Consider the following 127842-nt stretch of genomic DNA (forward strand, 5'->3'; position numbering starts at 1 on the left):
TCCCACTCTTCGCTAGAGCTGATTGTTTCCCATTTCATGGTGTGTTGAGCCACCCTTTGATTCTTTGTGGCAATCATCCTTTCCAAAATAAATTGTGTTTTTAATCTACTTTTCACACACCTTAAATTCAGATTTCCCCTTGATTGAGTTTTAAAAATAAGTATTTTAGCCAGAAGAATAATTGTATTCATCAACTGTGTACAGTCCTCATCCAAAAGCCCAAACAAAAGACCAAAGGGAGTAAATCCAAAATCAATATAAAGTGTCTTAAGCCAATTTGTAATCTCAGTCCACAGTCTTGCAACGTATGGACAATAAAATAATAAATGCATCTGGTCTTCCTCTTCCTCCTCACAGAATCTACAAAGTGTTGACGGTTGAGGTTGAGGAAAAGCAGTAAGGCCCTCGCTCTGTAAACAGTAATTATAAATTATTCAATTTATTTTCATTTCTGACTTCTTGTATGAGGTGTACAGACCTGTTGTCGGTTTCCATCTTTTTTTTAATTTACGTTTCCAGTTAGTTGGAATAGCTGAAAGCAGCTGGTTAAAGTGAAGGATATCACATATCTGACCATACAGCGAAAACACTGATATGAAATTAAATGACCTGAGCTATCTAGTAAATCATTCATGAAAATAATTCCTTTTCTCAGGAGACTTTCCCATAATAGTGGTTTTCCATCTATTAAAACTTCTGTGTTCAACCATATTAATTGATTTTGGATTTCTTCTGGTGTACCTGGGGGGTAATACTGGCCCTTCAATGCATCTCTAACAAATGGTGAGATTTCTACTAGTATTTCTTTGAATAACCATTCACAGTGGTGAGATTTTAATTGGAAAAGGGGAAACAGTTTACAGTCAAAGTGCCCTGAAAATAAATTCTGACTTGTTCTCCAAAGACTATTATGATACATCTTATTAATCCAAGATGCTTTTAAGGATGAATTCATTGCTGCCAACATTTTTAAGTTTAGTCCACCATTTTCAAGTGTATTATATATGTATTGCCTTTTTATCTTGTCAGGTTTATTATTCCAGATGAACTTAAACATTCGTTGTTCAAAGCTTTTAAAAAAAGACGCCTCTGGGGAGGGAAGTGAAATTAAGAGATAAACAAACTGTGGAATCACAAGAGCATTAATTAATGTAATCTTTCCCTGTAATGAGAGAGCTTTCCCTTTCCAAGGTTGAATTATTTTTCTCCGTTTTCTGCATTTTTCGCGATAATGTACCTTAACTAGATCTTTGAGATTTTCCGCAATATGAATTCCCAGAACATCCACTGAACCATTACACCATTTGACTGGAGCTGAGCATTGTAGCTTGAAATATGTGCCTCTTAATGTTCCTATTCTCATAATACATTATTTATCAAAGTTAGGCCTTAGCCCAGCTAATTTTGAAAAGTTATTTAAATCAACTATGAGGGCATCTAATGCAGTTTTTTCAGGCTGTAGAAAGAAAGCTGCATCATCTGCATATAATGTTACTTTTGTTTCAATACCATTTGATCTTAATCCTATTATACATGAATTGTTTCTAATTCTGATAGCAAGAATTTCAATGCATAATAGAAACAGATATGGAGACAGTGGACACCCTTGACGTACGCCTCTGGACAGGCTGAAGCTTTTTGATAAATATCCATTATGAACTATTTTACTGGTAGGTTGGTTATATAAAACCTTCACCCACTGTATAATGGTTTCCCCAAAATTAAAGAATTGGAGGAATTTTTGAATGAAATCCCATTTTACTGTATCAAAGGCTTTTTCAAAGTCAGCAATAAATAAAAGTCCTGGTTTTCCATCCTCTTCATGATTATCTCATATCAAGCTGATGGCGAATATTATCTCCGATAAAACGCCATTTTATAAAACCTGTTTGATCATGTTTTATTATCGTTAATGACTTTAACTCTTCGGTGTGTGTCTCTCTTTCTGGTCAGAAAGTAGCAGAACAAACTTTTTGGGAGTGCAGTAACATTTAGTTTTTTTAAAGGCTAACTCTTTCAGTATGGACTGAAGCTATTTTTTTTATTCGATTAAAACATTTATATTTTGGAAATGATTACAATAGTCTATGTTCAATACATTTGGATTGCTACGGTAGTTATTGGAAATGTTTGGAACACAGACAAAATGTGTCTGTGTTAAACATTGATCATTTAATGACAAATGTTTAAAGGGTAATACAACAAAGGAAACAAATGCACAAAAATAAAAACTGTATACAAAATATTTTCAAATACTTGGTTATAATGTCTTAAAGGTCCCATGACATGCTTTTCCGGTTATTAACCGTCCCCTCGTGTGTTATGTAGCTTTTTATGCATCTAAACCCTCAAAGTACACCCTGTAGGGAGTAAAACTCTAACACAGAAAATACCTGTCTATGCTGCCCCAGAACGCCTCGTTGGACATTTCACTTTTTCCATTTTTTTCTTCCTGAGTATGGTGACGTAACCATGCCCAAATGGACCAATCTGTGAAGCTCTTCTCACACTCCAGGATCGCTTGGCGTCACTATCAAACGCAGTGGGGGGACCTTTAGCGTTGATTTTCAACTATCAGGGAGTCCCATTGACTTGCATAGAGCTCCCTGAACATTGGTATTAGACGAGTTGGGATCGCGGAGAAACACTCGTGACTCAGCCTTATCTTTTCTCAGGCTGTGAGTGTGTGGCGAACTGTGTGGCGAACAGCCTGGCTGTGAGTTTGTGTGTGTGCTCAGGCTGAGTTCCGCGGCTGTCTCGCAGAGCCCACGCAGCAACCAGGAAACGACACCAGTAATCCAGCTCACACTGTCCGCTCCTCGAGGCCCACAGGACGGAGCCCCGCAACGTCCCGCCAACATGGCACCCAGAACCCACGCAGCATGCTCATCTGTTTGTCATTACTGGTGTCATTTTATAGTTGCTACCAAAAAAACAAAAGAAAAACCTGTCTGAAAATGAGCTGATACTATTGCACAAACCAACAAAACATTGTTGCCAACCAGCCAGGGGCGGCGGGTGCTGTAGGCTAGGGAAGGCTAAGCCTTCCCAAATATTTGTGTCACTGCATCCTGGTAAAATAAAAATATAATGTATAATGTTTGTGTCTTTGACATTAGCGCTGCTATGCAGCCACCTGTGGCCTGCACTACGAAGCCAGTTCAAACCCTGGATATGTTTGAGTTATCTAAACTAACCCTAACAAACGAGATCTCGACGCTGGTTAATATCAACTCGGTAAATCAAGCCAGGGCTTCTCTCGCCAGCTGAGAGCGCGTTCACGTGAAAGGGGTGGGGTTAGCAACATTTGACCAATCACAAACAGGGACAAGTGTACTGACAGCGCAGCGTCATACTTCATGAATGAAAAGTAAACTAATATTAGACAAATATGAACTTTAAAGTTCATATTTGTCTAATATTAGTCATCCATGACTTAAACATAATAATCCAGGATACAAGCCACCTGCAAGGTGAATACAGAACAACTGGTTACAAAATAAATAAACTACCGAGTGTTTGAAAGCGTAACAGGTTTATGATATCACTGCCCCATCTAAGACACGAGTGGATCTGACTTTAATTACATTTGAGTTGAGTGTTTCGTCAACCTAATGTGTTGCTTAAAATAATGCTTCTGCATACAGTATGTGGCACTGTGAGTGTTGCACGGCCAGATACGGCTCAGCTGACTCAGATAAGGAGATAGGCTATGATATTATATGATCGATGATCTGATTGAATGTGATATGAATGATAAGTGCGACACGTCGGCGTCTTCTCTGCATAGGCTACAGCAGTTTAAACTGTATTTCCTTTATCCTGTAATATGACTTGATAGATTTAAACTCCGCACACTGAGCTCTGATTGGTCAGCAGGTGGTGCTTTCACTGAGTTGATCTCTTTTCTATAGATGCCGGAGGCGGGCAGCGTCAGGTAACAAAAAGTGATTTAGCCTTCCCAAACCTGAGCCTCACGCGCCGCCTATGCAACCAGCCAATAACCAACCTGTCACAATCTGTCTGTGTTTTGTCTTGTCTTTGGTTTCCTGTTTTATTTTGAAAAGTGTTCACCCCCCCGTCTTGCCTGTTGCTTCCTGTCACTGTGTTCCCTCCTGTCTGATTACCCGATTGTGTTCACCTTGTGCCCCTGTGTGTTCTCCTCCCTCCTCACCTGTCTCTTGTTTCTTTGATTAGTCTTGTGTGTATTCAAGTTCTGTTTTTTCTGTCTGTTATTGTTAGTTCCTTGTTTGTCTATGACTGTGTTCACGGGGTAGTGTTCTGTTTGTTCTATAGCCTTGAAATAAAGGTATTATCTGTGAAATCTGCATGTGGGTCCTGCCTGCTTCACTCACCCTGACACAACCAAGGTATCTCCCATGTATTGTTGAAAAAGAGTATAATAGGGGACCTTTCATATTTGAATGTTTCAAAAACTGCATTTAAAGAGCCTGTGACACGGTTTTCCCCCATCATCCAAACCCATCAATTTGAGTACATATCGTCCCCTTGAAAACCGTTACTGAACTGATTTTGGATATTTGTACTTTGATAACCATTAATCTGCCTTCAATGTTGACCATTTTCTGGATCTTCTCGGGGATTCTTCAAGTCCCGCCAAATGATGGGTGACGTCATTGCGGGCACAGCGCTCCAGCTGCACCGTCCAGGATCCCAGCATCTGCATGTAAACCTTTATATATATACAGTCAGATGTAAACGCACGACGGCGCACACAGCAGCAAGCTCAGACAGCGATGACAGGTTAATGTTGAACGTGTCTGAGAGCTCATATGAGGCTGAAGGATCGGTTTATGTTGTATATTCTAAGTTTAGGAATGAGGTGCGTCAATATGGGCGATCATATGGTCATGTAGCCAGTGGTGGAATGGGACTACAAATCATCCCGGGACTCTCGACCGGCCCACTTCGGTACCGCTAGTAAGCTGTCAACGGGGGGAGTGGGGGATGTAAAATACAAATATAATGTATAATGTCTGTGTCTTTGACATTAGCGCTGCTAGCCACCTGTGCCCTGTACTACGAAGCCAGTTCAACAGACCCTGGATATGTTTGAGTAACAAACAAACTAACAACAACAAACTAACAAACGAGATCTCGCTAAACGGTCCTACGACGCTGGTTATCAACTCGGTAAATCAAGCCAGGGTTTCTCTCTCCAGCTGAGAGCGCGTTCACGTCTAAGACACGAGTGGATCTGACTTTAATTACATTTGTCTCGAGTGTTTCGTCAACATAATGTGTTAAATAATACTTCTGCATACAGTATGTGACACTGTAAGTGTTGCACGGCCAGATGAGGCTGGAGAAGCTGACTCAGATAAGGAAATATATGATATATTATGATATTATATGATCGATGATCTGATTGATGATGTAATATGAATGATAAGTGCAACACGTCGGCGTCTTCTCTGCATACGGCAGATTAAACTGTATTTCCTTTATCCTGTAATATGACTTGAGAGATTTAAACTCCGCACACTGAGTGGATCTATTTTCTATAGACGCCGGAGGCGGACAGCGTCAGGTAAAAGAAGTTATTTAGCCTTCTCAAACCTGAGCTTCACGCGCCGCCTATGGGGGATGTGCTAGTTACTTATCCGACCGGCCCACTTCGGTACCGGCCCATCGGGATTCGTCCCGATGGCCAGTCCGCCACTGCACCCACAGTCCGCCACTGCACCCAGCCCACGTAAACTGTCAACGGGGGGAGCCTCGCTGCGGGGAAACGGTGGACCTAGTGTCCCGATCGGAGTGGGAATAATAATAATAATCCGTGCATTTTATCCATTAATTTCCCCAACATTTTGGTAAAAAACCACACGTTTAATCCACGTTGTTGGTGTACTACAACTACAAAAAGCATCGGTTTGTTTTCTCATCAGTAAATGCAGACCGGCTCAAACAAACGATTTTTAATCATCATCCTCACTCGTCATTTAATGTATCATATGTTCGCCGAATTGACATGAAAGCACTAATAAATGTAGTTTCATCCACTTGAGTTTATAACCACAAAAATAATCGATTTGTTTTTATATCACATCCGACGGGAGGAAATTCAGCAGCTCTCACTCCCGATTTTTAATCCTAATGTAATCATCATCTTCACCACGATTATTTATGTTTATGTCGCCGAATTGACATGAAAGCACTGACAAATATTAATATACTGTAGTCAAACGTTATTAACGTGTCTAAACTCAGTAATTCACCATTTCTACGCATGACAACACACTTTGTCCGTGTTTGGCTCTCGAAGCGTTCCCGCATTGACGTCACTTCCGGCTTCCCCCTAAAACTTCAAAATGAGTGAAGGAATTTCCCAGCGATGTTCGAAATTATTGATATTTAACGAAACGGTATCGCTTTTTCTTTTTTAAACTGACGGTTCGAGATTACTAGTAGCCCAATATTTCATTGCACAACAGTTGTTGGGATGGTGTCACAGGCTCTTTAAATAACTTCAAATCTATTATAGTATAATACTACATGAAATGTATCAGTAACAGTAAAAGTTCAAAATGACCCATAATATTGTCCAGAACAGGTATTTTTGCCACAGCACTAATTATCCAGTAGGCTACTCAGGGACCTAAAGTGTCAGTGTGGGATTTATAAAAAGGACTGTATCATTGATGATAATGTAAAACTAGATTTTGTAAACCTTGTATCCACCGAAAAGAATGACACAGCTGTCTGTGAAGTGATGCTGAACAACAAACTGACGTCATCAGGGGGCGACTCTCGCACCTCCAGAGCCACAACATTCAACATAACAGCAGGCAGACAGCAACACTCAGTACAAATACTATATCATACACCAGCGCGACGAGCGCGTGCATCTGTTGACGCCCGTGCACCACAGCAGCCGCCAGCCGCGCGCGACTGTCCGCGCGGAGCTCGCGATGATGGCGGACTGTGTCGGCTTCCAGGCGCAGATCGCCTCCATCATAGAGATCCTGGCCAACTCAGCAGTGGTGGAGATCTGCAAACTGGTGGACGATGGCTACGCGGCGCTGCGGTCACAGATGTACCAGGAGCGCGAGAGGAGCGAGAAGGAGAACGACGCGCTGCGGCGGAAACTGCAGGAGATAGACGTGAAGATGAGGAGCTCTGAGAGGAAGATGAGGAGACGGAGTCAGAGGGAGGAGATGCACGCCGTTCATTTTAGGCCACCCGAAGGTAAATAGATGGAGAAGGCTAGCCTCTGCATGTGAAGTCATGAGAGACCTGTCACACAGAAACATCAGCTGATGCGTTCACACACTCCTTCACTATAGTGGACCTCAGTATCATGCAGACTCATATCATACCACACCTGAATGCACCATGTGCAGGCTGATCTCCATGACAGTTATACTACAGTCATGGATATAGTGTTAGTGTCATTTGAGAACTCTTTAAGACTGCTCCTTCCTCTCTGTTCAAAGTGTCCAGTTGGCTCTCCTGGTAGGCCTACCTATCCTCAGTTTGTCTCGGTAATAGGAGTAAACAGTAATTGGCAGTGACACAAACTAAAACAGTGCATTTCATAGCTTAAAGCTGGATTTTAATAAGGTTTATGACAGAGGTTAAAAATCTGGCAACTAAGCAGGATACACCTTCAAGGATAGGTTTACATATTTTTGTAATACAGCAATCGCATGCCCAGATGTTTGTGCATCAACATAAGAAGTCAAAAGCTTTGCAGCAATGAGCAGTTATGGTGCACTCCTGCTTGAAACTGATGCTTGGTTGTATGTTAGTATGACATCTTTATTATACTACTGAATCACTACATCTTCCTAACCACAGATTGTAATTACAGGAGCATACACTATGTCACATGTATACTAAATTATGACACAGACAACAATTCCAGTAGGCAGGAAACATGCCAACAACACACGCTCCATGTTCTGCTGTTGTTCTCAGGAGCTGAGGCCCATCCTCCTGTGGTGCCGCCTCTTCCTGCGTCCTCTGAAGACAAACCCTTCCATCACATTTCAAAGGTAAGGATTCATAAGCATACGATTCCTATTTAGTCTTGTGAGAAATTCAAGGCCATTTATCCCATCTTGGCAAAACAAACGGCTGTCCCAAGTTAGACCGTATAAAACATGGATGTATATGGGTTTCTGAGGAGCCATTGTAAAGCTTAAAGTGGGTGGGGAGTCGGATCATCAGTGGGGTAAAAAACACAGCAAAACCTTCTGAAATCAACCAAAATACTGTTGACAGGAACAGCTCTCTGTGCAGAGTTGTTGCTATATTGACACTGTGTAAACCTGGATTGCGGTTTTTTTACCCAGGAGCAGGCTCGAAAAGCCTAAGAAAATGGTAAATTAACCTCATAAAATGCTAACATGTCTATATGATGTTCCAACTACTTTTCACTGTGTACCAGCAGGAGGAGACCAAGGTGTTGCCCCTGGTGAAGCAGGAGGAAGTGGAAGGAGACGACTGCAACCTGGACCTCAAGGTGGAGGTCAACATCAGGGCGGAGGGTGAGTGTGGCTCTGCACATGATTCAATCACCTTCCATTGTTCTGAATGTTTCAATGTTTCTCTGTATTAAACAACGCAGAACAGTGGCGATTCTAGAGCAAAGATTCACTGGGGGCCCCTCGAACCAGCTTTCATCACCATCAGTGGCGCCCCGACACACTCTTCCCCCCTCCCAGAGCGGAGCAAGGCAACGAAACTTTAATTAAGAAGCAGCATTTTACGGCGCGCTATGCACGGGGCCGCCTTGAGGGGGTTTCCCGACATGTCGTTGCAGTAAATTAAAGGGTGTTTCATGTTGTCCTTGCTGTGGACCTTCTTAATCTACCTTCTTTGGGGGCCCCGGACCCATGACGCAAAATATGAATATTACCTCTAACCTGAACAGTACGCACACCAGTGGCGGCTGGTGGAAAATATTTTTGGTGGGGCTGTTGATATAGTGAGTAAAACATTTTTTTTTTGGCAGAAATGACCCCTTAAATTAGGACTTCTGGTGATGTAATGGCGTGTTTCCAGTGCAGCGCGGAGCTCGCTTTAAGCGTGCCGAGCCGTGCGGGGCCCGTTTTTGGTTGCGTTTCCGGCTAGCGGGTCCTAATTCACAGTTTTTCTGGCCCCATAAAATCGTGGTTCTAGGGCCAGGAACAACCAGGCTGAGTCGGGCTGAGTATGCTAAACTAGAGAGAGAATCGCTGGCAAGGGGGCTACAACTACAACAAGATGAACATATTTGACCGTGATTTAATTGTAATACACGTTTCAAAATGATGCCGAAGTAACAACATACTGATACCGGTTAGTAAAAACCATGAATTAACGCTTTGACAAGTCTGCGAAAAACCCTTTTAAAATGCGTGTTTTCTAAATGGAGCTTGGCTAAGCTAACGTTATATATGCTCCGACCGTCCACACTCACAACAACGGCCTAAATAAACAGACATAAATAAAGCAGCGACTGTATTCTCCATGACACAGACAGTCTGTGGTTTGTACTTGTTTAACTTTTGTCTAGTTTCTGAACAGATCGTATCTGTCCCCGGCTGTTTGAAGAGCAAGCATGGGAAACAAAAGACAGCATTTACCTGTTTGCATCCAGCTAGCCATGCCTTTCTGGTGTACCAGCTACGTGAGAAGCCTCGTTGATACGTTTTGTCTTTTTCACGAGTTTGCTGCGATAGATACAAATCGGGTTGGTCCGGTCCAAGGTCTTTAAACAGTTTATCTCCCAAACTTCTCCTTTCGAAAGGATTGGAGATTAGCTCTTGAACGGAATTGGGCGGGGACCGAGGTCCGGAGACTCCACCTGCACATGAAGCCATCCTCATCAACTACTGCCGTACTGCGTCACCCCACCGGATACGAGTCACGAGTGTCCAAACTACTCACAGACTGGACCGGGCGCTGACATCGGCGCCCGGTGATCATCAGATTTGACGACGCTGATTGGCTGAAATTATGTTTCGGCATCATAGTTTACAGATAGCAACAGTCAGCTGCTAGTGGCTGCTGCTGCACTGGTTGAGGGCTCCTTTCTTACCGCCCAGACGAGAGAGGGTAATGACCATAGACTGTATATATAAAGGTAATGACACATGGGCAAGGCCAGGCAGGAAACATGTGACTTATCAGTAACTTTAGACATCGTCGTAACACAATTTTAAACGAGATTTTATTGTAGATTATACATTTTACTGATACCAATTATATAATATTTACCTTGTTTATTAAAAATAAAAATAAAATAAATTTATTTTTATTTTGTATGTGGGAAGAGGTGGGGCGGCGCACCTAAGGGCTGGCCGACACTGACGCACACACACAAGGGACGTTGCCACAACAACTGATGAACTTCCCCCACACAGACTGGAGCAGCATTTTAACACTTCCAGTTCCCTCTTCTCAAAGTGAACATACACGTGAATGTGTTTTTGGTTAGATGCCTGAAATAAAGCTGAAGAGATTTTCACTTGGGGCCGATATTCCGCATTTGACCGATTATCGGTATCGGCCTTTTTTTTATCAAATTGCCGATAAGACTTTGGCTCTGATGCGGCCGTTTCTCTGGCTGCAGTCACCACTCTGTGTACACGAGCAATGTCCCGCCCACAGCGCTATCTGATAGGCTATTACTGAAGAGCCAGCCAGAGAGGCGGGACCTTCTCAGGTTACAGGCAGGTGTGAAAGAACGCAGACACAGACTGAAGCAAGCAGCAGCGCTGAGCGGCATGCATGTGTAGTTAAACCGAAGTTCAATAAACATCCCAATCCCCTATGCGGAAGTTGCGAGTGGAGCCTTGCAGTTTTTCAGGTTGATATGTGAAGCTCATTAGCTAGCCAACATGTATCTAGCAAATGTTTAGCAAAATATTAGAAGTGAGGCTACTAGACTAACGTTAGGTCTACTGTGATAGCCTCACTTTTAATAGTTTGCAAAACATTAGCGAGCACTAGTGTTTTGCAGTTGCTAGCAGCTTATTGGGATTTTATGCTAGATAGACAGGCATTGTTTTGATAAATTAAGCATTATTGTTAGTTAAGCATGTCAGCCTGCAGCCCCACTTCTTGTCTCTCTCTATCTCATTGCAGATGGCTGCACTAAAGACAAGGGCACAGAGAGGAAACCAGTTGTAAGATGTTTAAAAGTTCATTAAACATATATGCTTAAATGCATTTCAAAGAAGTTGTGTTGGAGTTTGTGTTATTCTACATTTTGACACCAAGATTTTCTGATTTTACTGCAAATGTATATCGGTTCCAAATATCGGTTATCGGTCTCCTTGATTACTAATAATCGGTATCGGCCTTGAAAAAGCCATATCGGTCGATCCCTAATTTTCACACATCAAATATCACAGTAAAAACCCCCCTGGTGAATATCCAATGCTTCTATACCTTAATGTGTTCAATTTGGCCATGGTTTATGAATCGGTGTTTGTGTCTACATGGAGGTTACCCCTACTCTTCCACCAACCAATGCGTTTGTTTCAATTGTGAAAAGAGCATGAAGTTAGACATACGTATTTCTGCTTCAAAGTGCACCAGGGTAATGCATTTAATGTTATAATTAAATTAAAAAAAGTTTGGGTCATGCTCTCGATGAAGACCTGTTATTTTTTAGAAGTACCTTAAAAACGCCGGAAGACTTGGCTTCTCTCTTCAAAGTCTCCAACCCAACTCGACAGCTTGGCTAGTTGTCATGTTCACAGAGAGGGAATGTAAAACAGTGCCCTGCCTGTCAACAGCTGCTGCAAAGCGGGAGCTATGTTTGCGTGTCTATTTTCTATTCAAAGTTTACTAATACTAAACGTGTCACATTGCACCACTTGGGTCCCCAGAAATACTCCCAAGTGTGAACAGACCAACTGTTCTCGAGATGAATCATGTTCTCATTGAATACATTTCTTTAGTGTGCTATTTTTCAAAACATCCTTAACAGCATTTTTGTTTTTTTAAGTGTTTGGGCATAAATTATGCTTATCAATAAACAACTTTTATGAATGAACTCCAGGTTTGTCCCCACACAAAATACAGAGACACACACATTGAAAATCCAGTATATCACTACTTCCTGTATCAACAACCTGTCCCTAGTGGTGACGTACACACTGGGTGTTTCTCAATGTCGAGTAAAGCTGCTCCAGAGCCACTATTTCAAGCATACTACGTCATTGAGTCCCGCCGAAGGACTGTTCCAATGTCCAGCATACTTGGAAATCTACCGAGCCCGGCGTACTTCGTAGCAAGAAATTTCGAGGCTGCACATGTGTAGACTCCGCGGTCTTAAAATCCCCACAATGCTTTGCGCACACCAATTTCCCCAAATCTGTGGCGGAAAATGTAAGACGGGCCTCTCATATGAAGCACACTTGCTCGCCTGTTCCACTCTTCGTTTTCCGAATGCCAGGAAGTATTCTTGCCTCGCTTCTGAAGCAAGTGACTCGGAAGACATGTGCTACCAAGCAAGCGTACTCGAGAAACACCCACTGACCGAGCATGACCGCCTTATTCTGAACTTTAATATTCACAAAGATCAACATGAAAATGAATACAACAACCTTAAGACCGGGGCTACTTAATATATTTTCTCATCTGATTCATCAAAATGTCTTCACTACCAAACTTGAACAAATTCATTCGGACTATTTTTACAGTTTTAAAGCCTCTGTGATCTATCCTCATGCACAAACAACATGTTGTGTGTAAAGAGCAACAAGTGATAGGCAACTCTTCATTTCTCTGTGACAGAGAGGTTTTAGTGAAAGTTGAAGAGACGGAGACTGACTGACAAATAAACATGAACACTGTTTGTGTTGTTTCAGGAAAAAACCTGCCTCCGGTAAATTCCTATACATTTCAGTTAATTTTTTTCAAGCAAATCCTTTATTAATTTTAATCCAGTAAAGTCCGTTCAATGATTCCATGATCAGATTCACTTCATCCACACAATCAATTTGTTAAACCAGAATCTCAGCTATGTAAAACCGAATAATAAATGATTGACTTATTGATAATTATCATGATAACTACAGTTTTACAAAACATCATAGTGATGAGGCAACAGCACCAGTTAGAGTGCAAAGATAATAAATGCAATAATAGATATTATTTTCCCACACAATACATTTTTCAGACCTGCTATTTAACATCAAATAATCAATTATTTACTTATTGACTATGATCATAATGGTAATTAATATAATTTGAAATTGATATTTATGATAAAATACATTTAATAAAAATCTGAATATCTAATTTGTTAAATGATTTAGGCAACAACAATAACATTTAAACAAACAACAAAAATGTAGTGAGAATAATATACCTTTGATAAAAGAAGCTCGGGTGCTTTTTCTCTTAAGACCTATGCATTAAAAGAGAGATAACAAAATATAAATGCATCAATACAAATATTCAACAAATATTTAGAGCAAAGTTTACATTTTCAAGCAGAGAACATGTCAGTTCAGGTGAACAAGAATCCTCCTGAGCAGTGACAGCCTCCATGGCTAAACGGAAGGTGCCGGAAGAAAGTCCAATATCTACAGAACAACTCATGAGAACATGTTGAAGCACCGCCCATAATGTTTGATTGACAGCTGAACAATCGGCTCACAGCAACAATGAAGGTTACACGATGAGTTTAAGAAGTAGGAGAGTTCCTCCAATGACTTCAGGCTTTGTGAGTTCACACAACTCGGCAGTGGATCCATAACCAAGCCGAGGTCCAGCATGTAGCGTCATGCTCTCAGAGACGCTGTAGAAGGACAGAATACCTTTCGTCATTGGGAGGCGTGTGGTGCAGTGGATTGTGCGTTGGTGTTGGGATCAGGGGAGCACAGGTTCAAACCCCACTGCAGTCAGCATGTCGTTGTGTCCCTGAGACACTTCACCCCAAAGTGCTCCTGTGGGTCCACAGTATTGAGTATGTTAGTCGCTTTGGATAAAAGCGTCTAACAAGTAACATGTCGTGTAATTTCCTCTTCATGCACAATATCTACAGCATAGTTTTATGTGTTTCCTCATTTACAAAAGGAGCCTGCTCTAAATTTGAGAATAGTCGTCAGTTGTAAAATATTTCTAGTAAATTCAGGCTTCTGTAGCACACAGCTCCACACTGATGGTCGCAGTGGTGTAAGAAGTACTCAGATATTTTACTAAAGTAATACAGAAATACACCTGTTCTTGTTTATTACATTTCTTTATGCACGCTATTTTTCATAACATTTATAACAAGTTGTACTTCTAAAAAGGGTTGGGGAGGGGACATGTCCCTAAGCCCCAGACCCTGCTCCAAGTTCCACTCTCCACAGTCTGGTGAAACACTGAGCCCTGGGTCAGGCTGGCTGTCAGCAGGACAGAAGGGCGAGACCCCTCCCCTCGTAATGTAACTTCCTCATACCTGATGCCCTATGACACCTTTGCTGAGGTGGATATCTTTGGGAGGATCTAACCCAGACCCTGGTCCCTGAATCTGAGTTGATTCATAGTGTTCTGTTCATTTCTCCTCAGAGTAATGTTTGCTGAATGATTCTCTTTGATTTGTTTAACTCCACTCTCACTGTACCTGTCTTTCCGTCTGCAGCCGTGGAGCCCAGTGAGGACCCCGACCCGAGTGAAACTGTTCTTGACACCAACGTCCCCTGCTCTACCTCACAGCCCTCTCCCCCCCCCCACTGAGGCCACAATGAACCTGACCTACAGGCCCCGAGCTAAACGTAAAGCCCCCGCTCCTCTGGGCAACAGTTTGACAGTCAGCAGTGGGGGGGTCACAGTCCCTGAAGCCGCTTGCAGTGACTCAGGAGGAAGCCTAACCGATGGAGCTCTGAAGCCGGAGGTCCAGACCGATGAGGCTGCAGAGGAGGAGCTCCAGGCCCCTGGAGCCTCGGAGGAGCCCAGCCCCGAGCGCCTCAACAGCCTGGGCCTGGACCTGGCCTGGATGCAGGAGAGGGTCAGCCATCTTGGTGCAGCGTATGCAGTTGCACAGCTGGGTTTGGGGAACACGGACACCGGCCACCCCTCTGCCTCCTTCCCCTCTCAGGGAGGGGCAGACAGTCTGGATGGCCCTCCCACCATGCTCTTCACAAGTGGTACTCATGAAATGGCTGCTTTTGCTGCCTCTTTCGACATGGCAGCAGCAGCAGCCGCCACTGCTGCGACTGCACCACCTCCCCCACCTCCTCCCCCTACAGCACCCTCTGCCCCCTCCACCAGCCCGAGGCGGCCATACAGGAGCGGTGTAGCTGCTGCTGCTAAAGAGCCTGTGATGTGTGCTGTGTGCGGGCGCCTCTTCCCCAGCACAGCGGCCCTGGAGCAGCACCAGCGGGTGCACACCGGAGAGAGGCCCTACATCTGCCCCCACTGTGGGAAGGGCTTTGCACAGCCAAACAACCTGCGGGTCCACCTCCTCATCCACACCGGGGAGAGGCGTTACCGCTGTACGCTGTGCGGGAAGAGTTTCATCTCCTCCAGCCACCTGAAGAGGCACCGCACCGTGCACACGCAGGAGAAACCCTACTGCTGCTCGCGCTGCGGACAGTCCTTCAGCCAGATGTGTAGCGTCCGCAGACACCGGCAGCAGTCGCAGTGCGGCCTGTAGACCGCCGGAGGGGGGGCTGGCATCTGGAACTGACCCTCAGACAGTTTGTGCTCTTGAGTTTGTGTTCACATGGGAAATGTAGCATCTTATGTAAGCACAAACAAAGAAGCCAGCTGTATCCTGTGATACCATGGCACGTACAGTTGATATTTGTCCTAGATCATAGCAGTGAATTATGTTCTCAAGGCGGAGGAAAGGATTACCCTCGAAGCAATCTCCACCTTTTTCTTACTCTTACTGTGTTTCAAACTGAGAGAGGTCACTGAGTAGACTGTGAACGATTGCCTGATACAATGTTGGTAACACTTTATCTATCAATTAGTCATTACGTTTAGTTTTTGTCTACAAAGCTTACACACATAAACTAATCCAGGAGGATGATGAACATACACACACTTTGAGCACCTGACAACTCTATAGAACTGATGAGGATGACTTTTTCAATTGTCTGAGATACATTCAAAACGTATTAGGTGTTAGAAAAAAAACATCTATTATTGCCTTATTTTACTATGATTCTAAATGTTAAAAATTCAATATGAATTGTTTGGAAGACTGCTGTTTTTACACACGGCAAAGTGCAATATGAAAGGATGCTGAGGTGACTGGAAGAAAGGGGAGCCTGGTAGTTTAGTTAGCCTAGCTCAGTCGAAAAGGAAACCGTAATACATTGTATCAACTGTAAAGCTGTCTTAGTGGCATGTTGGAATGTATGTTGTCAACATATATATACTGTAGGTGAAAAGAAGAAATTGATTTAGCTAAACAATAACAGCGGCGGGCATTTCTTAGTTTTTGTTTGGAAAACTGTGTTGTCCTCAAAGACACAATTCGTGGTGCGCCACACACACAAAGACACAACACAAAATAACATTAACAAACATCCGACTTACTATAAGCCCTAGCTTGAGATGTATCGGTGACTTGTTAGTGAATAAGATTCAACATCAAAATAAGACAGCTTTGGAGGTGTTGGGAATAGATTTGAAAACTTCTGCTTCATGGAGCTTTTTCATACCTTCATCCCAGGGGTGTCAAACTCAATTTTATCACGGGCCAAATCAGCATTATGGTTGCACTCAAAGGGCCGGTTGTAACTTTAAGACTATATAAAAATACATATATAAATATTTAATATATAAAATAATGTATTATATTACATTATTGCCTCTGCATTGGATTATTATCGGATAGGGTAATAACTTCATAATTAACTACGTCTGAAAGAAGAAGTCTAGGGCAAATAATTGCAAGTCTCTTCAGTGAGAATGTTACAATGATTTAAAAAGAAATGACATTTTGAAATAAAAAGTAACTTTAAAAAAAAAATCTAATTCTGAGAAAAAAGTCTAATTTGAGATGCATTGTGGGACATGTAGTTCATGGGCAACATGCTTCTGTAAAGTAGCATGTAACCGTATAATAAACATATTATATTTTTTGCAAGCTCTTGTGGGGCCACATAAAATGAAGTCGCGGGCCGCATTTGGCCCCCGGGCCTTGAGTTTGACACCCCTGATCTAGAGAGTTTTTCATTTCTTGATCAGATGTTCTAATGCTTTCCCCAAACACCCTCACATAACTCACCCTCACACAACCCCTGACTAGAGGAGGTTTGCTCTGCTGCTCAAACGGCACGCTTGCAGATATATTGTTGCAGATTCCCCCCATGGAGCTCCAGCCCTCTCCTCTCACTCAGGCTGCTCCTCTGAGTGCAGTGTTCCAGTTACAAAGTACATTTAGTCAAGTAATATACTGAAGTAGTATTTGTACACATTTGTACTTGACTTGAGTATTTTCATTTATTGCATACATATACTTGTACATTTTGAAAATGTATTCATAAGTATAAAAAGTTAAAACACATGTGATGCAGTAATATATTTTTTAATATACACAGTATTTTAAAACGTATCCAAAATTGGCTCCACATGAACAAACCACAACAGTCAAATGATTTGACATGCATTTGCTAATGATCAAAAAGTAATCTTCTATAACGAGCCTTTCTGCATCAGAGTACTTGATGTGACTGATGATACTTCTGTATTTCTACTTAATTAGCCTTTTCAATTAAGGATCTTTACATGAAGTGGAGTATTTTATTGGTGTTGGCAGAAAGCAGAAAGCTTTTCAAGATCTGAACAAGGAATCCAAAGTCTCAAGTTGATAAGAAAAAGCTCCGTATTGCTTCCCTATGCGCTAGTCTTTGTGCTAAGCTAGGCTAACCCCGCCCTGGACCCATCTGTAACATCCACATCTTCTTTTTCTGGCTGTTGCTAAGAAACAAGTATAATCTGCAAAATATCTGACTCTTCTAATTAAGCACTTTAAATATTCCCCAAACAATCAGAGGCAGTGTTAATACCCTTTGTTTCCCATGATGTGTTGATCACATAGTCCACTGTCCCTTCTGAGTGGCAGCGTGTTGTTGAATGGTAAATGCACCTTCTTTTCTATGATTATGCTCATTTTTATGTCACATTGATTGTCAGTATTTATTTGCTGTGATTTTTTTAAGAATAGAAAGGAAAATGTCATGTACTGTTATCCAGAAGATTCTAGAATTGGGCAGTGAAATAAAAACGTTTTCATTTATTAGATACAAAGCCCAAAAGATGCAGGCTCTGCAAAACTTTAATTCTACTCTTTCAACTTTTCACAGGTTGATGCCGAGGTGTAACAGTCTTTTTTAATGTCAATCATCCTTTTTCTTATAAAAAAACAAAGAACAAAGGCCTGTACAAAGATGTAAAGTAAAACATACATATATATATATATATATCAGAGAGTCGTGTTTGTATGTGTAGGTGTTTCTATGTAAGCCTTTCAGTACTCTTTCAAGACATGGTTTGGTGTTTTCAAATGTATCGGTATCATTAAACATGTAACATGTTTGCAATGAACTTGGCTTTGCTGTGGTCTGATCTCGTTTAGAACAGGATTTCCTTGTATAAGTAAAACACAAGACACTCGTCATCACAGAGGTCACAATATCAATCGATCCAGCAGAGCAATAGCCTATAGGCAAAACACAGAAGATCAACAAAGATATGACATCAAATGAACTTACCAGAGCTGAAGCAGATGGTCAACTTCATTCATTTTCTTTCCGTTTTACAGATTTGAACCGCTATAAGCTGCTCTCTCTCGTCTCCTCCTCACATCTAAACTTTTCGCGGCACACGTAGGCTACTTACAGCCAATCAGCTCTCTCTCTGAATTATGAGATGACGTTTGGTGGGTATGGCAGCACAGTGCCCCTATGGTGATTATTTGTTGCCGCAAACATTGAATAGAAAAATACTCTTGGCATGCACAGTGTCGTTTTTACAGTACACGTTCATTTTGACAGAGAGAGGGGCTTGCCCCACATCGCTCAACATGGCTCAATAGGCACACTGTAGACACTAATTAGAAGAACGCAGACTAAAACAGCAATGTACAGACGAATCAGATGATTAAACTATAACAAATATATATATATTTTAAGTTACATGTATTTTTTGTTGCATATTTTGGGAATTATTATTTGCATTACTTTCTGCTGACACTAGGTGGGGCTGCCCCTAATGACGAGTCGCCACTGCTTACGACTGACAAAGAACGGATGTTTGAATTTGAGTGATTTCAACCTTTACTCATACTGAAAGTGTTTCTCACAGCTGAGCAGCTGCACCCACAACAAGAGGGCCAGGAAGAAAAACAATGACATTGGAAATATATATGACATCCTATCAGTTGGGTCACTTTTTTGGCAAAGTATCTAGAAATTATCAAATAAAAGACACAAATAATGGAAACATTTCAAATGTGTTTGTTTTTAGTCGTCAGGTGTCGCCCTCAAAGACAAAAGCCTCATTCTACAAAACTGTGCCATAGTATCTCCAAAAGCGTGTCAGACCAGTTCTCGATGTATACAGCAGGGATACTGACAGCCTTAACTGGATATCTGTGTTGAAGAGGTAAGACCTGATAGTGTGGAGATATGAACACACTTCATATTCAGGTTAGACATGTACTGTGAAAAACAACAGTGAAAAGTGTGGATAATGTAGAGTAAAAGGTGGGGGAAATATTGCATTGCACCATGTATCAAACGGAAATAGAAAGCTCAATGGTAAGCAGGACAGAGGTGGAACCTGAAAGAGAAGTAAGAGTAGGCCTAAGTAAAGTAAGAGTAAGAAGGCACTGTTTACTCACTTAGTTGTAAGGCTGGTAAGAATAATTGAAAATAGGCCTACATCCTTGAGTTATGGTAATGGTAGTGGTAAATTGGCATCTTGTTACTTGATTTCCAATAAATCGAGAGATGATTAATAATAACTGTAAATCATTTACCTTGTAGTGCCGAGAGATAGGAGTGCATCGAAGGTGCAAAAGGGAACTTTAATGAGGAGCAGACATGTTGCTGGCTTGCTGTCCGAGTAGACAAGAGAAAGAAAAGCCAGGAGGGCACACAATATATACAGGTAGCAACCATAGACTGTATATATAAAGGTAGCAACACATATATCCGTGCGGAAACAATACCCCTACCCCACAGTTCCATGGTGAATTATGTCAACCAGTGATCACTACAACCTAAAACATTTTTACATCTTAAAGGTCCCATGTCATGGCCATTTGTACTGATCATAATTCCATTGTTGAGGTCTACTAGAATAGATTTATATTGTGCAATTTTCCAAAGTCACATTGGCTTCTCATACAGCATCTCTGTATAGTATGTGTATTCACACTCGCCGTCTGCGAGACAGCGAAACCCAGCCCAAAATCAGCCCGAGCACACACACACACCTGCAGCGTGGCTGGGAGTTTGTTTATGCAAATCTGACAGTACAAGCGCTAGCCAATCAAACCGCGTGCAAGCTGGGAGAGCCGTCCTGAAAATGGAGGAGAAATTAGTTATTGCGGTAGCAAATCATCCGGTTCTTTATGGCCACTCGCTAATAACTTACCGGGATACAAACCGGAGGAACCAGGCATGGAGGGAGGTGGCAGAGACAGTGGGTGAAACTGGTAGGTTTTCGCCTGTTTGGGGATTTTATATCGCAAGTTTACTTCGTTTTAACATTGCTATTGCTTTGTATGTCGGGGACGGGAGATTCATGTGATTGGTTGTTGGTCACGTTGCTCGCAAAAAATCCCCAAGCTTTCACACACGCCCACCTCCAAGATTTTCAAGATTCTTTTAATGCTGCTGTGTGGACCGGCCGTAAGAGGAGAAATCGGCGGAGCTGCAGCTGAGGAAAAATTGAGTGTGTGTGTGTGTGTGAGGAAGTAACGGCTCCGCAGACGTAATGTCGGCTCCACGGATCGGTCCATTTGGAGCGTTCTGGGGCAGCATAGGTCTTTTCTGTGTTACCCCTAGATTCCACCGGGTCTATCTGCGGCGCGTTACGGCCGCGCCGCGGCGTCTGCAAGGATCGCAGCCACTCTTACGGCCCTACACACGGCGGCGTGCGTTGCCGCTTCAACTCTTCTGCCCATTCACTTTGAATGGGGTGACGTCACGATTTGCCGAACTGCATTGTGGGAGCAAAGCGTAGCTTCTCTCGTGGTGCTCGCTGCAAAAGTAGAGCAATGTTTTACTTTTTCCGCCTCGACGGAGGCGTCAGCCAATCAAATCCTGCGTATGCAAATCTGACAGTACAAGCACTAGCCAATCAAACCGGGTGTATGTTGGGAGAGCCAGACCGCAGTTATTTCCCATATGTCAAAAAAAGGAGGAGAAAATGATCGTGGCGGTAGGGAATCACCCGGTGCTCTATGACCAGTCCCTCTTTACATACAGGGATACAAACCATAGGAGCCAGGCATGGGGGGAGGTGGCAGAGACAGTGGGGGAAACTGGTAGGTTTTCGCTTGTTTGGGGAGTTTATATCCAGTGTACTTCGTTTGAATGGACAGCTAGCAAGCATAGACAGTATATTTAGCCAGCTTGGATGTAGCATGAATGCTTTGCTTTGTATGTCCGGGGCGGGACATTCATGTGATTGGTTGTTAGTCACGTTGCTCGCGTTGACTCCCCAAGCTCAAGACACGCCCACCGCCAAGCGGCAAAGCACGCCGCCGTGTGTAGGGAGCCGCCAATGGGTGCTATTCCACCAGACGCGCCGCGTTACGGCTCAGAAGTGTCCCAGAAGCATCTCGCCGCTGGGCTCCGCTCGAAATAGGATTGAAGTCTATTTTTCGACGCAGCCGTGGCCCCTACACATGGCGGCGTGCGTTGACTCTTCAACGCTTCTGTCCATTCACTTTGAATGGGGTGACGTCACATTTCGCCGAACTGCATTGTGGGAGCAAAGCGTAGCTTCTCTCGCGGTGCTCGCTGCAAAAGTAGAGCAATGTTCTACTTTTGACGCTTCGACGGAGGCGTCAGCCAATCAAATCCCGCTTATGCAAATCTGCCAGTACAAGCGCTAGCCAATCAAACCGCGTGTATGCTGGGAGAGCCAGCATTTCCTCGTATGCCAAACAATTGAGGAGAAAATAATCGCAGTAGGGAATCACCCGGTGCTTTATGATCAGTCCCTGTTCACCTACCGGGATACAAACCAGAGGAGCCAGGCATGGGGGGAGGTGGCAGAGACAGTGGGGGAAACTGGTAGGTTTTCGCCTGTTTGGGGAGTGTACTTCGTTTGAATGGACAGCTAGCAAGCATAGACTGTATTTAGGGTTAGGGTTAACATACCCTAACCCTAAATACAGTCCAGGGTTAGGGTTAGGGTATTATGGCATTTTATGACAGGCCTGGCCATCACAATATGCCCCCCCTTGCTATCTTACAAAATAAAAGTGTGACATTCATGAAACTTGCTCCATTTATTGGTGCCAGTCCTAGAACCATACCCTGAAAAATGCTTGACGGTGGGATTCATAGAAACCTCTTTTTTTTGGGGGGGGGGGCATTTTATGACAGGCCTGGCCATCACAATATGCCCCCCCTTGCTATCTTACAAAATAAAAGTGTGACATTCCTGAAACTTGCTCCATTTATTGGTGCCAGTCCTAGAACCATACCCTGAAAAATGCTTGACGGTGGGATTCATAGAAACATCTTTTGGGGTGGGGGCATTTTATGACAGGCCAAACAATAGTTGTATTGGTTGAAATGACGGTGGGTTAATGATGGTCCCTTCGGGGCATTATGTGCATCCAGGGCACGAGTACGGTTGATCCACTGGAGGCCTTTGTACACATTGGTGGTGGTTCCACCGCTGACAAATGTCACAGCAAATCTGAGAAAACAATACATACTTGTTATGTAAGGTATGCATTATGGGATTTTTTTTATGATAATAAAATATCTCTAATGGATTTCCCACTAACATTCTAACCATTCCTTCAATTATCGAAATCTTTCAAAAACATAAATGTTGTGTTATGAGAAAGAAATACATTTTCAACAAAAATGTATGGAAAAACAAGCAAAACATTAATCCTTTATCAGTTAATGCTGAAGATGCCAAATATAGTAACAATTACCAACGCAAATGTTATGTTGATAAAGTCTGGAAACATATTTCTGCTAATTTTCTTTATTTGTAATGTGCAATAGGAAAGTAAAGGTAGTTATGAAATGCTTTGAGCGGTTGGTCTCGCATCACATCAAGGCCTGCCTCCCCTCAGCCTTCGATCCTCATCAGTTTGCCTTCAGGACAAACCGCTCCACGGAGGATGCCATTGCCATAACCCTCCACACCACACTAAGCCACCTGGAACATCCAGGGAACTATGTTAGACTTCTCTTCATAGATTACAGCTCAGCCTTTAACACCATCATCCCTGACATCCTCATCAATAAACTTCTTGACCTCCACCTGCCCCCCTCCACCTGTGCCTGGATAAAGGATTTCCTCACAAACAGACCACAATGTGTGAAACTGGGCTCCCATCTCTCTTCCACCCTAACACTCAGCACTGGCTCTCCCCAGGGCTGTGTGCTAAGTCCACTCCTGTATGCCTTATACACACATGACTGCTCTCCCACCTACCCTTCAAACACCATCATTAAATATGCAGACGACACCACTGTCATCGGGCTCGTCTCAGGAGGTGATGAGACTGCCTATAGAGAGGAGGTCCGTAAACTGACGGAGTGGTGCGCGGTCAACAACCTACTGCTTAACTCCATAAAAACGAAAGAAATCATTATCGATTTCAGGAGAACAAGCATAGACCACGCCCCCCTCTACATTAATGGGGACTGTGTAGAGAGGGTGCCTTCATTTAAATTCCTGGGAGTCCACATCTCCCAGGAGCTCACCTGGTCCACAAACACCACGGCAGTGATAAAGAAGGCCCAGCAGCGACTGTACTTCCTGAGACTGCTCAGAAAGAACCATCTGAATCAGAAGCTGCTGGTGACCTTCTATCGCTCGACAGTTGAGAGCGTCCTCACATACTGCATCTCTGCTTGGTATGCAGGGTGCTCGGCTGCCGACAGGAAGGCTCTGCAGAGGGTCATTAACACGGCCCAGAGGATTATTGGCTGCCCTCTGCCCTCCCTGGAAGACATCACCAGGTCTCGCTGCCTCAGGAGGACCAGTTCCATCCTGAAGGACTCATCCCACCCAGCCCGTCATCTGTTCGACCTGCTGCCCTCGGGCCGGCGCTACCGTTCACTGAAAGCCCGCACCTCCAGACTCACAAACAGTTTCTTCCCATGGGCCATTAGGACATTAAACACACACAAATAACTCCCCACATCCCCACTGTGCAATAATCCTGGTCTGTTTTTATGTATACTGTAATATTTATCATATATATATATTTTATCATAATTCTATTTTATTCATCTATTTATTTATTTATTAATCCTGGTCATCTACTTGACGATCCAAAGCTGTGTGCACTACTTGCTGGTCGTAACTGTCAGACCTTTTATTTTGTGTTTTAATATGTCTGTTTTTAAAGCACTCGCTGGAGCAGCAACCATGAATCTCGTTGTATATATGTACAATGACAATAAAAGCTTTTGAATTTGAATTTGAATTTGAAATGACCCAATGTGCTTCATCCTGCTCCTCCATCCCGCAGTAACAGCAAAGCCTGCTTCGATCATCTGTTGAGACAAAACGTAATCAATATCTTCAGATAAACCACATGGCAGATTTGGGGTCAAGGAGACCCATTCCAATTTTTGACTAAAAGGTCAATTATATAAGGACACATTTGTTGTGGTCTTTTATTATTTTGTGTGAAGAAAAGGCAAAACACACACAAACACATAGATGTTCTAAATGATTAAATCTGAGCACAGAGGAGCATCTGCTCCTTCTTTCTCTCTCCTTACCCTCTGTAGAACGGGAACCTGCACGATGTCATTACAAAACATCCACAACTTCTTTCGCACTGTACGCATCAATTTAAGCTTGGTTCTCATGGTTCTTTTGTTGTTCATCACATGCATTAGCTTTACAGCTTTGATTATAATAAGTTCAAGGTAAACATTAACTGAGGATATCAGTTCAAAGTAATACACACCATGAGCACATTGAAAGGAGGAAGATGGGGAAATCTCACATCTTAAATAAACCGCAGAATTGAAAGGGTGTGTTAGAGTGTGTAGCCTGTATGAAATTGCAGTTGAAGATGCCTGCCTGCGATGCTTCATATGTTATCTGTTTGGAGTTGAGATACACAATATACTGTATGTAGTGACTATTTACCCTAATCTATACTTAAGCCACTGTGTTGCTTTTAAAACCCTGATAATGTCCCTGGTCAATATGAACCCAACAGTACCAATGGTCCAAGCAGTGATACAATACAACAATTTGCATGGCACATTATTAATATACTAGGTTATTGATGCATACTTATGAGATACAATTCATAAAAGTAACTCCATGAAGTCATTGACAATGTTGAGAAAAGGTAACAAACCAGATTCTCTGAGGAGAGAAGTAGCAATGTCCAGCCTCAGCTCGTGCACTGCCTTCTGGGAGCTTTCAAACTCAATTGCCTCCCCCAGTCAAATGTTCTCTGCAAACTGAAGAGAACCTTGATTAGTATCTGGACTGCATGCTCTATGATTTCACCCTCAAATGGAATACAGACAAATGACCCAACAGATTTAAAGAATGACATGTTGTATATGTGTAGTTTGACACAATTCAATACATCTTTGATCAAGATGTATAAAAGCAAGTCAAGATATTCAGTCTAATTGCTACTGAATTTGAGTTTGAGAGTAATGTTTGGCTCAATGCATTTCACACTCACTTGTAAGGCCAGGACACCACAGGATGTGCTGTCTTGTTGGCGATTATGCGGGAGGGTGCTGCATGTCCACCTTGACACCTTGCAGCCTTTCATCCTCATAAAGGCTCTACAGTATGTAGATAGTACATGTGTCAAGATGCAGCACATCATTGTCAAAAAACTCATACAACAGCGGAACTAGTACACTGTATCAAATGTACCTTGTAGACTGTAGGCACACCCTCATTTTGCCTTTCCCTTCTCCAAGTGGATCCAAGAAGAGGCTTTTCTTCTCATGGGGGTACATTACCTTTTATTATTCACATGGAAACACAACATGCATTAGGCGGGAACCATTAGGCAGCTACGATGTAGGGTATTGTTTAGATGTTATCAATAATAAGTGACAGCATCTATGTGTGGCCCGGTTATCTTGCAAATCACTAATTATATATGGTGTATACAGCACTATAGATACAGACTGGAGCTTACAATATGCATCCAGTGATGGTTCTCGTTCACAATTCCCACGATGACTGTGGGGGACTGAGGGACTTCCGGGTCATTTCACTCCTTTAGGAAGGTTCCTAAGCTAAATGGACTATTCGACTTCAGCCCTAGTGTCTGCCCACACGAGACCGCTCCGTTTAGCTCCAACCGCTGGAGAAGCTGTAGTACATATGCAGGAGCCTGTAGGTGGCGCTGTAACTTCCTCCACAAAAGCAGCGAAGAAGAAGGTTGTCATGGTTGCCCTTCTGTTTATTCTCCGCGGTGGGGGCCGAGGGAACCGGGCAGAGTTTTTCGCCAGTCAGCGTGTATTAAAGTTGAAATCTTCCGGACAAAATTATAAAAGTGCCGGTCAAAGGTCTTCTTTGTTATTTATTGAGCTTTAAAACAAATGAATAACGACTCTATATAATATAATGATAAAATACACGGAGCCTCTCTTTTTCCTCCCTCTCTTCGGACAGCGCCAGTGTCTGTCTCATGCAGCAGCTCATCCAGTAATCAGTGACCCGGCCGACTGTAAAAATAAACATATTTATAACTAGTTTAGGGAGTTTGAGAGGTAATTAAAATAGCTAAGGGTGATGATCTGACTTGAAGTGTGTGTTTTGCTGCAGAGGGAGGAGCTGCAGGTGAGCAGAGCTGCGTGTCTCCGTCCTGTCAGATTAGACTTCACTCGCGAGAGAAAGATAAATAATCTGAATTCAGGGTGCAGTTTACTTTGACGTGGGGGTGAGCAGCAGAGGTGGGGAGAGGCGGGGCTATTGCCTCATCATTATTGCTGTAGATGTTGCACAAACAACTGTAGCATGGTCAATAGCGTCCGGAGCACGATAGCAACTCTGCGATCCGCCATTGTTGTTGTTGTTGGTGGCGAAACACTTCATCACTGGCGCGGGGTAAACGGAGGTGAGCAGAAGAGGTGGGGAGAGGCGGGGCTATTGCGCAATCACTATCAGTGATCTGAAAATGTCCGTATAGGGCGCACACACGGAGCTGTTTGACCCCCCAGAGAGTGGCGTATGCATTTATATCCACCTTGGGACCCGTTGTCGTTTCCTCAGTCGTTTAGTGCCATATTCGGTCGTCCTCGTGTGGCCGAACGGTCTATATGACACTAAACAGTAATGCAAACGACCGAATTCGTCCACGAGGACGAGGACGAATTTGAGAGTAGTTGCAAAAGTATTACATTCCTGTTGAAAAATGCACATTTGCAACATTTACAAATGCAAAGTCATTCCAATCATGTACATACATCTTCCAAATGTGTGTTTCCAGATGGCGGTCATAGCGTAGCTGTCAATAACAGCTGCTTGACCGTCATTGCACTGGTTGAATGTTCTTACAATGAGAGTAAGGTAGGCATTGATCACCTTTGAGAACAATGATCACAATGTATGAAAAAGAGGCATGTTTACTGTAATACTATCAACTACATTGTTATAACGTCACTGCATTTCCTTTTATGATTTAAGTCAATAAAACTGTAATACAATGTTTTGTGACTTTCATTAAAACAAATATTGCCCATTAGGGAACGGAATTATATAAAATATAAAACTATAAATTATAATGTGACAAAGCAATACCTCACTCTCCAGCTGCTTGTTTGGACCAGTGTTTGTGATGTCCCAAAAAAAAGTTTGTATGTCCCTATTTGTGAAAGGAGGACATGTACATCCTTCCCAGCCCACGCCTCCTGCACATCTGAAACAAATACATTAATGCACCAACCATGATATAGTTAAAGAACTAGTTCATGTTTACATAATTACTATTCAAATGTAACACTCAATATCAAAACACCTACATGTGTCAGTTAGAGTGACAGTATTTATTGGAGCAGCAGGTGAGGCTGATGGAGCAGCAGGTGGGGCCGATGGGGCAGCAGGTGGGGCCGATGGGGCAGCAGGTGGGGCCGATGGGGCAGCAGGTGGGGCCGATGGGGCCTTCAACCACTTCATGGTTGGTAGACAGCAGTGTTGAGGATGTTTGTATGGTGCCGTTCATCCTCTCTACCAGCCCATTGGTTTGAGGGTGATAGGGCGAACAGAGACTTCTCTGAATCCCCATCTTGGCACATACATTCTTGTTGATCTGTAAATATAAAGAACATTGTATAACGTTTTATATAGATGAAAACACAAAATAAAATATAAAATATTTTTGCAAAAAATGTTTAAACCATTTTCAAAATTACCGCATTGACAAAGTCTCTTCCTTGGCCAGTCAGGATTCTTTTTGGCATCTCAAACTGATGGAAACACTTCACAATGCATTCTGTCACCTCAGTTGCTGTTTTGGTTTTCAGAGGATATGCTTGCGGCCATTTGGTGAGGTAGTCTACCATAACGCAAATGTATACATTCCCACTATTGGTAGTTTTTAACCTGCCAATCAAGTCCACGCCAATGAGCTCAAATGGATGTTCAACCTTGAAAAAAAAGACAAATAATAATTATACATTTTATTCTGGATATAATGTTTGTGAGCATGTTGTGTAGGGAAAATAATTCTGCTTAAATCAATCAGAGCTTTCTTCCTTTCTACATTATCTGCTGAGATGGATGTGATATATGTGAGGTAAATGTGTTTACAGACATTGATTTTGAGAATGTGGTAAAAAACTATTGCCTTTATTGGGGTATATTCCACCTCCTGTTTGATAGGATGAGCAGCTGCCTGGCACACTGCACATTCTGACACCTGTTCAAAACACATACACAGCACAGGTTAACTATCTGAATACCTTTTTCTGTCAGTTCACACAGGGCCGGACCAAATAGAACAGGTTCTTACATTTCAAGGAAATAATACATAAACTTAAATGCAAATAGGCAGGGTATTTAACTTTATCTGCGATAAGCTGAAGCTATAAAAAGTGAACCGCTTGCTTATCAGCAGTTGCAGTGCTTACCCATTTATGTATGTCCGAAGACATCCCAGGCCAAAAGAATCTTTTCGACATGGCGTCTCTGGTCCTGTGTTGGCCTGTATGAGCACCTGTGGCACTATCGTGGAAATCTAGAAAGATCGCGTTTGCCTCCTCCCCGCCTCTGACCACTTTGGTCTTGGTGGCCTTACCCTTCATGTAATACAGGGCTCCATCTTTAACATAAATTGTAATATTCGTTGACATCAAATAAATGACAGTTATACAATCCGCATATTGACTTACAAAAGTGTGTGGGGTGTCTATGAATAGGCTACTTAAACAATCAATCAAAAACTCACCATCCAGGACATAATTGGAAGCCTTTCTTCTTATTTCCTTTTTACATGTCTTTGTGCTGTCTAGCGGATACTGGCCTTTACACTTGTAATCGACACTGGTTTGGTACACATTGTTTTCCATTTGACCAGAGCAAGCTTCACGGTGTAACTGTCGGCTGTACCGCAAATTGGTTTTCGCGCCGTAACTAATGACTGTGGGACGCGGGAACGAGTGGGGTGCGCGTGTACAAGTTGCTTGTGTTGGTAATGCAACAAAATTAATCCAGTAGACAGACATGTGCGCATATATAAGATAATTATTACATTACATTACATGTCATTTGTTAGACGCTTTTATCCAAAGCGACTTACATACATTCAGGACAATCCCCACGGGAGCAATTACCTGCATTACATTCTTTCTTGATCTGGGCTAAGGGGAGTGTTGGAGGCGCTATATATCTCTTAATATTATTTAATAGTTTAACATTTATTTTCTTGCTGTTTATAGTGTTTATTGTAAATGTATTCTTAGTTAGTCTCATAAGTTAAAGTAGTTTCTATGCTTTTATTTTGAAGGCTTGTTTTGGGCACTGAGTGATTAGAGCACCTGGTGTAACTGTATATATTTGAGACAGGTGGTGGTGGGAGCCAGAGCACTAGTAGGCAAACGGTTTTTTAGCAGGGTGTTTCAAGCCACATAAAGGAAAGCCATAGGAAAGGCTTAATGAAGAGATATAGGAAACCTGTTCATTGTACTTTGTTAATGGAATAAAATGCACAAATGGAGGTTCTTGTCTGGATTTGGATGAGCATTGCCCTGCGTAAGATCCGCTAACTTGCCTCAGCGACTGTATTATTTTAAGTTAATTATCCATTTTATTTCTATATGATTGTGGCTCCTACAGGGAGACTGCAAGGTTTCTTATATTAAACTTTGCCTATAAAAATCTAATAAATCTTCAAAATAAATGTTTATTTTATGTGTGATAAACCTGATCTCACCAGAATGCGTGACTCCAGCACGACTCCTTAACACCGCATTGCGTGGTGGAGTTACTAACTTTGTTACATTCACGTGTCTGCACCACGCAAACAACCCCAATTGGATAATGTACACAATTGTAGTATGGATAATATGTCACTTTATTTCTTTATTTCATTCAACATGTATTATTAATTACTGTATATGTAAATGTATGGACAATTGCAGGACTAGCACTCACTCCATTTTGGTTTTATTTCTGACTCGGATGATAAACCAGGCCTGTCATAAAATGCCCCCCCCCCCCAAAAAAGAGGTTTCTATGAATCCCACCCTCAAGCATTTTTCAGGGTATGGTTCTAGGACTGGCACCAATAAATGGAGCAAGTTTCATGAATTTCACACTTTTATTTTGTACGCATAGCGTATATAATAATATGCTGACAAAGACTATGTAACATTTGTAAACATATATTTTGATTATTAGATGACAACTATGTAAAATTAAACAATACATTTTAAAGCACGTTTATACAGACAGGACGTAACAATAATGATAAAAAAAAAAGATAAAAAAAAACAAAAACTGAAAAGGAAGTGACGAATGAATTTCGACACCTCAAATACGGAGAGAAAGTTAAACCAGAAGAATCAAGACTATGAGCTACCACTAAACAACTCACAGTCTGAAAATTACCATTAATAAAAACCCTGAACGTTTACTTTTCGTTTTAAACATCTTTTTAAGGTGTAAACCTATGGTGTAAACGTGTCATTTAGAGGTGTAAACGTATCATTTAGAAATGCGCGTTCCCGTGACAAAGGGGGCATTTCATGACGGGGAGGCATAATGTGACACAACACTAAGTTCGCATGAACCTTTGTGGGAAAAGTACCGCAGTGTGAATGCGCCTCATGTTCTCTTTCTCTGAGGGTCCAGAAGAACATCCAAGAGGGAAAGGAGAAGCTGATGTGATGAGATATAAGAGCAGTACAGGACATTCACTAAGAGACACTTATATTGTAACACAAAGACCTGCACACTGACTAGTTTTGTAGTCTAGAGGAGCCTGGACTTGCAATAGGCCTATCTATACCTTGTAGCTACTGTGCATCTTGAATCCGTCCTTAAAACAATGATTATACGCTCAACACAAACGGAGTTAATCAAGACAATTTATAAATGTCTTAATTATGTATTTCTTATTAATGTATGTTTGATAATGGAATGGATCATTCTGGTTCACACTCCAGAACAGTAAGGGGCGATAATGCACCTTAACGCTGGTTGCCAGCCGCACAAAATGAAAAAAGAAGAAGAACAAAAAACCGGAAATGACGTTGTGTATGTATGTATGTATGTTGCCGCTTGCTTACAGAGGAGGAGAGGCTACCTTCGCTTATTTTACCAGTTCAACATTTAAATACCCTTCCACCGGAGCTGTTATGCTTTGACCAAACCCCCAACCCCTCCTAACACTGCTACAGGAGTTTCCCGGTGAGTGCAGAGCCTCGGAGCAGCCCAAAGCCCCGGCCCGCAGCAGGATGTCCCGCCTGGCCTTCCAGACTCAGCTGGCCTCCATCATGGAGGTCCTCGCTAACGCAGCAGTGGCGGAGATCTGTAAACTGGTGGACGATGACTATGCGGTGGTCAGTTTACAGGTGTCGCAATGTCAGAGGGAAAACAAAGGCCTGAAGAGGAAGCTCCACCTGCTGGAGCTGAAGATGGCCCGGGGAAACGCCGAGAGGAGGCTCCGGGAAAGCGCCATTAACAGCAGCCGCTCCAGGGTGCAGATACATGGCGACAGGCTGCGGGAGTCCTCGCCATCCTCCGGTAGGACAATTAGTCCGCAATTACAATTAAAAACATACCAGTCTTTGCATTAAAACACACACTTTTATTAAAGGTCCCATGTCATGCTTTTTCGGTTATTACCTACCTACCTTGTATGAAGGTTTGTACTTGAGCTGACCAATCAGAGCAGGGGGGGGGGGGGGGTGTAATACTATAGTTAATTTTCGTAAGGGATTGCACAATATAAATATATTCTAGTAGACCTCAACAATGGAATTATGATCAGTAGAAATGGCCATGACATGGGACCTTGAAGGTTAAAAATTGCATTCTGCCAATGAGCCAGGTAAACAAATCAACTCAACATGACAAAAACAACAACAACAACCACTTGTCTGGGTTTGAAATGAATCCACACAGATAACGGTTTACTACCATAATGTATCTGGATGGAAGACGTATGTTGTATAGTAATTCATTAAGGTGACCCAGGAATATGCAGTATTACAAGTATATCAAGTGAAAGTAGTATACAGACCTTTGGAAAAGTACTAATACCACACTGTAGAAATACTCTGTTTCAAGAAAAAGTCCTACATTGCAAATGTAGCTTAAGTAAATAAAATGTATACAAGAATAGTTAAGTTAACTTACTTAAAGTATTAAAAGTAAAATTATTAGTTGTGTTAAAATCCTTATAGTAGATTACAATATACAGCTCTGTAATAATATATTATCAAACCTCTACTGTTTCTAGGTATGTTTGAGAACAAACTAGAAAATGCATTTCCTGCCGTGAATGCGTGTGAATGCTGTAAACTGTGAACATTTGTGGCTGAATTTAGCTGAAAAAGCTGAATATGTTATTAGTTGAATGGTGTCTGTAGCTGCTTTTAGCTACAAAAACCAAGTAAGTGTGTTGCTGAACTTAGCGGAGAAATGCCGAAAAGTGAAATTATTTGATCAAATTGTTACAGCTCAAATGCATTGCAATGACTTTGTTGAAAACTTGAAAGTGAAATGTTAAACTGGAAGAGTAGGAAAAATAGTGAAGAAGCTTAATATTTAAAAGTAAAGGTTTAAAAAAGGTATAACCAACAACATGTATAGCCTGATTGTCCTGAAATAGCTGAATAATGTAATAGTTGAATGGTTTCTGCAGCTGAAAGTAGGCTGAAGGAGTTAGATATTAAATGTAAGTAGTAGTGCATGAATGTTTACAAACACCTGTGTGTGTAAGCCCAGAGATCAAAGGTTACCACGGTGATATGCTTTGAAAGGGGAGCCTTTCCATTTGTTCTGAATGAGAGATAAACCTCTTGCATTTCTAACTTTTGTTGAAAAAATAATAATACAAACCTCCCGTGTTTGTGTGTGCGTGTACCAGTCTCTCTGTGGGCATGTCTGCTCTGATTAGATGATGTCACTCAGGTGTGTGGTGGCCCCAATCTGCGCAGCAACACCATGGCAACCAACTGCAGCACTGAGTCCCATTAAGAATGCATTGAGGATTATATCTGACAATTTTGCCACTTGTTAAAAAACTATGGCTTCTATAAAAAAAATACCAGACCGTGAGCATCAGGGAACCCCAATGAACTGATATGTTTGTTTTTTAGGTTTTGTGTGTAGAATGTGGAGATGTGAGCAGTTTGTCTAAAGTTTACTTCTCTCTGTTCTGAACAAAGATTGGGACAAATTTAACATGGGAGTCTATTTGAAGCTAGGCGGACTTTTTGTCACTCAGATCACTATTGGCCCAGAACGGTGGGTCCGTTTGATATGATGAAGGCAATTGAGCAGGCCAGACTAATTATGCTCCTGAAATCTTTTGAAATTATTTGAATAGAGTGTATATTTTGGCACTGAGAGCAGTTTTGCCCAAAAAGTTTGCCCACCCCTGCTCTACACTCTAAGTGATGATGTCACGCACTCTAGCACTGAAGAGTCCCTCCCATAGACAAACATTATAAAATCGAAAAACGGCCTGAAAATGTACCAAAACTTAAGAAGATTAAAGATTCGAAGAACTATAGAACCTTGAAACCTTGAACAATTACATTCAATGATTCTCTCTTCTAAACCATCGACGTGTATCTTAGACCCAATTCCAACTAAGATGTTAAAAGGAAGTTTTTCCATTAATTAGCACTTCTTTATTAAATATTATGAATATGTCTTTATTATCAGGCTATGTTCCACAATCATTCAAAGTAGCAGTGATAAAACCGCTTCTTAAAAAGCACAACCTCGATCCAGAGGTTCTAGCCAACTATAGACCTATTTCTAATCTTCTGTTCCTCAAAATTCTTGAGAAAGCGGTCGCAAAACAGTTGTGTGATTACTTAAAAAACAATGATTTATTTGAAGATTTTCAGTCTGGCTTTAGAACACATCATAGCACAGAGACAGCTCTGGTTAAAGTCACAAATGACATTCTAATAGCCTCAGACAAGGGACTTGTCTCTATTCTTGTCTTGCTCGATCTCAGTGCTGCATTTGATACTATCGACCATGATATCCTATTGCAAAGACTAGAGCACTTAGTTTGCATACAGGGAACTGCTTTAGGCTGGTTTAGGTCCTATCTATCTGAACGCTCTCAGTTTGTACGTGTTAACAATGAATCTTCCACGCAAACCAAAGTTAGCCATGGAGTGCCACAGGGCTCAGTGCTTGGACCTATTTTGTTCACATTATATATGCTTCCCTTAGGCAATATTATAAGGATCATTCTGTACATTTTCTTTGTTATGCGGATGATACTCAACTATATTTATCAATCAAGCCTGATGAAATCATCTAAATAAAATTCAAGACTGCCTTAAGGACTTAAAAACGTTGATGACTTTAAACTTTTTGATGTTAAACACGGCCAAAACTGAAGTTATTGTACTCAGGCCCAAAGAAGCTACGAAACAAATTATTTAAAGTAGTGGTGCACGATAACACAATAATAATCGGACCGATAATTATCGGGCCGATATTTGGAATTATGACGTCATCCCGATAAACCCGATAAAAGTATTAATAGCTGCGGTGTGGGTGGATTGGGATGAGGGGCGCTTGTTTTTCACTCGGCTCCTCCCGTTTTGCCAGTACTGTGGTATTAGTGGTTTAGGAAGAGGGGGAGTTTTTCACAAATCCAGCGCTCCCTAACTCATGCCTGGCTGTGACGTAAATGGCGTGCGGCCGTGAAGCCAGGACAGTAAACAAACATGTCGTCGGTAGTATGGGACTATTTAAAAGTTTCAGAGTTAGATAGTTCGCTTGCTATTTGTATTAACAAATGCAGAAGTTCCACGAGGAGGGAAAAAGGCAACGAGCTATAATACTTCCAACCTGATCAGTCACCTGAAACATCGCCATGGCTACGATGGTGTGTTAAAAGCGTACGAAGATGCCTGCGCTGCTAAACTAGCGGCGAATCCAAAGCCAGCTGCAAAGGCACCGGGGCTTTTACCTATCGACCCCAGGGTTAGTTTTGTTCATAGTAGTAATGCTCATGTCATTTGCTCACTACTAGTCTTTTTTTTACCACCAGGTGTGCAAAAACTACAGGTACATTTAATATATATATATATATTATATTATTATCGGTATCGGTCTTGAGAAGCAGGAAGTTATCGGTATCTGTTTCAAAAAACCAATATCGCGCACCCCTAATTTAAAGATATACTAACTATGGATGGTATTAATTTGGCCTCCAGTGAGACTGTAAGGAATCTTGGTGTTATATTTGATCAGGATTTATCCTTTAACGCCCACATAAAATCAATTTCAAGGACCGCCTACTTCCATCTACGTAACATTGCAAAAATCAGGCATATCTTGCCTCAAAACGATGCAGAGAAACTAGTCCATGCATTTGTTACTTCAAGGCTGGATTATTGTAACTCTTTATTATCAGGGTATACTAAGAAGTCAGTCAAGTCGCTTCAGCTGATTCAAAATGCTGCGGCTCGTGTACTAACCAGAGTTAGGAGAAGGGACCACATTACTCCTGTTCTGGCTGCCTTACACTGGCTCCCTATAGAACACAGGATAGAATTTAAAATTCTTCTTCTCGCCTACAAAGCCCTTAATGGGCAGGCGCCATCTTACCTTAAAGAACTCGTTATACCCTACTGTCCTATTAGGGCATTGCGTTCCAAGAATGCAGGGTTGTTGGTTGTTCCTAGAGTCTCTAAAAGTACAATGGGAGCCAGAGCCTTTTCTTATCAAGCTCCACATTTGTGGAATCAGCTTCCAGTTTGTGTTCGGGCGGCAGACACCCTATCCGTTTTTAAGAGTGCGCTTAAGACCTTCCTTTTTGATAAAGCTTATAGTTAGGGCTGATTAGATTCATCCCCTAGTTTTGCTGATATAGGCTTAGTTTGTCGGGGGACATCTTACTTCTTCCTTCTCTCTGTCTGTACCCGTGTACTCTCATGTTCCGATTAACCCAGCTTCCCCACATTCTCTTTTTGGTGTCTATCTACGCCGGGATCCGGAGTCGTGGATGATCCTGTTGCTGTGGTCCTGGATCATGAGTCCTGGATGGATATCCTCGTGGATTCATCTTCTTATTACAGACACATGCATTTCCTAACATTCGGTCTATATGCTGTAAAATGTATTATCTCTTCAATTTACACACGGCATCTATTGCACGTCTGTCCGTCCTGGGAGAGGGATCCCTCCTCTGTTGCTCTCCCTGAGGTTTCTCCCATGTTCCCTTTAAACTGTTGGTTTTCTCCGGAAGTTTTTCCTTGTACGCAGTGGCGAGCCGTCTGTGAGGGCCTAAGATATTCTTAAAAAATAATATTTGAAAACATTAAAAAATATATATATATATTATTTTTACCCTACTTTTTCATTAGTTTTACCAACATAACTCGATTTAATTGTATTTAAAATAACATTTCCAAATAAATAAATCCTTCGAATCTGCCTGTTCAGTTTCTGTTAGAATGTGAAGGGTTAAATGCCGTCTCTGCGAGTTACTGTGAAGACGGGAGAGCTTGTTGGTCCCTCTCTACATTCACAGAGGGCCAGCTATAGTAACTCAACGAGAGAGTAATGTCAAATGACAGTACAATTGACCAATCATATCTTCCCTCTAAATGGGCGGGCTTTATTTTCGCGGACTTTATGACAAGTTCCGCCCGCTGTGAGGTCTATGCAAGGGTGCAGTGACGCGTCCTAAAACCCGGAAGTAAGCTGCGCTCGGATTCTCTCGACAGAAAGCAATGGGTTTCCTCCATAGGATTTTGGAAAATAGCTTGAAATGAGGTCTGTGGAAAACGAACCTGTTAGATAAATGCACTTTTTGTTCAGCCGGATAATATCCACATGTCTATCCTACTTTTATTAATTTTGAATCATAAATCTAATCGATAGATTTATGATTAGCATAAGTTCGTTCATGATGGCTCACTTCAGTGATAGTGATGACATCGTTTGCAAAATTATTAACCGAGTCATTTTCAAGATTGAGTTACAATGATAAACTTGAGTGGCAAAGGATCAGCTGCATGACCCGCCATCAAGTGCTTCATCCAAAAGGACAGGAGGATGGACTTTGTGTTTCAGTGATAAGTCATTTTCAATGTGGGCCGCCGTGCCGACTTAATTCATTTGGCTGTGGGTGCCCTGTCATGATAGGTGTTTATATAAATGGTGTTGTTTTGTGTGGTAGAGGGTCGCTGTCATTGATGCGTTTTGCACCCCGGGCCGCTGTATTGATATTCCGCTGAAGTATACGCTGAGACGTAATAACTCTTCTTTTTTTTCGAGAGAAGGGGGGTCAGAGGGCCTAGGTATAAAAGTCACGGCTCGCCACTGCTTGTACGATGTGAGGGTCTAAGGACAGAGGGTGTCGTATTGTCATACTGATATTCTGTACAAACTTTGAAGTCCACTGAGACAAATGTAACATTTGTGATATTGGGCTATATAAATAAACATTGATTGATTGATTGATTGATTGATTGATTGATTGAGAGAGGGTTTTATTTTCTGACCCTGCGTGAGTTCCCCGACACACAGGGGACACATATTTATGTATATTTTGCATGATAGGTCCCCTTTAAATTAACAACAACAACAAAAGGAAAACACCAGAATTGGCCAAATTGTTTTTCCAAACATTGGTATCAGATGAGAAAGGTCATCTGTATTTCAACCTACAACTCAACACATCATCAAACCGATTAAACTGATTTGTATTTCCTAGGAAGTTGTAACTACATTTAAGTTCAATATCACCCTGATTACTAAACTAATATTTTGAGGTCAGAACGTGCTGAAATTACAGTTATCAAAAGAAGATCTTTCTTGCTCTTCAGTTTTCAGTGAGTACAGAGGGATATGAGCAGAGAGCGGTGTGTGTTGGTGTCTGAAATCTCGACCAAATGCAACACATTTCTTTAAAAGGTCCCACATCAAAAATATCAGCTGTTATAAAGTGTGAACCTTCCTCAGACACAAAATGCTTGGGTCCTAACTGTGTCATGACGGGCGGTACATTTACTGATTTGTGTTTTGCTAGCGTTGCTTCCACTGTAGGTACAACACTGAACATTGAAATGTACGTGTTGTTCTGAACTTGTTCTTGTTTTTGTGTAGGTGTGTTTGAGAGGCGGATAGAGGTTGCGCTGTGGCCGGGTAAAGCTGCTGCAGGGCGGCCGAGCGCCAGGCCCGTCCACTCTGACAGCGTCCAGAGGAAGGTAAGCTCACCTTCTTTAGCCCCGCCCCTTTCCCCCCCTCCAGTTCAAACGCTTTAGTCTTAGTGAATCCGGTTCAGCATTAGCTGCATTATATACAATGAACTTTATTCGGGATAGGATAGTCTTACAGTACCACATCCATCCTCTGTTAGAGACTGGCAGGATGACATGAACCTAAATCCTATAGGAGGACATTTGTAGCTACTAAAAGTACCGTAACACATCAGCTGATCGGACTGCACACTAACGCTTATAATGACAGTTTATAAACTCACCCTGTGAGGAGGAGGAACAAAGGTCAACAGTGTTGACCTTAAAAAAAAAAAGATCACCTCAATGAACCTGTTATTGTGTTATTTAGCAAGCAAATGTAAACCATTTAGCTACCAAACGTTAGCCAACTAGTGAACTCTTTCTATCTCTCTATCTGTAAATCAAGCTTTTCGCTTTATTATTATTATTATTATTATTATTATTATAACTTAATAACAGTTAATTCAAAAGCTTAATATAGTTTCTTTGTCCAGTAAAGTTTGATAAAGTGGGCGACGCTATGTAAAGTCAAGTGCAGAGACATTATAAGGCAATGTTGAAGCTCCCTTGAGCCGGCAGAGCACAAGGTGAATAGACCCGACTGAATGTTAACAATCAGATGCTGAGCACTGCTGCATTAAAATGTAACCTGAAGTTGTATGTAAGCAGCGGGGAGCGGGGGAGCATGAAGAAGAAAATGAGCAGTAGTGGAATAAGTATTTATCTAGGCAAGACAAGGCAAGTTTACTTATCCAGCACATTTCAACGCAAAGCTCTAAACATTAAAATAATCAAGATATAGTGCAACAGAAACATCTTAATGATATTTAAGAACAGTCTTTAAAAAAAATCAAAGAGAATAAAATAGAATACAATTTTAAAAACAAGCTCAAAGAGAAATAAAGGAAAATAGTTGCAGCAGACATATTACTTTAGTAAAATACCTGCATTAAAAATCTGATTACAGTAAAACATTATTGTAATCACAATATACTTTATGTCCTTAAAGTACAAATGCTTGTTATTCATAATGTCCAATTTCAAATCATATATATTAAATGACTGTATTATGATGATTAATGTGTTCAGCACAGCTGGTAAAGGTGGAGCTAACTTTAATGACTTTGTATACTGGATATCTTATCCTATTATATGTACATGTTTATTTATTAGATGATTTATTTTTTGTATTAGCTAATATTTCAATATGTTAATTAACTAAAGCCTTCAGATTATGTAGCATAAAATGGAAATACTCAAGAAAAGTACCTCAAAATTGTACTAAAGTACCGTACTTGAATAAATGTACTTCGTTTAGCCTGAACTGAGTGAGCCCTGTGTTGATGTGTAGTCTCCAGATGTGGAGCTGGTGGAGCCAGAGGTGATGCTGGTGAAGGAGGAGAAGGTGGAGGCCAACTTGAGAGTTGAAGAAGCGGAGGACAACGTGCCGTTCATAGGAGAGGACGGTGAGTACACACAGTGTTTCTGCCTGTGTCTGTGAGACTAACTAAAGCTGAGGATTCATATTCAATATCAGGATCACCATTAGCATGAACTATTCTTATGGAGTTCACACATTTGCACTATAGCCTCAAACTCAAGAAACACATCTCATGTTATTAATAATCAAGGATGGAAGTGATCAAAATGATCATCCTTCACACGACGATTAACTAACCGTTCGTTATCAAGTAATAACTATCCTCTGTTTCAGACATGAGAAGAAAATAGCGTTTTAAAATAAATTAATAAAAGTTCCATACCTGGGGAGATTTCAACTTTAACCCTTATTTTTTCTTACAGCATAATTGATAGTATACATACACACCGACGCTGTTCAATCTTAAGAGATGAAGATACGGTTTCATTCAAACTGGCTCTGATCAATGCTGTTCCAGACTTCAGTGTCCGTAGCATGGAAAACAGTTGACTTAGTTTGGTTTAAATTATTAAACACTGGCAGGACTTTATTTACCTCCACTGCAGAGAGAACAAAGCTTTAATTAAACTAGAAAATGCATTTCCTGCTGAAAATGCGTGCGAATGCTGTAAACTGTCAACATTTGTTGCTTAATTTAGCTGAATATGTTATTAGCTGAATGGTAGCTGCTTTTAGCTACAAAAACCAAGTAAGTGTGTTGCTGAAGTTAGCGGAGAAATGCCGGAAAGTGAAATTGTTTTAATCAAAATTGTTGACTTTGCTGGAAACTTGAAATTGAAATGTTAAACTGGAAGAGTAGGAAAAATAGTGAAGAAGCTTAATATTTAAAAGAAAAGGTTTAAAAAAGGTATAAATAACTAAATGTATAGCCTCAATGTCCTGAAATAGCTGAATAATGTAATAGTTGAATGGTTTATAGCTGAAAGTATGCTGAAGGAGTTACATATCAGATGTAAGTAGTAGTGAATGAATGTTTATTAAGAAGAGAAAAGAAAGTAAAAAGGCTTGGGAAAGCAGCAGAATATTTTAACTGCAAACGTTTGAACTAAAACCAAACGTCACCAATAATGTATAAAATATGTTGAACATGTTGAAGTCAGTATGAAGTCTCCATCAGACAGAAAAGAATAGGCTGAGACAGTCTTCAAAGGCTTCTAAATTCTCTAATTTCCCCCCCTCGACTCCTATCCTCGGGTCTTAGTCCCGCCCACAGGAGATGCGAGCGGAGGAGCCGAGGAGAGAGGAGTGGAAGCAGCAGGCGGTTAGAGAAATGAGAACTCCTCTCCTCTGAGCGGTCATTTTAAAGAGACGTCCATTAATGATGACAGGAGGCACAGCAGCCCTCTGTCTGATGGACAGAACTGTGTTCATGAAGACTTCTATATTTACTTTTAATTCATTCACAGTGCGGTGTAATGAGACAATAACAGGCTACAGATGCGGACAAATATACACACACATATATTTATATATACAATTTCAGAATCAAACAAGTATGAGAGCACTCTCATAATAACGTAACACAATCAGAGACTGGATATACCCCCCCCCCCCTCTCTGGTCGCTGATTTGGGCCAAAAGTATAGAATTATGTCCCAGGAGTGTAGGGTTTGGGAATTATGGCAGGTTTAAAATACACACTAATGTTAAAATCTGAAGAAAGCCTCTTTACCAAGCTCCAAACTAAGTTAAATATCTCAAAGTGTAAAATATATCAGAAATCTGAAGAACAAGTTGTATAGCTGAATGTCTTGTGGTCATTTTAAAGTTGGAATGAAGTCTAGCTGGAAGTATGTGGAAGGAGTAGCATTTGGCGCACGATGTAGGTAAACGAGGATTTGAAGGTTCCTCCTAGGGCTACTCGATTATGGCAAAAATCATAATCTCGATTATTTGGGTCAATAATTGTAATTGCGATTATTAAATGCGATTATTCATTGACTCAAAACATCCATTTATTATACTTTAAAACAAATACAAATAATAATTTGAACGTTTTAACTGTTCAATTATACATTCAGGGTAATCTGAAAAACCAATATAAAATTTAAATAAATTATACATTCATATCTACATTTAAATAAATAATATCAAAAATAATAAATACCAATAAACAAGATCAACAAACATGTTGCAAACATATAGCCAACATGTTGGTAAAGCATATTCAACATATTCCACTCAGTTAAAGGCTGGCCCACCGTCATGGTCCAGAAGTAACAGGAAATAAATGTTGAACTACAATTTAAGACCAAATAAAAATGTGTTGGCCACCATGGCAAATGCTGGTAGGGCTGCTCATGTCATCTCTTAAAATAGTTTTGCTAGAAACTAGGGCTGCTCGATTATGGCAAAAATCATAATCTCGATTATTGGGTCAATAATTGATATCACGATTATTAAAAACGATTATCCATGTATCCAGTATGTTTTTAACAGTTGATTACCCTGAACTTTAAGTATAATTCAACTGAAAAACCAATACAAATAATAATAAAAAAATAATCGTTATATTTCGATTACGTTGTTTTCGTAATCGTTGCAAGCCATAAAAAAAGAGTTAAAAAAGTCAAGTTGAAAGTTTCCTAGCATGTTCTGAAAAGGCTGAATATTTCTGATATTTGAATGGTTTCTGTAGCTGAAAGTAGGCTGAAGTTATTGAGAGCCAAACTATTTGGTGAAAGAAGATGAAGTTGAAGATGATTAAAGAAAATAAGAACTATATATATAAAGGATTATATTTGAGACCACCTTTGGCACTCGGGGTGTCTTACAATTAAAACCTTGCAGGGATGATATCATAGAGAAGTTAAAAGAATTTCAAGTGAAACACCAGCAGGACGTTTTAGAGATGGTCAATTAGGATAAGGATTTTGTAAAATGGAAATAACTAAAAAGGGTCGGTGAATAAAAACAGTATTTCGGTCCAAAAGAGAAATTGAGTTAAATTAGTGCTTTGGAAATGTATATATAAAAAAAATCTACTATAGCTGGCTATGAAAGATTGTTTATAAGTAATTGGTTCATAAATAATACAAATTATTTTAAGTTATACACCTAGTAGCATATGTGTAGGAACTAGTGCTGCCTCAAAACGTCGATTAATCACTAGTAGACTAATTAAGTCTTAATCAAGCAATATTATTATTAGTAAAACAAATTATATAAAATAAAAAAAATCTCCATCCGTGCACTGCATGTGCATTGACGCGTCAGCCGGAAACCCCCTCAGACTTCATTCAGAACGGGGCTTGGTTATTAAGTTCGGGTAGGAAATCTAAAGTGTGGATCTTTCTGAGCGAGTAAAGGACAAGTACCACAAGGTGACATGCAAACTACGACAGCAACAAGTCTCGTCCATAGCCACGCCATCACAGCGCAGCTTCCTGAATGCCGGCTTCATAACAAAACACGGAGCTTAATTATCCCCACAACGTGTGTTACTTTCTCAGACTCGGAGTAAATCAGCTGCAGTGAAGTAGTAGCCTATCTTTGTATCAACATATACCTATAATATATAATCATTCTGACCTCAGAAAACGATAAAGCTTGAATTTCATGATGAGGGCGTAATGCAGAGGGATTTTGGCCGACGCTTATATTTTCTGTGTTTCTGTTTCCTCGGTAGTATTTATTGGGTTGTTATATTCAGATATGAATAATAGAAACTAGAACTAAATGTTCCGTGTGTGTCCTCGCTGCTTGTTCACACACACACAATAAGAATCCTTACGGTACGTCCACACGGCAGCGTCGCGTTGAAGCTTGCCGGTGGGCGTGTCTGTCGTGCGACCAACAACCAATCACATTAATCTCCCGCCCCGGACACACAAGCATGTGGTTTGTTTGGCTAAAGCTTGTACTGGCATATGATTTGATTGGCTAAAGCTTCCGTCGACGCTTGAAAAGTTGAACTTTTCTCAACTTTCGAAGCGAGCAATGGAGGCAAAGCGACGCGACGGAACCACAATGCAGTTCGGCAAAGCGTCTCCGTTGGAGCACACAGCGCTGCCGTGTGGACGTACCGTTACCGGAGCTTCTGCTGTTTATATCGCTGCGTCCGTGCGCTGTAACTCTCATGCGCTCTCTACATTTAATTTATATTTCAAAGGTTCATTATTATAGTTTTATTTTATATTTTATCTGAACCACAACGTACCATGCTGTTATAATAACGCTCTTTATCAGCCTTTGAAACTGAAACCATTTTGGGAAAAAAGAATATATATTTATAATCATAATGTATCATAAACGTGTGACAATTAGTCGACTAATGGCCTTAATTGACGACTATTGGTTGACTAGAAATATCTTTAGTCGAGGACAGCCCTAGTGCGTATTTAGCTGTTATTCATTGTTTCTGTTATCATTATCAATTGTTTATACTGCACTGGGATGTGGATATCAAGTGGGTGAGCTGACCGTTTGGTCCTGCTTAAATTCGTTTTTTTCTTTAAACACCGTGAAACACAACTTCTGCACATTCTTAGCCTCTTAGCGAATTCATTTATTGGGAGTTTAGTAACTACAAAATAGGGCATGAATACTTGTGTGAAGGAAGTTGTGTCTGTATAGGCGCAAGGCAAGTGTATTCATATAGCACCTTTCAAGGCAATTCAAAGTGCTTTAAAACAATGAAAAACATTAAGAGCGTTAAGAAATATAGCATTTAAACAGACATGAAAAAGCAAAGATAATCAAATAAGTTTCAGCGGACCGGCAGGTCTCTGGGAGTTTGTTCCAGATGTTTGGAGCATAATAACTGAACTTCTCCATGTTTAGTTCTGACTGGGGACAGAAAGCTGACCAGTCCCTGAAGACCTGAGAGTTCTGATTGGTTCATAATTTAGCAGTAGGTCAGAAATGTATTTTGGCCCTAAACCATTCAAAGCTTTATAAACCAGTAGCAGTATCAATTATTTAACACACAGGAAGCCAGTGTAAAAACTTCAGATCAGGAGTGAAAGAGAGTAAAGCACTAAATGTTTATTTTCCATGTCTTGTTCCCCCGGTTTCTCTGAAGGCGTGGTGGAGGATGGAGCTGGAGGACAGGAGACTCAGTCCACTTCCAGTCAGACCCGGGCCCAGATCCAGAGCAGCAGGAGACACCCGGGCGGCAGCAGCCGAGGAGTGGAGGTCAGTGACTCCTCTCCTCCCCTTACATGTGAACTCAGTGTTGAGGGCAGAGACTTCCCACAGCAGTATGTTGATGACGCCAGCAGGGACTCACATTTTGACGTGTTGTGTGACAATGATAATGGTGCGAACCTGTTGGTGGAGGAGTTTTTCGACGAAGTTGAAGGGAGGAAGGCGTCTTGCTCGTACTCGATGGCAGCGGCTGATTACCCATCAACCTCTGCCAGTATGAACGGCTGGATGCGTTACAGCCCCAGTGCCCCCCCCTCCCAGCCCATCAGTGGGGGCGGGTCAGTGCAGCGACGCCCCGCCACCAAGGAGAGACTGTTTGTCTGCAGCTACTGCGGCAAGGCCTTTAACCGTCCCAAGAAGGTGGAGATCCACCAGCGGGTGCACACCGGGGAGAGACCGTTCAGCTGCTCCACTTGCGGGAAGATGTTTTCCGAGGCCGGGAACCTGAGGAAACACCAGAAAGTTCACACTGGAGAGAAACCGTACAGATGCGAGATCTGTGGTAGGGGATTCGCCTGGATAAGGAACCTGAAAACACACCAGAAGAGCCACCCTGAAATCTCTGCTGAATGAGAGCTGGGAGCAGGCCTAGACTGTGAACCACCTGGAGGATACTGAAAGATGTTATCATCCAGAAAACACTCTGATATGTTGACGTGAAACGTTTCATGAAACATGTTTTAATGTGATATTGTTTTCAAAGAGAGAAACAAGAGGCATTCCAGTAAATGCTGAGGTCAAGCTTTTATACTTTAGAATTTAAATTTGGTTATGTCTTTTTAAAATGTTCTCTTTACAATTGTGAAAGTCTCCGACAGAACATTAAGGACACATTTTTACTAATCTGTAGCCTAAAGTACTATCAGTATAAGTATAGTAAGTAGCAGAGGTGGGAGTAAGTCCTACATGTGCAAGTCATGAGCAAGTCTCAAGTCTTGACCTACAAGTATCAAGCAAGTCCCAAGTCACTGTGGTGAGAGTCAAGTAAGTCAAGTCATTGCTCAGGTCAAGCAAGTCAAGTCATACGAAATTCTCATGAATAAGCCCCGTTTCCACATTTCCGCATCAGTTAAAAGACAGTGGTTATGAAAATCGATTTAACCCACACTATGATCTTCATTACATACACAGTTATTCATTTGAAATCTAATTTAGACCGATGGTAATCATATTAGATTCATATTAACCCTAGAACTGCAGACAATATAGCTAGGACTCAATCAAAAAGTCTGTTCAAAAAGGCAGAATTCCAGGTAAGAAAATCATATATGGCATTTGCAATTACACATTTAATTTAAATTTCTGTTAACACTAGAACCGCCAACAGCGTCAGCACCTACATAGATATAATTTTCAAATCATTTCATTTGTTCCTCTTCATAATTTCCTTATAAAGTAGGAAGATTTAAAACTCACTTAATTGGGTTAATTTAGAAATTGCTTCAGTTTATCATCATAACAGATAAAAAAGCTCAGATTCATTTTACAATAAATCAAAGAATGATGCACTTTTACAAACAAAAACAACATAATTAAAACATTCAAACAAACTACATTACTACATTATTCAAAAGTTTACAGTAACTTCTGATAATAACACAGGGGAAATAAACGAGGCATCTCTTTTCCGCTCTCTCTCCCTCTCCTGACAGCCCGTCAGTATCAGGGTTAGTAAAAATGAATCCCTTGGCGGTTCTAGTGTTAATTTACCATGTTGTCTTCTCTTTGCAATGCTTAATCGATTTGAAACCAAGTCTAACGTAGCTTAAACTTAACGTTGGCTTTCTAGCTAACACAACACATGCACACACCTTTCACTGTTGGGTTTTTTGTAGTGATGAATGAAGTTGGATGTTGTGGTGGTCATGTCACTGATCTTTATGCTGCAGACCCTGCATACCGCTGTTCTCTTCTTATTACCGCCATCGACAAAATAATTCTTGAATCCAAACTTCACTATTTTTGGAGTAACGCTAGCCGCTGCCATGTTAACTGAGACTCCTGCCTTCTAGTGGGTTGCCAGGTTTGCGCGCACGGCGCTATAATCACCCAATCACGTTTTTCGAAAAAACTAAACGTAATATCTCAATACAAAAACAAACGCAAATATTTAATTTTAAACAGTGAAGTCCTTTCAAGTCATCTATCTCAAGCTTAAGTCAAGTCTCAAGTCATGAATACCAAGTCAAAGTCAAGTACTTTATTAATGTTAGTCAAGCAAGTCTCAAGTCAAAAAATATGCGAGTCAAGTCATGTGACTCGAGTCCCCACCTCTGGAAAGTAGTATTACCATTCATACATGATGTTGCTGCAAACACACCAGCATCCCTTCTGCTGCTGTGGAGATTCTGCATAGTCTTTGGTCCAGTTTCACATAAGCGTCTTAAAGCAGAAGGCTTTTGGTATAAACACATTTCATATTCAGACACAAAGCAAACATTTTTTAATGGGTCTCTCAATATACTCTCTGATGTAAAAACACCTTACTAATATAAAGTTTACTCATTTGCTAAGCACTTTATTAAAATACTCTGGGAAAAAAATAACAATGTAGTAGTTTAAAACTATTACATTGTTATTTTTTTCTGTAATGTAAACACATTACACACACACAGAAAGGTACATGAGTTATGTAGAAATACTGAATTGACGGGGTTGCCACATAGTCTTCCACAGCACTCTCAGTAACATGCTCTGTGCTGGACTCCAACCTGCTTCCCACAGTGCATCAGTGTGAAATAGTTTTGGGACAAACATGGAGCTCTTTGGCTCAGATTAATAAAATCAGGCTTTGACATTTGTTGTAAAATAAATTCTGTTTAGGTTAGGATTAGCATATGGGATATGATTACCTTAAGAATATCAAAAAGATAATTTTCTCATAGATTTACAGTGGTCCAGGAGATTACCTACCTCAGTGTAGGCAGGATTCTCTTGTGTGACAGTATCTAAAAAGCGACACTCTCGGAATCCTTTCATCTGCAACCAAACGGACTAATGTCGGCTCATAGTAAATTGTACTTTAGAGTGTACATGATTGTTCAAGGTTGCCATTTCTTTAAATCTTAAAGAGTTAAAGGGGCCCTATTATGCTCATTTCAGGTTCATATCAGTATTTAGTGTCTCTACTGTGATATGTCTCCATGCTTTAATGTTCAAAAGCTCTTTACTTTTCTCATACTGCCTGTGCTGCAGCACCTCTTTTCACCCTATGTCTGAAACCAGAGCCCAGTCTGCTCTGATTGGTTAGCTGGCCGGCTCTGTTATTATTGGCTCACTGCTGGAAGATGTCCTGCCCCTTCGCCTATCACGTGCGATGTGTTTGAGCTCCAGCCAATAAAAGCATGAGTGTTCTGATTGATGTCACTTTGTGAAACAAAAAGTAAACAAAGGAGTCTAACGTAATATCCACACGGTTCCGTCGCGAGCTTCAACGGAGATGCTTCCCATTAACTTTGAATCAGGTGACGTCAAGCTTTGCCGAACTGCATTGTGGTTCTGTCGCGGCGCTTTGCCTCCGTTGCACGCGCTGGAAGTTCAACTTTTCAAGCGTCGACGGAAGCGCTAGCCAATCAAATCATATGCCAGTACAAGCGCTAGCCAATCAAACCGCGTGCTTGTGTGTCCGGGGCGGGAGATTAATGTGATTGGTTGTTGGTCGCACGCAATACACGCCCACCGGCAAGCTTCAACGCGATGGAACCGTGTGGACGCACCATAATGGAAGTGTTTCAGGCAGGGTGCGGGGGGGAATTGGGACTGGGGGGACTGTATATAGAAAGATTGAACCTCAAGGTGCTACCAAAAAGGAAAAAAGGTCCTATTCACAACTTGTGTGACCAGTAAATAATAAAAAAAAACTAAAATAGGAAAAGCATTACACAGTAGTAGGTGGGGGTGCACTGACTGACTGACTGACTGACTGAACTTGGTGGAAAATAATGTTTTCAATTCCATTGTTTACAGGAGATTTTAAAATGTGGCTTTTCCAGTTATCTGTGTGACACATTGTTTCCTTTGGTTATATAGTGGGAATAAAATAAATCGGTACATTACACTTGTTAGACGCTTTTATCCAAAGCGACTTACATACTTAATACTGTGGGCAGTCCCTACAGGAGCAATTTAGGGTAAAGTGTCTTGCCCAGGGACACAACGACATGCTGACTGTAGTGGGGTTTGAACCTGTGCTCCCTTGATCCGAACACCAACGCTCTATCCACTGCGCCACACGCCTCCTACCTGTGTTGGAATTCAGTCTAAGCCAGTATTCACTCACTGGAGAGGTATCCATATACTCCCAGTAAAGGATCAGAGCTTTGTCATTACAAGTGTAACTAATTTCATGTATTTTAAAGTTGAAATATTTACCATTTTATAAAACATGTCATTTATGGAATAAAATATGTTTCTTAAACCACTGTTCAGTCTTTTTTTACATCTCAGATGAGTTTAGATTCCTGATTCCTGAACTCTGGCTCTCAATGGGCTTGTGTGCGCACGCGCACACACACATAACAAGTTGTAATGTCAAATAGTGCAAAGGGAGAAATATTGAATGGATATGCATGAAGTAGGTTGTTATTATAGGAGGGGGGATATTGATTTGTGTACAGATCAAGATTATCATCCATCCATCCATCCATCTTCTCCCGCTTATCCGTGGTCGGGTCTCGGGGGTAGCAGTTCCAGCAGAGAGCCCCAAACTTTCTTTTCCCTGGCCACATCAACCAGCTCTGACTGGGGGATCCCAAGGTGCTCCCAGGCCAGCGAAGAGATATAATCCCTCCACCTGGTCCTAGGTCTACCCCTTGGTCTCTTCCCAGCTGGACGTGCCTGGAACACCTCCCTAGGGAGGCGCCCAGGTGGCATCCTAACTAGGTGCCCGAACCACCTCAACTGGCTTCTTTCGACGCGAAGGAGGAGCGGCTCAACTCCGAGTCCCTCCCTGATGACCGAACTTCTCACCTTATCCCTAAGGGAGAGACCAGCCACCCGGCGGAGGAAACCCATCTCGGCCGCTTGTATCCGCGATCTCGTTCTTTCGGTCATGACCCATCCTTCATGACCATAGGTGAGGGTAGGAACGAAAATGGCCGGTAGACAGAGAGCTTTGCCTTCTGGCTCAGCTCCCTTCTCGTCACAACGGTGCGGTAAAGCGACTGCAGTACCGCTCCCACTGCTCCGATTCTCCGGCCCATCTCACGCTCCATTGTTCCCTCACTCGAGAACAAGACCCCGAGATACTTGAACTCCTTCACTTGGGGTAAGGACTCATTCCCTACTTGGAGTGGACAGTCCATCGGTTTCCTGCTGAGAACCATGGCCTCAGATTTGGAGGTGCTGATCCTCATCCCAGCCGCTTCACACTCGGTTGCGAACCGATCCAGTGAGTGCTGAAGGTCGCAGACCGATGAAGCCATCAGAACCACATCATCTTCAAAAAGCAGTGGTGCAATCCTTAGTCCACCGAACTGCAGACCCCCTCCCCCACGACTACGCCTCGAAATCCGATCCATGTATATTACAAACAGGATTGGTGACAAAGCGCAGCCCTGGCGGAGGCCAACCCTCACCGGAAATGGGTCCGACTTACTGCCGAGGACCCGGACACAGCTCTCGCTTTGGGAGTACAGAGATTGGATGGCCCTGAGTAGAGACCCCCTCACCCCATACTCCCGCAGCACCTCCCACAGTAACTCCCTGGGAACTCGGTCATACGCCTTTTCCAAGTCTACAAAACACATGTAGACCGGATAAGCGTACTCCCAAGCCCCCTCCAGGATCCTTGCGAGAGTAAAAAGCTGATCCGTCGTTCCACGACCAGGACGGAATCCGGGGAGGCTGAGTAGTGTGATGCCTCTGTAATTGGCACACACCCTCTGATCCCCCTTTTTAAAAAGGGGAACCACCACCCCGGTCTGCCACTCCTTCGGTACTGTTTCCGACTTCCACACAACGTTGATGAGACGTGTCAACCATGACAGTCCCTCAACACCCAGAGCCTTCAGCATTATTCAGCAAGATTATCATCAGATTGTGAATACCAAAAGTTCACAAACTAAGTTAAGCAATCATTTGCCACAATGCCCGTATTAGCACTGATTTAGTTTTGAATCAGGAAGTGTTTAAATGAGAAAAAAAATCTATCCATCGATCATAAAATATATTTTAGAGTTAATTAGAATACATGTTAATAAATGTTAATTAATTAAAATTAATTCAACTGGAATGTATAAAAGGTTAACACTATAGTACGGTTCATTTGAATAACTGATTGATTTAAATGTAGATTTGAGGACCCCAGTAGTTTATTAGGGGTGTAACGGTTCACAGAAGTCACGGTTCGGTTCATACCTCGGTTTGGGGGTCAGGGTTCGGTACAACAAGAAAAAGCAAAAAAAAGTCCCAAATGCATAATTACAGGTTTGTTGTTATTTATGTTTGAACAGTAGTGCAAGTTTCACTTTAAAAATAAGGAACTCTGACATTTTGAATAATTAACTGTATTAAACAGTTAAAAACAAACCATACACACTCAGATGGCCATATTATCTATAATGGCTGATGTCAAACAAAAAGGTTTCATCAAGCTGTAAAACTAAAAAGAATGTCTTGAAAATATTACATAATAAATAATAAGAACGTGTTTCAAGAGCGCAAAGTCGTTGAAAAACATATGCCAAAAGCTTCCGTTATTTATTTTGGTCTCTCGGCTCTCATGTCTCTTGGCTTCTTAAAAACAGCGGGGATCAGCTGTTGAACTGCTGTTGTCTTTTGCCGGGCTCCGGTGATTGGCAAATCTGGGTGAAGCCTTCTGATATGATTTAGCATGTTTGGCGTGTGTTTCCATTCCACGACGCTGAAGTTGGCTTCCGATTCAGAGCATCCGATTCGGCAGTTAAGGGGAAAGTTGAGGGACATTTAATTTACAGCGCTGAGAGAACAATCCTCCGTGTTTGAACCTCTTAAATCGCTGCATAGCCGATTTATTTGGATTGGATTATCCCAGAGAGTCTAAAGATTATTTATAACCCAGTTTCAGATTTGTGAAACCTTTATTCTATTTGTGAAAATACAAACAAGGGAGATTTCAGTGCTTTTTTTCGCATCCTGACCACATTAGACCAGGTCCTGATCTGAAACCACTAGACCTACACTCATCAAATCTGGACTGGATTATCCCAGAGAGTCTAAAGATTCTTTATAACACAGTTTCAGATTTGTGAAACCTTTATTCTATTTGTGAAAATACAAAAAAGGGAGATTTCAGTGCTTTTTTCACATGTAGACCACATTAGACCAGGTCCTGATCTGAAACCACTTTACCTAGACTCATCAAATCTGGACTGGATTATCCCAGCTGGGAGGTTCACTCTCTGATTCTGATCCTGGCCTGCTGCAGCGAGCTCAGCCTTCCACCTGTGTTTGTATTTACAAATACAATGAAGGTTTCACAAATCTCAAACTGGGTTATAAATAATCTTTAGCCTCTCTGGGATAATTCAGTCCAGATTTGATGAGTCTAGGTATAGTGGTTTTAGATCAGGACCTGGTCTAATGTGGTCTACATGTAAAAAAAAAAAAAGCACTGAAATCTCCCTTGTTTGTATTTTCACAAATATAATTAAGGTTTCACAAATCTCAAACTGGGTTATAAAGAATCTTTAGCCTCTGTGGGATAATCCAGTCCAGATTTGACTAGTCTAGGTCTAGTGGTTTTAGATCAGGACCTGGTCTAATGTGGTCAGGATGCGAAAAAAGCACTGAAATCTCCCTTGTTTGTATTTTCACAAATAGAATAAAGGTTTCACAAATCTGAAACTGTGTTATAAAGAATCTTTAGCCTCTGTGGGATAATCCAGTCCAGATTTGATGAGTCTAGGTATAGTGGTTTTAGATCAGGACCTGGTCTAATGTGGTCTACATGTAAAAAAGCACTGAAATCTCCCTTGTTTGTATTTTCACAAATATAATTAAGGTTTCACAAATCTCAAACTCATGACCGAAAGAACGAGATCGCGGATACAAGCGGCCGAGATGGGTTTCCTCCGCCGGGTGGCTGGTGTCTCCCTTAGAGATAAGGTGAGAAGTTCGGTCATCAGGGAGGGACTCAGAGTTGAGCCGCTCCTCCTTCGCGTCGAAAGAAGCCAGTTGAGGTGGTTCGGGCACCTAGTTAGGATGCCACCTGGTCGCCTCCCTAGGGAGGTGTTCCAGGCACGTCCAGCTGGGAAGAGACCAAGGGGTAGACCTAGGACCAGGTGGAGGGATTATATCTCTTCGCTGGCCTGGGAGCGCCTTGGGATCCCCCAGTCAGAGCTGGTTGATGTGGCCAGGGAAAAGAAAGTTTGGGGCTCTCTGCTGGAACTGCTACCCCCGCGACCCGACCACGGATAAGCGGGAGAAGATGGATGGATGGATGGAAATCTCAAACTGGGTTATAAAGAATCTTTAGCCTCTGTGGGATAATCCAGTTCAGATTTGACTAGTGTAGGTCTAGTGGTTTTAGATCAGGACCTGGTCTAATGTGGTCAGGATGCGAAAAAAGCACTGAAATCTCCCTTTTTTGTATTTTCACAAATAGAATAAAGATTTCACAAATCTGAAACTGGGTTATAAATAATCTTTAGACTCTCTGGGATAATCCAGTCCAAATAAATCGGCTATGCAGCGATTTAAGAGGTTCAAACACGGAGGATTGTTCGCTCAGCGCTGTAAATTAAATGTCCCTTAACTTTCCCCTTAACTGCCGAATCGGATGCTCTGAATCGGAAGCCAACTTCAGCGTCGTTACCGCACCGCTGTCTAACAACGCCGACACACCGTCCTCGTCCAATCCACCACTCGTCTGATCCACCACTCGCACTCCATCGTTATTGTAGTCCACAAGGAACCCGAAATGTTCCCACACAGCTGATTTAAAAGAAGCAGGTGGGTTCTAGCTCCTGTGTGTTATCTGAAATCGCCATACTGACCTTTCTTCTTCTTGTATTTTGTTCGTTTTGTTGTTGTGTTTCTTCTTGTTCTTCATTTGTTGTTTAAGGGTGGCTGGCAAACAGCTTTTAGGCGCAATACTGCCCCCTGGATTATATATAGTGTAGTGCAGGGGTCTTCAACTAAAATCCAACGAGGTCCAGTTAGAGAAAATCTCCCCATGCAAAGGTCCGGAACATCAAAATGTCTAAGTTGCTTCATGAATTAGTGTGATATATATTGAAGTGACCTGTAGCTTTATCAACATCTGCATGTAATCAACAACTGACTGCCAATCAAATAAAGAAAGTACAATTAAAAAAACAACAATAGTTATTGTCAATTAACATTACTTAAATACTGTGGATATGTGTAATGTTTAAATATTGAAGTTAAATGCATCAATGTGGTGCACTTTGAGAGCAACATTAAGAGATCTATGGATACATCTCTCAACACCCATATGAAACAGAACTGTAGCATATTTTCCTTTTTGGATATTTTACAAATCACTCCACTTTTAAACTCTATTCTTGTTATTTTTAACAACTTTTTTGTTGCTGTCATATAGTATTTTATACCTGTTTTTCATTTAGTCTCATTAATAACTATAATGATCATATCAAGGTGTGCCTTAACCTCACTGAGCTGAGGTTATTTGAGCCTCTCAGGAGATAGCTCTCTTCCACCTGGTTGTAGAAAAGCTCTTTAAATTCGTTAGCATAGCTAGCTAACCAGATGCTAATAACAACAGATTGCCACTGTGCTTACAACTAAAGACACAGCCACGCAAACACTGCGGCATGTGTACGGCTCCTTATGGGTATTGCAATATTTTAAGGGCTGGAGCGGCGTTCCGGTGCTCAGCACTCCTTTCAGACGAGACATATACCACGAGAAGACACGTTACGCTCGTGTTGTGTTCATGAACCTGTCCTTGGCCAGGAAAAACAGGTACTCACTTGTTTAATTATTTTTGCGGTCTAGATTTCTTCTTCTTTTTTGAAGTCTGTCGGACTGACTCCCCCCCCCCCCCCTCACCCCCAAAACGAAAACTCTTCGGTTCTCCACGAATTACACAAGTCACCCAAATCAGCGTTAAAAAAGCCGGAGGCGCCGAGAAATCCCCTATTAATGTATTGATTATAGCTCCGGGTCCGTATAGGTCGGCGTCTGGGTCCGGATCCGGACCGCGGTCCGCCTGTTGCCGACCCCTGGTGTAGTGGATACTGCCCTGAATGACAGACTTTTTTCCCACTCGTAAAAAAAGGCATATTCGTCGTGTGACTGCGTGTGCCGAACCGTGACGTCCGACATACGGATACCGTTACACTGCTACTGTTTATGTAAATATACATTTGAGAAATTCTAGGTCACTGTAGAAATGGTCTTCAAATACCTGTATTGTGTTGGCAGAATGTTTGCAATTATGTTGCTGCTGACAAATCCACTGAGAATTATTACACCGCTCATATTTCTGTTTCATGTGCTATGGTCCTGTGTGTCTACGGTGCAGAAACATCTGATAGTTCCTCTCTGTGTGTGCAGGAGGAGGTGGAGCTAGATGTGGTGCTGGTGAAGGTAGAAGAGCGGGAGCCAGGGAGCCAGACGGGCCTCAACATACAGGAGGGTGAGTGCGCACCCCCACCTTTCAATTGAAGAAGTTACCACACTATTAGGTCACCAACCAACCTTACAATGCAAAGTATATATGCCGTTAAAGAGTGGGGCAGCGATGACGTATTTGTGTAGCCCAACGCAGAGGTTAGCATTTCAAGGGCTCCCTCGACAAGAAAGCAATGGGATTTTTACATTGGATTTTGGAATATTATCGAAAATATCTATTGCAAACAAACATTTGTTATACTTACCCGTTTGTTCAGCATGATAATCTCCACATATGAATACCACTTTATGACTTTTGAAGCGTAACTGCAATCACCAACGTAAGGCTAAAATCCAACTACATCACGGTCACATGATTTCACGTCACCACCGCTAAGCTAAAGGTGGCTTAAAAGCCAATTAAACATTGGAAAAGCAACTGGAACTGACATGTGCATATTACTTATAACATTACAATGAATCATGTTTGTTCATGCCCTCACACTAAAGGATGTACCTGGGCCAAATGCATCTTTCCCATTTCCTGGTAACAGATCAAAACATTAACAAAGTGTTTTTCTCTGCACTTGTTTTAATTGTTCTTTAGCAGCAGCTGTCCTTCCAGTTGTATGCAGTTTTATGAAAAGCCTGAATTTCTAAATATAATGGTTTTCAGTACATACAGTGTGTCTGACAGAGAGTTTCTCTGTGTGTCTGCAGGGTTGGTGGAGTCGAGCACCGACGACTACAGAGCTGTTCAGCCATTTGATGACATCACACAAACCACCAATCAGCTGTCCGACCTGCAGGAGTCAGGGCCGGGCTTCTCAGAGGTCAGCTATGGGCATTCTTCGCAGTGGAATAATGGGGGGGGTAGTTATTGTCACGAAGACAGCCTCCCGGGGCCGTCTTCTCACTGCGCCCCCCTCTCATTCCCGCCCAGCACAATGGATGCTGGGCATTCAGAAGGAAGGGGGTTGGCTCTTGAAAACTCTAGAGGCTTCCACACCTCTGGTTCCTTTCCCCAGCAGTCCCCTGTTATCGATCTGTCGGAGGATCCCGGCCCCAGTCACGTGACATGTCAGATCCAGGAGCCTCAGCACTTCCTGGGTCCAGGGCAAAGCCGGGGTCAGGGCAATTTAAGTGCCGAGATGCAGCAGAAATCCCAGAGGAAGAGGCTGTGCATCTGTACGTTCTGCGGTAAAGGGTTCAGCTCCCCGGCAAATTTAGAGTCCCACCTCAGGACTCACACAGGAGAGAGACCGTACGGCTGCACCGTCTGCGGCAAAAAGTTCTCCCAGTTCTGGAACCTGAAGATCCACCGAAACATCCACACTGGGGAGAGACCGTACCAGTGCCCCCTCTGCCCCGAGAGGTTCTCGGACCCCAGCAACCTGAAAAAACACCAAAAGAGACACCACCCACAGACGTAGGCATGCATTTAGGGACATCTCAGTGATGCAACTAAACACGCTGTGCTTTTGTGTCTCCAAATCCCCTAAATAACAAGTAAAAACAAACATCGTTTCCACTTCAGAACTATTGAGAAATAACACTACATGCCGTATGTATTTGTTGTCCCTTTTAGACGAATTAATTGAAAAACGAGGGACGAGTGAAATTGTCGGTAGTCTACTTTAATGGCTCACATGTAAATGTTAGCATAGTATTTATTTCCGCAGCACCATTCACACCTATCAGGTGGTGCAGCAACAACACTTCTCATTGACTTCAGTGCTTGGGCAGCTGTAAGAAGGCTTTTAATGTAAAACAGTTACGGTTGTATTGATATGCTCAACAGCAATACAAAAAACCCCGCCAACGTAAAAGCCATTGACAGTAACGAGAGGTTAAAATGGTATTTGAAAGATATGTCAGAGCAGTAAGTTGGGGGGAAATCACCCTGTATGATAGAGTGAGCTATCTTCTAAACATGGGAAATTAGGTTTGATTTTTGTGTGTGTGTGTGTGTGTGTGTGTGTGTGTGTGTGTGTGTGTGTGTGTGGGTGTGGGTGTGTGTGTAGGGCTGTGGCGATACACTAATCTCACGATACGATACGATGCACGATATTCAGCCAACGATACGATATATATCACGATATTCAGCCAACGATACGATTCGATACGATTCGATATAATTCGATACACTTATATCATTTTCTGAAAGATTTTAAAGGGACAGTGTGATTTTGGTGACATCTTGTGAGTGTTCCATTGACTTGGATTGAATTAATTCAACTGAAAACTGAAAGCATCAATTATACAATATATGGCTCTGACAGAGCGTCTCCAGCTTGCAAATGCTGGACAAAATGAATCAAAAGATGTGGTGAGAAAATTAGTTTCATTTATTGAAACAGTGCAAACTGTAGCTGTAAAGTGCAGTATCACGATAGACAATGGAGAATGAAAAGGTGCAGCAGGTGGCGGAACACGGGGGATTTGAATGAGACTTGTTAGAAATTAAAATCAATGTTTTGATGGCATAAAGTACCATAAACATACCGTCAGTTTAAATGCTGTTTTATACTGAAAACCCAGAAGTTGTTGTGCACAACCAGTTGTTGAGCTTTTATTCTGAAAATCCTTCATCTCCGGTTAGCATTTAGCATGTGGCTAATATACAATTTCCTATAGAAGTGAATTTAGTAGCGATATGACACGGAGTGTTGCACACCGAAACCTACTGATTTCAACACTACAACTATAGACGTCGAGATATTATTATTGCTGAATATTAAATGAAGGTACAGTTTATTTGAATACGTTTGTTTACAGACGTGGGTAGCATGAGACAACATTCGGAACTACCGGAAATGATACCAGCCGTGAGGTATTTTTGGAGTATTGATTACAGCGTTTAAAATGTATTAAATGAAAAGTCATGAAAGAGATAAGGAGGAGAAAAGGCGTGTTTAGTTATATATTTAATGTGCAATGTCTGAATCCTCTGTAATGCGCAACAACGAACATTGGAGACGTGGAGGGCCGATCCCCAGCAGCGCCAACCGGCCCACAGGGAGGATTCAGCAGAGGATATTTAACAGCTGGAAAGGTGGAGCTCGCTCTCTTCCCTTCGCTCACGAGAGCCAGAACACAGCTGTTTTTCTGACTGAATCATCTTCTGCTTGTAACATTACCGCGCTTTTTTATTAATTAAAGTATACATTTGAACATTCTCAGAGACTCAATTAGTCTCCTTTTTAAAGCTTCTCTCCTGGACGCGAGTATAACGAACACAGTTATCAGACTTAATGTATCGATACCCGCGGCTGAAATATCGATACTTTCTCGGAAAACTAAATATCGATATATATCGTCGATCGATTAAATTGCACAGCCCTATGTGTGTGTGTGTGTGTGTGTGTGTGTGGGGTTATCAGTTATCCTGTGTGCATTTTCATTGTTATATTATAATTATTAATTTGTATTTGATCATCTAATTATTTTTTAAATGCCTTCAGTTTTTCCTAATAATACACCAGCTCTCTTTATCTACAAAAATGAACATATTTTTGTATGTGTAAAATGTGATTTTTTTATGTCAACCGAAGCCATCATAGCATAAACATTTACTGTAAATGTAACATTAACTTTTTATTGTGTCACAATTATGTTCAATGCTGCCTAATGTTGACCATTTGCAATGTAAACATTAAAACTTAAGAAAAACTGAAGATGCGTATTTTGTTTTTTTTTAATCATACATTACAAAATTGTGACACAATATTATAATATTATTATTATCCATATGTAAAACTATATTTGCCTCCATGTAAAGTTGGATTAGATCACATTTCTAAAGCACATGCTATTCTTATGTGCACAACAATAACAGAGTTAACAGTTTTCCAAAACAGTATATTATTTATATATAAACCTGACCAGTGATGAGCCCAAGAGTTGAAGGGGGGGTTAGACTTAGTTCAGCAAGTCGGATTCTGTCACACACATCTAAAGCAGCATTTTATAATTACAAATTCAATTGATTTGTCATTATGCAATACATAGTGAATACAAAATAATTTCACGCTACACACAAATAAAACGCAATAGAGTGTGATCAAATTACTCCAGTTGCTTATCTCTATATTATATACCTCGGAAGACTTAAGTTTAGCATGAAACTGCCAACAACACAACTTGTCATTTTAACACTTCATACTGTGTATTGCATTAAACAAAAATACTTGCTCATTAGTTTAATCTGCACGTTTTTGTAGGTATATTTGTTGTGGGGGGGACAGTAGCTCAGTCTGTAGGGACTTGGGAACAGAAGGGTCGCCGGTTCAAGTACGATTGGTCCAAATACAATGTGGACTGTTGGCGCTTGAGCATGGCTCCAAACACCCGACTGCTGCCTGGCGCCGGGACACTGGAAGTATATTTCGGAAAATGTCCAACTAAGTGTTTGGATCTCCATCCAGTCCTGTACCTTAGTACGATGTAAGTCCTAACGCACCTCTCTCCCTCCTCCCCAGTCTGCAGCCCCTCAGTCATCGGTGGACCCCTGCAGTGTGGTGGCGGTCCAGCTGAGGGTACCAGACACCATCTCAGCAGCTACCTCAAGAGCACAACAACAGCAGAGGTCCAGCACCAGCACCCCCCTCAGCTCTGAGTACTCTCTGTTTGAGCTGGAGACCTTCTTCACCCGCTGGGCCCCCGACAGTGACTTAGTCAGCAGGGGCCCTTCATTTCCTCTCCCTGCTGATGACTCAGCAGAGTGTGACCAGGATGCAGTTATCATAGTAGAGAGTGAAACACAGCCTCCACCTGTGGCAGCACCAGGCTCCGCCCCCTCAGCAGCGAAGATGGGTGTGTGGCAGAGTTCCTCCTCCAATCACATCAAGCCGTCTGTGTTACATGGTGAGACTGCTTTAATATTTACAGACAACTTTTCAGGTTTATTTGTTTTTAAAAATGTTATACTAGAACATGTTTACATGCTGTAATGTGAAAGAGACCCTATCATGCTTTTCAGAATTGTCCCTTTCTTAGAGTTTTTATAGAGGTTGTTGTGCATGTAAATGGTCTGAGGCTAAACTCCCTGTTCCCTCCAGAGAGATACTCTCCCAAACATCCCCCCCCCCCCTCTCCGAAACGCCTCCATTGCTCTCATGTGTTTACTTCTGTTACATAATGATATCACTTAGTAACACTCGCACTTCTATTGGCTAGCGCTCCAACACATTGTATGTGAAAGGCTAAGGGGTGGGACATCTCTAAGCTGTTGACCAATCACAACAACCTAGCTAACCAATCAGAGTAGTTTGATTGGTCAGCGTTTTGGGGTTACGCTATCAATCAATCTTCAGCTTCACAGCAATCCCCCAGTGTCGGTCATTGTAGCAAATGATCGCATTTGCCAAACATGCATGTATAAAGAGAACTGAATTGCTGCCTTGAGAGCAGAAGTACCCGTATCTGGACCCGTAGATCATGCACACTGCGTTTTCCCTTTAGCCCTGCCTCCAATCTGCTTCATCCTGTCTGCTCTCAGTTCAGTCAAATGAATGAAGAGGAAAAATAACTCTGGATACAGCTTTTCATGTACTTCATACATTGTAGGACATAATGATTTAAATAGGGGCTATTCAAGTGTTTGTTCTGGTCAATGGGAAAAAGTATTTTTGGACCCATTGACATCACATGACCCAGAAATTGTAGTACCATTGTTTGGCCACTACAAATAATTCCTTCAACCCTGGGTCACTCTGCAAGTGGCAAAAAGAAGAAATGGCATTTTCGGCTGTGAATCACATACATCCATTGAAATCTTAATGGATGTATACATTTGAGGAAATCATAGTATGTGTTCTGTGAGACGCACTAGGTGAATACTTGGTTGCCATGAGGATTCCTATTTTACACATTTTCACATTGACAAAACCATAACCATATTCTTCACTGAGGAAGTAGATCCTGTGCACATGAGACATCTTTTGTCATGTTTCAGTAATTTAGATGAAAATATTAAATGAATGTGTCTGACTCCTTGTTGTTTCTGCTCCCAGGCCCGTCAGCAGAGACTTCTTCATCCACACCCCTGAGGATGAAGGCTCCGTTGTCCCAGCCTCCATGGAGCAGGAAAGCGGTCCTGATAAGAGGAACCCAGTGTGAGCTGAAGCAGCATGGTGACAGCAGCAGGGTCCCTCAGCAGCAGCACAGCCTGCCCTATGCACAGACCTCAGCTGCTGTCAGTAACATTCACTGTGGGGAGAACACAAAGATCTCCTGTATCAGCTCCACCAGTAGGACTATGAGCTCTACAGTGGCTCCATACATCAGGACGTTGTTGGGCAGAAACGAGGTCCCCGGCGCTGCAGAGCATGTCAGCCTCCTGGCTCACCGCGATATAAGCCAGGCTCCTGGTATGGTGCCCAGTGAGCACCGCAAGAAGGGCTACGTATGCAGAGCCTGCGGGAAGTCGTTCACCGGCCTATCAAATCTGGAGGCCCACGAAAGAGTCCACACAGGGGAGAAACCGTACCGCTGCGACACCTGCGGGAAACTCTTCTCCGAGGCCGGGAACCTGAAGAAGCACCAGAGAGTTCACACCGGGGAGAAACCCTTCAGCTGCCAGCAGTGCGGGAAGAGGTTCGCCTGGATCTGCAACCTGAGGACACACCAGCAGTCTGCCACAGACTGCGGGCCTGGGATGATCCCTGAGTAATGCTAGTGTTATTTTATTCACACATACATAGCCGCAGGAAGTCATTTTACTTAGGGGGGCGGCGAATTGTCAACGGGGGGGGGGGGGGGGGTGCTCGTGAATTGTCAACGGCGAAACTGTGCTGTGCCTACACTAATTGCACCGCATTTACGGCTTAGTTGAGGCCCGCCCCACCCGCGAGGTGAGGCCCCCCCCCCCCCCCCCCATGTAGGGAGGGGCGGCCCTGGTGCTAGTGAACTGTCAACGGGGGGTAGCCTCGCTGCGGGGACACGGTGGACCTCTGTCGCCTGTCAGTGCAACTTCAATGATGCCGTTTAAAAACACATTGAGGGAGGTGCCGGCTGCGAGCGAACCGAGCCGGCCGCCAACGGCCCTTGACGACCGGTTAATCTGATTCTCCAGATTCTAGGGGTGCTCCAGCACCCCTACTTTCCGTGGCTATGCACACATGCAGAGACATATTACTATTTCTTCATTCTTAAGAAGTGATGTTGCGACAAAACAAAGAGTTTTATGTCTTATATACTAGGGGTGTAACGGTATTCGTCCCGTACCGTCGCGGTTCGGACGTCACGGTTCGGACGTCACGGTTCGGACGTCACGGTTCGGCACACGCAGTCACACGACGAATACGCCTTTTTTTTACGAGTGGGAAAAAAGTCTGTCATTCAGGGCAGTATCCACTACACTATATATAATCCAGGGGGCGGTATTGCGCCTAAAAGCTGTTTGCCAGCCGCCATTAAACAACAAATGAAGAACAAGAAGAAACACAACAACAAAACGAACAAAATACAAGAAGAAGAAAAGTTAGTATGTCGATTTCAGATAACACACAGGAGCTAGAACCCACCTGCTTCTTTTAAATCAGCTATGTGGGAACATTTCGGGTTCCCTGTGGACTACAATAACGATGAAGTGTGCGAGTGGTGGATCGGACGAGGACGGTGTGTCGGCGTTGTTAGACAGCGGTATGGTATGCTAATGGGAACGCCCGCCAAACATGCTAAATCATATCAGAAGGCATCACCCAGATTTGCCAATCACCGGAGCCCGGCAAAAGACAACAGCAGTTCAAAAGCTTATCCCCGCTGTTTTTAAGAAGCCAAGAGACATGAGAGCCGGCAGACCAAAATAAATAACGGAAGCTTTTGGCATATGTTTTTCAACGACTTTGCGCTCTTGAAACACGTTCTTATTATTTATGATGTAATATTTTCAAGACATTCTTTTTAGTTTTACAGCTTGATGACCTTTTTGTTTGACATCAGCCATTATAGATAATATGGCCATCTGAGTGTGTATGGTTTGTTTTTAACTGTTTAATACAGTTAATTATTCAAAATGTCAGAGTTCCTTATTTTTAAAGTGAAACTTGCACTACTGTTCAAACATAAATAACAACAAACCTGTAATTATGCATTTGGCACTTTTTTTTGCTTTTTCTTGTTGTACCGAACCCTTACCGAACCGTGACCCCAAAACCTGCATTCAGGTAAAGTGTGGATTGATTTGAAAGACATCAATTCAATAACATAGAAATGTGCCAATTTATACAACATCAAATACATTATATCGTGTTAATTTATTTATGAAATAATCTGTAGCTGCCTGGATGTTGGTGAAAGAAAATGTAAATATCCAGCTGACTATGATATACCATATTACCAGATATTATTTATACGTTACTTGTGTTAAATGGGTTCAAAAGTTGTGTGCTCGTGTTTTATCTTGTTCTCAGAAATTCCCAGGTTTAATGACACCACCATTTAATATCCCCAGTGGAAACAAACAACATGTCATCCTACTGTGCGTAGAATTAAATGACACATGTACACATGGTAACTGCTTAGCACAGTTGTAAACAGTAGATAAACATACGTTTTCACAGTAAATCTGACAGTGTTGTAGTGACGTGTCCAAGGTGCTACATCAAGATGACTTTTTTTTTTTTTTGTGTAAGTATAAAAAAAAAACACTCCCATGGGCCTTAGTCCATACTAGGGCTGCACGATTTGGGGAAATAATCGAATTGCGATTTTTCTGACAGATATTGCGATTGTGATTCATTTTGCGATATTTGTTTTTAAGCGACCCAACGGAAGTTTATTGTAAAATGCGGCCATATCTACGGCTAGGAAGGTCGTATCAACGTGCTCCCGTCTCTAGCACCCCCGCAGCCCGAGCTACGAGTGAAAGAACTAAACTTACATGAAACTTCCGTTGGGTTGCTTTAAAGTCAAGCTTCAGTTTAAGATTCACCCTGTAATAGAAACATGTGATGGAGCATCACTAACCTGACTCAGATGGTTTGTTTCACCAAACCATCGAGGAAATCTCCGTTGGAAGCCATTTGTAAAAGTATTTCAAAAATACTTGGCAGGTGATTGGATCAATCTGTCCATCACCTACTATCATGGGCCACTTCTGATTGGTTAACAATGACTGGTACATGTTTGTTTTTTTAAATCGCAGGCTTTGCGATTTGATAATTGCATCATTTCAAATCGCGATTTCGATTTAAAATGGATTAATCGTTCAGCCCTAGTCCATACCTTATTGTACTAGGTGGTACAAGGTAACAACTCATACAAATGAGCTTTGCTCTGGCTCTGTTTTAGGTTCAGCAAAAGATGGAGGTCAAACTGTTGTAACACTATATGTGCTTTCTGTAGCAACAATCTGATTATGTCTTAGTTATTGTGAGGGAACACAGTTACCTTATTTTGTCTCCTGACTACGTTATCCCATTACATATAACCCATTGCTACCCAATCCTGGTGATGATTGAACTTCGTTTTGTGTTTGTAGTGACACCTCGTGTTTCACCTGTCGGTTTATGCAATGCTCTTTCTAGTATAATGGCTGTTTGGAGATCCTTTAAAGACACCAGATTCAACAAAGTTTCCCCTGTGACCACATGGTGAAAAGAAAGACATAACCCCACATGGCTGCTGCTTGAGGCTTTGAGGTCACCATCAATCAAATTTGATCAGAAGGGGTTAAATATAATCTCTCTTAAATGTAATTGAACCCCCCTTTCTTTCAGTGCATTATACCAGCCTTATGATATATTGGAGTGAAGTCACGCTCACACAGGCTCCATCGGGAACATGAGAAGACATCACGTGGTTTAACTATCTTTATTGAGTTAGCTTTCCTTCTCTTCACATTACCACTTCATCTGGTTATGAGGGTCTCCTGTACATCCTCCATTCACCTATTCCTCCTCATATATCTCCTCCTCTACATCGCATCGTTGCACATTTTATTTCCATGTATTATTATTTTCTTCCGAATTGTATGAAATGTTATTTATGTAGCCCTCTATGAAAAAAATAACAACATGCAACACTCTATCCCAGTTCGACCAGAGTAAAGGTGTTTTAGTCAGAGTCTGAACCAACTCTAATACTACATCCAGCGCTTCCTCCCCCCACTACACTCCATCCCACAAACACAACTCAGAGTCTCAGGATCTATAGAGGGGGACCTCCACTCCACTGGTACCGAGTAGTGCAAGTATTTTCTCCCATGATGTAATTCTTATCATTCATCCACCCAACACCAACCCGAGCATTAGGTTAAACACACCTGTTTGGATATGCAAAGCATACTCACACACAAGCTGTACACATATTATCCAACTTGTGAAAACATGCAAAGCCTTTACTGAAAGTGCTGCATAAAAAAACCAATGCAAATGCAAAACGCTTTTTAGTGTGTAAGTGCACTTTTGCGCAGGTCGGCCATCGTACTGTTGAGATCTTCATAGTATGTTGAATACTTAAAACGAAAGTTAATTATAATCAAGTATAATCAATTATATTCTTGTATAACTCACAATGAAAATGTTTCGTATGTTATGTTTTCTATATTTACAGTATAAACCAAGTGGTTTGTTAAGTTGAGTGTAAGACCTATAATGATGTATGGGTGTCACTGATAAGGGAGAAGGCAGTTTCTTCCCTCTCCTCTCACAGCAGTACACAGGGAGGGGGACTCCAGACTTAAGGAGAAATACATTGAGGCCTCAAAAAGTTGGTTATGTCATAGCCGAGAATAATATTTTGCAAATCCTGCAGAGTAGGGGTCATGTCCTTTTTACCACCTGTGAGGTTCTTCCTCCGAATACCTGCGGGAGATAGGTATGTGTTTGTGGATGTTAGTACCCGCCATCTGTGTCAGATAGGTGTGTATTTGTGAGTTATTAGTAACCGCCACCTGTGAGGATCTTCCTCCGAATACCTGCGGGAGATAAGTATGGGTTTGTGAATGTTAGTACCCGCCACCTGTGTCGGAAAAAAGGTATGGAATTGATGTGAATTGATTTGGTGAATGAAACGTTGAATGTGCTTTTTATTATCATCGGTCTTTTTATGAAGACAAGCAGGTGGTTTAATGTCTGAGACCCTACTGTACCTCCACCTTACGGGGATAAAAGCTCACAGATGCCATTTATGAGTATCCCATCTACTACTGCTAGAAGAAAACACATTGTTAGACATGATATTCAGGGAAAAGGAATGTTGGAAATAATAATGGCAGATATTGAATATCTTAAACTGGATCAACAAACCATGTTAGTGAACCCAGCTAATAGGAAGCTAAAACATGCAGGAGGAATAGCAGTAGCTCTGGCAAAGAGAATAGGTCCTAGCATGCAAGCACAGAGTGATAATATGATAAGGACTATTAAACTGTCAGAAGGCAAGGTGGTGATCAGATGACCCACAAATACCGGTTTGCATGTACTTTTAAAAAAAAAACCTATGTGGGAACTATCAGCAGATATCAAACCCCAACAATATCTTCAAAACCAATATGAGGAAGTTTTTTGCGAAGCTAAAGCTCAAATACTTTACCAAAATCAACTAAACTATTTGAACTTGACCCCTTTTTGGAAATGGGATTTTCCGTTACACAACAGAAGATTCAATTCAGGCCTTAAAGAACGCTTTAAAAACAAGTCAGGGAGAGTTAAATGTGGTGCTATTTTGCTCATGAAGGAGCTTACACTTTTGGAAAATATCTCCCCCTTTCTCTGCTCCTGAGGTGCTACAGAAAAACTCAGCACATGGGGTCAGAGACAGGTGTGACTTCTGGAGAGGAAGACAATCTGAAGAGACCACAGAGCGACCCATTAAAAGTGTTATGGCCTCAGCACAGAGAGGAAGATCTGGAGACTGTAAGGAACTCTCCCAAAGCAGGCCACCCACCCCCACCCCAGTACAAGGGGAAGAGTTTTGCTCTCACCAATGAATAAATCAACTCTTAACCAAGTCAGATTTCAAATAGCCATAGCTCCAGTTGTTAAGAAAAGAGGGAGGTTCAAAAGAATTATCTTAACACCAGAACAAAAAGATCAATATCAAATAACAAAAGAGTATGTTGTGACCCATTCTCAGAAACTAACAATGCGAGATATGGAGAAAGCTTGGGAAGTTCATCTAGCCACGAATGATTTAGGAGGAGGTGTGGAGATAAGAAACCAGGGTGATAAACAATCTGTGCTGTTCATGTCCATGACTTGATCAGGAACAGAGGAAAAATGCTCACCTGAAGAGAAGCATCTTGCACTTGCATTCAGATTTAATCCAGTCCTGAGGGAAATGTCTCAAGGTACCAAAATGTGCATATACACTCCTTATTCTTCAATATCTGAAGCTACTAAACCAACTGTTCATGGAGCAAAAGCAATGATGAGTAGATGGGGAAAATGGAAGATTATGATGTCTGATCCAGATGTGGAGTGTAGAGGACTTCAGGAAGTATGCCACACAAGGGAAACAATGAAACCTTTACAGAAAACCGCTGCTCCAAAGATAACACTGTTTACAGAGGGGAGTTTGCGAAAAGGTGACCAAGCAGCCACTTTGGCCTTTATAATGAAAACGAATTCAGGTGAAGTACTTTGCAAGCAAAAGGGTGCAATACCAGGTACAGCACAAACTGCTGAGGCAAATGCCATTGTTGAGGGACCTCTTTTTGCTAAAAAAGGTAAAATAACACACATCCGTATTGTTACTGATTATTGTTACAAAGCGGGTAAAGAAGAGCTTAATAATTGGGAACAAAGGCAGTTCATAAATGTGAAAGGTGAAGCGCTGACACGCCCATCTAGTGAGGGTCTTATTGCAGAGTTAAGGGCGGGCATGTACCTAGAGTGGAATCATGTTCCTAGCCATACAGATAAGATCGAATTAGACTATCAGGGTAATAGAGAAGTTAATGTGCTTGCTCAAAGCAGGGGACGAGTTAACCACCTGACTGCCATATTTCCTAGTATATGGAAAAAGTGTGGAAGCATTCACGTACCCCCTGAAGAAGCTCCTCAGGTTTGTGTGAATTACACGGCAGTTTAGGCCATGTGGGCCTATTTCGGATGAGAAAATATTATCTCAACAATAAAATCCTCATACCGAAACTGCGATTGCACTTACAACACACACGGTCAATATGTCTTCAATGTGTAGAGGTGGATGGGTTCAAGAAAGTTCATCCTGAGCATCTTAAAATAATAGAGGAAGAACCACTAATCAGTTTTAGTGCTGGCATAGCAGGTCCTTTTCTGACCCGCACTCCCAGTGGGAACAAGTATTTCCTTGTGACCTTTGATAATGGAGGGAGTCATACACATGTCTATCCTCTGACCAGAGCAACTGGAACACAGTGTCTGCTGAAATGGCGGAACTTATCAGTATTTTTCCTAAAACTGAGAGAATAAGAATGGATAATGCAACTCACTTTAAAAATGAGAAAGTTTTGTCACTCTTGCAGGATAAAGGGAATCACCCCTATCTGGTCTTTACCATAGAAGTATCAGGCGTTAGAGCAGCCACAGAGTGGAGTATAAAAACTGTAAAACAAATTGGGACATTCCAATCAATTTGACAAGGCTGAATATATTCCTATGTATGGAAAAGCTACCTAGGGCAAAGGTCAGGTCATATCTAACTATCACACTTTTTCTGTTTAAATTCAGAAATCGTGTATGGGTGACTAGAAAGGGGCAAAGTCCAGAAAGAGGTGAGCTTAAAACTAAATTAGAAGGTTTGGATACAGTGTCGTCAATCTCTGGGAACATAGTTATATCTCTCACAGGCTCCGCCCTCTACTGGACTCTATGGGTACTACCTTACCCTGTGAGCATTCTCCCACTAAGGCCCAATCCCAAACCACTCCCTCGACCCTCCCCCTCCGTGACGGAGTGAACTCCGTCTGTAGGCACACTCACAGCTGAATGAAGTTCCCTCCATTAACGGCCCGTCCACACAGCGGCGTGCGTTGACGCTTCCCCATTCACTTTGAATGGGGTGATGTCACTTTTAGTCGAAATGCATCGTGGGAAGCGACGTTGAGCGTAGCTGGCGTGGCTCGCTGCAAAAGTTGAGCAATGTTCAACTTTTGACGCCTCGGCGAGGCGTCAGCCAATCGAATCATATGCCAGTACAAGCTCTAGCCAATTAAACCGCTGCTTGTGTGTCAGGGGCGGGAGATTCATGTGATTGGTTGTTGGTCGAGTTTGAGACACGCCCGCCGGCAAGCGTCAGCGCACGCCGCTGTGTGGACGGGCCGTTAGTCTTAGTGAATCCGGTTCAGCATTAGCAAGCTTTGGGACGGCCTCCCCTCTCTCAACCCACATCTGTCGGCTGCATTGACCTGCGTTGCTATCCGTCGCCTGTTAGCGGGTGCAATGGGAAGATCCAACAGAAGGCGCAGAAGGTTGAGGCGCATTTTAGCGATGTGCCAGTAGCAGGTAAACATTTCAATATTGCTAATACAATAATTATCTTCACTTTATTTCTTATATAGTAGCTTATGAACTTTGTATGTGTAATACAAATAGATATTTAGATATATTGTGATATACATTCATTTATTCTTTCCTTTGCTATACGTGTATATCTGTATAGTGTCTGTAGAATTCCAACACAGAGAAATGTTGTCAGTAGTTTATAGAATAAAAAAGGAAAGGTTAATTTGACTTGCTCTCAGAATTGTGTGTGTGTGTGTGTGTGTGTGTGTGTGTGTGTGTGTGTGTGTGTGTGTGTGTGTGTGTGTGTGTGTGTGTGTGTGTGTGTGTGTGTGTGTGTGTGTGTGTGTGTGTGTGTGTGTGTGTGTGTGTTGAACAATACTGTGTTTGTGTTTTACAGGGGGGCAAAGGTCTTTACATGCAGCTCAATGCTACTGCCCCAATTCTCGCCGTGTATGCCAACCCTGAAGCCTGTCTAAAGAAGGACTTTAGAGTTAAGCGATCTAGTGTGGTGTATTTAGTGCAGATGCTTTCCTCCCCAAAGGACCACGGATGGGGACAAGACATCGAGGTGCTTGTTCTCCTCTACAGCTTGGCCCATGGACTATCGCTCTCTGTGGTGGGTTCAGCATTCGGGATTCCCAAATCGACGGTCCACAGGATCATCAAACACGTCACCGGGAAGATAAAGGCCAACCTGAAGACCCTCATTTCCCTGCCAACCGCAGATGAGCTGCCAGAGATTGCAGATGGCTTCTGTCAGCTTGCAAAGAGTCCTGCATTTCACCGTGCTGCTGGTGCGATTGATGGATGCCATATTCGCATCAAACCTCCAGGAAACGTGTACCACAAGGAGTACATCAATTACAAGCTGTTTCCTTCCATCCAGATGCAGGCCATCTGTGACTCAACTGGGAGATTCCTGGATGTCTTGATCGGCTATCCAGGCTCCGTTCATGATGCCAGAGTTCTGCGAAACAGCCCCATCTTCTGCCAGGCACCGTTTCCCCCAGCTGGTTGGTTCCTCCTTGGGGACGGTGGTTATCCCTGCCTGGAAAAACCAGTGGGATTACTCACACCCTACAAGGTCGCTCGCGGCCAGGTGCAGGCCAGATTCAACAGGCATCATGCCAGGGCTCGGTCTGTGGTGGAAAGAGCATTTGGAAGGATGAAGGCTCGCTGGAGGGCCACCCTTTTCAAAGCGCTGGAGGTCAGTCCAAGCTTTGCCCCTGACATCATTGCATGTTGTGCATTTCTGCACAATCTGTGCATAGACATGAACGATGTCCTTGAGGATGCTGAAGCCTTCCCCCCTGAAGATGGGGACCAGAGTCCTCCCCCTGCCGCAGCATGTGGACAGGAAAGTCCTGGACACCACCTAAGGGACAGGATTGCTGCACAACTCTCTGCTCCTGTCCAAATGGCACCACACCTGAGAGAGCACGATTACATCGAATGAACTTTGTTTTTTTTTGGCAAAACGTGGTTGTCTGTTAACTTGTGTTTTTGAAATGATGTGCACACATACCTGATTTAATTTTGTTTGTTTTAGTGAGCTCCACTTCTCACTTTAGAGAAAAGAGGTGAAATAAAATAAACCTGTGCACCGTTGATTTCAAACTTGGTTTTCCTGAATTGTCTTTCTGCATAATCCCAAATTGGAGACAAATGTCCTTACCTCTTGGATCATTCAATCACGAGCACAGAGCAAAGGTTCAGAACATGAACACAGGTCTTCTAAAACAATCACTTTTGTTTTTGAGTGAAACTCTGCAAATGGTTTGACATGAGCAATTAAGACCGTAAATGGCATGTATATTTTAATGCCTTATACCTAACGCACAGAGACATATCTTTATTTAAAATGTTGATATTCAGGGTTAATCTTCAGACTTTGGAAAAAACACTTTAGTTCCGTGCACACCATTACTTTGTGCACAACTTTTCCTTCTACATTATGAAACCCACACAGAAGAATGTAGCCATCTAACAATCAAGCAAACGCAATGTCACCTTCATCACCCGTCTACCTGTATTTACTATATCCCATACAATATTGAAGACATGAAGGACAGTATGTTAAATTAGGTTTATTGTCTTCCAAATAAATAATACAAGCGAACACAAACAAGTCTTTTAAGTAACATCAATAATCAACATAGAAATGGCCAATGGTGGGGGGGGGAAATAAATCACATTTTGTCGACCATTTTTTCGAACAGGGTTAGAAATGTATCTGAGTGCTGCATTATTTCTCTGTGGTGTTCGTCCTCTTTTTCTGCCTCGCGTTCTAGGCACTCCAGCACTCCCATAGCACCTTTTCTTTTTTTGGGGGGGGGGGCTGCTGGGTGGTTCCAGCCTCAGACAGTGATGAGGGTGGTGAGGGGTCTGGATCATCAGCCACATTTGAGGGGGGGAAGGAAGAAGAGCAGGAAGCAGCCTCCGGATCAAAGAGGAGTGTGGGGTTTGCCAAGGCTGAGGCAACAAGGACAGGAGGACTAATTGAAGGCCTTGCACCTATGGCCTCATCCATGGCCATGAAGAAGGGCCACGTTGCAGGGGTTTCTTCCCCCTGATCAGTCCCTGTTCCAGTCCTTGGCCTTTTAAGTTCCTATTGCAAACAAATGCATGTTAGAAATCTTTGTTCAGCTTTTTCAAAAACAAACATGTTTTACAATAACAATACACCATTTACCTTGTACAGTATTTCTTTTTTAGGTTCTCCCATTTCTTGGAGGCTTGTTTGTGAGACACATGTTGCCCAAGGCCCAGTTCCTTAATGATTGACCTGTTATCATAGAATATGTAAACAATATATATTGGTGTTAAGGCAATGACCCACAGTGCACATTCATTACTTTCATTGCACAAAATATGAATTGAGTGCATAACTCACTCCCATGCTTCTTTGGCAGCATTGCGTTTTTTGCAGAACAGGTCATCCTTTTCCATTCTTAAAGCAATAAGTGCCTTGGTTTTTACCACAGTCCCTGAAATTACAAATCACACTTAAGTTTAAACCGATTTCGTAAGTGAATGGATACATGAATTGACACATGTGTTGTTAGTTTGATTTCGATTTAGATTTGTACATCTTCAAAATAAAAATCTAATGTAATCTTGGAAAATCAAATTAACACGTGTAGATTTATAAATACATGTTCACAAAGGCATGTTTTAGTTAAAAGTGGGGTAGGTAAGTTTCAGAAACCGGCTCGAGATACACTTTTTGTTATATTCCATGGAATGCTCTTAACATCCCGATAGCAATGAATATCTTAAGTGCTTTGACAACAAATCCATAAAAAAATTTCATCTGTGGAAGCCGTAATACTGTAAAAAGTACAACCAATCGGTTGGTTGTACTTTTTACAGTATTACGGTGTAGGTACGCATCCGTCATACGTCATATCCGTCATATTTTACGGCAACTCAAGAGGGCCATGATGGTCAAATTCCGAACATTTAAACATAGCCGACACTTCATTTTTTACTTTGTCTGTTATTATATGTAGAAGATTATACTTTTTCTCCGTCATGTTGTTTCCATAGCAACAACTTCAAACAGGCATAGCCTACACTTCATTCTTTACTTTGTTCATTATTATATGTAGAAGATATTAATTTTTTCTCCGTCATGTTGTTTCCATAGCAACAACTTCAAACAACAACAACTAACCGCTATCCGCAAAGCTAGCATCACAGCCACTGCTCCGTTTTCAGAGACTTTGCACACGTTTTTCACAAACATTTCCACACGCTAGGAGTACTTCCATTCGCTTCGTCTTGATCTGTAGATGTGATTTGATGTGGCGTGTGTCCCCCAACTCCTCTCCAAAGTTCAGATATTTAATAAAATACTCCACTTTCCCTGGTGGTAGAAACTCAAGCTAGACATCCCTGGAATTGTCTCAGAGAGTAGATGATCAGTGGGGCCTTGTTTTTACTGAATGATTGTTTTTTTTATGGGGAATTCAAATATGAGCTTATCTTTAGGATTTTTGGAGACTTTGCACACGTTTTCACAAACACGCTTTTCACACTAGGAGTATGGGAGTACTTCCATTCGCTTTGTCTTGATATGTAGATGTGATTTGATGTGTCGTATGTCTCCCAACTCCTCTCCAAAGTTCAGATACTATATACAAATACTAAAAGGTAAATAAAACATGAAACAAAATAACAACCTGAAAGATATGTATTCTATCTACACATTTCGTAATGATCTAATCTAGTGGCCTTATAAAAGTGTTGGCTAATGTAACGCAGAATATATATATTTTTTAATTGTAAATAATTAGAAACATTATTTATGTGCACACACGCCGGTGTGTGGCAGCAGAGCGCTGGGAGCAGAGGGAGGTGAGTAGACGGAAATGACGGATGACGGTTGCGACGGAAATACACCCGAACATATCTGGTAGCCCGAACACATCTGGGCCCTTTCTCATTTCTCGAACTCCCCTCCTCGACTCCTATCCTCGATACTTAGTCCCGCCCACAGGAGATGCGAGCGGAGGAGCCGAGGAGGGGACCCGAGGAGGGGAACCGAGGAGAGAGGAGGGGAAGCAGCAGGCGGTTAGAGAAATGAGAACTCCTCTCCTCTGAGCGGTCATCTTAAAGAGACGTCCATTAATGATGGCAGGAGGCACAGCAGCCCTCTGTCTGATGGACAGATGTGTTCATGACCACTTCTATATTTACTTTGATTCATTCACAGTGCGGTATAATGAGACAATAACAGGCTACAGATGCGGACACACACACACACACACACACACACACACACACACACACACACACACACACACACACACACACACACACACACACACACACACACACACACACACACACACACACACACACACACACACACACACACACACACACACACACACACACACACACACATATATATTTATATATACAATTTCAGAATCAAACAGAGCACTCTCATAATAACGTACTGGATATATCCCCACCCCCCCCCCCCCCCCCCCTCTCTCTCTGGTCGCTACAATGAGGAAATAAATTACTGGCCAAAAGTTTTATTTACAAGTATTAAAAGTAAGCAGACGACACCAAACCATCTGAGACCTGTCTGTCCGCTGCATCCACACACTGTACAACACACACACCTACACACCTACACACTGACTGTACCACACACACCTACACACTGTACCACACACACCTACACACTGTACCACACACACACACACACACACACACACACACACACACACACACACACACACACACACACACACACACACACACACACACACACACACACACACACACACACAGTTCCTAAAACAGGCTACAGCCGTTGTGTATTTTATTATGTGAAGCACTAAATGGTTTTAGACATTTTTAAAATATCGACTCTTTGTAGATATTTACTAAACTAAAGCAAATAAAAAGAGTTGGCCTGTTATACTGAGTGATATATATTATACACACTGCTCTGCTTTCTGCACGGACCTCACAGCTGTTCTCACTGTAAACATCGCGTCGCGATGAAAGCAGTTAATAAAATAATATCCAGGGGATGCATGCAGAGCTGTCATTGGCTGAGATAAGTCCGGCCGTGCGTCACATCTCTGTTCCCGGAAATGCATCCACGAAAGAGCCGTGGAGGACCCATCAGTGTATCCTCGGTTATAGCTTCTCCAGAGAGCCTCCTCGACGCTCGATCCTCGGTCCTCGAAGTGCATTTAGAGAAATGAGATGTCCTTCAACATGGCGCGCTGAAATTCATTTTTGGGTCACTACCAGAGGACCGAGGAGTCGAGGAGGGGGGTTTGATGAAATGAGAAAGGGCCCTGGGCTGCAGTCGAATAGTTTAAAAATCAGCTCCTAAGTTCTAACCCTATCGTCTATTCCTTGATCTCTGAGTGAAACGTCACAGGGTTAAGGTATAGTAGATAGAAGAATTCAAAAGGACTTAGGAGAAGAGACTGTGGTACTTTAGAGAATCCGAATGCACTTTCACTATCCGACGTGTTTATGATGCGCCAGCGGACGTCATTGTGTGCGTCTGCTGCTGTGGGGAAACTATGGAAACCACAGTTTTCTATACAGCGGACTACAACATGGATGTTTAATAAGAACGAGGGACTACTGTAAACTCATCTAGAGACTCTGCACCGTGCTCTGATGCTGCTGCTTTGCTTTATGAACGTGGACAACAGAGAAACATATTCTTCATCACCAAAGTTGGAATTGAAATAAAAAAGGAAAGTGAAACTTATGCTCGTCACCCTCTCCCTCCGGTCCACATTAATACAAATTATCCCAATACGTATGATTGTATGAACTAAAGATCTTAAAATCAATACAGATGTATTTATTATAAACATTAGATTAGTCCTTAACATCTATCACTGTGTATATCACCATTCAAACATATTTTAAAAGTTGAACAAACCCCACACAGCTCAGTAAAGACTGAAATGTTGACTTTATTTGATAATTTCAGTGAAAACTAACGTTCATATTTCTCTTTTTGATTATAATACTGATGAACGTTCAAAACAAAGCACTTTGGCAACTTACCACCTATGTTTTAAAATGCTTAATAAGCACCGTAACTTTCATGATATAATTTCTCCGTCATAATCGGTTGTTTCCGTGAACGGCCGACTGTTGAGTGACGGCAAATGCTGCGGCTGCAAGGCATTGTGGGGCAGCATTTTCGCTTCTCCTGTCGGTTAGGGAGGTCCAGTGGTTCCTAAGCTAAAGGAGGTTATAAAGGAAGTTTGAAACCTCCTTTCCTATCATTCTCATCATTCTAGAGAATTCGAACGGCACTTATCATGGCTGCCACTGAGGGACTTCCGGGTCATTTCACTCCTTTAGGAAGGTTCCTAAGCTAAATGGACTATTCGACTTCAGCCCTGGTACTGACCATAGATATATATAAACACTAGATGACTCACCCGCGCTGCTGGCCAATGGAGACCGACGTTGCCACTTGGCCGCCATCTTGCTACAGGGAGTTCTCTCATTCATAACATTATGGTTTACTATTTAAATAACCATAGCTTGCTCAATTTTCAACCAATTTTCAAACGGTTTATTTTTTTATAAACATCAAAGATGTAGTTATGATACTGCATACTTATAATCATGGACTTTCATATGAAAATAACATTAATCAGATAAAGCAATAGCTATACACACACAAACAAGGTATTTATGTTAAATATTTGCCGGTGTATATATTTCCATTTATTTTATTATTTTGTTAATATTTAAAATAAATTATAAAATTAAAATACATTTATATTTTATATATAAAAATCGGTCTCATGTTACCACTCTGTAAGCCAAGAGTTGTTAATTTAGCAATGCCTTAGCTTGAAGAACAGGGACACAACTAATGACAATAGCATATGTTGGTATATTATTTAGATATTCACACCTTTATCAGAAGAACCAAACCAACATAAAATGTGCTCACAGACAGGCCAGTTCTGTCTCATTTATCACAATTATTTTTGACATGAGATCTTCATATCATCCTAGTTTTGTATTTAGTTTCTAGATTTGTAAACAAATCCAGAACCTTTGAAATATGTTATCGAAACAAGACCAAGAATAATATAAACTGTACCATGTGTCCTTTTGTGTCCTTCTGTAGTCCATTTATGGTTTGTCTTGTCTCACCCCAGCTGATATATCACACAATCCACTGTTTAAATTGTTCCCTATATTGCCCCTATGCCCCTGTAAGGTGTCCTTGGGTGTTAGGAAAGGCGGCCCCCCAACATAAATGTATTATTATTATTATTAAGAAGAACAACTTGGTGTGGTGTGGAGGGGATGTAGGAAGCAGGAGCAGGTGGGGAGAGATGGGGCTTCAAGGTTCAAGGTTATTTGTTTTAAATGTGTCTTGGAGATAAGGACCAGCTGCACACAATAAAATACAGTATAACACAAAACCAATAAGACACACGGTGACACATGGCACACCTCAGCTTTGGTATTCTTTCTATTAGACTGAGCAAACATAAACATATCTGGTGATCCCACAGGTTCTTGTTTGCAGACAGTGGCAATTGGAGCATCCGTAGGCTGCACAAAAGTCCGGCATAGTCAGGTACTTCTGTAAACACAAAGCCAGCAAATTCCTGTATCATAATGCAAGATGTTTTTAATAAGCCAAACCACTTGGAAGAAATCATGTGTAACTTAAGTTATGTTGAAAAGAAAGAGCAGTTCTGCCTCTCCCACTGGTGTAAAGTTGCTGGGTGAACTTTGTAATACTAGGTCTCACTCACAGCCTCTTTTGTCGGAAAAAAGGTATGGAATTGATGTGAATTGATTTGGTGAATGAAAAGTTGAATGTGCTTTTTATTATCACTAGTCTTTTTATGAGGAAATGCCTCTAAATTATATCAGGAGATTTTAAATATCACAACTGAATTGTCAGTTGAAGTTACAAATTATGGTAATACATTTAAAACTGTGAATCAAAGTTTCATATTAGAACATGATCACAGAATGATAGGTTTAGTATAATGATAATGAGAAGGTAAAAACCCTGTATTAGTTTGGACCTATTTTTCTTCAAATAAACTGATCCCACCTTTTGGATTGGGACAACTTAAAAGACATCTGCGCTCTCCTCTCCTGCTTCAAAGGTAAGATTGCACCCTGCCATACTCACACTTAGGTAGGAACACACCTCGTTTACTGATATCAAAATCCTTCGGGATCGCTTAAACAGATTTAAGAGAGTTGTCTGAATTGAAACAGCAGTTAATTGAACCTGGTTCTTCGGGGAGTTAAGAGGTGAGATGAGATCTTGCTGACGTTGGCGGATCTGAGCCAAGCAGTAAACTTACATAGACTCAATAACTTCGGTTAGGTCAATTAGTAGGTCTGAGTATAAATTATCAAATTATCAGCCCTCGCCGACTCTTACATTACACACACATTAAGAATGGCATGCTCTCCATCCCTGCTGTGGCTTCATCCAACTTGTTTACCTCGAAGACATAAATGGTGCTTTCATCAAACCACACTCAAGCTCCTTTACGAAGCAGAGCACATTTATTAGAATATAAACCACGACATATATTTGAAAGAAGGACAAGCAAGTGAAACAACTCGTGCCAGCTGTGTTGTTTATTCCTGTTTTCATGTTACAAAGGCCTTCATGATGCATTCAATGTAAGATGCAAAAAAAGCAAAGAGAGCATGAAACATGCAAAGCTTTTTAATTTCATTTATTTGACTGTATAGTTCGAATCTGTTTGAAGAATTTAACATTAAAATAACAACAGTTCAAGGTTCCCCTGAATTTCTTTTGACATTTACTCTTTTATGTAAAGAAGGCCCTGAGGAGGTAACATTTTTATAGAGAGCTGCTCCTGTCCATCAGCTGTAATGTTCAATAGAAAAGGCCCCTGAGTCGCTGGACCTCATCATGTACTCGGTGTGTCTGAGGGACAGCTGGGAGCGGTACAAGCCGTTGCTCTGGGAATCCAGCGGGTTGTCTGAAACCTGTATGAGAGAGAGGGAGACAGGTTAGATTATGAGTGTCATGGGACCTCCAGTTTTGTGGATGTTTATGTAGACTGTATACTACATACAATAGAGTGGTGCAGGAATTAGTCTTAAAACTTGCTTGCTTTTTATCGCTTTTGTTCCCTGGTCTCAAAATCAACAATTGTTTGAATGTGTTTGTGGTTAGATACCTGAAATACGACCTGTGGTTAAGCATAAGAGATTTTCACGCTTTGTTGTACAACATCAAATATGTCAGTAAGTAGTAATACCCAAAGAGCAGGGGTTTCTAATAAGTGACTGTACCAGAACAAATCTACAGAGAGGGCATATGATTTTCATGGGAGGGCACACAAAACCGTCACAAGATTTTCTTTTGGGGGTGCTGTGGGGTAGCTTGACGTTTCATAGAGGGTGCTCAAACATTTAGGGTTTCCCATTAAGGTACCGGGCGTTACAGTGGAATGTTCTACTGCAACACTCCCCACACGCACACACACAGTGTACCCGCGACTGTTACAAGGAAGGCTCGATAATCAGCTTACAGCATATAGGTGTAAGCAGGGGTAAAGTGCTATTTTTATAAGTGGGGGGTGGACCTCTTCTAGGGGGATCCTCACCTCCTCTAGGGGGGTCCAGGGAGATTTTTATTTTAATATTGAAGTTAAAAGCATCAATCTGGTGCACTTTGAGAGCAATATTAAGAGATCTATGGATACATCTCTCAACACCCAGATGAAACAGAACTGGAAGCAGATTTACTTTTTCTTTATGGATATTTTACAAAACACTCCCCTTTTAAACTGTATTCTTTTTTTACTGTCATATAGTATTTCATACCTGTTTTTCATTTATTACTCTTATATTACTATCTGACATCACATACATGTACATCCTAGCATTACAGTTCACAGTTTATTTATAATTTAAAATATTAAAATATATATATTTTTAATTTTTATAAATAATAAAAAACGTGTTTATTGGGGGAGGGCAGGAATGTCAAATGGGAGGGCCTGGCCATTTATCGCCTTTAGCTTAGCGTTGATTCTACCTCCCTTCGCCCTATCCAGAAGCATAACACCACTACTTTAAATAACAATGTTCTAAACTCTTATGAGCTTGTTAGCCTCTTTAGGCCCAAAACATTGAATTTATGAACATGCCAAACCATCAGCTGTTAAAGCCCCACTGTAAAGGTCCTGGTGATCAATAGCAGGCAGAGTCAGCTGTTGCAGTGGTGGAGAACACACCGGAGTTAAAAGAGAGTGAATATCTTTGTCCATTATAGGGTTCCCGATTAGCACTAGCATGAGCATTGGCTAGTTTGTCTGTAGTATTGGACTCACTTAATTGGTCGACCATTATTTATCAATAGAAAAAAGTTGCTCTATAATGGTAATGTTTAAAAAAACTACTGACACTAACAGGATCATCAAAACAACCTTAAATGGTTAATGGTATGCAACGTAATGGCAAGTGTTCATGACATTGGGATGTAATATCTGAAGAACTTCATTTATATTACCTCTTCAAATTTCTTGGCCTTGTACTGCTCCGCTCCTTTCAGGAAGTTCAGCAGAATGATGTCACACAACACCGTGCCCTACATAATAATAGAGATACCATTTTAAATAGATATTCCAGCAACAAGCCCACTTTCCCTCAAAGAAAATGTTTTAAAATTCAACTAAGTTCACAGTCAAGCTTCAGCGGAATGGGAGGACAGTGTGTGAGGTATTTAAGTACAACAAAGCTCACATTGTACTTGAGATGAAATCAGAGATGAAACGGTAATGTAAGATTATTCTGAGAATAATAACCGGTGTATGATGAGCTTTGGTATGTGGTACAGCAGAAAACTCACCACTCCCACTGACGTGAAGGCGGCCACCATGTTGATGAGTGTCGGGATCATGTTGAACTTGCCTGCCTACGAAGAACAAATAATCCAATAATAATAATAATATGTGAGCAGGTATCAGTATCATGGTACTTTATAGATGTAGTGGTACAAAAAATATTCCTATGTATAATATCTCTTAAGTCTACAAAGTCAGTCTTAATGTAAGTATGAGTTTCCAATTCAAGGACCCCAGATTTGATATGATAACGTTAATGGTGCCTGTTAATTAATCAAGCTTACATTCAAATCTGCTATCTGATCGACCTTTGTAATAACGAAAACATTTTAAGATTTAAAAGTATTAAAGTATAAAAAGTGGTGCCAACAAATATTTTTAGACTTTTCATGTTGAGATTTCAAAACGACTACATATAGTTAAAAGCACAGTCAGATATAAACTCACATTTCCATTGACCAGAACATCAAACCTAATAGCATAGGCTTTAACCAGAGTGCGGTATTCCGTTCCATTGTCCATCTTAAAGTATTTGGCAAACCTGTACAGACAGAGCAATCTCAGCATTTTTATATTAAAGAAAACACTGTAAAGTATTTGGATCAGTGTGCAAGTGAGGAGCATTTGATCTGTTGTCATAGAAACAAAATCAGAACTGTAAATGGTTATCTATAAGTCACAATTGAAAGCATAATAAAATCCCTTTGCAAAGGGTCCAGAATACACACGGATTTGATCTGTAATTGCAAGATTCATCAATGATCAAAAAAGTATTGTTTTTATGAAAGATCTTTGAAGCCATGCATATCCACAGCAAACGTCATGCATATGCCCCTGTGTTCATATCTTGTGTACAAAAATGAGTTGTGTAGTGGAGTTCTCTGGATGGAACATTTCTGCAGAACCATGAATCTTTATACCTGAAGTTGTAGCCTGGTGAGACTGCATTCTTCTGGGACATGGCGTCCAGCCGTGTGAATGAGTAGGAGGGGTTACACTGGTCATCCGACTTGTCCAGATCACATACCCAGCCGATCTTTATCCCAATCACTCCTCCCTGGAAGGAATTTCAAAATAAGAGACTCACAAGTGTACCTGTGCTCACCTGCCTCTGTGTACTAGGAATTACATGTAGCCTTTACCATAATACCAGATCACCTTATCAGACATAATGTAATTATCAGCATTTAGAGACAGAAAAGGATCGGCCTTGTCTTCCAAATTTCAAATAAAAATATGACTTGGATCTTGACTCTACCTTGTTTGCCAGCTTGGTGAAGTTCTGCTGAGCGTAGCGGACCACGTCTCCCACTTTGAAGATGGGGCAGTAGGTGTTGTTGACCATGTCGAAGTTACACGTTTTGATGTAATCGTTAGTGATGGTAGTGAGAAAGTTCCCTCTGCACACACAGACATCGTGATGACAGTCATCATATTAACATGTCCTCCTTAGTGTCAGAATCATCATATTTATAATCATAATTGTGGTACTTTGTGTAGTTGAAGGTTGGAAAGCGGATGCTATTCTTAATAAAAATGGTGAAGTTCTCCACTTCCATCATTGGCGTACTGAAAGAGAGGCGAAGGGAAGAGCATAAGGAAGAGAAAAGACAGATGGACATTGAAACAGCAATGTGTTTAAAGGGGCCATATTAGGCTATACGAGTTTCTCCCTCTCCTGTAGTGTGTTCTATAGGTTTGTGTGGATGTAAATGGTCTGCAAAGGCTAAAATCCCTGTGTCAATAAACTCTCCGTAACGATACATTGGACTTAACAAAGTGGATTTCTGAATTGAACTTCTCTTAATGACTTTGCTATCAGGATAACACTGTTCTCTCTAAATGTGTAAAGCTCTCTATCACATGCACAGCATCAGCTTACGTTTTGATGGTGTCGATCTCAGCTGGGCACCATCCTTTTATCTCACACATCTTGATGGTGCCTTTGAAAGGAACACATCTCCCTGTCAGAATTCCTGAGCAGGAAAATAAAAAGATGTTATGCAAACTGCACAAACGACGTAAATGTGTAAATGCAAACATCAGTTCTAATCACACTCTGATATGCAAGAAGAAGAAAAGGCAGAAGACCTCACCATAACTTCCTGGCTTGTTACGGAGCCTTTTGCAGTTACTGTCCTGGGTACAATTAAACTTCTCACTCTGGGTAACACACACACACACACACACACACACACACACACACACACACACACACACACACACACACACACACACACACACACACACACACACACACACACACACACACACACACACACACACACACACACACACACACACACACACACACACACACACACACACACACACACACACACACACACACACACACACACACACACACACACACACACACACACACACACACACACACACACACAGGACAGGACATTTGGAGAGTAGATTTTGGAGAATCAGTTTTTGGACACTATTTTAAAGTTAATATCTATGTATATATATATACAGATATATTCTTTAAAGGGGCAGTTAGACAATATGCAATTCTAAATGTAGAGGTGTTATGATGCTTACAATTTCAAAGGAAAGATGCAATACTTTGAAATGCACTTTAATGCTGATGTACTCAAGATGTAAATGTGTCTGAGGCACAGGGTTGGGAGGGTTACTTTGTAAATGTAATCAGTTACTGAATACTGAATACATGCTCTGAAAGTCATCCGAATACAGTTACAGTTACGTGTCTTAAAAAAGTATTCAGATTACTTTTAGAATACTTTTGGAATACTTTATTTTTCCATGTTCAGAACATTAAGAAAAAAAATGTAAGTAACCTTTCATCAATCCTCAATAATTAACATGAATAGAACGTTATATTGATAAATTACTCACTAAACTTACGATTCATTTAACTTATTTTCTTCCAAAAGTTAATTACCCAAAGCCTCTGTACACCCCCTTCTATTTACATGTAATGGTTCGGTCCTGCCTCCAAACGCAGTGCGGCACCGGCACTTGCAGAGAGTGAAAGCATGTGAGGAGGGATGCTAGTACTTAGCCTACATACGTGTGTTGTACCATGTTTCAACGACCAACAAAGTCAGGCTCTAAGAAAAGGAGAGAAAGACAAGAGTCTTTAATTTCACTGCTCTTTTAGCTGATATTTAAAGGTATGGTCAGACCCGGCGTCTCTGGGCGGGCATTTGATTTACCAGGGCGGTAACTTACATTTCCCGGGAAATCTGAATTGTCAAGGGGGGGGGGGGGTTAGGCTGTTGACGGTCTTATACATCCATTGGTTGGTTTTGTGGCACATTTGTAACGCTTTGCCAATCCTGCAATTTCCCCACAAGTGAAAGAGTTGACATGCTGAAAACCCAACCCCTGCAGGGGGGTCTGGGGGGATTCTCCCCCAGGAGATTTTTTGAAATACTAAGATAAAATACACATTCTGGTACTCTCTTGAGCAGCGAGCAGCAGATATAGCTCGTTTAAAGTGTGTGCTGAGTGCAATGAAGTTGCGGAGATGTTTAACCCAGAACTCTGGCCTGAAGGCTCAGTTGTGAGGCGATACTATGAACCACGTAAAGCGGAGGTGATAGGGGCTAGCAGAGCTAGACCTTTTGCTGGTGCGAGGGTACTGCATGGGGCTACGGCTGAGCTGCTTAGCTAAACGTTATGCGGGTTGGATCATTTAACTGTCGCGGGCTGCGCCTGGGCAACAGCGCTGCTGATAGGATCCGACGTGTAGTGGTGGACAACTTGCTACAAAAATGTGACATTTTATGCTTGCAAGAAACTTTCTTACCAAAGCAGGACTTGGGAAAGTTGAACTCTCTTAATGACAATTTTCACGGGGCTGGTGAGTCCACTACGGACCTCTCTCTGGGAATAGTGAGAGGAAGGATAGCAGGGGGCGTGGCTATCCTGTGGCACAAAAGGCTGGACGCTGTCATTAATGTCATCAGGCTTGAAGTTGACTGGTGTATTGCTGTACAGATCCAAATGAATAACAAGGAGTTTAGCATTCTCAATGTATACACCATATGAGTCACAGCATAATGAAGATGAATACCTGAACAGACTTGCTTTTATACATTCTTTTATTGTTGATAATCATTCCACCAGTGTTTATGTAGTGGGTGATATGAATGCTGACATATCAGACAAAAGGTCCTTGTTTGCTAAGCATATGCTACAGTTCTGTGATGATAACAATCTTATATTATCAAGCCAAATACTTCTGCCTACAGATAGCTATTCATATATAAGCGAGGCCTGGCATACAACTTCATGGCTTGACCATTGCATAAGCACTGCTAATGCCCATGACACTGAGATTGTGTATGAGGCATCAATGTCAGATCACATTCCTTTTATAATGTCACTAGATTATGATAGTCTCCCTGAGATGTCTCAGGAGGTTAAAAATGCCTGTACCACTAAAGTGGACTGGTCCAAGCTCACAAAGGAGGATAGGCTATTGTACTATGGGAGAACTGATGTCCTATTGAGTGATGTATATCTACCCAAAGTGGCAGCTCTGTGTGTTGATGTGGGTTGTAATGAAAGCTCTCACCGTGAAGACCTCTGTAACATGTATGATTGTACTGTGGGAGCTGTATGGGAGGCCAGTAGACCGTGATGTACCTACTCTAGGAAGAGACACAACGTCAAGCCAGGGTGGAATAAACATGTGGCTGATCAATACGCTGAAGCCAAGAATGCGTTTGGGGCCTGGGTCCGGGCAGGAAGGCCCAGAGAGGGGCCTGTCCTGGATCTCAAAAAGCGTACACATGCTAGATATAAATATGCAGCTCGTTATGTCAACAAACATACAGAAACATTGAGAGCAGACTCTACGGCTGAAAAGCTCCTTCATAATGATGTGACTGGCTTCTGGAAGGAGGTGAGAGCTCTGAACAGGGCCAGTACGTCGTTACCGTGTACCATAGAGGGAGTATCTGGAGCCCATAACATAGCCGAGTCGTGGAGGCAACATTACTCTACTACACTTAATTGTGTTAAAAGTGACCCCTACGAAGTTGGTAGTGTTGTGAAAAGTGACACAGTGGGAATCTCAGCTAAAGAGGTTTATGGAGCAATTGCACAGCTAGCTGATAACAAAGCATGCGGCTCTGACCCAATCACTGCAGAGCACCTTAAACTGGCGAGCCCGAAGGTTGCAGTTCTTCTTGCCATTTGTTTTACCGGCCTCATGACTAATGGTGTGTCGCCAGACTCCATGTTGACTGTTACCTTGGTCCCTGTCATTAAGGACAGAGCAGGCAAGGTAGGGAGCTTGGATAACTAGAGACCAATTGCTCTGGCCAGTGTGTTATCCAAAGTCCTGGAAAGAATTTTGTTGGATAGACTATGTTCTTATTTATGTACCTCAGATAACCAGTTTGGCTTCAAGGCTAAGCATGGTACTGAGCTATGCATCTATGCTCTGAAGGAAACGGTAGAAACATATAGAAAACAGAATTCCACTGTTCTGATTGGTTTCATTGATGCCTCGAAGGCTTTTGACCGAGTTAACCATCATAAACTGTTTTTAAAATTGAGACAAAGAGGTGCGCCTCACAGTATAATTAGGATCCTGGCTTGTTGGTATGCCAACCAGAGCATGCGGATCAAATGGGGGAATGCAGTCTCAGCGCCATTTGGTGTTGGTAATGGAGTCCGCCGGGGGGGCTCCTCTCACCGAGCCTTTTTAATATCTATATGAATGATCTATCAGATGATTTAAGTGTCTGTAAAACAGGGTGTGTGATTGGTCATGTGATTGTAATGTAAACCATCTGTCACGGATGAGTGAAGGAAGCAGGACCCAAATGCAGATAACTTTTGAGAAACCCTTTATTCCAAGGATAAAGGATAAATGACAAATACAGAACAGAACACTCTCCGGTGAACTCCGTCACCAACAAACAATGACCCAACACTGAACACAGACAGAGACAAGACTAAATACAAGAAGGGGTAATCATGACAACGAGAAACAGCCGGGCAGGGGAGGAGAAACACAAGGACAACAGGTGAACACAATCGGGTAATCAGGGAGGGAAACAGACAGAAAGCAGACAGGCAGGAAACGGGGGTGAACACTTAACACAATAAGACAGGAAACCCAAAGACAAGAACAACACCAACACAGACAAAACTACAAGCGTGACATAACATGTGAATTGTGACACCATCTTATGTATGCCGATGATCTGGCTATTGTTTCTCCTAGCAGTGCTGGTTTTCAACAGTTGCTAAATGTTTGTTCTGATTACGGAGTCAAATTTGACGTTAAATACAATGCTAAGAAGAGCGCTGTAATGATCTGTAGAGCAAAAGGGGATAAGAACCTTTGTTTTCCAACATTCTGCCTATCAGGACAGGTGCTGTCTGTTTGCTGCAACACGAAGTATCTGGGACACATCATCACAGATGAAATGGCTGATGATGATGACATGTATAGACAGCGGCGTGTCTTATATATTCAAGCCAACATGTTGGCTAGAAAATTCTCTTGGTGTTCAGATGAGGTTAAGGTGAACCTCTTTAGAGCTTATTGCACTCCTCTCTATACTGCCCCCTTGTGGGTCAAGTATGAGAAGGCGAGCCTCCGGAAGCTCCAGGTTGCATATAATGACTGTTTGTGTATACTGCTTAGAAAGCCAAGGTGGTGCAGTGCAAGTGAAATGTTCTGTAATGCACGATTCAACACGTTCCATGCTCTCTTGAGAAATCTGATGTACAAATTCATCTGTCGATTGAATGTTTCTCATAACTCTGTCATTATGCTGCTTTCAAATCCGTGTTTCAGTGCTGTACGATACCAGTCACCTCTGTGGAAACATTGGTATGGCTGCCTTTTTTTAGTTTGTATTTGAGTGTTGTATGTTTTGTAATAATGGACCAAGAGTCTCTTTAAATAAAGATGATGATGATATTAAATGCTTTGACAATAAATACATACAAAAATGTCATCTGTGGAAGCCGTAGTACTGTAAAAAGCACGAACAATCATCTGAGCTGGCCTGGCTAAAATAACTGGATGGCCTACCTGCCTGTCAGCCTTCCATCTGTGCACAAGCTTATCTCGAGTCCTCATTGGTCATGTGCACGTTTGTGTGTGTTGGAGGAGGGGCTCAGTAAGGAACTCTGAAGGAAGGGGCAGATTTTTTTCGGTTGTGTATTTTCAAATTCTAGCGCATTCTTACCTACCTACCTTTAATAAATGCAGGCACATTTTTAGCGCCTATTCATACTAAATCAGTTGTCCCTCCCCCTGGTGCCAGGTCCAACAGATCCATCTCTAGGCTCAGCAGCCCTTTCCCCCCATAAGGCTGAACCTGAACCAGCTTTTCTCCCAACTGAAGGAGGTGAGCAGCATTGTGTTGAATGACATGCCACTTAACATATCTGAAGGGAGACTGGAATACAATATATATATATATATATATATTTAACAAAAAAGCTAACTAATATAGCTGTATAATGTATAATTTAAATCTAATTAAAATTTTACATTTCAAACACAGTATTTTCCCACATAGCCAATGATCTATATAAAACAAAAAACTGCTTTTAGTCTATTTAGGATGATGGACAGTTTGAAGCGTTGAGTGATCAGTCTGTAAACAAAATGTTAATCACAGACATTTTGGTTAGCAGGGGTGGGGAACCTCCGACCCCCGGGCCGTATACGGCCCGCTAGACCATTTGGTACGGCCTTCGAGGTAATTTATAAACAAAGTGGCCTGTGCCTGGTGGTGGGGCCCAATGTGATATATTTTCATGGGGCCCAAAATCCCTGGCGGCGCCCCTGCACACGGTCATAATAAACCCATGAGCGCCGTTATAACGCCTCATGTGGACAGCACTGCACACACCTCCACTCATCCCCTGAGCATGTACACGCCTCATGATGACAGCCGGAGTGAAACGCAGTGTGTGGAGGCTCCCCGCCATGACGACCACAGAACATCTCGAGCACGTGCGCCCACTCTCAGAGTGGCAGCGCGTGTGTCAGATGGACAGATGGATGAGCAGGCTGATCAGCAGAGGATACGCCCTGCAGTTCGCCTTCCCCCCCCCCCCACCCCACAGTTCAATGGGATACAGGAAACACTCCTGTTATCCCAGGAGCAGTGGCTTGCGCTCCATTCAGAGCTGCTGGAACTCCTGTTGAAAGTGGATATTTCCAGGGTTCCTCAAAGGGAGAAAATCAGGGTTTTTTACTCCCGTTATTTTTCTAATCCCGAAAAAGACTGGGGCAATGAGACATCCTCGATCTGTCAGTATTCCACATGCTGACGATCAAACAGGTGCTGGAATGTGTTCACCAGGACGACTGGTTCCTTCCACCTAAAGGATGCATACTTCCACGTACCCCTCATCCCGAAACACAGGAAATTCCTGCTTCTTCTCATTTCAGGGAATATCAGACCAGACAATCGTCTGCCGTTTGGATATTTCCTGGCTCCTCGCATTTTTGTGTAGAGAAGGCTGGAGCCACTACACAGAGGAGGGATGAGAGTGTGGTTTTCTCTGGACGATCTGCTATTTGCTGGCTCGGAGGAAGTCGCTCTACAGACGGTACATCTCATATCGCATCTGTCAAAGCCTGTGTTTCATAATGAATTGGAAGAAGAGCTGTCCTCTTCCCTCTCAGACAAATGTTTATCTGGGAGTGGAATTAAACTCAGCCAGCATGAGAGCGCGGCTCTCGCGGCAGCGAGTGGAGGAACTGACAGCTCTCCTCCGGCATGTCACAACCCACACAGCCCTCTCCGTGACGCAGCTGCTCGGCGTTGGCGTCAGCTGGTCACGTGATGACCCCCCGGGGTCTCTTCCAACAGGGGGACACTCCAGAGGTGGTTCATTCGCTGCAGAAGCCTGCTGTTTTTAACCTATTGGTTTATAAACTGCAGAGCTCGCGGCATTCCTCTGTCCCAGATATGCCTCCTACACACGGTCATAATAAACCCACGAGCACCGCTATAACGCCTCGTGTGGACAGCATACACACACCTCTCATCCTCTGGGCATGTACGCGCCTCATGATGAGAGACGGAGTGAAATGCAGTGTGTGGAAACTCCCTCGCAGCCCTTTCGCCTCACGGGCAGCGGCGGCGAGGGCGATGGCGTGGCTCGTCACCATGACGACCATTACGGCACATCACAGAGCAGTTCCATGGGATACAAGAAATACTCCTGTCATCCCAGGAACAGTGTCTTGCACGGTTTTTACTCCCGCTATTTTCTAAATCTCGGAAAAGAACGGGGGAATCGCCCCGTTGCTGTACAATCAAACATGTGTTGATTCGCACAGACGACAGGCCACGGCTATGGAAGCTGCCATACCTCAATCGCCAGGGAGGAGTACGATCTGCGCAGCATCTAATTTTGGCTCTAATAGCAGCGAGAAGGGTGAGTGATTTGTCTGCTCTCTCTGTGGCTCTGTCATGTCTCCAGATCCAAGGAGATGCAGTTCAGCTGTTTTACGCCCTAACCCGGAATTTATGCCAAAGGTGATCACAACTCTTTTAGAGTCGAGAGTGATCACCTTGGATGGCTTCTTTCCCCCTCCTCTGGGGTGGATCCCCCGGAGAACATCAGTGCACACTCCACCAGAGGAATGTCCTCCTCCACGGCTTTGCACGGAAGAATGTCAGTGGAAGAGATTTGCACTTCTGCATCTTGGTCTTCCCCCTGTTCATTTATTCAATTGTATTTGAGGGATGTCTCCCATTTCTCTCTGACACACCCTGTACGGAGTGTCTTGTCAGAGTGAGTGACGTCAGTGATCCAGCTGTGTGCTCTCCTGCCTCTCGGCACGCGGAGAGCTGCTGTTCCCTCTCTTTTTGTCACTGGGCAAAGTATGACCTTCGTCTCTACTTTTTCACAGCGGCAGGTATTCCCTCATGTAACAACAATATTCATGTTATGCTATATACCAGGGACGGTGATGCGCCATTACGCATGGCGCAATAGGCATGGGTTATTATCTGAGCAGGTATGTCTGTGCTTCTAGTACCGGGCGGACCCAGTGGGGCGCAGACTACATCATGCTTCGCTCTTAACCCAATAGCGATATAGCCATAGCCATATACGAAATATAACTGAAGTTACCTACTGTAACCCAGCTTCTATGAGTAATGGCGCAGCCCTCTAAGCGCTTGGCCCCACTGGCTCCACGGATAGCTGAATAAAAGTTATTTTGTATGGGAGCAGATTGTCGGGCCTGCTTCCTATTTATAGCGGAAGGGAGCCTGAGGGTGGGGCCCACCTTGCGGGTGGGCGTGGACTACAAGGGTTTCAGTGCTGCGCGGGTGCGCAGAGGGATTAGCGATAGCCTTAGAGGGCTACGCTAATACTCATAGAAACTGGAGTTACAGTAGGTAACTTCAGTTCTCCCTCCTTCTTCTCCCCTTTGTTTTGTGTTTGTTATTGTCTGTCTGTCTGTCTGTCTGTCTGTCTGTCTGTCTGTCTGTCTGTCTGTCTGTCTGTGTGTGTGTCTGTCTGTGTGTCTGTCTTCCTGGCTGGGTGTAGTTGACCCACTTCTGTTTCCCGCCAACTCATCTCCTCAGCTATTGCTCATCATCCGGATTACAACTACTCACCTTCACCTGCATATATCATGGACTGTATATATAAATGGACGTAGTGTCCGTGACGTCACCCATAGGATTCTGCAGAGTTGCCGAGAAGCCCTTAGTAGGCGGAGTCAGCCACTGACGGCTAGACTGTAAATCTAATCCCGCCTGCTCCAAATAAGGGCAAAGAGGCGGGACCTGCTGCCTCCGAACTGGAAGTAAACAGAGCTAGCTCAGGCTAAGAAGCTAAGCTAACATGAAATACATGCATACCAAGTTACTGCTAACAGTGTAGTTCCCCTATATAAACGTTACATTCATAATCAAATGAGACAATCTGCAAGAGAATTAGCTATATTTTGTTATTCTTAATGCTTGTCATTCACACGTTGAGAAAAGACGGACTCCACCGCCCGGAGCTAACGGAGCCGCAGTGGGCTAGCTCCGGGACGCCGGCTGGAGCTAGCCCCCTGCGGCTCCGTTAGCTCCGGCGGCCACCACTGGGATAATTGGGTCCCCTATTAACATTTGCTCCCGTTTAGCATTATGGGCGTCATAGCCATAGACTATAAAAGTCTTACCCAAGGCTGAATCATAAACTAAAATGTATATGTATGCATAAAGGGTTACGTCCTTAGCTGGCTAATAAGTAGCAAGCTAAGCTACCAAGCACACAAACACCTGCGAACGGGGTTAACATGTATAATATTATAATTTTAGACTTTTTGGAAGTTCTGTTAGTACATTCAAGCGCACAGCACAACATTTTAATTGTCTGGTATTTGTAACAATATTCCCTAAAAGGCACAATCACCACGAACACGGCTAAAGGGTCAAGTACAGTAACTACAACTAACTAACGTAGTAGCCTCTATGGTTGTAGCCTAGCTAGCAAAGTGGACAAGTTGCTGTTAGCTGACAGTGAGGCATGCACGTGTCCATCAAAGTGACCACGCCCTAATTTATGCAAAAGCTTTAAGGCTTAATATTAATTAAACAGATGAGTTGAGAAAAAATTCACCCCCCACACAGTAGTCATGAAGGGGGAATCTAACTATACAGAGAATATGGTTTTTTGAACCACGATGTAAACATGTTTATTTCTGCTGTAAAGTTGGGCATTTTAACATGGGGCTCTATGAAAATTGCTCCCTTCTGCAGCCTGCTCCTACTGGCCACTAGATGAACTGCAGTGTGTGGCACTTCCGTATTGGCGTCCCGGCTCTTCCCCAGAGTTTGCCGCTTGGCATATATACCCGGTTCCTCCATCCAGTATTCACCAGTTCGTCGTTTCACCACGCTGGTAATACGACTTGGTAAATTCGCTGTAGCTAATCTATAGAGGCTTTGCATATGACGTCACGGGTGACGCGGCGTCAGCCCAGCGGCCATACTGGAGTACCAAAACAGACACCGTAATACTCATAGCCTACCTGTTTTTTATCGGACATATAATGGTGAACTTCTGTGCTATTGTTGGCTGCGGCAACAGAGGTGATCGAAACAGGGGGCCAAAGTGATTTTACAGGCTGCCGGCGGTTATAACACACCAGGGTGAAGCAATGTATGCACTTTCAAAGCGTCGACGGGAAACATGGCTCAATAGGATCGGACGGGAGGATCTCAAACCATCCAACCACAACTATACTCGCGTTTGTGGGGATCATTTCATGTCAGGTAAGTGTCAGGTTTTACATACAAACATTCAAAATCAACATACAACCCACTTACTAAGACATGTATCTTAACAAGGACATATGAATCCTGGAGTCTGTGTCATCGATCGACATATCAGATTGTGGAGTATCTACAAAACAAAGTCATCCCTTGGCTCAGGTCATCTTCCCACCAGTCTGTCAATCCCCTGCAGTGCTTCGTTTAACTGTAATTTAAAGAAATTCCTCCCCCTACTGGCCATTTGATTATATGTAAACAGTAAAGGCTGTACAGTCCCTGGCACCTTTTCAGAGGCTTTTGGTTTCCTCAATTATTAGGGCCTGAGCACGTAGTGCAAAGACCTATTGAAATCGTCAGTATTATTATTCTTCTGTTACCGGTTCTGCACTTTCGACCTGTTTTTGAGGGGGTTACGACACTATTCATGTAGCGACATTTGGCAACGCCGCCAGGACCGGTGAAAATGTTAACATTCTGGATTCGATGGGAGAACATTTTTCAACTTGCTCTCTAGCGCCACCTGTGTAAATTCAGTGTTTCGAAAAATGTACAAAGTCGCAGCGTAAGTCTGACGGACCTGAAATGTTGCACACTTATCCGGGTGGAGCAGCTCTACATATTATCCTCTCATATCCCGAAGCTCCGCCTACTTTGATTTGTTTTAAATTAGCATAATGTGAAAAACATTGAAATATTAAGTTAAATTCCAATTTCTTGATTTTCCAAACCAAACTTAGTGCACAGCATCAATGGAGGGGCAGACACATTACCGTACAAAATGAGCACGAGGTGTGGAAAAATGTGGCCGACATCAATCAAAACGTATTAGCAAAAGGGTGTGGCCTACACATAAATGCTCACAATTCATCCAAAATGTATCCAAATATCACAGATTTCGGTGGATAGGTTCAGTGTGTCTTGGGGAATAGGCACAACAAACAATGTTCATTTCGAACAATAGGGGGCGCCAAAAACACAACTAATTTATATCTCAAGAACCGATGGATTAAAAAAATATATATTGTCATAGACATACTGGCAGGGTGAGTATAAACTGAGATTTAAAGGGTCGCAACCAATGAAAAATGTGGGCGTGTCCTATTCAGTTTTTTCTCGAAATCGAAGGGTTAAAAAATATACCGAGCCATAAGTAGGGGAGAAAATGAGTTACGGCCTTTAAATTCGGAACGCATGTCACAGCCCACAACCTTTTCCAGACTGTAGAAAAAAATCGGACGTTTTAGCAAATATGTCTCGGTAGCGCCCCCTATTGTGCGGTAGTCAAATATAGTTTCTTCGAACTACCCGAAACTTGGCACAGAGATTCCTCATGGAAATGCGGACATATTTCAAAATGGCTTCCATTATCTCCGCCCCCCATGAAGTCGGCCATTTTGAAATATGTCCATTTTAAGCCCTTTTTTCGCATACTTGTCCTAGGAAAATGATCGGAAAAATGTCAAACCAGGACAAGATCAGCCCATATCCAATGTGATGCTAAATTGCGAATGAATAGTCGACTGCTCAAACGGGGAGCTCGTAAGCTAACGGAACATGTACCAATTTTGACGATTTAAATGCCACAAAATCGCTAAAATGACTTTCGGACGCAAAACTTGGAACACACGTCACAACCCACGTCTTTTTCCAGACTGTACAATTTTTTTTTACATTTTTGTACACCAGCTCAGTAGCGCCCCCTATTGTGCGATAGTCACATATAGTTTCTCCAAACTACCCCAATCTTGCCACAGACATTACTGATGGAATTGCGGACATATTTCAAAATAGCTTCCATTAGCCCCGCCCCCCAGAAAGTCGGCCATTTTGAAAAATCTGTGTTATTCATGCATTTTAAGCGCTTTTTCGCAAACACCTCCTCGGGAAAAGATCGGGAAAATTCCAGTCCAGGACAAGTTAAGCCCTTATCCAATATCATGTTAAATTGCGAATAAAATAGTTGCTAGCTCAATCGGGGCGAACGTAAGCTAACAGAGAATGTACCATTTTTGACGATTTACATGTCTCAAATGACTCCAAACTACTCGCATATAGTTTTCCAGATATTCACGAAACGCTGTATACACATTACTATTAGGATGGCACACAAATTTACCAGCAACAGCTCTGCTTATTAATTTCCCACATTAACCATAAACACCCAATACATATAAAACTCCTAAACAATGTATGGTGAAATGTTTTCCATCTTTGTTTTTCTATCTAGGACTACAAACAGTATTTCCACTACAAGCACAACAGTAACACATCTTTCTATGCAATACAATAGAACAGTATGTGTTCACAGCCAATCCATGATTTAATGAGTATTTCCTTTGTGCCAAGAGCTGATTTAGTATATTGCATCAACGACCTTTTCAATTAAATTGACAATTCTTTTGTGTAATTAATAGTGTGTGAAACCAGGCAGAGTGAGTGACATGGTGTTCATTTCCACTATGCCAAAGCAGTTTACAGTTGCTGACGGTGTAAGGTAATATATATTGTAATTGTATGTAGCTGTGTTCAAAGGAGTACACGTTACAAGGCCGTGCGGGGGGAGCTGCCAGACCCAGATGTCCTCAAAGTCAGCGAGGTATACAAGGACCTCTCAGCAGACATCTCACCACGAAAAAAAAACGAATGGCTCACTACTCAACTCAATCTTGTGCACAGAGCCTATAGAACACATAATTTAAACCAGCAGGATGTAAACAGAGGAGAACAGCCGGTCTGATTTAGTGCCATGTGATTATCCTGTAATGAGTAACATACACAGTGTTGATCGACTATATAAACAGTTCATTTATTGTCTCGATACATGTGTTGTGTAAGACATTTGAATCAATTTGATACGTCAATATTAAATGTACCTTTATTTTGAAAAACTTTATTGTGAATGACAAACCGAATGTCACATTTCCGGTATTTCCGGTTTAGGGAGAGACTTAATTCAGGTAGCTTGCCTTGGCTGTCTGTGTGCGCGGAGGTTTTGTCGTCAACAGACTCATTAAACTACCCACTTCTCGGTACATAGAAACCCTGCTCCACGGTCAAACGTGAGTAATATCGCAATTGGTGTGTTATACTGAAATGTGTTGACCTATACTTTATACTTTATTTATATATATGTATGCTTTTCATTGGAACACGCGGTGGGTGTGTGCAGTGCTAATGCTAATACCTAGCGCCACTTGTTTTGATGTATGTTTTTGTTGGTAACCTCGCTAGTTTGTATCTTTTAGTGTTGAGGTGGGCACCGTTAGATTCTGTGTCTCCTTGCGGTCATAAACAATGTGTTTGATGTGGAGCTAGGATAAGTAATAAGGGAGCTAGGAGTGATTTTCGGTGCAGTAATAGGTTAGCATTTTTCGCTCGGGGCTAATTCAGAGGCTCACTGGTAGCATTGTGTGTTTTTTGTGAAAAAATAAATGAAAAAGATCAGTTAAATTAGTTTTTTTCCCGTTCTATGGATATAAAATATTCATAGTTTATTAAATATTAAGCTTCCTTAGACGTTGTTTCCTGAAAATGACGCGATTACGGGTCTGTGGGGCCTAAGACGATAACAGAGTATGTTTTATTTTTATTTTATTTATATTTTCACAACAGTTGTATTTGGATGGAATGAATACCTATAGTGACAATACAAAGTAATAAAATGATTTTTACAGTGAAAACGTTCAAATGGAACTGATGGTTCCCAAATTACCCAGAGGTGAGGTGGACTTTATTTTTCTAAACCTCTCTAAAAAGGTCAAATTTCACTTGTTTTGCATCAATCTTGATACAGGGTACTTATTATATGTTATAGTTTGGATTCCTAAAGCTTTTAGTCTACTAAACTCATCATTCAAGGGTGGTTTTCACTATAAGTAATGGTTTTTTTTTAGGCGGACATTAGAATTTACATGTTTTTACTATGTTCCATCTCAATTTACTTTAAAATAAAAACATCTCTATTGTACGGTGGCCCTGAAGTGCAAGAAACCACAGCATTTCACAAAACACAACAGAATTTCGCAAAACACAACAGCATTTCACAAAACACAACAGCATTTCACAAAACGCCACAGCATTTCACAAATCGCCACAGCATTTCAGAAAACACAACAGCATTTCACAAAACGCCGCAGCATTTCACAAAACACCACAGCATTTCACAAAACGCCACAGCATTTCACAAAACACCGCAGCATTTCACAAAACACTGCAGCATTTCACATTGGACGGAAAGGGTATTCCTTATGGAGAACACTTATTGTTTGTGATATTGTTTGTGGACAGAGCCAGCCAGAGAAGCACTGCTGTGATTGGTTGTTTTCGCTGCCAATCAAGAAATGACTTCGTGATTGGACCAACACATCAGCCGTTAGCTGTTAGCACACACTCAGAGCTCACAGCTCCTCATATCTGTTCAGAAACTGGACAAAAGTTAAAGATATGCAAAACACAGACTGTCTATGTCATGGTGAATACAGTCGCTGCTTTATTTATGTCTGTATGATGTTGTTGTGAGTGTGGACGGAGCAGCTACAGGTTAGTTTAGCCTGATCGATCCGATTCCGATTTACATGGAGATCCGGCCCGCCCCCTCTCCAGCGTCTTTTTTGAATCACAGGAGTAAACACAGAATTAATGCTTTATTAATTCATGGTTTTTAAGGGGCTTATCTCCATGTAAATACTATGGTAGACTACCCAGTTACTAAATCAGCCTACTATCACCTAAAGAACATATCTAGGATTAAAAGACTAATATCACAGCAGGATTTGGAAAAACTTGTCCATGCCTTTATCTTCAGTAGACTCGACTACTGCAATGGTGTCTTCACAGGTCTCACTAAAAAATCTATTAGAAAGCTGCAGCTGATTCAGAACGCCGCTGCTCGAGTCCTCACTAACACTAAGAAAGTGGATCACATCACTCCTGTTCTGAAGTCTTTACACTGGCTTCCTGTGTGTCAAAGAATAGATTTCAAAATACTGCTGCTGGTTTATAAAGCACTGAATGGTTTAGGCCCAAAATACATTACTGACCTCCTGCTAAACTATGAACCATCCAGATCTCTCAGGTCTTCAGGGACTGGTAAGCTTTCTGTCCCCAGAGTCAGAACTAAACCTGGAGAAGCAGCGTTCAGTTATTATGCTCCAAATATCTGTAACAAACTCCCAGAAACCTGCAGGTCCGCTGCAACTCTGACTACTTTTAAATCCAGGCTGAAGACTTTTCTTTTTGTCGCTGCTTTTAATTGAACTATTCATATCTTAAACTGCACTGTAACTTTTATCCATGTACTTTTTCTTGTAATGTTTAATTGAACTATTTATATTTTAGACTGCACTGTAACTTTTATCCATGTATTTTTCCTTAATGTTTATTTGATTAGCTTTTCTTTTTTAATGCTTAATGTCTTTTTTTTTGTTTTTGTAAAGCACTTTGAATTGCCTTGAGTTGAAAAGTGCTCTATAAATAAACTTGCCTTGCCTTGCCTAACCCAATATTCGCATCGCTCTAATCGCTTGAGTTTCACCGCGGCTGTCAGCTGTGTTTGCTCCTGTCATTCAAACAAGATGCGCTGGAGAGGGGGCGGGAAGTATCTCCATGTAAATCCTATAGGAGATACCAACTACAACAAAATGAACATATTTGACAGTGATTTAATTGTAATACACGTTTCAAAGTGATGCCGAAGTAACTAATACTGATAACGGTTAGTAAAAACCATGAATTAATGCTTTGACAAGTCTGCAGACAAGACGGCAGGCGAAAAGCTTTTAAAATGCGTGTTTTCAGAATGGAATCGGATCCATCAGGCTAAACTAACCTGTAGCTGCTCCGTCCACACTCACAACAACGTCATACAGACATAAATAAAGCAGCGACTGTATTCGCCATCTGTGGTTTGTACATATTTAACTTTTGTCCAGTTTTTGAACAGATATGAGGAGCTGTGAGCTCTGAGTGTGTGCTAACGGCTGATGTGTTGGGAGGGACCGGTTGGGACATATTGCGCTGTCGGACGTTGACCAATCACGAAGCGTCATTTCTTCACTGGCAGCAAAAACAACCAATCACAGCAGTGCTGTCTGGCTGGCTCTGTCCAATCATAAACAAGAAGTGTTCTCCCTACGGAATACCCTTTCCGTCCAATGTGAAATGCTGTGGTGTTTTCTGAAATGCTGCTGCGTTTTGTGAAATGCTGTAGCGTTTTGTGAAATGCTGTTGTGTTTTCATTTTAAGTCATACGCTAATATTAACCAATACACAGCTTCAATTATTACTTTACTTACCTTGACCACATAACAGCTGTATTGAAGGTTTGCTTTTTGATCAATAAACACAACAACAAAAAGCAAACTTCACTGGTATGGAACATACATGGCCTAATATCAAGAGGAGATGCGTTTATTGAGTAAACAAACAGTCAAGGGCAGAACGTCTGCACAACCCACTGCACCGCACGCCACGGTTAACCTGTTAAGCCGGCGGGGACCCTGGTTTTTTTTCCCACGACACTGTGTCTCAGAGCATCTTAATATTTAAAAACCTATTAATGTGTTATACCAGATTAAAGAGAAGAATCTCAGCTAACTGACGATAAGAACTATTTTTACCGAAACAAAACAAAAGTCTCACAAGAAGCGTTAGCATTAGCCCTTAGCTAAAACGGGCAGATGCTACTTCCGGTGCTAACTAGCAAAAACGACCTTTAAAACTTAATGTTTTCTGCACAAACTACATATCATCTGAAAGCTGATACTCCACAGATTATTTTTGTTATAGGTATCATCACTGTAGGACACAAACTCACTGAGCTATCAGCCAGAACAGAGAAGAAAAAAAACAACAGTTTTCAAAACCATAACAATAAGTATGTCTTACCGTTGCTGTTTTGTGATCAAAGCTCTTGTTCAAGGGAATAAAAACGCTGCTTAAGGTTAATCCAATGTCTCTTAGTCACTTTAGAATTGTTCCCGATAATCTATCATTACATTCATGGCAGCAGAGTAGGTATAAAGTTTTGCAGTCCCGAGTTAATGCTGTCTCACGTGCTGTTTACGCAAACCTCTCTCTACTTGACGTAAGTGTTTAGCGGGACTTACTAACTGTCACTCGATTCTATTGGCTCCAACGGTTCAGAAAAGGTGTCAATCACCCAAATCGACCAATGGGTTCCAAAGATATGATCCTGCGTAGTATAAACTACGCCCGCTCCATTACGCATTACGCAGCCAGAAGGGAGAGCTTCACCACCGAGGCGAGCAGGTGCTAGAGATGCTAGCTGACGATAGCGGGGCTTTGATCATACCAAATGACTCTTCGTCGGATGATGAAGATCTCCTCCAGCCAGACCTGGATCCGGGCAGTAGTGACTCGGATGTTGAACTTCCACCACGGGAAAGGTATGTAATCTCTCTGTTTTTATATATATTACTTATGTGTTTGGTGGAACTGCGTCACAGTGCTAGCTTAGCCACGAAGCTACAGGAATGATTAGGCAACATGCTAAATAGTTTTACTTGTCTTTTTGGAGTTACATTTTCTAAATGAATGGCCAGTGAATGAATATATACATGCGTTTACTTATTTATTTGGTGTAATATTATTTATTTATAGTCCAATATTATCCTTTTTATATATTACTTTTGTGTTTGGTGGAACTGCATCACAGTGTTAGCTTAGCCAACAGGAATGATTAGCCAAAATGCTAAATAGTGTTACTTGTCTTTTTTGAGTTACATTTTCTAAATGAATGGCCAGTGAATGAATATACATGTGTTTACTTATTTATTTGGTGTAATATTTCATTTATAGTCCAATATTATCCTATAAGTATAAGCCAGTGAATTAATCTAATCTCTTTGTTTTTCCACATTTGTTAGATGCAGCAGGACAAAGCCACACACCCAGAAGACTGTCAGGGAGCAGCTTGCTGCAGAATTGTTGGAGTTTGCTGAAGGCCCTGCTGAAGGCCCTGCATCTCCACCACCCCCTCCTCCACCACTCACATGCATTCCCGAGTATTATGGGGAAGATGCAGTCCGGGACACGAACGTTTGCGAAATTACGAACGGCTCATTTCGGAGGACACGCGCGCATCTGCTTGACGCTGGGACGACCAGCGACCCTCCCCTACAGGCGCTCGGACGCGAAGGCCCGCCTACAACTGCGTGCACGTCTGTGACCGCAGTTTTAATTTGTCATGTTCCAATGTCTTGACACCAGCATTTTAAATATATCTAAAGTCTGACTTCGCTTGTCAAAAGAGGTCACATTTGTATTAATTAACAGTTCACCCAGGATATAACTGACCTACAATCTGATTTATTTGCAGGTAAACCAGTGGCACTTTTTGACAAAAATCATCCTGACTGGGCACCGTCTGTCAAATTGGGCCACAAGAAAATTACAGCACCTTCCCCTGCTACACATGCCAGGTATAAACGCGCCAGAAAAAGGTCATCCATCGCACCACTTGATCTCTCCAGCATGGTATCTGATATACCATCTCCAGAAGAGCCCGCACCAGTCCTGGGAGCCACTGGGGAAGAAGAGGAATGATTGAACCAGAGACTGGCACTGCAACTCAGACTGATTTGACTGGTGAAATGATTGACAAAATGTCATTTGAAATTAATAATGTAACAACAGAAAATGTTAACTTAAAAGAAAAGCTTGTAAAGTCCACCATTTCAGAGAGTACATTTAAGGGCAATGATGACCGTGTGCGGTTCTACACTGGACTTCCTACTTTTGCCATTCTAATGATGGTATACAATCTTGTGGAACTGCACATCAGTGTGAACGCTAAGAGTTCACTGTCTAAATTTCAACAGTTTATACTGACACTAATGAAATTAAGATTAAACCAACCCCTGCAAGAGCTGGCTTATAAATTCAACACATCCACATCTACAGTATCCCGTGTGTTTACCTTGATTATCGACGTCATGTTCAAACGTATGAGTTTCCTTTTGAAGTGGCCATCTCGAGAGGAACTCCAACTGACGATGCCTATGGATTTCCGCACTCATTTTGGTACTAAAGTGGCTGTTATAATAGACTGCTTTGAAGTTTTCATTGACAGGCCATCAAATGTAATGGCACGGGCTCAGACTTGGTCAAACTACAAACATCACAACACCATAACATTTCTGATAGGAATCTGTCCGCAGGGTGTTATATCATTCATTTCAAGGGCATGGGGTGGCAGGTCCAGTGATAAGCATATTACAGAAAATTGTGGCTTCTTAGATAACATTTTGCCTGGTGATTTGATTTTGGCAGACCGAGGTTTCAATATAAGTGACTCAGTGGGTTTCATGTGTGCTGAGGTTAAGGTGCCCGCATTCATGAAAGGCCGGAAACAATTATCAATGAAAGATGTTATTGACACAAGCAAAATTGCTAACGTGCGAATTCATGTTGAGCGTGTCATAGGATGTGTAAGGCAGCGATATATCGCTGCCTTACACATCCTATGACACGCTCAACATGAATTCATTTTGGGAGGACCAATTCCTATAGATTTTTTACTTTCTAAAGATGTAGATGGGATTACATTGATGGATAAAATAGCTGAAGTGTGCTGCGACCTGAATAATGTGTGTGATACTGTAATACCTGTTGATTGAGCCTTTACATTCTGTTACACCCCAATCAACCCATATCAGATTGAAAAATATGATATGTTTGTATTGTAATTATTATTACATTATTGTCAATGTTGTACTTGGTCAATTAAATGTCTTGATAATCAGAAAAGTGATTTGGGGTTTGGTTGTGTAGGGGAATGTTTGAACAATTATTTAAGATGTTTTCAGGCATGGAAGATTAATGTTTTTCTCTCAAGTTTTCTATTGTCAGATTGGACACATCCCAAATTGCTTGAATGTGGTTTCAGACCTGCACTGCGCACTAGAATAGTACTGGTAGAATATTCAAGCTTGGGTAAATACATTTGGACATTTTTTTCCGCCATTTCCGCCATTTTTGAACGCTCCCGCCAGTAGAGTGGTACGAGTGGTACTCCAACATGGCTGCCGCGAAATCCCGTGACGTCATTAGGAAGCCTCTATACTCTCTGTGTTCTTGTTATCCTTACCTTGTGCTCTCTCTGTCCAGTATCCGTCTGCCTACTCCTCTGCCTGCCACGTCCAGCCATCAACCCCTCGTCTGTGTTCCTCCGTGCTTCCACGCACACCGGCTCAAGCCTGTCTACTCTCGCCGGCTCTGGATCCCCGGCTCTCCTCGCCGGTGTTTCCCCCGTGCTTCCACGCACACCAACTCCAACCGGTAAACTCTCGCCAGCTCAGAATCCTCGGCTCATCTCGCCAGCGTACCTCCGTGCATCTCCGCACCTCCGCTGGTGATAAACCCTGGCCCAGGATTAAGTGGACATCTAATCCCTCTTTTTGTCTCCTGAAGGTTTTTTTGGTTAATAAACCTTTTTTACCACATACTGTAAACTCTGTCTCCTCTTCCTGGTGTTCAGCATTGTGAGTTCAATCCTGTAAACTCGTGGAGAGCTTAACAATTTCTTACTGGTCTTTTTATTCAGCTAAGCTACATCTGTGCTAACGATGCTCCGTAGCATACAAGTTAAAACATAAAAACAAAACCATAAAATTAAAGTAAAATACTGTAACTGAAATAAAGTGCAAAAGCAATTAATATACAGGAATTGTCCTTAAAGATTTTACGGAAAAACACTTTCCTCTCTTTTCAAAATCTATTGTCTTAAAATGTTACATTCAAATACCTTAAATAAAGTTCTGATGAGAAAAACAGTTTTTAAAAAAAAATTTAAATTAGATTTGCATGATCAAACATTAAAAATGTTCTGTGGTTGTTTTGGCGTTCAGTGCATACAAGAGGTGTAAGATTATTTTAATACCAAAACTATATTGAAATAGAGTCTAGCTTGAACAGCAACTACATAGCTGTAACATTACTGGGTTATTTGGTGATAACTACCAAAGTAAAAAGTAAAGTAAACTTCAGACGCAGACTTCACGTAGCTTCTCAGACGAGAGGGGTGGCGACGAGAGTGTCACGTTACTTCTCTTGCGGCATAGTTCACGGCATGGTAGGCGACGAGAGGGGTGGCGATGAGAGTGTCACGTTACTTCTCTTGCGGCATTGTTCACGGCATGGTAGGCGACTAGAGGAGTGGCGACGAGAGTGTCACGTTACTTCTCTCGCGGCATAGTTCACGGCATGGTAGGGGACCAGAAGTGTGGCGACGAGAGTGTCACGTTACTTCTCTTGCAGCATTGTTCACGGCATGGTAGGCGACGAGAGGGGTGGCGACGAGAGTGTCACGTTACTTCTCTCGCGGCATAGTTCACGGCATGGTAGGCGACGAGAGGGGTGGCGATGAGAGTGTCACGTTACTTCTCACGTGGCATAGTTCACGGCATGGTAGGCGACGAGAGGGGTGGTGACGAGAGTGTCGCGTTACTTCTCACGCGGCAGAGTTCACGGCATGGTAGGCGATAGTGTTGCACGGTGTACCGATACTTAAAAGGTACCGCGATACCCTGCCGTTAAAAACGTTACGATTCCTCCGTTTCATTAGTATCGGTACTTTAAGAATGACGGGGGAAAGTACTCCGGTGAGAAAGCGCCGTTTTAATAAGAGCCGTGTGTGTTCAGCGCTCTGCTTCCACTCCCTGCACTGCAGCCGTGCCTGCAGTCCCTCCCCTCTCAAGCACGCTCTAAGTCCCTCCCCTCTCTCGTGCACACGCTAGCTGCCAGAGCATGTGAGAAAACGAGAAGCATGGCTGCAAGTGGGAGTGCAACTGCCGCTGTGCCTCGGCTTGTTGACAAAAAAGACGCGAGAAGCGAAAAACTAAAAAGTTGTTTATAGATGATGCTTAATTGTATTTAATACAAATTCTAGTCAGTTATTTAATGTATTGTTCTCATTGTTTAAAAGTTTGTGTTATGGTTCTGGTGTGAAATAAAGCACAATAATTACATTTAAAACTGTTTCCCTTTTTTTAAGAAAAGTATCGAAAAAGAATCGGAATCGCAATACTTGACTTGGTATCGGTATCGAAACCAAAACGTTGTTATCGTGACAACACTAATAATAATTCCTTACATTTATTATAGCGCATTATCAATGACTCAAAGCGCTTTACATATACACACATTGCACATCATACATGCAATGGGCAGAAACTGTGGACAATACCCACAGGAGCAAGTTCAGGTGAAGGGTCTTGCCCAAGGACCCACCGGCTTTACAGACGCAGCAGCGGCGGGTTTCACCCCTTGATCTGATGATCATTGCAGAGCGCACTGCGCCACACCGTCCATCTTCACGCCTCGAGGTCATCGAGGCGCTTTTACAAGTATACATTAGTATCATACATGTACTGTGGACAATACCCACAGGAGCAAATCCGGGTGAAGTGTCTTGCCCAAGGACACAACGGCCTGACGCAGTGGCGGCGGGAGCAGGTTTCGAACTGGAGTTCCCCAGCACTCCCCCTTGATCTGATGATCGGATGCACAGACCACTGCGCCACCCGACTCAACTAGTCTTAAAGATCTAGTTGAGTCTTAGCCATGTCTTAAAAGTTAAGAAGGATTCAAATAGGCATTGTCATCTTCAAGTGGCTTTCCTAAAACATTGAAATGCTATAACTGAAGCACATGTGGTTGGCTTCCTTATTCAGGGAAGACAAAAAAGAATTAGCATGGAATATAGTTTACCACTAGTAGGCGACGATCGACACGATTGGCTGCTAAGTTAGTTCAGTCTTTGTCACATATCACACCTCATAGTTGGTTCAGTCTTTGTCACATATCACACCTCATACAAATGACACTTCCCAACCTATCGGCTATAGTCGCAGCTGTGTGTCTGTGTATTCAGCAGGATGTCTGCTGGAGGCTTATGGCGCATTTCCACTGCAGGGCCTTGCACGGCTTAGTACGGTATAGTTAGGCCTTGGTAGGCCAGGCTCACTTTATGCTGCGTTTCCATTACAGTTTAGGAACTGGGGTAGTAACTATAGTAACGCAGTGTAGGCGGAGCCGTGACGTCATCTTCAATGCGAAACACAAAACCAACATCAGCCGTTAGCTGTTAGCCGTCAGAGCTCACAGCTCCTCATATCTGTTCAGAAACTAGACAAAAGTTAAACAAGTTCAAACCACAGACTGTGTATATACACTATATATACTGCGTTAGCTTAGCCGATCTCCATTCAGAAAACACACATTTTAAAAGGGTTTTTGCCTGCTGTCTTGTCTGCAGACTTGTCAAGGCATTAATTCATGGTTTTTACTAACCGGTATCAGTATGTTGTTACTTCGGCATCATTTTGAAACGTGTATTACAATTAAATCAAGGTAAAATATGTTAATTTTATTGTAGTTGCCAGCGATTCTCTCTCTAGTTTAGCATACTCCGGCCGGTTGTTGGCCCGGAAAGAACCTCGATTTTGGAGAGCCAGAAAACTGTGAAAAAGTACCCGCTAGCCGGAACTATGCCTAGTGGAAATGCAACCAAAAACGGGCCGGGCACGGCACGCTTAAACCATGCTCCGCACTGTAGTGGAAATGCGCCATTAGAGTAAAGTTGTTATATATATACAGGGTTGGGTTGTAACGGAATACATGTAACGGCGTTACGTAATCAGAATACAAAAATCAAGTAACTGTATTCAGCTCGCGTTACATTTGAAAAACGTGTAATCTGATTACAGTTACTTTCGTAAACCTGAAGTGAATACATTTTGGATTACTTATTGGAATTATTGGTGAAAAGATTTCCTCTCAACATGTAATATTCATTAGGAGTAGGTACAGCCGATTCGAATCATCAGAGCCGCCGCAGATGGACCAAAAAAGCGTTTGAAAAAAAAATCGCGGGTCCGCTCGCTCAGTGAAACAATAACAACGAAACATGGAGGAACAAAAGTCTGCGTTTAAATCGTGTGTGTGTGTGTGTATAAGTGTGTGTGGTTAAAACACATCAGCCTGCGGTCGCTCTTTAGCCTTACTAATGATTATTTCTGAAGGTATACACAGTGAAGGCGGTGCGTGAAAGGCACTGCGCGGCACGCTCCTCTTCTCAGCGGCTGAGTTAACCCTCCCGCTGCTTCCTGTTCCTGGCGCTGCAGAGATTTCATTAAGTGAAGGAGGTGTTCCTTCTATAAAACAGCTGTGGGCAGCAGATACTGTGAGTGTCACGGACATGAATTCAAAGATCAAGGCAGACTGGTGCACACAGTCTCCTGTTTTGCCAATCCGGTGCTTAAACAAATATAGCTCTACACCCCTGGCCGAAATGTCCTTAAAATGAAGTCCGAGTTCGACATTTTAATTCATGTCCTGCCAACACTGGCAGGACAGAAGGCGACACGCCCGTTCTAAGCCGTGTCCTTCACTCCTCACAAGCTGCATCCCCAAAAAGTGTATTATGTTGTTACATTGTTTCAGATGTGATGTTTAAGCCATTAAAACAGTAAAAACACGTTCAGTTTCCTTTTGCTTTTTGTGTCTCCTGTTCACCAAAACATACCCATCTGTGATGGAAAAAGAAAGTAATCCAAAAGTAATCTAAAAGTAATCTGATTACGTTACTTTTTTAAGACACGTAACTATAACTGTATTCGGATTACTTTCAGAGCCATGTAATCAGTAATCAGTAACTGATTACATTTACAAAGTAACCCTCCCAACCTAATACATAATGGCACTGTTCTAACTGTAAATACTTAAGAAAGAACATGTCAAGCTGTATCAGAAACAATGCGCAGCGTGTTTTGGGAGTAATATGTTGTGTGTTTACATTAGTAAGCATGCTAACACTCAGAGCTAGCCATGGAGCTAACGCTGTAGGCTACTGGAGAGAATATGTGTAACGTAATGTCCTTGTGGTAAACCCTGCGAGAGAGAAAGGTTTGAGCTCCATACTGTTTCATAAATAAAGCTTGAAGCTTGGTTAGGAGCATAACATGGCATTTAATCACTGCAGCGTTTAGCTGAGATCTCCCGGTAGCAGCAGGGGAAAGCTGCATGACGCTACAAAGGGGCGTGGCTAGCAGAATCAACCTGTTTGCAACAGGGCTGCAAAAGAGGGGTATGCGCAGTATGAAGCATGGCTACAATGGATGATCTGTTTTCACATACATGTTTTGTATAGGTATGGCCCTACAATATATTTTTCCAATATAGCATAATAGGTCCACTTTAAGTAAAAGCAGTAATACCACAGATTCAAAATACTCTTTTACAAGTAAAAGTTCTGTTGTCAAAAGGTTACTTTAATACAAGTAAAGAAGTATGATTAGCTAAATGTACTTGAGTTTTAAAAAGTAAAATAACTCAATATACAGAATGGCTCTGTTAAATGTTTTGTATTTTTATAAAATATAATGTTATTGTATTATTATCGCTTACTGATAAATATAGGAGTTTTCTATGTTGTTGTTGTTATGAAGCACATTTTGTATTATTTTTGTATTAACAAATAGATTAGCAGTATACATATGAACACATAATGTTATTGATATAAATGTAACTAGTAACCACAAGTGTCAAATTAATGAAGTGCAGTGTGGAACATTTCCCTCCGAGATGTAGTATAGCAGAAGTATTAAGTAGCAGAAAATGGAAGTACTCAAGTAAAGTAGTTCAAGATTAAACTTAAGTGCAGTATTTATATTCCAAAACTGGGCACAAACAATGGGTGACAGAACAGACCTCTGGACAGTATCCCTGGACTTGGTTCTCCGTCGTGATCATTTTGGTGATGATGCAGAAGACTGAAGCTCCCTGTGGGTAGAGCACATCTCCATCACTGTGTCCTGCTGTCAATCATCTTTCCAACCACCCGCCCATCCTTACCTGTGTGGGAGTGACGTAGTCTGCAACATCCATCAGCTTGTCGTTTAAGACTCCAAAGCCCTTCACCTTGGTCATGACTGAGGACTCTATAGCTGTGTCCCTCACCTGGTAGGCCTTCTCATTGACAAACACCCACCTGAAGCACACACACACACACACACACACACACACACACACACACACACACACACACACACACACACACACACACACACACACACACACACACACACACACACACACACACACACAAAAGAGCCAGAAAAATTGACCAATAATATGTTCATCCTCTCATACCTTATGATATATATGGATCATGGCAAGTAATACAAAAAAAAGCTAGGCAAATGCTGGACGATAACTTCGAACTTTACCCAAAGCTCTTTGAGAATGTGTCGATAGTAATGGAAATTAAAATGACAATTCTCATGAAATTACTTATAAGGCAAACAATGAAGGGCAGTCAAATCTCTGTCAATGAGGACTTCACTGAATGTGTGAGACAGAAATATACTCAACTGTGGTCAAAGCTCAAAGAAGGACGTGACAGGTAATGGCATATTTGCAGAATTATCAATCTTGGGCCCTTCCAAACAAGTTTATGAGTTTGCTTTTGCTATATTTGTTGTGACTCGACAGATATGTTAGGTTTAGTTATGTTTTTATTTTGAAAGTAATCTTTCCTGTCATTTCAGATCCCACAGTTCCTGTCTTTGTGTGTTTCCCGCCAGTGAGATTGCTTGGCCCTGCCCTGATTGTTTTCACCTGTGCCCATCCCCCTCACCTATATATAGCCCTGGTGTTTCTCTGTTCCTTTGTCAGTTCGTTATGTTTCATGTCGTGAGCACCCAGGCCTTTTGACTCCTGATACCTACCTTGGGATTTAGACCTTTTGTCAAGTGAGTTTTTGTGTTGCTGTACAACTTTGTTTTGGCTTTTTATCTACTTTCTATTTTTTGTGAAAGTACGATTTAATTTGTGATTAAAGAACATTCTATTTTTGGACATCTGTCTCCGAATCCTGCTTTTGGGTCCTGCGTCCTGTATCTCGGTTCATAACAGTACGAACTGACCAAAATATGGACCCAGCGGATTCAGAGACAGTGAAGATAGCTCTGCGAGCTCAAGGAACAAGACTACACCAGCATGAGGAGCAGCTGGGCGCAATCAACCTGGGGGTGAGGGACCTGACCGGCCGTCAGGAAAACTTTCAAGCCTCAGTCAATACTCAGGTGAATCACCTTGCCGAACAGCTGCACCATGTCCTCGCTCACCTGGAAGCTGGTTCATCCCCTCAGCACCCTGCTGTTGCTCACACACCTATTGTTCCAGCTGACCATGTGCCACTCCATGTTCCACCGCCTCGTCTGGCATCTCCAGAGCGATTCTCCGGAGATTCCGGTGACTGCCGCCCTTTCATTGTTCATTGTGATCTCCATTATAAATATAACCCTGCTGCATTCCCCACTGATCACCCTAAAGTGGCCTTCATGTTGAGCCACTTAACGGGGAGAGCAGCGGCCTGGGCTACGTCCGAATGGGCGAGAGATTCATCTACCTGTAATTCGCTGGATGTATTTACAGACACTCTCAACAAGGTGTTTAATCACACGGCTCCTGGAAGGGAGGCAGCCAGAGCACTGATGCAGATTAAGCAGAGTCAGCGCAGAGTATCGGACTATGCCATTGAGTTCAGGACCCTTGCAGCAGATAGTGGCTGGAATTCTGCAGCACTGCTCGACGCCTTTTTGTCTGGTCTTTCGGATTCCATTAAAGACCAGTTAATACCTTTGGACCTCCCAGAAGACTTGGATTCTGTCATTGCACTGGCAGTTCGAATAGACAATAGACTGGCCGAAAGACAAAAAGAAAGGTTCAAGAGTGTGGCACGTCTGCCTCGACACCAAGGGGACACACCAAGCCATCGTCCCGCCTGGAGACCTCCTACCGATACTCCTCCTGAGAGAAGAGTGCTCCCTAGTGTTTCAGAGGAGCCCATGCAGTTGGGTCGGGCTAAGTTGACTCCGGAAGAACGTCTTCGGCGCATTCAGGAGGGCAGGTGTTTTTACTGTGGGGAGCAGGGGCACCTCCTGGCTTCATGTACAGCAAAAGATCGGGCTCATCAGGGACGAGGAGGACCCTGGTGAGCCGACTGTCATCTGGATTCCCTCCTCGTACCTTGACACAGGTACAAGTAAAAATAGACACACATGTTTTAACTCAGGGGTTCTCATAGACTCTGGTGCGGATGAAAGTTTAATGGATTGGGGGTTGGCCAAGAAGTGGAACTGTGGGGTAATTCCTTTGACGCAACCGTTAAAGGCCTCTGCTCTGGATGGTCGGTTATTGTTTACCGTTACCCATTGTACTATGCCCATTGAATTAACCGTAAATGCAACACATACTGAACACATGACTTTCCATTTATTTGACTCTGCTCAGCATCCACTTATTCTTGGTTACCCATGGTTAGTCAAGCACAACCCACACATAGACTGGAGATCTGGGAGAGTTAAGGGATGGGGAGAGGACTGCAAGCATTTCTGGTTGAGAGACAATAAGACTGATGACAACACTCCCCATGCAAGAAGGATGTACAGAAATGACTGAGGCTATCCAAGTACAGGAGCAAGATTTCCCTGACAAGTCCAAGGTGCCCAGTTGCTATTGGGACCTAAAGGAGGTTTTTAGTAAAGCCCGAGCCACTGCCCTGCCACCACATAGGCCTAATGACTGTGCAATAAACTTGGTACCTGGCTCCCCAATTCCAAAGGGTCGCCTCTACTCTCTTTCCGGACCCAAAAGGGAGGCCATGAACAATTATATTGAGACCTCCTTGCAGGCCGGACTCATTCGCCCTTCCTCGTCACCGGCGGGAGCGGGCTTCTTTTTCGTAGACAAAAAAGATGGATCACTCCGGCCCTGTATAGACTACAGCCCTCTGAACGCAATCACCATCAAAAACGGGTACCCTCTCCCACTCATCTCCTCCGCCTTTGAACTTTTGCAAGACGCCAACATTTTCACCAAACTGGATTTAAGGAATGCTTATCATTTGGTGAGAATCAGGGAGGGGGACGAATGGAAGACTGGATTTAACACACCTAGTGGACACTATGAGTACCTAGTGATGCCTTTTGGCTTGACAAACGCACCGGCAGTATTTCAGGCCCTCATAAATGAGGTGTTGGGGGACTTCCTGAATAAGTTTGTGTTGGTATATCTTGATGACATTTTGATTTTTTCTCCTGACAACATAACCCACCAGCAGCATGTCCGTCAAGTCCTCGACCGCCTGCTACAGAACCAACTTTATGTTAAAGCAGAGAAGTGCGAGTTCCATGTCCAAACCACATCGTTCCTGGGTTTCATCATTGCCCCCGGTCAACTAAAGATGGACCCTGCCAAGGTCAGTGCCGTGGCCAGTTCCTGTCAACAGGAAAAAACTACAGCAGTTTCTGGAGTTTGCAAATTTTTATAGAAGTTTCATCAGAAATGTCAGTTCTATTGCTTCCCCGCTACATGTACTTACCTCTCCTCATGTCCCGTTTGAATGGAACTCCAAAGCTGCTAATGCTTTTCAAGCTCTAAAGGAGATGTTCACCTCTGCTCCCATCCTCACCATCCCAGATCCACTTCGACAGTTCGTGGTAGAGGTGAATGCCTCCAACCTCGGTGTGGGGGCAGTTCTCTCTCAGCGGGCTGCAAAGGATAATAAGCTCCATCCCTGTGCTTTTCTCTCCCGTAAGTTGTCCTCAGCGGAAAGGAACTACGACGTGGGAAATCGTGAACTACTGGCAGTGAAACAAGCCTTGGAGGAGTGGAGACATTGGCTAGAGGGGGCCGCTCAGCCGTTCCTGGTATGGACAGACCATAAGAACCTTGAATACATGAAAAAGGCTAAGAGACTGAATTCACGCCAGGCTAGATGGACACTTTTTTCAGTCGTTTTGATTTTACCTTGTCATTTAGACCTGGCTCCCAGAACACCAAGCCAGATGCCTTGTCCCGTCTGTTTGACCCTGAGCCTGCTGCCAAGGAACCAGAACCCATCCTACCACTGAACCGTGTGGTAGGAGCGGTAACTTGGCAGATAGAAAAAGAGGTGCAGCAAGCAAATGTTGAGAGTCCAGCACCTAGTGAGTGTCTGCCTAATAGGCTGTTTGTTACAGTGCCCTTACGCTCCAAGATCATTCACTGGGCTCACACGTCACGTGGGATTAGAGGAACCATGTTCGCACTTAAGCAGCGTTTCTGGTGGCCGTCCATGGCTAAAGATGTTGGTGAATATGTGAATGCCTGTCCTGTTTGTGCTTGCAGCAAAACCTCTTCCATGCCTCGGGCTGGGTTGCTGCAGCCGTTGCCCATTCCCCAACGGCCCTGGTCTGACATATCCATGGACTTTGTTACTGGACTCCCGGTGTCTCAAGGTAAGACCACTGTACTAACAGTGGTAGATCGTTTTTCGAAAGTGACTCATTTTATTCCATTGACCAAGCTACCCTCGGCCAAGGAAACGGCGGAAATTATGATGGTCAATGTGTTCCGGATACATGGATTTCCCAGGGATATTGTGTCAGACCGGGGCCCACAGTTTGTTTCCAAGTTCTGGAAGGAGTTCTGCAGTCTCATTGGAGCCACCGCTAGCCTCTCCTCTGGGTATCACCCCCAGTCCAACGGACAAACGGAGAGATTAAATCAAGTGTTGGAGACATGTCTGAGGTGCTTGGTGGCTCAGAATCCCTCATCATGGAGCAAGCATCTAACCTGGGTGGAATACGCCCACAATTCTCTTCCTACCTCTGCCACTGGTATGACTCCCTTCCAGTGCGTCTTTGGCTACCAACCACCCGTGTTTGCTGAGACTGAAAAGGAGGTCTTGGTCCCGTCTGCACATGCCCTGGTCAGACGTTGCCATCGCATCTGGGCGGCTGCCCGTCGAACCCTTCTAAGGAGTTCTTCTTCAATGAAAAGGGGGGCTGACCGACACCGCCGGCCAGCTCCAGTGTACCAGCCTGGGCAGAAGGTGTGGTTGTCCACGAAAGATCTACCCCTCCTTCAAGAAAATTAGCCCCCAGGTTTGTTGGTCCCTTTCCAATAACGAAGATCGTGAACCCTGTGTCTGTGCGCCTGCGACTCCCCAGATCCCTGCGAGTCCACCCTACATTCCACGTTGGGAAGATCAAGCCTGTCAAGGAAATCAGTTTGGTGCCCGCAACTAAACCTCCGCCACCCCCCAGAATGGTTGATGGTGGCCTTGTTTATACAGTAAAGAAACTGCTGGCAGTCCGGAGAAGGGGACGTGGCAGGCAGTTCCTCGTTGACTGGAAAGGCTATGGAGCAGAGAATAGGATGTGGATCCCGTCTCGCTACGTTGTGGATCAGGAGTTGATCAGGGATTTCGACAGGCAACATCCTAATCTGCCTGGGCCGTCAGGAGACGTCCCTAGAGGGGGGGGGTAATGTTGTGACTCGACAGATATGTTAGGTTTAGTTATGTTTTTATTTTGAAAGTAATCTTTCCTGTCATTTCAGATCCCACAGTTCCTGTCTTTGTGTGTTTCCCGCCAGTGAGATTGCTTGGCCCTGCCCTGATTGTTTTCACCTGTGCCCATCCCCCTCACCTATATATAGCCCTGGTGTTTCTCTGTTCCTTTGTCAGTTCGTTATGTTTCATGTCGTGAGCACCCAGGCCTTTTGACTCCTGATACCTACCTTGGGATTTAGACCTTTTGTCAAGTGAGTTTTTGTGTTGCTGTACAACTTTGTTTTGGCTTTTTATCTACTTTCTATTTTTTGTGAAAGTACGATTTAATTTGTGATTAAAGAACATTCTATTTTTGGACATCTGTCTCCAAATCCTGCTTTTGGGTCCTGCGTCCTGTATCTCGGTTCATAACAATATTTTCCAATTTCTTAAACCTGTCACCTTCTACCATGCTGGTTCTGAGAACATCGTGTTTTATATACTTGCAAATATTACCCTAAAGTCAATTTTAAATCGACTTTCCCAGAAAAAACTTAGGACAAATCTAAATTCCCAAATGTTAAGAGTATGCCAACAGCACTTTGATTGGTTAATCAACCCGTTATACTTGATTAAGTCCAAAGTGGCAAAAATAATCTTTTCAACCATAGAAAAGATAGACTGGGCGGTGGGGTATCCATCTTTGTTTATTAAATTAACTTTGCAACATGATTTTGTAATTGGTTTCCCAGGCCTGGCTGTGCATAAAGACAACAGAGCTGTAATGTAAACTCTTTTTTTGATAACCTTGATCAACTTCCAAACACTATTGCCAGGAAATACAAACCCTATTTTGTAATTGATGATTAGAATATAATTGTACTGCAACCCAACTCAGAAAGGTTTTGTGCAAATGCCTTATATCTACCTACAGTATGTGACTAGTTATGAAACAACAAGTCAGTGATAGACAATATATTTAGCAACTCTACAACAAACATGGAGTGGCTAGTGTAACGCTTGCGCTTCTATTGGCTAGCGCTCCAACACATTGTACGTGATAGGCTAAGGGTGGGGACATTTCTAAGTGGTTGACCAATCACAACAGAGCCGGCCAGCTAACCAATCAGAGCAGACTGGGCTGTGGTTTCAGACAGAGGGTGAAAAGAGGTTCAGGCAGTATGAGAAAAATAAAGAGCTTTTTGAACATTAAAGCATGGAGATGTCCCAGTAGAGACACCACGTAGTACATACTGATATACACCTGAACAGGATCATAATAGGGTCCCTTTAAAAAAATACTTAAGACGTTTTTTTTTATCCATTCAGAGGGTCGGTTTAGACATTGTGAAGGAGTCATTTACCTGGGAGTGCTTATTGACATAGAAGTCAACGGATTAAAAGCACTCTATTTTCTGAGAAGGTTCAGGTCCTTTAGGAGATGCTGGACAGTGCTGAGGATGTTCTCTGAGTCAGTATTTGCCAGTGCTCTCCTGTTTGCTGTTGTGTGCTGGGGAGCAGGCTGAGGGTAGTGGACACCTACACACTCAACAAACTGATTCACTGTGTCAGAGAGGAGGATGCTGTCCAGCGGCTGACGATCCAACCACTGGGTCTCATAGACACCAATTTCCCCCATGAGCCATTGCCACCATATACATGTTTGTATATATTTGTATTCCGAAATTAGAGCACCGGTAATGTAACCCTATTTGCCCCCAGGCATTAAGGCCCTGTCACACTGTCCCGAAATTGACACCCGATGGACACACGATAAAGGAAATGTTCAAATTCGGCTGTGATCGTAGCAACATCGGGCCATTCGTGAGGGCATCTAAGCCATCGTATGACCGCCGGTGGAGTTTCTCAGGCTCCGGCAGCAACTTCGTGAGCGGCAACTTCGTAAGGCACTCGTGAGGGCATCTTGTCAAATCGTGTCATCTTCGTGTTATCATCGGTGCATTCACCCTCACTCTGATCGGGGCGAATGCCCAATGGCACCGATGATAACAAGATGCCCTCACGATGGCCTTACGAAGGGCAAAATTGACACACGAATTCAACACGAAAATGAACCTTCGCAAGGTCCTTCGGCAATTTTTTGGCATGCCAAAGATTTTGCCTCCGCTCACGAAGTTGCTGCCGGAGCCTGAGAAACTCCGCCAGCGGTCATACGAAGGCTTAAGATGCCGTCACGAATGGCCCGATGTTGCTACGATCACAGCCGAATTTGAACATTTCCTTTATCGTGTGTCCATCTGGTTGTTTTATTGCACAACAAAATCATGTAAATATATTATGTAAATAACCCAATTTGTGTTCTGTGAAACTAAAAAGGATATAATATATTATTTTGAAGGACAGTTGACAGGAAATTGTTGTTGTTATGGAAACAACATTACGGAGAAAACGTAATATTTTCTACATATAAAGACGGATAAAGTAAAGAACAAAGTCTGAAGATATCAGTACAGTATCATAGTACTGTAACATAATTGTTTTTGGTACTTTCATTGCAGTTGTATGTCTTAAATGTAATGTAAATGTTGCCTTCGTGTGTGGTTCGGGGCCATCTTCGTGCGAAATTCACAATTCCATATTCGTGTGTCCATCGGGTGTCAATTTCGGGACAGTGTGACAGGGCCTTTAATAAAATACTTCCTGTTTTTGACTTACTGTTGCTCCTTAACTAATGGTAGCAGTTAGTTCTTTGTTCTTTCCTCATCCGTTCCCTGGTTAACGCTCTCATTTGTGAGTCCCTTATTGTAGAGTGTTACTCTCTCTCTGCGTAGAGATATTCTGGCCCTTGGACAAGTGTCGTTCATGAGTAGCCTATTACTTGCTCATTAGTAGATATTATTATTAACCAGTCAGAGTTTGTGCAATATGAAAATGAATTACATTGACATTAATGTCTGACATAATACACCTTTCTGTGGCTGGCAGCTGCTGCTGTTTAATTTAATCAGATGAAATGTATTCAGTTTAATCATAAAATACACTACAATGAAGCAAAAATACTTACCCGATGAAATAAGTGATGATGAGGAGTTGGACGACGCGGTTTATGATGCCGATGGTCCAGCTCTTCACTACCACTGACTTGGTGGTTTCATAGGTGAAAAAGTTTTTAATACAAGACCACATTTTAGCAGTTTGTGTGTGAGTGTCTGGTATGAAGCAATCAAAGGAAGTATAAAAAAGGTCCACTATGTATGAATAATGGATGTCAGGCTGAGCGTGAAGTCCCAATGAAACAGTAATCACAGATCGCGGTCCCCAAATTTAGCTGAAATCTTCCTTAATATATTTTGTTGGAAAAAGAAAGAAAACAAATATTTCAGGTCCAACAGCAGTATCCAGATAACCAAGAGCTGGATCCCCTTGTCTTCATGGAAAACAAATCCCTGCAGTCTTCAGTTCATGCTCTCTTGCTGTATCTTCATGTATGATGGTGACTCATGTTAAACAGCTCTCTCGCATCTCCGTCTCCTCACTCTTTCTCTCTTTTTTTCTCTCTGATTCCCCCCTCCAATATCTAAACCACTCCCCACAGACGCCTCCTTCTTCTGCTCAGTGCACCGAGGACAATCACAATCAAGTTTTTTGAACAAAGGAATGGAAGAAATCATGCCAAATGTCATGAGAAATTGAGAGTAGGAAAAGTTCCATCTGTGTTCAGGGAGCCGTTGAAAATGGTTGGAAGATGTGTTTTACATTTGTGATGTAGTTATGCCAAAAACCCAGCAAAGAAGTCGGGAAATATGGTAGAATACGGTGTCTGCTGTGGTGGCCGTTCCAAGCTCTGTGGCGAAAGGCAGACAAACTAAAGATTAGGGGTAGATTCATTTTAACCGGAAAATAACTGCACGGTCGATAGGCCTATAGGATTATTTGGCTTTCTGCGAACACACACACTTTCTGTACAGTCATATTACAGAACAGCAAATACACTCTACATCATTCTGCATTTCTTAATCGCCTGGCTCATCTACAACTGACAGATTGCAGGACAAGAGAATATTGGTACCTAGGTATTTTAACAACCGGCGTAAAACATATGGATAATGAAATTAACAGTCAACCTATGGAAACTCTTAGCATTGCTAACATACTAATGAATAACTTAAAGTGGACACCTATCATGCTATATTTGAATAATATATTGTAGGGCCATACCTATATAAAACATGTCTGTGAAGTTATTTTTTCAAAATACCAAACAGATCATGCATTTTAGCCATGCCTCATTTCGCTCTATTTGCTCTTTTTTAGCCCCGTTTTTGCAAGAGCTGAATCTGAGAAGTCTTCTTCGCTGCTTTTGTGGCAGACTTTGTGGCATATGTACTACAGCGTCTCCAGCGCTTTCGAATGGCAATGGCCGTGGCTGTCTCCTCCTGATAGGTTCGAGAGTTGTCCATATAGGCGGAGCTCCACGTTTCTGACGTCAGAGATATTTCAAATATGTATCAGTCTGTATCAGCTCCGTTGCAGCCCCGTTTTTAGAGATTTGGGTATGGAGGAAAAAAGAGAGGGTTGTGTTTTCTGACACTTGGTGAGTTGCCTGACACACCGGGGACACATATTCATGTATAAAAGACATACAAAAGTGCATTTTGCATGATAGGTCCCCTTTAAAATGAAAATAATTCAATATCCCATTGGTACCATCTAAGGACATTGGACGTTGCACAATCAGTTTATGTAGCAGATAAATTCTGTGTAAAAAATGCATGATTTGATGGGAATTAAATCCATGGTGTTGAAGGTCGACCACAGAGAGTGGAGCAGACCTCACTGAGTATAAAAGGCTGCTATCAGGCCTGTGGATCTACACCCATTACACACCACAAACCATATCCAGGATATAACATTTCACTGTAATGAAATCAGAGCTGTCTTCAGACCAAGCCTCGACTCTCTGAATAGCTCCATTAAACAGCAGCCGATAATGGACTGCCATTGGATGACATGAGAACCAGAAGAATGGTAGAAAAACACAATTTCTGTATTTATTTTTCACAGTCTTTCTCAAATAAGAAAGAAGAGATCATAGAGTTGGACAGAAAGCAGGTTTACTATTCCATCTGTTTAGTTTGAGGAATTGAACGTGCAACCAGGAATTTCTAACGGTAATGCTTTTTGTAAGGGGGTAGCATGTTTGTTGGAGATGTAAGGTGGTCTTCGGCATAACAGTGGAAATGGAGGCCATTGTGGCGCATGGTGTGACTGAGGGGCTGCATGTCGAGAAGGAAGAGGAGGGGACCATGGGACCATGGCTTGAGATGGGATACAGTGGAGCTCACCAGGGCTTTATGCTTGGACCCATATTGATGAATCCTTTGTTAATGAAGATAGCACATCATAACAAAGGTTTATTCTATGTGGAAGCTATTCAGTATTTTTCACATTTATTTAATGTATTTATTTGTTAATTTTTGTTTTGTAGAATTAATTGATTTACAGCCATATTATTTAAGTTAAGTTGTGTTCCAGCTAAAATGCTTTTATTTTGAAGGTGATGGGTCAATTTGGGCACACAGCTGGGTTTATTTAAGGCAATCAGGGCACAGCAGCAGTCAGTGGGCACCGGGAAGGTCTATGGTTTTTTACCAGTGTCAGGGTTGAGTTCAGCAAACATTTAAACACCTTTTGCTGTATTGTTCCTGCAAGGTGAAACTAATAAATACCACAAAAACGTTGATGCCTTGTCTGGACAATGGATTAATTACCGGCTCCTGATCTGCGTAAGGTCCACTGTGCCTGGTGCCTCAGTGGCCTTCTGAAACTACATAAAGTAAAAAACCACCCTTGTTGAAGCGGACACTTTTATTGTTTATTTTTTATTTTTTTGCACTGCATGGACGTTTGAACTGGAATCACCACCACGCTCAAACACAGATGATCATGCCGATCAAAGGACAAAGGAACATGGACGCCGGCGCATCAGCGTTTGATCTGGAGATCTGAGACAATGCTCATGACTTTGTGAAACTTTGAATTGCCTGTTAAAGACACGATCGGAGAACAGAGGACCACCCATGGCTTAAATGGATGACGCACAAACCTACTCCACAACAACATAACATTGGTATGTGAAGGATAATCTGTCAGCTTTATTGGAAACAAGCAAACTTATTTGGAGTGACTGAATTACTGTTTCGCTACATGTTGATGAATATTGGGAGTTGTTGGACTTGAAAAGACATTTATTCATAAATCTCCGACGTGAAGTGTCAATATAATTGCCTGTGTGAACTCAATCAGACAATATGGAGCAGCTGGTTGAGACAAACGCAAAAGGAAATTGTGAGTACCAATGTATTGTCTCACTTGGAAGTGTCTGGCATGGATACGGATGATTTTATTGAATTGCCCAATGTCTTAACCCAAAGAGTTATGCCAGTGTCACGTGTGAACATTCCACGACAGGATGATGTCCGAACAAGAGTCGGCTGGGTCATTAATGGACCACTTAGGAGTGGAAGTAACGGCAGAGTTAAGACTGGCTGCTCTGTTGTCACAACAAACCGCATATCTGTGGAACATCTGGAAGAGATGCTCATTAAGCAATACAACCATGATTTTAATGAAAAAACATCGGAGGGGCAATTGGAAATGTCAAGAGAGGACATTAAATTCATGAATATAATGAGAAGTACTACAGAACTGAAAAATGGACATTATTACATTGACTTACTTTTCAGATAAGAGGAACCGGTCTTGCCAAATAACCTCTGTGTTGCAGAGCAGCGACTTCAAGGCCTGAAGAGGACATTTGAAAAGAACATCAAGTTTAAAGAGGAGTACACATCATTCATCAATGATATGCTGGTTCAAGGTTATGCTGAAGTTGTACCCATTGAACAGCCGGAACAAGATGAGGGAGAAGTGTGGTACATTCCCCACCATGGAGTACATCACCCCACCAAAGGAAAGCGAGGGTTGTATATGACTGTGGAGCCTCATACAAAGGAACATCTCTGAACTGTCAGCTCTTGCAGGGCCCCGATCTCACCAACACTCTTATAGGGGTCCTCATTCGCTTCAGAAAGGAGCCTGTCGCAGTCATGGCTGACATCCAGGCCATGTTTCATCAGGTGCGGGTGCCTGATAAACATGTGAACTTTCTTCGCTTTCTTTGGTGGCCTCAGGGCAACACTGACCAGGAACCAGCAGAATATCGAATGAGGGTACACTTGTTTGGAGCTGTTTCGTCCCCCCGCTGCGCCAATTACGCCTTGAGGCGAACTGCAGAGGACAATGCAGCTCACTTCCCTCCTGAAGTGATCAAAACAGTCAATCACAACTGTTATGTAGACGACTGCCTGAAGTCTACAGCCTCGGAGGGAGATGCAATTAAGCTTGTAAAGGATTTGACTCTGCTCTGTAGTCAGGGAGGATTCAACCTCCAAAAATGGGTGACAACCAGCCGTTGTGTCTTGACGTCAATCCCAGGTGACATCAGAGCAACAGAGATGAGAGAGCTGGATTTGGACACAGATCACCTGCCTATGGAAAGAGCACTTGGACTGCAATGGTACGTGGAGTCCGACCAGTTCAGCTTTAGGACTTCATTACAGCCACGCCCACAGACCAGGAGAGGTATCTTGTCGGTGATCAGCTCTCTGTATGACCCTATAGGATTTTTGGCTCCTTTTCCAATGCCAGCCAAGTTACTGTTGCAGGAGCTTTGCCGGCAAAACCTGAAGTGGGATGAACAAATGTCCCCCTCCTTCTCCAAACAGTGGTCTGATTGGCTGAGCGACCTCCAAAGGATGAGTGTATTCAAGGTGGAACGCTGTATCAAAACCCTGAACTTTAAAACATCTGTGAAAGCACACATTCATAATTTTTCTGATGCCAGTGAAGCTGGTTATGGTACAGTGTCGTACCCGAGACTGGAAGGTGGCAATAAGGTGCATGTTTCATTTCTTGCTGGAAAGGCCAGAGTTGCACCTCTGAAGCACATCACTATTCCTCGTTTGGAGCTCACAGTCCTCGCTGTCAGAATGGATGGAATGCTTCAAAGGGAACTACAATGGCAACTGGAGAAGTCGGTGTTTTGGACCGATAGCACGACTGTCATCAAATACATCTCCAATGAAACCAGATGTTTTCATACGTTTGTTGCCAACCGAGTCACTGTGATCAGAGAAGCTACAGATGTTGACCAGTGGAAGTATGTGGGCTCCAAGGCCAATCCTGCTGACGAAGCCTCACGTGGATTAAGAGCCGAAGAATTTCTCACACATGGAAAATGGATTAAAGGCCCAGAATTCCTGTATTTGCCTGAGAGTGAGTGGCCTACACTGGAATTGGATTCAGTGATTCCCACTGATGACCCGGAGGTCAAAAAAGAAGCAGCAGTGAATGCCATTGTTAAGGATTCAGAAAGTCCAACAGACCATCTCATCAACTACTTCTCATCTTGGAAGAAGCTTAAAACGTCTGTGGCCTGGTTCTGAGTCAAAAGAAAAAGGAACTGAAAGCTACCGAAGGTGACATGGATGCAGGAGTTAAAAGTACAGTTGAACAGAAACTTAAGAGCTTCAAAACCACACTCGGTGGAAAACATTTGACTCCAGAAGATTGTGATGAAGCAGAGAAGGCAATCATTCATTTTGTTCAGAAGCACAGGTTCAAAAGTGAAATTGCCTCCCTCAAACATGGCTCAAATATTGTCTCCAAGGACAGTCCACTGTACAAGCTAGACCCCATACTGGAGGATGACATTCTCAGAGTTGGTGGTCACAAGTCTGCATTACCATCAGAAACAAAGCATCCTGTTGTTCTTTCCAAAGACCTGCATGTCTCCCAGCTCATTTTACGTCATATCCATCAACAACTAGGACACGCTGGGAGGAACCACATGTTGTACAGACTTCGACAGAGGTACTGGATCATTAATGCCAATTCAGCTGCAAGAAAGACCATTACAGAATGCATGGTGTGTACACAGAGGAAAACTTGGGGAACAGAAGATGGCAGACCTGCCTGAAGAGAGAGTTGTGCCAGACAAGGCTCCTTTTACTACAGTGGGAGTTGATTATTTTGGCCCCATAGAAGTGAAAAGAGGAAGAAGCCTTCTAAAACGGTATGGAGTGATTTTCAATTGTCTGACCAGATGTTATCTTGTATTTTTTGTTACAAAAAGAAAGAGGTATTTAGCTCCAGCAGTTAACACTCAGACACACACACACACACACACACACACACACACACACACACACACACACACACACACACACACACACACACACACACACACACACACACACACACACACACACACACACACACACACACACACACACACACACACACACACACAGGCACACACAGAAATACACACACACACACACACACACACACACACACACACACACACACACACACACACACACACACACACACACACACACACACCTTAAATTAGATCATGCAGTAAGTGATCTCTCTGGATGGAGGGATACGGAAGACATGGAGGGGAAAACCAAGAAAGACGGATGCAGAACTGGTCAAAAGGGTTTGTATTGATTAGGATATTCATGAGTAGAGAGAGAAAAAGGAAAGAGAAAGAAAGAAGCTGCGGTTGACCCATCATCACAGTCATCATCATGAGGTTAACTTCCATCACCATCACCTTAATTCTATCCTAAAGAGTACATCCATCCATACGTTTGAAGCATTAGAAAGATTATGGCATTAGTGATTATGTCCCCGAACCACTTTGTGGTGGTAATGGGAAACCAAATGAAAGTAAAGTAAATGTCTTCTTCTCCCTGTCTAAGTGGTGACGAGTGGGGCCTTCACTCTCGATGGATTATCATGGAGAAAAAACAATCATTATACAAGTATATAACTGCTATTATTGTCCTCAAACTGCTTATGTTATAAAAATAAATCAGAGACAACCCAGTGCTGGTGCTTGTGTCTGGACTATTTACAGCCACTTAAAGGTGGGGTAGGTAATTCACTTCAGAAACACTTTTTGTTATATTCCATGGAATGCTCTTAACGTCCCGATAGCAATGAATATTAAATGCTTTGACAATAAATACAAAACAACATTTCATCTGTGGAAGCCGTAGTACTGTAAAAAGCACGACCAATCATTTTAGCCGGCCCGGCTAAAATAACTGGATGGCCTACCTGCCTGTCAGCATTCCATCTGTGCACAAATCAAACTTCTCTCGTGCCCTCATTGGTCATGTGTGCGTTCGTGTGTGTTGGAGGAGGGGCTCTGTAAGGAAGTCTGAAGGAAGGGGCAAACATTTTTTCGGCGGCGTACTTTCAAATTCTATTGCACTCGAGCTGGTTTCTCCATTCTTACCCTACCTTTAAGTTCCACTGCAATATTATGAATGTACCATGATGATGTCACCTAGATTGGAATTATATATGAAAACAGAACACACTGAACGTTGACTTTAATTAAATGTATTATGTCAACAAATTACCCATGATTGTATTAGCTTAGTTGAAAGCACTGATATAAGTTGAAAATAAAATATTAGGGTCAACTTGATTCAGTGCATGTTTCTCTACTGCTACTTGAAAGAGTGTTGTACAATCTATGATTCTGTCTAGGCTTCATTAGGGTAATATTTGATAATATGCAGTCTTCTTCCTCCATTTTGAAAGAACAGTGACTCACACGGTGATACATTTCTCACTCACCATTGCATCTTATTAAAGAAGTGGTATGGCCCTTGTTAACAAACGGAAGGAAGCATCATTGAATGTTGTTCTGCTGTCTGGTGTCATTGTAATACAGCACGTATCAGGCTCAGGACATTAACATTAGTATACATAGTTAGTATGTGTATACTGACCTATAGTTCACACTGGATTTAGAAAAAGTGGCTTCCATGTCTTTACTGCATATAAATGAATGAGTTATGAAAAAGCATCAAACTCTACATTTTCTGCACTCTGATGATGTCTTTATGTCAACACAAGATACTCTCTGGATGACTTTAGAGAAGCGGCTGTGGTTCTCTAAACTTATATAAATATAAATGACTTGAAGACAACACTGCCCTCCCTTGGGTCCTAAGCATTACATCAAGGGTAAATATATATGGCTCCTTAGAAATGAAAGGAACTCATACTGCACTATACTTCTACTATTACTACTGCTTCTACTACTTCTATATTTCCCAGCAGAGGTTGGAAGTAATAAGTACATGTACTTAAGTACTGTAGTACTCAAGTAACATTTTAGATACTTGTACTTTAATTAAGGGGGACCTATTATGCACTTTTTGATGTCTTATACATAAATATGTGTCCCCGGTGTGTAAGGAGACTCACACAGTTTCAGAAAATACAACCCTCTCTCTTTTCCTCCTTACCCACATCTCTGAAAAATAAAAACAACGGAGTGCAAACGAGCAGAGCCAGGTTTTCACTCCTATGACGTCATTGGCGAAATGTGGCACACATGACACGTGCCAACCTATCGTCTCCGTATACAGTCGTCTAGCTCAGTGGTTCCCAACCTGGGGGGCGCAGGGGGGGCGCCAGGCCTCAGATGATTTGAGGCCAAATATCATATTTAGACTTTTTTTTTTTTTTAATACATATAATTGTAAGGCAATACATGATTGTCGCTAAAGGCCTTGTCTCTATTACAATAAAATATAAAAAATAATTGATTAATTAATTTGAATAAAAATTCAAGTTAGTAGCTAATAAAGGCATAAAAAGACAGACAATTCTTTCTTTAATAGAAATGTTTCTTCTGCCCGTAAAGTGTCCAAACCGGGCTTTGCTGGATAAGCGCATTTTTAAAACATAGTCATTGTCCATGCCGGTTTCAGTTGGATTATTTGTCACAGTTGCTCCAATCAGATCGTTCTCCTCCATTTTGTAGATTATTTACGACTTTTGAATCCACATAAACACATCGTCAAAATCCGGTTTACTTTGAGCATGTGTTTTAAACAGTTTAATCCCTTTGTGAATTGTTTCCACTTGCGCCGTCCTTTAATTTCTTCACACAGCGGGAATCCAAAGGAATTAAGTCACTCCAATAGTGCTCCTTAATTACGCTTGTATCCTCCTTTAACAAAATACTTCACATTCATCCAGTTTGTGACAGTAGTTGTAGCATTTTTGAGACTTTTGAACTTTAATTACAGCTGTTGCTCCTGTTGGAAGTTGCGCCCCCCCCCCCCCCCACACTCAGACACACA

The 127842-nt window shown here is 42.3% G+C and overlaps 3 protein-coding genes across 3 annotated transcripts; 2 read left to right on the top strand and 1 right to left on the bottom strand.

Annotated features, from left to right (window-relative positions):
• The first annotated feature begins 14608 nt into the window (after positions 1 to 14608).
• On the top strand, positions 14609 to 18477 carry LOC117442783 (zinc finger protein 574-like). The gene has a single exon (XM_034078733.2). The coding sequence runs from the start codon at positions 14696 to 14698 to the stop codon at positions 15605 to 15607; it is 912 nt and encodes a 303-aa protein (XP_033934624.1). The 5' UTR covers positions 14609 to 14695; the 3' UTR covers positions 15608 to 18477.
• Positions 18478 to 31873: 13396 nt separating this feature from the next.
• On the top strand, positions 31874 to 71437 carry LOC117442781 (zinc finger protein 263). Its single transcript, XM_034078730.2, has 9 exons — positions 31874 to 32361; positions 38932 to 39032; positions 40417 to 40531; positions 45530 to 45642; positions 56176 to 56257; positions 56953 to 57065; positions 60714 to 61098; positions 62247 to 62901; positions 71206 to 71437. Exons 1-9 carry the CDS (start codon positions 32073 to 32075, stop codon positions 71348 to 71350), a joined length of 1998 nt encoding a protein of 665 aa, XP_033934621.1. The 5' UTR covers positions 31874 to 32072; the 3' UTR covers positions 71351 to 71437.
• An 8617-nt stretch (positions 71438 to 80054) lies between these two features.
• On the bottom strand, positions 80055 to 118786 carry p2rx4a (purinergic receptor P2X, ligand-gated ion channel, 4a). The gene is made up of 12 exons (XM_034078729.1): positions 118665 to 118786; positions 110173 to 110308; positions 110029 to 110100; positions 84142 to 84208; positions 83928 to 84021; positions 83537 to 83614; positions 83304 to 83445; positions 82966 to 83102; positions 82493 to 82586; positions 82051 to 82116; positions 81712 to 81789; positions 80055 to 80180 (listed from the first exon to the last, which is right to left on the bottom strand). The coding sequence occupies exons 1-12, from the start codon at positions 118784 to 118786 to the stop codon at positions 80055 to 80057; spliced, it is 1212 nt and encodes a 403-aa protein (XP_033934620.1).
• Between the last annotated feature and the right edge of the window lie 9056 nt (positions 118787 to 127842).

This window comes from Pseudochaenichthys georgianus, unplaced genomic scaffold, assembly GCF_902827115.2.
Source record: "Pseudochaenichthys georgianus unplaced genomic scaffold, fPseGeo1.2 scaffold_474_arrow_ctg1, whole genome shotgun sequence".
Lineage (NCBI taxonomy): Eukaryota > Metazoa > Chordata > Actinopteri > Perciformes > Channichthyidae > Pseudochaenichthys > Pseudochaenichthys georgianus.

Bases quoted from the DNA above. Each gene is read 5' to 3' on its own strand.
- LOC117442783 (XM_034078733.2), top strand. From the start codon at position 14,696: ATGAACCTGACCTACAGGCCCCGAGCTAAACGTAAAGCCCCCGCTCCT.
- LOC117442781 (XM_034078730.2), top strand. From the start codon at position 32,073: ATGTCCCGCCTGGCCTTCCAGACTCAGCTGGCCTCCATCATGGAGGTC. The intron at 32,362-38,931 runs GTAGGACAATTA...GTTTTTGTGTAG, and splicing joins GGAGTCCTCGCCATCCTCCG to GTGTGTTTGAGAGGCGGATA. The intron at 45,643-56,175 runs GTCAGTGACTCC...CTGTGTGTGCAG, and splicing joins GCAGCAGCCGAGGAGTGGAG to GAGGAGGTGGAGCTAGATGT.
- p2rx4a (XM_034078729.1), bottom strand. From the start codon at position 118,786: ATGTGGTCTTGTATTAAAAACTTTTTCACCTATGAAACCACCAAGTCA. The intron at 82,587-82,965 runs GTATAAAGATTC...CTGTCTGTACAG, and splicing joins TCACCAGGCTACAACTTCAG to GTTTGCCAAATACTTTAAGA. The intron at 81,790-82,050 runs GTGAGTTTTCTG...ATTATTATGTAG, and splicing joins CCTTCACGTCAGTGGGAGTG to GGCACGGTGTTGTGTGACAT.